This window comes from Chamaea fasciata, unplaced genomic scaffold, assembly GCF_029207755.1.
Source record: "Chamaea fasciata isolate MVZ Bird 193981 ecotype frontalis unplaced genomic scaffold, bChaFas1.0.hap1 SCAF_19, whole genome shotgun sequence".
Classification (NCBI taxonomy): domain Eukaryota; kingdom Metazoa; phylum Chordata; class Aves; order Passeriformes; family Sylviidae; genus Chamaea; species Chamaea fasciata.
The window spans coordinates 6,561,998-6,669,884 of NW_027094104.1; the positions used below are offsets into that span (position 1 = coordinate 6,561,998).

The 107,887-nt window shown below is 52.0% G+C and overlaps 9 protein-coding genes across 15 annotated transcripts; 3 read left to right on the forward strand and 6 right to left on the reverse strand.

The window, feature by feature from the left end:
- Positions 1-7,666: 7,666 nt before the first annotated feature.
- SPATA20 (spermatogenesis associated 20) lies at positions 7,667-19,208 on the reverse strand. 5 transcript variants are annotated; one of them, XM_066200581.1, is made up of 16 exons: positions 19,169-19,208; positions 18,074-18,266; positions 17,923-17,987; positions 17,399-17,553; positions 17,031-17,174; positions 16,584-16,785; positions 16,355-16,485; positions 16,170-16,274; positions 15,591-15,665; positions 15,171-15,383; positions 14,832-15,024; positions 13,954-14,122; positions 13,333-13,541; positions 13,023-13,222; positions 12,822-12,944; positions 7,667-9,163 (listed from the first exon to the last, which is right to left on the reverse strand). In XM_066200581.1, exons 2-16 carry the CDS (start codon positions 18,181-18,183, stop codon positions 8,993-8,995), a joined length of 2,265 nt encoding a protein of 754 aa, XP_066056678.1. In that variant the 5' UTR covers positions 18,184-18,266; positions 19,169-19,208; the 3' UTR covers positions 7,667-8,992. The 5 variants fall into 5 exon arrangements, with proteins under 5 accessions (XP_066056678.1, XP_066056677.1, XP_066056676.1 ...); XM_066200580.1 differs by having other exon boundaries at positions 12,822-12,902; positions 18,074-18,211; positions 19,169-19,206; XM_066200579.1 differs by having other exon boundaries at positions 18,074-18,211; positions 19,169-19,206.
- Positions 19,209-19,497: 289 nt separating this feature from the next.
- On the reverse strand, positions 19,498-28,890 carry EPN3 (epsin 3). Of its 2 annotated transcripts, XM_066200366.1 has the most exons (10): positions 28,617-28,890; positions 25,415-26,070; positions 24,938-25,056; positions 23,269-23,352; positions 22,885-22,989; positions 22,710-22,794; positions 22,150-22,461; positions 21,194-21,295; positions 20,593-20,814; positions 19,498-20,457 (listed from the first exon to the last, which is right to left on the reverse strand). In XM_066200366.1, the coding sequence occupies exons 2-10, from the start codon at positions 25,983-25,985 to the stop codon at positions 20,138-20,140; spliced, it is 1,920 nt and encodes a 639-aa protein (XP_066056463.1). In that variant the 5' UTR covers positions 25,986-26,070; positions 28,617-28,890; the 3' UTR covers positions 19,498-20,137. The 2 variants fall into 2 exon arrangements, with proteins under 2 accessions (XP_066056463.1, XP_066056464.1); XM_066200367.1 differs by lacking the exon at positions 23,269-23,352.
- Positions 28,891-32,981: 4,091 nt separating this feature from the next.
- MYCBPAP (MYCBP associated protein) lies at positions 32,982-44,113 on the reverse strand. The gene is made up of 18 exons (XM_066200365.1): positions 44,053-44,113; positions 43,239-43,369; positions 42,192-42,339; positions 41,987-42,090; positions 41,324-41,498; positions 40,915-41,030; positions 40,085-40,235; positions 39,800-39,915; positions 39,012-39,112; positions 38,272-38,383; positions 37,740-37,929; positions 37,039-37,226; positions 36,341-36,487; positions 35,883-36,164; positions 34,978-35,099; positions 34,121-34,236; positions 33,543-33,664; positions 32,982-33,352 (listed from the first exon to the last, which is right to left on the reverse strand). Exons 1-18 carry the CDS (start codon positions 44,096-44,098, stop codon positions 33,086-33,088), a joined length of 2,634 nt encoding a protein of 877 aa, XP_066056462.1. The 5' UTR covers positions 44,099-44,113; the 3' UTR covers positions 32,982-33,085.
- A 179-nt stretch (positions 44,114-44,292) lies between these two features.
- On the reverse strand, positions 44,293-47,219 carry RSAD1 (radical S-adenosyl methionine domain containing 1). Its single transcript, XM_066200368.1, has 9 exons — positions 47,055-47,219; positions 46,521-46,654; positions 46,237-46,441; positions 45,800-46,165; positions 45,647-45,710; positions 45,413-45,560; positions 45,287-45,341; positions 44,781-44,884; positions 44,293-44,704 (listed from the first exon to the last, which is right to left on the reverse strand). Exons 1-9 carry the CDS (start codon positions 47,217-47,219, stop codon positions 44,560-44,562), a joined length of 1,386 nt encoding a protein of 461 aa, XP_066056465.1. The 3' UTR covers positions 44,293-44,559.
- Positions 47,220-50,004: 2,785 nt separating this feature from the next.
- On the reverse strand, positions 50,005-85,667 carry ACSF2 (acyl-CoA synthetase family member 2). Its single transcript, XM_066200594.1, has 16 exons — positions 85,449-85,667; positions 79,984-80,179; positions 78,128-78,256; positions 77,138-77,191; positions 74,605-74,723; positions 74,217-74,379; positions 73,811-73,906; positions 72,758-72,906; positions 72,063-72,154; positions 70,917-70,993; positions 52,508-52,615; positions 52,248-52,399; positions 51,661-51,802; positions 50,464-50,574; positions 50,234-50,302; positions 50,005-50,142 (listed from the first exon to the last, which is right to left on the reverse strand). The coding sequence occupies exons 1-16, from the start codon at positions 85,535-85,537 to the stop codon at positions 50,092-50,094; spliced, it is 1,797 nt and encodes a 598-aa protein (XP_066056691.1). The 5' UTR covers positions 85,538-85,667; the 3' UTR covers positions 50,005-50,091.
- On the forward strand, positions 61,538-69,643 carry CHAD (chondroadherin). 2 transcript variants are annotated; one of them, XM_066200396.1, is made up of 4 exons: positions 61,538-62,389; positions 66,038-66,201; positions 66,362-66,507; positions 68,711-69,643. In XM_066200396.1, the coding sequence occupies exons 1-3, from the start codon at positions 61,610-61,612 to the stop codon at positions 66,501-66,503; spliced, it is 1,086 nt and encodes a 361-aa protein (XP_066056493.1). In that variant the 5' UTR covers positions 61,538-61,609; the 3' UTR covers positions 66,504-66,507; positions 68,711-69,643. The 2 variants fall into 2 exon arrangements, with proteins under 2 accessions (XP_066056493.1, XP_066056492.1); XM_066200395.1 differs by having other exon boundaries at positions 61,542-62,389; positions 68,708-69,643.
- A 2,491-nt stretch (positions 85,668-88,158) lies between the features above and the next one.
- On the forward strand, positions 88,159-92,505 carry LRRC59 (leucine rich repeat containing 59). The gene is made up of 7 exons (XM_066200446.1): positions 88,159-88,413; positions 88,765-88,824; positions 89,343-89,501; positions 89,807-89,911; positions 90,485-90,557; positions 90,997-91,170; positions 91,703-92,505. Exons 1-7 carry the CDS (start codon positions 88,309-88,311, stop codon positions 91,942-91,944), a joined length of 918 nt encoding a protein of 305 aa, XP_066056543.1. The 5' UTR covers positions 88,159-88,308; the 3' UTR covers positions 91,945-92,505.
- Positions 92,506-93,681: 1,176 nt separating this feature from the next.
- On the reverse strand, positions 93,682-98,549 carry EME1 (essential meiotic structure-specific endonuclease 1). Its single transcript, XM_066200445.1, has 8 exons — positions 97,862-98,549; positions 97,651-97,778; positions 97,387-97,479; positions 96,848-96,969; positions 96,522-96,654; positions 95,885-96,000; positions 94,686-94,875; positions 93,682-94,337 (listed from the first exon to the last, which is right to left on the reverse strand). The coding sequence occupies exons 1-8, from the start codon at positions 98,529-98,531 to the stop codon at positions 94,161-94,163; spliced, it is 1,629 nt and encodes a 542-aa protein (XP_066056542.1). The 5' UTR covers positions 98,532-98,549; the 3' UTR covers positions 93,682-94,160.
- A 142-nt stretch (positions 98,550-98,691) lies between these two features.
- On the forward strand, positions 98,692-101,596 carry MRPL27 (mitochondrial ribosomal protein L27). Its single transcript, XM_066200631.1, has 4 exons — positions 98,692-98,747; positions 99,434-99,556; positions 100,265-100,332; positions 100,775-101,596. The coding sequence occupies exons 1-4, from the start codon at positions 98,726-98,728 to the stop codon at positions 100,979-100,981; spliced, it is 420 nt and encodes a 139-aa protein (XP_066056728.1). The 5' UTR covers positions 98,692-98,725; the 3' UTR covers positions 100,982-101,596.
- The last annotated feature ends 6,291 nt before the right edge of the window (positions 101,597-107,887 follow it).

The following is a 107,887-nucleotide window of genomic DNA, read 5'->3' on the forward strand; positions in this document are numbered from 1 at the left end:
CACGGGCAGCACGAGCAGCTTTGCCGCTGGGGTTAACCCGTCTGGTGGTGGTGACGGGGAGCGCTCGGTTTGGGGCTGCCCAGCCCTCCGTGAGCGCACAAGGACAGAGCCAACAAGGACTAAAGGAGATTCTCGGGCGCAGATAGTGCGCGGTCTGGTGGATCAGGACTAGGACTGTCAGCGTGGGAGAAGGGCAGAGCTGGTGGGGATGCAGAGCCTTGTGGGGTGCAGGGAACACAAGGGGATGTGGTGCTGTGAAGCCCCACAACGCCAGGGCAGTCCAGTGCCAGCCCCACGCCACTCCTCATGCTCTGCATGCTGGTACCAGACCAGTATGTCCCGAATCCTCCCTTTTCCTGGGGTAATGAGTGGGTTTGGAGGTTCCAAGGCATCACCGCCCCGGGCTTTTCCATGCAAGCTGTCCATGGAACAGCCCAAGTCTTCAGACCACCCAGGGATGGGGCAAAGGACTGGCAGGTACCCCGCACCAGCCTCCCAGCAGCCCCACAGCAAAGCACAGGACATCAGGATCAAAGCCTGTCTCTGCCTCCTGGGAGTTGTTGCAGTGGAAAACCTGGAGCCGACTGTGTCCCAAGTGGCTTCATCTCCCTCAGCACAGCCCTGGGCAAGCCCCTGCACATCAGACCTGGCTGTGGCACTCAGCCACCCTCAGAACAGCAAGTCCCAAGACCTTCCCCAAGAGCTACCTTCCCACAGTACCCAGATCCTGTTTGCTTGGGACAGATACAGTTCACCCTGGTCAGGACCAGCTACCATCCAAAAATCACCCGGGGCTTCCCCCCACCATGGGCCTGACCCATTTCAGCACCTAAGTGTCCAGCTGTGACAGCCCTGGCCCCAGCACAGATCAGTGGTGCTTTAGTCCCCATCCAATCTCATGTGCACCCCAACTCAAGCAGCAGCACAGTGGAGACACAGTGCTGGCTTTATTTCAGCCCAATTCAGCCCTGGCCTTCCAAGACCAAATCTCTCCCAACCCTGAGCTGCCCCTGCCCTTCTCCTGCCCCAGTTCCTGCCCGTAATAGTGTGAGCAGACACAGAGCGCTTGCACACACAGAGGAGCCAGCAATGAAAGGGAACACATTAATGCTCCCCTAACCAACAGAAGGGAGTTAATGACATCAAACTGGTTTGCTGTTGTTGGTTTTGATTATAATTTTTTTAAGCTCTGGTTTCTATCTGTCATTACTGTTATATTGCATAACCAGGGAGAAATCTGAATGAAGTTAATACCTGTGGAGTGCGGTGCAGAATATTCATGTACTGCGAACCAGAATGAGGCAAATGTGAATCTTTATTACCAGTGGAGGTTGTTAAATATTTTATTTTCTGTTTGAGACACGCTGTGACACATGAAACTCAATTAGAATATACCTAAACCCCACTGTAAATTATAGATAAATGACAACAAATGAAAGGGAACAACCTAAGCTCCCCAGTGCACAGCCTGGGGGAACAAGGGGAGGGGAAACTTTGAGAGAAGGGCAGCCCCCTCAAGACACATCCATCCCAGGCAGCAAGCAACAACAAAACAGCGTGTTTCCTCTGCAGGGCTGGTTTTTGCCCTAAGACATCCTGAAGGAGACCCTCAGGGAAGCAGGATGAATCCCATCTCTCTGCTAACCAGCTCATGCATTTACCTGGAACAGCCCCAGACTTCCCCCTCCCAATGCACCACAAGAACTCCTGAGCCCCCTGTGCCTGGGCTGTGTTTCCTTAAATCTCACTGTGCACAGTAATAAAAGCCACAGTAAAAAAGGAAAGGCAGATGTTAAGGAAAAATATATATCAAGGGTCAAAGGCTGCACTGGTGGCATGTTATGGAAATGCTGGGATTTTCTATCCCTTGGCTCATCAAAGCCAAGCTAAGGACATGGTCAGGGATAGAAAATTAGGGGCTGAAAGGCCTTTGGGGTTAATTCTATAATTGTTTGTTCTGGGAGATGCTTGTCATCACTGGAGAGGCTGCATGGACTGGGTGAGTTATAAGTGGCTGCTGCTGGGGTCAAGCCGAGCCTCTGAGCAATATCCACAGGGATGTTGCTGTGGGTGGACAGAACACAAAGGCAGACAGGCATGCTCCCAACCCAGACAGGCATTTTTTCCCTGACCCTGCCAGAGTTCCCAGGCTGCTGGGATTCCCCTTGGTAGCCTTGTAAGAGTATCCAGCAGGAGCATCCCACAGTGTTGCCATGGAGATAGGAGCCTGGGTGCTACACTCCTCTGGGGGGGCTGCAGAACCCCCACTGCACTGCAGCCCTTCCCCTTGGCTGTCCTGGGAAATAAAAGGGATTTATGGACTTCATTAATGCCACAAGGATCTCATCCAGAAACAGGGGAAGGATCTGTGCTGGTGATCAAAGCCAAGGGCCTTCATTAGTGGCAGTATCCAGGACCTTCATTAGCATGTGATGAGGGAGCCCAGAGCAGCAGGGCAGACAGGAGGATGGGAAGGTGGTGTGGAGAGAGAACAGCACCTTCCTAGAGGGGTTTTTGCCCGTGCTTCTCAGATCTGCGAGTCTCAAAGGACATCAGGCCCTTGCTGTCCCCTCCACCCCACTCCCCTCGGGGGGCTCTGCCAAAGCACTGCAGTCACAGGGACAGTGACTTTGAACCTCTGCCCTGCACTGACCTGGGTAAACCCAGCCATGCTCAGTGCTTTTCCCTCCCCGGGTTATGTTTCCAGCCTGATTACCCCCTGATTTTGTCTCCTATCTCCTTTTGCTCTGCCTTACTGCCTCTGCCTGCCTGCTCCCAGCACAGGGTCCTCCTCATCCCGCTTCCCAGACTGGGCCCTCCCTGAGCTCCTCGCCAGCACTGGCCACAGAAAGCAAAGCAAGAACCCTTCCCCTTCCAGAGCTTAGCCCCTGGCCAGGCCTGCCCATAGGCTGAAGGGTTTCCAAACACTATGGGGACACCTATTCTTGCCAGGGCACATCCCATCCCCATGGGTTTGCTCCATTGCTGCTCAGACTGCAGCTTCACACAGCGAGGACCCCTCCAGCACTTCTGTCTTTGTAGACTCCTTCTAAATTAGATTCTTCTCTTTATTATCCCTGCCAACCCCTTAGGAGATGGGAAATAACTTTATCTCCGTCCTTTTCCTTTTTAATTTCTATTTGTTCACTAAAACATGGATTTTCTTTCTTTTCTGGGAGATAAACCCACCTGTTCTGGCTGCATCCCAGAGGCAGCACATCCCCAGCACGTGGTGGAGGTGTGAGCTCCCACAACCCTCAGCAGCTGATGGAGACCTCATTCAGAGCCACTAAAACATGAGTTTTAAAGCACAAGATGGTGAGGAAGAGGAGCCAAGAGGCACAGAAATCTGGGTGCTGTGGGCACCCTGAGCAGGCTCCCAGGAGGGACAAGAGAGTCACACCAGGGACCAGGGCCTGGTCCAAAGGCAAGACTGAGAGTTGCTCATGCAGCCCCAGAGGGACAGAGATCCCTCGCTCCATCCCATCCCAGCCAAGAGGCCATGCCACTGTCATCTGAGCACGGAGTCAGGGGTGACATCAGTGCCACTGCACCCACCACCCTGCCTCTATCCACAGCCCCGTGACTAATTTGGGATGCAGTGGCCATTTTTAAGAGCCATATTTTAATGCTATAAATATTCAAGGGCTGTCAGCTATGAAAAAGGACCTTGCCTCACGCCCTGCTGCCAGGCCAGAAGGCAACACACGGGAGACAGACCAAGCCCTCGCTGGTGGCCACACTGGGACATCCCCAGTTTCCATCCTGCTGTGAGGATGCCCAGTTGGTGCACACCTTGCAGGCGACCCAAGCCAGCTCGTATCCAAATTGTGGTTGAACATCAAACCAGTGTCCTGGTGGCCGTGACATCCCCAGGAGAGTGGGGACGAGTGCACAGGCACCGGGCCCAGCGGGGGCCGGCTGTCAAACCGGTGCCTCGGATCCCGCAGAGCCGCAGCTCCCGCCTGTCACGGCAGCCCCCGCTCTGCTGAGCTGCACAAACCCGATGAAAGCCTTGTGCTGAGTCGTAGTTCTGCTGTGCTGGCGTGCATCGCCCTGGGGACCGCCTGCCACCCGTCCCCATGTCCCCACTGCTCCCTCAGCCCCACATCGCTCAGGCAGCACGACTGCGCCAGCCCCAAAAGCATCATCCCATAGGGATGTGCAGCCCGATTTCTGCACTTCTGAATACTTATTGATTCCCCCTTTATACTCTTCACCCCATATTGATCCAGTTTAGCTTCTGTGACTCAAACTAAATTAGCTGCCATTAATCCACGGATAATTGCAGTGAGCCCAGCTCTGCATGTCCCAGATTCATGGGTGTCAGGGGAGGAGAGTGCTGGGTCACACAGGGACATTCAGGTTTCTCCTCCGTGGGTAAAAACCCCAAACAACCCAGCGGGCATCAGTCCAGAGGCACCAGGGAAGCTGTCTCAGGACATCCATGCTGCAGCCAGAAACCTGGCTCCTATGGCTGGGAGCTGCTATTCCAGCAGGAAATTTGGCCTCAAAATCTGGGCATTGCCTCCCAGCTCCAGATTTCTCCAAGCTTCAGCATTTCTGATGTCAGTTTTAGCCTCAGGTGATACCATGATATATTGCTACCTGCTTCTGCCAGGCTGCAGTACACAAGAAGTTAACTCCGAATTCCACCTGGCCGTGGGGAGAGGAGCAGCCTCAGCCCTCCAGGAGTCTTGGATAGAACCCCAGATGGAAAGCAGAGCCCATTCTCCTTTGATTAGCAGCCCAGGCTCCCTGAGACCCTTCAGCATCTCTCGCCTCTAATTTAGCAGCTCACAAAGTTCCGAAGGCAGTGGAGATGCCATGTCACCTCACCTAGACTGACAGCCTGGCACAGCACCCGGGGATATCCTCACACTGATGGCAAGGCCATCCTTCCACTGCAGTTCTGATTCCTCTGGACACCCCCAAAACTCCCCTCCCACCCAGGCACCCACAAACCTTCACCTTCCTTCCTGGACATCCTCCTCTGCCCTTCTGTAACGCCTCCAAAATAAACATTTCATTTTGATTTAATGCAACGGTTACCATAGTCAGTAAATACCAAAACTTTATGAAAGCAGGATTAATGGCCCCATGCACCCCTAGCCTGGCCTACAATGGCCGAGTGTCCATTGCATAACCCTTGATTGGTGCTGATGGCTTCCTGCTGTGCCACAGGGCCTTCAGCCATCTCTCCCCACCCCTCCCTGCCCTCCCAGCTGTGGCCAAGGTTGGAAGTCCACCTTGAGGAATGGGTGGGATTGCTGCATCTGCCAGGCAGGAATGGGAGACTTCCAAGTGGTAAACTGGTCCTAAGCAATGGCCTGTGGGTGCAGAGCCTGTTGAGAGCAGCTGAGCATTAACACAGGGAGGACGGTCCCCAAAACACCTTGGCCAGTGCACCTGGCAAAGGCAGCCAGCCTGGGGAGAGCTGCGAGCTTCTCTGCACAGCTCTGGAGCACAAAGGGGGTCTGGGAGTGGCCAGGCAGGGCACGTGCTCCAGGGCCATGCAGGGCACATGCTCCAGGGCCATGCAGAGGTGGTGTAGGGTTTGGATAGAAATGGCCAGGACATGCTTTTGTGGGAGGGGAAGCTAAAGCAGCAGCTGAGCTGCAGGGGACACCCCCACAGAGTTCCCACATCACAGCCCGCCTGTGTCCCCTTGGTCTCTGACAATCTGTATGGAAGGTCAGTTTAAAAAGAAAGAAGCACGTTTTGAGCAAGTGTCGGCCAGCCTCAGCTGCAAATTCACTTGTCAGGAATATTGGAATTGCTTGGAGCTGAATGGTGTGAACATCTGTTCAGGGCAAATCCCGGGGCAGGGAGGGGTGGCAGGAGCTGCTGAGACCCCCCAGCTCCCTCCACTGCCTGCAGGTGCTCCATGGGATGCCAGACAAGGGTTGGTGCAACCCACCATGTGCCCCCACCCACAGCCTGCTGCAGTGGAAGCCCAGCAAGCACACCAAATTACCCAGGGGAGGAGGCTGAACTCAGGGGATTCACTAAGGCAGCTTTGCTGGCTGCAAATTCCCTCTGGGTGAATTCTGGAGTAACTGCGCTCAAGAGCACAGGGTTGGCTTTGGAGGGACTCCTCACACCCACATCTCCTGCCCCCCTGCACCTGCCTGTCACAGGTTCCCCTAATATTTCAGGGCATTATGGAGCCTTTTCATCACCTTCAGAGCAACCACTGAGCAGCATTTCCAAACCTCCTCCTGCAGCAGCCCCCAGCTACCAAAACCTGCCTGTTCATGCCCAAAATAACCCTCAGGCAGGAGCTAATCATCCACTCAGGCATAAGCAGATGAGTGCTCAGGTGCTATTTGGCCACCCAGGCGTGGGGCAATGGGGTGCTCAGCCATGCCAGACACGGGTGCTCATCTGTGAATTAACCATGTGCCCAGATTAAGAAACCTCATTATTTTGCCCACTGTCCCTTCTCAGAGGCTGGCATGCCCGAATTGCACCCCCACATGTGTTCTGGATGGGGGTATTGACACCGGAGCAGGATCCAGGCTTAGGACAACCTTCTCCATCCCCCCTCTCCCACAGATGCAACATCCCCCACAATAAACAGCTTTCAAAGCCCGTCTCCCATTGATGTCACATCAATGCCCCAGGAGATAAAAGCTGAGAGATCCAGAACCAGTGCTGGGTTTTCCAGGGAATATTAATTAGAGGGAAAGCCTCATTAACACAGCAAGGGTGGCTGCTTACGCTGCCTCCCCCTCAATCCATATGTCCCAGGCCCCCCAAAGGGACACGGTGGGTGTCAGGCCTCCCATCTGCCTTGGTGGTCTGAGCAATAGGGTGCCCTGCACATCCCCCAGTGTGTTAAATGTTAAAGCAGGTGTTAATATTAAAAAGACGCCGAGGGAAAACCTGTTTCTCTCCATCCATGGCTGCTGGGGCTCCCAGGTGAGCCCAGAGCCCTGGGCAGGAGGAAGTCCTCCTGTGCCATCTGCAGCAGCCTGATGGCAAACCCAAGTGTTTGTGGGGGGAAAAGCGGCACATCAGCCATTTGATGTGTTTTTGAAGGGCTTTTTTGACAGCTCTGCAGCTGGAGAGGAGCAGGGGGAGTACAGCATGCTGCCTCCAGCCACCCTGAGCCTCTGCCCTGGTGGAGAAAGCCCCCGCATCTGCCACCAAAGGGAATGTGGGAAGGGATCAGGAAAAAGAGACACTGTGAAGTGGCACAGGACTCCTGAGCCTGCAGATCCCACCCCATCATCCTCCTGAGAGCCTGGGCAGGCTGGGCAGCACCCACCAGCCCTGTCTCATGGTAACTGCCCCAGAAAACAACACTTTTAGCAAAACAGCATTTACCATGAAATCAGAGGGTTGGTGACAGGAAAGGGATGACAAGAAAGGACAGGAAGCACCACTGGGAGGCTTTAACCACCATAGCCACCAGTGAGAAGCAGCACCCCTGGGTGCCCCAGCACCGAGCCTGGCCAAGGGGTAGCAAGGGGTCCTGAAGGGGGGCTGCAGTAGAACTCAAGCAAAGCCACCCCTTGCTAAGGCCATAAAGCCCAGGGGTGGCTCCAGGGACAGGCAGAGTATGGGAAGCACAGGACATGGCCACCAGCACCCAGTGACAGCAGCAAGGCAAAGGCACCGGGGGGACAGAGGCGCCACAACAACAGTTATTCATCACAAAGAACTTCTCATTCTGTTTTATTTTACTGAGAGGTGAGGCCAATTCATCCTGACAGGTTCACAGCACAGCTCTGCCTGGGTGACGATCACAGAGGCACCAACAAGCAACACAGTATACAAGGAAAGCATCCAGTGTCTGTGCCACAAGGGGCTGGTGGGCACCAAAATGAGCTGAGGATGTCACCCCAGCCCCGTGCCACCCCAGGGACAGCTGCCAGTGTAGCATCTATGTGGGCTTCCCCACAGGCACTCAGCACCAGCCCTGCTCCCCGAGGATGCTCTCCTGGCAGACACAAACCAACTCGCTCTGAGCACTCCTCAGGACAGGTGTCAAATCAATCCCCACAGCAGAGATGCCAAGTTTAAAAAAAGAAAAAAAGAAAAAAAAAAAAAAAAAGGCAAAAAAAAAAACCCAGAGGAAAGCAGGCAGCCATCTGCCAAACCAGCAATTTTCAGCTGGATTGGCAGAAACACTTCAGGCTTTTAAAACCAAGAGAGGAGAGAAAACAAAACCCCTCCTCTTCCAGAAGCATAGAAAGCACTCAGATGAAGTGCAAAATTCCAATTTGACTTCAAAGGCATTTCTCCTGGCTAGTTACTCCCAAATCCTGGCACAACCCACTAGAAAGCCAGTGGGCAGTGCCATTTTGTTGCCAGATGATGGTACCCAGCCAGTTAGGATGTGAGGAGCCATGCTGGGGGAGCACAGGGTGTCAGAAGGATGTTGAAAACCTGGTACTCACCCATTTGGAAGCAGGGAGGACAAGGAGGGAAGGAGGGGAGGAAAGGGAGAACAAACTTTCCATCAGTTGTAATCAGCAGGTTTTTTTCATGCACTATATATTAAGTTAATGTATGTTACAATCTCCTCTGTAACGGAAAAATACCACAGCTGTTGTAGCCAGTTACACTTTCAAAAGCATTTGACTCCCAAGTCATCCAGGTGCATTTCACAGTTACCCTGGGTTGCTATAGGAACCCTAGCAGTTTTCCCATCTGACTTCTCCATTAACACTGGGATTTACATTTAATTTGTTTTCCTTTTCCTCAGCAGGAAGAGGTGAGAAGCAAGCGTGCATACAGGGGCAGGAGATGCTCCTCCATGGGTGTCTCCTGGCCATACCAAAAGCAGCACCCACGACCACAGTCAGTTGTGCTGAGACACTGCTGGAGAAACAGAGCTGCAGGTGGGGAAGGGCGCAGCCCCACTGCACTGCACGGAACCATCTGGGATGGTGCTCAGGGTGGCTCTGTTGTGGGGTTCTCCCATGTTCCCATGCCAGTCTGTTCCCCTCTTGCCTTCCTGCAGGCAGCAGGACTGAGGGGCTCATGGGCTGAGCATCTCACGCAGCTCCTGGACAGAGGTGACAGGCAGGGAGCAGGTGAAGTTGCTGCAGACATAGGCAGTGGCTTTCCCATCCTTCCTCTCCAGGGATGCAAGGAAAGGCAGCTGGCGGTAGAGGAACCCAGTGCTGTCTCCATCTGCAACCATCAGCACCTGCCCAAAGAAGGAGCTGTGAGAGTGAGAGAGCGCAGCCAGCTGGGCCTTCCTGCCCCACTGACCGTGCTGAGGGCAGGCAGTGTCCCTCCACACACCCTCCCAAAATGGGAACCCACTCCAGCCCTCTTCCGGAGTCCCACAGTGGTCACATCCCTATAATGCCAGGGCAGGAAGAAGCATGATGGAGATGTCACAGCTTTGCCTCCCTTAACCACACCAGACACTTGGAAGCCAGGATGAAGCACAGGGATCAGCACATCCCAGCCTAGCCAGCTCCTTGGGGACACCTGCCCAGCTCAGGAACAGCCCCAGAAACAGCTGCAGCATTGCCCCATCCCACCTGCAGCCCAGTTCCTCCTGCCCTCCCCACGCTTCCCAGAAAAACTCAGGCAGCAATGAGCAGTGGATCAGGGGCTCTCCCGGCTGACACAGCAGCATCAGCCAGAGGTGATGACTGGGCTGCCAGGATAATTAGCTTTTCTGAAAGGGAAAATGTTTGTTAAAGCCTCAGGGCTTGCAGGCTAATCAGGAAAAAGGCCAGGAGCTGGCAGCCAGCCTCATGCCGACACAGATGCAAAGGGTGAGCAAAAGGCTGCCCCTCCCCAAGGCACAGAGGGAACATCCTGCTGCTGGAACTCACAGCTCTCCCTTGCCTGCCCCAATCCCAGCCCTGCATGTGTCTGCTGAGCATGGACACATTCACAACATGTCCCTGCTACTCATGCCAATGCCACCAAGGGATGCTGACACCAAATGCTGCCTCCCCCAGCACAGGCCTCTCCCACCATGGCACTGCTCACCTGGCACGCAGCATCCTCTACACCAGAGCCAGCAGAAGACCCAGCACTGACACCCAGAGACACCCACACAGCCTCACTCATGCCTGGCAGGGGTTGCCTGCACCCTTGTGTCCCCAGGGGGGCACCACATCCCTATGTCCCTGCCCTAGATAGTGGCTGCTGCAGTCCTGTACTATCCTCCATCACCCCACATCTGCTTGACCCAGCTCTGGCTCAGCCTGTCTCCCTGCCTGCCTCCTGCTTCCCCCAATCTCCTCTCCCTTCGCCTTTGTCTGGAATTAATTCCAGGAGTGATTAATTACCAATTCATGTCCAATCTGAAATTCATTATTCATTTTTCTCACAAGCTCCCCAAGGTCCTCTCACGGGGCCAGGATGAAGGCGAGCGGCAGTAGAGCGCTCTGCAGCTGAGGAGATAATGGGATCCTTCATAATTACCCTAAAGACCATTAATAGGGCAGGGACCTACACCAGGAGCTGGGATTCAGCCCCAGAGCAGGGATCCAACCCCTTTTGCTCCCAGCACCAGGACGCCCACAGGAACAGCTATCAGCATCACCCCTACCTGCATCCCCACAGAGCTGCCTGCAGCAAAGGGCTACTCCAGACCTAGGGTCCGTTTAAAATCACAACCTCAATGCAATTTTATGATCAGCATCTCATTACAGCAAGGATTTCAGGGTGAGGTTTGTCAGGAATTAATTACTGGAAAGACCTAATTAATTGTGTTCCTGCACGCAAGCCTGGCCCCCAGCACCCTGCTGGCACGAAGGGAGTGGGGGCCTAGGGGACACAGGGATGTTCCCCCAACTCCTTGGCAAAGGCAATTCCCAAATCAGCCATGTCCCTGGAGCAGGTGACCCAGGGCTGCTCTGCCTAGGGAAGCTTCCTGAGGCAGGGAAGGAAATCTGGGGAGCAGCTGGAGGGGGATGGAGGCAGGATGCCCACGTCTGTGTGATGCAGCATGGAAAGAGGGATGGCTGTTGGGAGGCAGTGGGCTGCTCCCCAAGGTAGTGCAACCCTCTGAGGAGTGGGATTCTCCCCCGTTCCTCCCATCACCTCTGCAAGGTGAGGAACCATTGCTACTGCCAGAGATCACGCTCCTACCCACTCCTGCACATTCCTGCTTGGGGAAAGGGAGATACGTGTCCACAGGGCTGGGCTCTTCTGGGGGAGAGCTCTTCCCTCCTGCCACAATTCTTCTTCCAGGAAACAAACCCAAACTGGAACAGCTTCGGCTCTCTCTCATCATCGCAACATGAGGAACACACAAGGGGCAAACAGAGCTAGACTGCCACCCTGCCTGCTACCAGCCTCCAGCTGCAGCCTCTCACATGCCCCTCGAAGCACAGGTCCCCTGAGAGCAGCCCTGGCTGGCATGACCATGGCTTGACTCCCCCATGGAAATATCCATCCAGAATACCCAGCCCTCATCTTCCTCCCTTCCCCAAAGAATGCAAAAGCTTGAGGGAGAAAGATCTTCCCCTGGCGAAGGAGCATCCCTACCAGCCAGGCTTGTTACCAGCTTTGCAGGAGGGAGCCAGACTGCAGGGGAGAAGAGGGCAGGGCCGTGCTATTTGCTCTGCTCAAGACCCCAAAACTGCTGGTGTGGGCTCAGGGGACCAAGGGCTGAACCACCTGTGGGCAGAGGGTTATTAACAGCGGTGCTGGGCTCCCGTTTTCTGCAAACTGGATCACCCAGGTAATCCTTCAAAGGGACAGAGGACAAGTGTGGGAACAGAGGCCTCACACACAAAACAGGGACCTGCGAGGAACAAGGGCGCTGCTCGATGGGTGATGGCAGAGGAAGGACAGAGAGCTGTGTGCCCCACTTGTGCCCCTGGGAATGTGTCCCTCCTCCTCCAATGCTGCATTAAACATCGCTGGGCACACAGGCAGAGGGTCAGGGGCAACACCCCTGTGGGCTGAGCTAATGAGAGGACAGAGCAGAGGATCCTGTGCTGACGGCTCAGCCCTCCCCAGTTCATCCTAGCTGGTGTTACAGGGGCAAAGTGGTGCTTTGGCCCCAGCTTCCCACATACTGAGATTGAACACGCCAGTCCCTGGCACCAGGACGCAATGGCCAGGGGTGAATCCAATCCAAACACCAAACCCCCTCACTTGCAGCCCAGTCCTATTTCCCTCAGCTCCACAGCTTTGCTGAAGTCAAAGCCATCATCCCCAAGGTAGGGACACTGCCCACCAAAGCTGATGGGCACCAGCTGCTGTGCTGCCTTTCCCTGCCAGCTCCAGATGCAGCCAACAACTCCAGCCCTCTGTGGGACGCACTGATACGTCTCAAAGCAGGGATAAGGACAAGCAGAGCCAGGCAGGAACCCCAGTACACAGCAACAGCTGCTGAACGGGAGAAAAGCTTTGGGAAAAGCCAGCCTCTCCCAGCTGGTGTTACCCAGAACTGGAGTGAGGCACTGCCTCATTACTTTCAAGGATGCGAGGGTGTCTCCAGGCAGTAGGTGACCCAGACACTAACTGGGTCTGCACAGAACATGACACATCCACACTGGGCATGACACGTTCACACTGGAATGAAAGGTTTCCCCTCAGGAAAGCACTGGGCTCAGGGTGAGAGCAGTGTAAACAGCCAGCAGCAATAACAACCACTGCTGCAGCCCCTTCTGGGCTGGGCTGCCCATGCTCTGTGCAGGGAGAGAGGTGCAGGGCTCAGCCATGGCCCTGCTGGCTGTGCTTAGATATGAAAAGGACAGGATGCTTCCCAGGAGAGAGGCAGAAGAGAGGAGGATGGGTGCAACAGCTGCACTAGGAGAAAGGATGAAACACCAGCAGTGCAGGCAGCAGACACCAGGGAAGGGCTGGCAGGCAGGGGGCACCTCTACCTTGTTTGGGCTGAAGACAGAGCGGACACAGTGCAGCATCTCTTTAGTGTCTTCTCCTTGGGGGTCCCCACAAACAACGACCTGTCCAGGAGGAGGGTGGGTGGCAGGAGGGAGAAAACAGAGCTGTGACTGCACCCATGCCATTGCCAGCCCCACTTCCTACAGCAGGTCCTGCAGGGGACACTGAGCCCCAGCCCATACCTGTTTGAGGGTGTGATGGAAGACAGCAGTGGCCCGGACCATCTCTGGGAGGGTTATTGGGATCTTCTGCAGCCTTTCTGAGAAGGCAGCCAAGATTTTCCCGGCTTTTTCCACCCAGTCCATATGACCAGAGTAACAAGCTGCTCGGAGCAGGTTTGTGACACTGACAGAGTTAGGGGTGGGCTCTGCTCCATCTTGGTCTGCAAAGGACAACATCAGCCATCAACCCAGTGCCTCATCACCATCTGCCATCAGCCCTGTCCTCCCACGCCACAATCCACAGAACACATGGCCAAGTCCCTGAGCTCACCATCCTTGAGACGCAGGAGCAGGGAGGGATCGCCAGCCTCAGTGGAGAAATAAGCAAAGCCTTTAGGGTCCCAGAAGAGCTTGTCTTGCATGTGCTGGAGATGAAGGGCCCACTCCAGCCAGCCCTGCTCCAGCGAGGCTTCATACAGGTCAAAGAGTGCCTGGATGACAAAGACATAGTCCTCCAGGAAGCCCTGGATGGGCACAGTGCTGCAGTGGCAGACAGGGAAGGAAAAATCAGAATCTCTAAACTGAGCAGGTTGGAAATGTTCTCCAACCCAGCAAAGCCCTGCTTACTGGTCTCTGCTACCCAAAGAGATGCCACCAAGCAAAGCAATGGCCATGGCCATCACACAACTCAGCCCCAGGGTTCTGTACAGGAGGAGAAGGCAAGGGAAGACATTTGCCAGCATGAAAGATGAGGAATGGGAAAGATTTTGACCTCAGTTTCTCCTCATTGGCTGGGGGACACTAACCCTTCCTAAACTGCACTGGAGCTCTATACAAAACAGCCTCCCTCCCTCCCAGTTCAGACCTGCCTGGAAGAGAGGACAGGGACTGCTGGGGGTCTGGGCAGCACCTGCAGGTGGCCAGTCAAGACTGTGGACTCTCTGATACTCACCTCTGCTCCACTGAGTTGTCCTTGCCCCGGTAGCAGCTCCGCAGCAGCCTCCCGCTGTCCGGGTCGAAAAGGTGTGTCCTCAGGAAAGCAGCTGCCTGTGCAGCCCTGCTCACGTATCCCTGATGAGATAGGGCAGCCCCAGCCTGGGCAAAGCCCGAGATCATCAGCCCTGCGGAGGCAGAGACAGCAGGACAGGTCAGGGGGGCACATGGAACCGGTCAAAGGGTCATTGTCAGTCCTTTGAAGGATGCTCAATGTGAAGCTCATCCTCCCTGATGCCGGCATGTCAGGTCTCAGCTCTTCTGCCCTGTTCCAATCACTAATGAAGTCACTTGCTGTCACCAAACAGACAGGCGGAGTACTGTAAGGCCAGCAAGAGCTGAGCCCTCACTTGTGGGCAGATACAGGGCTCAAGATTATTCCAGTTTGCAGGATAACTCCAGCCCATGCCAGTTCCAGACCCAAACACCCAGGAATTTACTGCTAGGAACAGAGCCTGGGGTCTTCCAGTTACCCCCTGAGGCAGGATCCCCAGATAGACACAGTGCTGTGAACCCTCACCCACGCAGCAGTAGGGATGGGCTCTGTACCCACCAGGGTCCTGGGTCCCCAACTCAGACCCCTTCCCCTCAGCCCAGCCAGAGGAGCTGGACCGAGCCAGGGGAAGAGTTTTGCTGCTCTCTGCTGGCAGCTGGGGAGGGAAATAAAGCCAGAACAGTAACCTGACACTCCCAAGGCTTGCAGATGTGGAGCTGCTTCCACACAGCCCCTGATCTCAGCCTACCCACTGCCCCAGACCCAGCAGGACCTGTGGCTACCAGGCCCTGGTGGGGGGATCCAGCCAAGACATGTGCCCCCAGAGCAGGGCCGGCTCTCACCATTCCACGCCGCCAGCATCTTGGTGTCCAGGTGTGGCCGTGGCCGCTGTGCCCGGGCTGAGGACAGTCTCTGCCGGCATTCCTGCAGCAGGGCACTCAGCTGGACCGGCTCCAGCCCGAACCGCGCTGCCGTCAGCTCCGGGGAGCTGCGGGAAATGAGGACGTTCTTCCCCTTCAGCTCCTGATGGGGGTCCTGAAAGGAAACAGAGACACATAGGAATGCCATTGGACTTGGGAGGTGTTGGACTCTGAGTGTTTTGGGGCTGCTCTGCCATCCCTCCATGCCTGTGGATGCAGGTCCCCTACCTGTGCTCCTGGCAAGTCTCTGCTCTCCCTCACCTTCATGGGGTCCACGTTGCCAGCCTCTTCCACTCCATAGTGGTGCATGAAGACATCTCCCAGCGTTGTCCCCTCTGTGGCCCCCTTGACAGGGTCAGGGAGGAGAGCCCGGAGCTCCTCGGCTGTCCACACACAGAAGGCTCCTTCTTGCTTCTCTCCGGACATGGTGGTTGGGTAGGAATCTGCATCTTCTGCACTATAGAAACCTCCTGCCTGGGAAAAACACAACAGAGAGGCCCTCCAGCTCATGGAAAGCACTTTCAGCCAGCTCCCCATCACTGCGTAGCTAGCAGCCTGGCTAATGAGCCTCAGCAGTACTCCAGACTGAGCTCAGCCTTTATCAAAGGGAAAAACAGCTCCAAGCCACATCCCAGGGCAGGGTAAGTGGTTCCCCTTGGCTCAGCTCAGGGAAGAGCCTACCGGGTCACTCAGGTCCCGTGAGACATAGAGTAGAATGTCTCGGACAACATCAGCAAAGAATTCATCACCAGAGATCTGTGGGAGACACAAGGTGGACATCAGTGTTACATGGGCAGAGGGGGAGAACAAGAGACACAGCAAGATATGGTGAGAGATTTCAATTTGAAGAGCTGGCAAAGGAGTATTTGAAAGTCCAAGGATTTTAAATGCGGGATGGATTCAGAGTAAGACCTTCAACAGAAATCTACTATCAGTGAATACTGCATATCTAGGAAGGGCAGTGGAGAGCAATGCTGGAGTTACACCAAGGTTAGAGGCAGCAGCATTGGTTGCTGACTTGTGAAGACCAGCTCAAAGGCTGTTTCCTCCCCAGTTATACTCAAAGCCCTGGGGCCACACTGTCACAAGTTTGTGCAGCACTTCTGGATAAACAACAGAAGATGAAGGGGAGAACTGGATTGCTCCATGCCCATGGGATGGGGAGTATCTTGGGGAATAGGCTTTGAAGCTCCTCCCCAAACCAGGCCAGTCCTTGCAGGCTGCAAGAGTGGGAGCCACACAGGGATGTCAGAGCTGTACCTGGAAGGCTCTGCTGTACACGGCTGCCAGCTGCCCCTGGTCGTAGAGCATCTTCTCAAAGTGAGGGACATGCCAGTGCTGGTCAGTGGAGTACCGGTGAAACCCCTGCAGAGACCATGTGAAGACATCTCTACCCCACACCTCCTGGGCATGACAGGGGCTTACCCCCAAAGACTTACTCCTACCTGACCAATGTGGTCATGGATGCCCCCATGGGCCATCATCTTGAGAGTGTGCAGAGCCATCTGCAGTGCCCGGGCACCTTCTGGAGTTGTTCGGTGCAGGGCCCAGTACGTGAACAGAAAATTCAAATTCACTGAAACACAGGGAGAAAACAGGAGGCTGTGGGGTGGGCTCTGCCCCCACAGCGTCGTCTGCCCCACAGCAGGTCTCAGCAGTAGAGACCAGACTGACCTGGGGTGGGAAACTTGGGGGATTTGGAAAAGCCACCATAGTCCTCATCATAGGATCTGGAGAGCTGCTGGAAACAGGTGTCCATCACCTCTTTGGCTGGTGGGGGTGACTCCTGGCCCTGCACACTGATCTCTGATGTGTGTCGCAATGCTTCCAGAATCCTCTGGCTGCTCTCCAACAGGGCATCTTTGTTCTCCTTCCACTAAGATGCAAGGAGAGAAAGACAGTTCTTGCCTTGCACCAGTCCAAACCAACACCTCCAGTTCTCAATCACCCACCTAAAATCAGCTCAAACCCACTTCTAACCAAGCCAAAGCCCTGGCTTGTTCTCTGGGCTACTCTTCCTCACAACTGAATCTCCCAGCTCAGTCACCCTTCAAGCCTAGACCAATTTCCCTGTGCCCCCTTTGGTTCAGCCCTGCCTGCTACACCATTCCTGCCCCGCACCTGCTCTGCGATCCGGAGCAGCACAGTCCGAAAACCAACACGATGAACTCCATCCTCAGGAGGGAAATACGTCCCCCCAGCAAAGGGCTTGAGGTCTGGGGTCAGCCAGACACTCATGGGCCAACCACCTCCACCACTGGTGGCCTGAAAAACAAAACACATGTGCACCAAGGCCACGCAAGAGACACCTGCTCTGTGCCCTTCCAGCACATCCAGGTGCCTCACTCGAAGACAGATGTGTGCTTCTGTCCACCCTTGTGACCAGACCACCCCATATACTGGTTGTGCTTGCCTGAGAAACATGACAACGAACAACACCCTGAGGGAGCCAGCCAAAGCTTCCTGGGCCCTGCCCATGCCTCCCTCACCTGCACAAAGGTCATGTACACTTTGTCCACATCTGGCCGCTCCTCACGATCCACTTTGATGCATATGAAGTGCTCGTTCATGATCTCCCCGATCTCCTTGCTCTTGAAGGACTCCTCCTCCATGACATGGCACCAGTGGCAGGTGGAGTAGCCAACTGCAAACAAGCTCAGGTGGGTGAGGAATGGTTCCTGCTCCTCCTTTGCAGGGAGCAGGAAACACACGATGGGGAGAACACTCAGAGATGGGACCCCTGCTACAGGCAGCAGCTGCTGCCTCCCTGGGCAAGAGATGGAGGACAAAAGCCTCCTGAACTCTCCAGCTTTTCTCCTAAACACTGCCCAAGGACTCTAGTCCTGCATGTAGCCCATTTTCAGAAAGCTACTCCAGGATGTGGAATGTTCCTGCTTGGTGGTCATCCATACCTACATGGCTACTCACACAGCAGCTCAGGATGCAGCTCAGCTTATCTGATCATCTACTGACCAACACGTGGGGACACAAAACACTCCTTGTTTCTGGTTACCTGACAGGAATATCAGCTTGTTTTCTGTCTTTGCTTTATCAAAGGCTTCCTGACCCCAAGGGTACCTGTGGGGGGAAGACAAGAGTCCCTCAGCCCCACGGGCACAGGGAGAGGAGGAGGTGCAGAGGGAAAGGCTCCTCGCTGCTCTTACCAATCCACGGGGTTGTGGGCGTGCTGCAGGAGGTACGGGGACTTTTCATTAATCAGGCGGTTAGTGTGACGAGGGACGCTGGGGGGGCCGGGTGTCCCCACCGTGGCCATGGCTGCGATCCCCGTTAGAAATGTGCTCCTGTGACACCAAACAGGCTCAGGGGCTCCCTGCTCACCACAACAAAGCTCAGCCTCTGCACAGAGCCATGACAGACCAGAGCATCAGCACCACCACCCCAGGCCCTGCTGTGCCCCAGGAGAGGTGCTGCCCCCCCCACTATTCACTCCCCACGCCGAGGAAACCATTCTGAGCCCCAGCCCCGGGTAGCTCTGCTGGGGCGCAGTCCACCCCAATCTCCCCCCCAGGACCTTACAAGTCCTTCCCACTCCCTGGAGACTCAGAGGAGGTTGTTCTCCAGTTTGGCACACCCCCACCCCCGGTGGGGCGAAGGCCATTCCCAGGGCTGCCCCGCACCAGCACACTTTGGGGGCACACTCAACAGCTGTAAATGCAGGAGCAGCATCTGTAGGACTTGACCTGCGTGCCCTCTGAAAGGACATCCCCTCAAGAGAGGGAAATTCCCTGCCGTGGGGTGGGTGCGGGCAGAGCGGGCACAGGCTCTGTGGTGAGGGGAGTGAGGAGCAGGAGGGGACCAGGGAGACCCGTCTGCTGCTGGGCAGATGCAGGGTTTGGGTACGGGGATGCAGCCGGGATGCAGGGCTGGGATGCGGGAGGTGGGAAAGGGGTGCAGAGCGGGGGTACACAGTACGTCAAGTCGTGCAGGGGCTGCGGCAGTACGAGGACGATTTAGGAAGGATACAGGGGGATGCAAAGGGATATGGGGAGGATGGCGGGGGAGGCAGGATAAGTGTATGGGTGCGGAAAGGCTACAGGAGGAACTCAGGAAGGTGCACGGAGGATCTAGAGGAGATGCAGGAGGGGTACAGGGCGTTGCAGGAGAATTCAGGGGACGCGGGGGCTGCAGCGAGGACACGGGGGGCACACGAGAGGTGCGGGGAGGACTCGCGGGGTGTGGGGAGGCGGCGATGGCGCAGCGGGGCTGGCGGGGCGCGCAGCCGCCCGCCCCCACGGTACCTGCGGGCACAGCGCAGTGTCGCCGACAACATGGCGGTGTCCCCCCGGACCCCGCCCCGCTCCCGGCCACGCCCCCAATGCCACCGCCCCTCCGCCACGGCCCCGCCCATGAACCGCCGTGGCTCCAATCACCGGCTCCGCTGCGGCGCCGGCCCCGCCCCTGAGGCGCAGCCCCGCCTCCACCGAGACCTCGCCCCTCCCGGTGCCGGTCCCGCCCCGTTACCGGCCCGCCCCCCGCCCCGCCCCGGCGTCGCTCAGCGCAGTTAATTGTCGCACACGCCACTACACCGGGTCGCTCAGCGCAGTTAATTGTCGCACAGGCCACTACACCGGGTCGCTCAGCGCAGTTTATTGTCGCATGGGCACCCGCAGCCGCCGCCGCAGCTCCCAAGCACCGCCGCCCCCCGCCCCCGGAGCGGCGCCCAGCAGCGGGCGGGGGGCGGTGGCGGCGGGACGGGGGAGAGGGGGAGCAGCCAAGGGAGTGCGAACCCCGCGGGGTGAGAGGACCCGCGGCTTCCACCCCCGGCCCCGCGCTGCCCTAGATCCTCGCGGTTCTGGGGGCGAAGCCCCCCCACGTCGGGGGTCCATCCAGCAACCGGAGCCCATGCACCCGCCCGGCCCGCTGAGCAGAGCTCCCCCCAAGCACAGCCCTTTGTAAGGCCTCCGCCATGGCCCCTCACAGGGGAAGGGGATTCCCTCCTGCCCGGCAAGCACCGGCGCTCATGCTGGCTGCCCCCCAGCCAGCCCCACCGCGGCCCCCCACACAGGCCCTCGCAGGGGAAGGGGTCCCCTGTTGCCCTTCAAGCGCGGGGGCTCATGCTGGCTGCCCCCCATGGTGGGCACGGGGAGGGGGCTGGGTGAGGGCACCCTCCCGTGCAGCTTAGCAAACCCCCAAGTCTTGGTGGCAGGAAAGATCGGGGGGGATTGTAACAGCTGGGGAGGGGGTGAAAGTCCACATGTCCAGAGGGTTCAGAGGAAGGGATTGAGCCCCCCGGGCGCAGACGGTGGGGCCGGGGGGCCGCTCAGCGGCAGTAAAGGCTGTGGCAAGGTGCTGGGGATTTCAGGGAAGGTGCCAGCCTGCGGAAAGGCACTGGCGGAGGCGGGGAGGGCAGCGGTGGCAGCGGGGACGCTGCTGAGGGGCAGTGGCAGGGATGCGCTGTAGGTCATGGAGTTGGCGGGGTGGCCGGCGGGCAGGCCGGGCACTGGCGAGCTGGTCCGCATCTGGTTCAGCGTCGGCTTAGGCTGCTCGGAGAGGCTGAAGGGGTTAGTGGGGGACGGCGTGCTCAGACCTGGCAAGGAGAAGGGGGAACATGTCAGGACAGCCAGGCCACCCCCAGCCCTTCTCCTCCTCTTCCTCCTTCTCCCTCGCCCACCACCTGCCCAGCCCAGGGAAGCCCCGGGTCAGCAGCCCCACAAGCACGTACCCGAGAGAAAGGGGTTGCGAGTCTTGGAGGCCGGAGTAGGTGCGACCAGGGAGTCCAGGTTGACCAGGGAGGAGGCGGCGGGGCCAAGGAAGGCCTCAGGGGTTTTACAGTCCTTCCGCTCCTTGCCAGATTCAGGCAGGGAGTCAGCCAGGTTGGCAAGGTCAAAGCTCTTTGCCCCATCCTGCCTGGTGCTGGGGAACAGGTCGCCAAAGGGGTCAGGCTCTGGGATGGAAGGAGGAGAGATGAGACACGTGAGCCAGCTGGGAGACACCAAGGGTGACAGCATCCTCCCTTGTCACCGCACAGGGTGGCTAACACATCTCACCCCAGGTCACAGCATGACACAGTGGGGCTGAGCCTGCAGTATGGCCTGCCCAAGTATCCCCCAAGCCCCCATGGGAGACAGCAGACATGGGTACATGAAGAGACTTGGGCTGCTCCCGCAGCTGTGGGGCAGGCTGAGGCCACAGCACGTGCCCGTGGAAACAAGTTTTTGCCATGCCAGCAAGCAGCTACACACACCCTGGCCAGCCCTAGAACTGCCTCCCTGCCACAGGCAGGGACAGGTGACCGTCCCCACCTGCCCACTCCCAGCTCTTACCCACAGGGCTGCTGGACTTGGCCGAGGAGGGCGGCTGCGAGGGCTCCTGCTCCGGCGGCTCAGGCGGCTTTGCAAACGGATCAAAAGCGTTCCCCCCTGGAGCTGGGGGGAAGAGGGGACACTCAAGGAGGGGAGCAAGCAGGGAGGTGGGAGGCAGGAGATGGAAAGGCAGGAGAGAGGCAGGGGTGGCTGCCTGCAAGGAGACAGAGAAGAGGGGGTACAGTGCGGGACATGGGGTTGGGGGGCAGGAATGTGCACTGGGGAAGGCTTAGATGAGCTAGATCATGGGATCATTGCAGACCAAGACACCCCTACTGCTTGCAGCCATCACCCCACACCAAGCAGGTCCCTTTCCCAGCCCCAGCAGGGACAGGTGGAGGGGACAGGTCTGCAGGAATGCTTTAGCAACCAGCACTGGCCCCTAGACCAGGTTTTGCAACCATCACCAGGGACCAAAACTGGGGGCAACACATGCAGGACCTGCACAGGGCTAGAGGAAACACCAAGGAGGAACTGGGAGTGCACTGAGTGTTGAAACACAGGCTGCTCCTACACTGTTTCCCCATCTGCAACGTGGCAGCTGCAACCAGCAACAGTCCTGTCTGGTCCTGGCAGGGTGTACAGGCATCATTTGGGTTTTGCAAATAGCTATCACTAATGGGACATAGCATCACCTCACTGCTGGAGAGGTGTGGGGCTGCCACCCACTCCCATGGGATGGCTCTATTAACTGCCATGTAAATTAAAGTAGCCTATTCTATACAAAGCCTAAAAGTTCCTTGAAGTCTTCAGGATGCTGAGGGGTGAACAGAGGTCCTGCTGAGGGTCAGGAGGGTGGGGAGTTGGTTGAAGGAGGAAGCAGGGAGAACCCAGAGATGCCCACTTGCAGGAGGGTAGTGATGGTCAAGGCTGTCCTCAATCCTCAGCAAAGCCAAAAGGTCCATTGAGCCTCTTACCAGGGGTCGGAGGCTGCTCGGGCACAGCAGCCCAAGGGTCAGGAGCTGGTGTAGAACCGGAGCCCTGGGGGGCTGGGGGGGATGCTGTTCCCCAGGGGTCTGCAGGAGGGAAGCCAGAAGACATGGGTGCCTTCCCCCAGGGGTCAGAGGCTGCAGTGGTGCTGGGGGGAAAGTCCCAGGGCCCAGCAGAGGTTTGCTGGGATGAGGTGCTCGCCTGGGAGAGGGGTTCCCCACCAGGGTCTGGGACTGGCACCCAGGGATCCGCTGCACCGGTCCAGGCAGAGCCCACCAACTCCACTTTGGGTTTCATATCTGGAAAAAAAGGGAAACTGTGGGAGAGGGGAACAATGCAGAGTACAGAGGAATGCTGAGTGGTGGGCATGTGGCCAGAGGACCATGGCTTCCAGCAGTACCACCTGGGAGTATAATGGAGTAGGCAGCAGAGGGAGAAGAAGGCAGAGGTCCTCATCGTTGAGCTCCTGGGGACTGGGGAGGAACAGAGGCAAGGGACAACTTTGTGCCACTGTCCCAAATTTTGGCAGCCTGCAAGTTGTCCTCACCTGGCATATCCCATGGGTCAGCAGACGTGTGGCTGGAAGGGGCTGGCGCCGGCCCGAATATATCTGCCAGCTCCATAATAGAGGACTGCAGACAGAAAGGGAATAAAGAGGTGAGAGGAGCCTGGCAGACCTGGAGGATCACCCCTGTGTGGGCACCCAGCCTCCAGTGCTGTACCTGGCTTTTCTTCATCTTATCCTCTTGCTCTTCATCCCTGCCTGGGGCAGTCTCCTCCACGGGTCTCTGCTGCAGGGAGTTCTCCCCTTGCCAAGTCCTCACTTCCTGTGGGGACAAGGGATGGGGCCTGTGAGCTCAGCAACCCTGCAGCCAGCATCTTCTCCAGGAGACACACCCAGCACAGGAGCTGCCACCCAGAAAGTCCCAGCATCTGAGCAGACAGCTCCTCCAGGGCCAAGCCCCCCAGGAGAGCACTCAGCAGACAGCCTGGAGCAGTGAAAGCGAAGCGGGCACCAGAGCAAAGTGACGTTTCAGGCTCCGGTGCCACAGAGAGAAGACCAAGTGCAAGGAGAGCAGAGCGCCAGGACTGCAGGACACAGGTACCTTCTCGTGCTCCTCTTTGCTCAGCGCGAGCGCGAGCTGCAATTGCCTTTCTTCGTCTGTACTGGAAAGTGGAGGAAGTGGCTTCTGGCAACAGAGGAAATTCGGTGACATTTCATCTTGCCCTCAGCCCGCAGGACTGCTTGGAGGTTGTCCTTCTCCTTGCTACCACCATTCCTGCGGCCCCTTGCCTGCCTGCTCAGCATCTGTGCCCATCCAGAGTTGGCCTTGCTGCAGACCCCCAGCCCAGTGTCCCTGTGCTCTCTAGCCAGCTCCTGCTCAGGTTCCCTGCAGCCCCCGCCCAGCTCCTTCCCCGATCCCATCACCAGCTCCTGGATTAAGGCTGGGATGACCCTAAATTAGGCAGTCAGCATCTCCCCTGGGAGGTTTCTGGGGACTCTGATGCAGTCAGTGAAGGAGAGGAGATGAGTTACGCATCCCCTTGCCCTGGCATCCTGCTGGGGAAGAGGGTTTGTGACACTGACCAGTCTCAGTTTGGGATTCCTGCCAGCCCCACACCTAGACCTGAGTAGACTTTGGGGAGAGGCTGTCCCTGTATCACCATGGTAACCCTGATCACTGCCCCATGACGCTTTTCCAGCAGTGTGGGGACTCACAGGGGCTGGGAATGGGTACCCTGGTGGGGGGGTGTGTGTGTGAACACCCGTACACGTGTGCACATGCATGTGCAGCCCAGATGGACTTCAACAAACAGGCAACACTTTCCTGAGAGTGTTTCTACAGTGCTCATTGGAGCAGTGTGAAAAGGCTATAAATACTCCCATTCCAGGACAAAAATAGGGATATACACCCTGCTCTGCCTCCAAAAGAGCCTCCATCAGGCAGAAAAGACTGGCAGCAACAAGCACCATGTCCAGAGCACATCCGGCAGGACTGAGCTCATGGTGCTGGGTGCCAGCTCCGGGAGATGCCCACTGGTCCAGCCACGCAGCTCCTTGGTTCCCATGTCCCTCTGACTTTGTGTACTGGCTGTACCCACAGGCATGTGCATGCCAGCTGGTTGCCAGTGAGCAAATGATCCATCCTTGGTGGAAAAGGGGCCAGCAGGTAGGAGAGGGGACAGCCTGAGGTGGCTTCACACTGGGCACAACAGTTCACTTGCTTGATTTCTCCTGGGGCTGTTTCCCAGGAGGTGCTCCTTGAGCCCAGTTTGAAAGGACCAAACAAGTGGGAGGGAGCACCTGCATGCAGTGAGTCCCCAGCCCCCGGGATGCTACTGGCCCTGCATCCCACAAACCACTGGGCAAGGCTTTGCCTCCTAAAACCTCTGTGGGTCGGCAAGAGAAATGGAGGAGCTTAGACCAAAAGTCCTCAGCAGAAGAGGGCAGCCAGGTTGGGGGGTGGGGGTTGGGGTAAATCCAGAAGACACCCCCAAGTTCACCCTGGGGTTTGGGAGGCTGGACAGATCCCAGCCTGGTGCTGTCCTCTCTGAGAACAGGGAGCAGGGGTAGCCCATGCCTCCATCTGCCTGCTGGCGATTTTGGATGCCAGACAAAATGCGAGCAGCCTGGTGCAGTTGCAGGAATATGCACCAGCCTCAGGCAGCCCCCAAAAATCCTGCCTCTTCCCAGGGAACTGGCCCACTGTGTTCACAGATAAGGCAAGGTACAGGGAGATGTCTCACACCCCAGGACAGGCAGGGCCACTCTACCTTCTCTGCCTCCTCCCGACTCATGGCCAGTGCCAGTTGCAGCTGCAGTTCCTCCTCTCCTGTTGTCTGGGGCCGTGCCTGCTCCAGGTCAGAGGCAAACCGTGGAGATGAGGATGATGCTGGGAGATAAAACAGGAAAAAGGGAAGGAGTGGCATCAGGACTGAGGTATTTTGGGGAGCACATCAGCAGTTTCCAGGCCTCTGTCCCAATGCCCGGCCTCCCCAGGAGATGTAGCCACACATTAGAGCTCCCTGCCTCGAACAAGCCATGAGTTTAAGGCTGGAGGCACCACCAGCTGTCACTGCTGCTGGGGCCCACCACTGGCCCAGCCAAATCTCTGCCCTGTGGTGCAGGATGGGCTTCACCACCACCATCTCAAAAGATGCAGGAGAATGACGGGCACCAAGCAGGTGCAAACCAAATGCAAACACCTGCCTCCCCCGCGTGACCCCGAGTGAGCCACCAGTAACACTCACAGTTGAATGAGGAGGGGGAGCCCCGTGCCCGGCTGTAATCTTCCCCATAGGGTGACGCCCGGCGGCCGTAGGTGACCTGGTGGCTGCCACTGCCCATGCCCTCCAGGGCCATGCGCTCCTTGGTCTGCAGCGCATGCGCCCGTTCCTGCTTCAGCCGCTCCTCGTCCTTCAGCAGCGCCATCACCTGCTTCACCTTCTCCCGGATGTTGATGCCCTGGTCCTTGCCATCACGGTCCACGTACTGGAAGTCCTTCAGCGTCTGGATGGTGTAGAGGTTCTCCCGGCACTGGTGGGTCACCTTCTCGGAGCCGGTTTTGATGAGGTAGTCCAGGAGGGTGAGGGCTTTGTAGACGTGACGCCAGTTCTTGCCGCTGTCATTCAGCCGCCGCCAGATCATGCCCATGACCTCGGCAAAAGCCACTGTGTTGAAGGTGAGGTCGGCGATCTCCGACATCAGGGAGCTGGGAGGTCCCCAGGGATCATTGGAGGTGGCCTCCCGCACCTTGATCTCTGCCTCTGAGTAGTTGTGCACAATGTTCTTCACCTGCCGGCGCAGCGCTGAGGTCGTCATGGCTGTGTCGCGCTGGAGACCTGCTGGTGGCAGGTGGGAATGGTGGAGAAGGGATGGGTGAGCACGGCCACAGCCTCACCAGCACCTGCAGCAGGGAACAGTGACACTGAGATCTCAGCATCACCCCAACCACCAAGACACATCCCCAGAGCCCTCGGGCGGCACCAGGGACACTTCTCAAGGTGGATGTGACCATCACAGGTGCATCAGGTGCACCCTGCCAGGCTGCCACGGCTCACCGACTCGGACACACAGGATGCTCAAGGGGAAAAGAAATCTCATTGCAAGTGATACCAGCATTGCAGAGCCACCACAAGTTTTCACTCTGGATTCAGCAACATTTGGAGATTCTACCCTGCATTCTGCTTCTAAAAGTAACCATCTGAAAATGGCAGCTCCCTCCTCCAGATCCTGTCTGCCTCAGCTCCGCTGTCCTGGCAAAGCTGATTTCAGACTCTCCCAGCCCTTGTGCAGCCAGGAGTTCCCCTGTACCCCCAGATGCACTACCTGCAGCTGCACGCAGCCCTGCTTGTCCCAGTTGTCAGCCCAAGGCTCTCAGTGCTGTCAAGGCTGCATCGTGCAAACCCAAAACCTCATCATGAGTCAGAGCCTATCGCGACTCACTAGTGCTGGCAGCTGCTCAGGCAGGTTTTCCCAGCAAATTCGGTAATTTTGCTCCCGCGAGAGGCTGGCAAATTCAGGGTGCTAACAGCCAGTGCCAGGTCAGCCAGGATGGATAATGCAATGCCTCTCTCACCAAAACCCCGAGCTGTCTGAGCCTCCTCTGGGTCTAGAGGCAGGGGCTGCAGGGGTTGGCATGGCTGGGAGCTGCCCTGGTACCTCCCCACGGGCAATGCCTGTCCTTGGGATGCGCTGCACTGACACAGATGAAATGATGTGGGGCAGTCTGGACCTGTCTTTACATGAGCCCATCACAAGCCTGTACCCTGCTCCATGCTGGTCCTAAATCCTCACCTTCTCCCTGCATGGTGAGAAGACACTGTTCACCTTCGTTTTGTCAGAGGGCCAAACTGAGGGAGAGGCAGAGGCTGCCTGGAGCTGCCTTGTCCTGGGCAGGGCTGCACCACAGGACTGGGGAGCTGAGCTGCTCCCGGAGCTTTGACAAAACTCACTGGCAATTTTTCCTCCATCCAAGATAACACGTGTGAGCAGGAGTATCTCCCCCACACGGCAGTCTGCAGACAGTGGTTCTCAGTGTCCATCCCATTACCCACCTCAGGTGCCGGTACCTCCCTGGACTGCAGCTGCTGCACCACATCCAGCCCTCTCCAGCTCAGGATACCACTCCATCCCACCAGAGCCGGGCCAGGGCTGTGCTGATGTGCCCACAAGCCATGCACGGCGCCCACCACGCTCCCACACAACCCGTGCGACCAGTCCAGCACCTCCTGCTCCTGTGGGCCAGCAGCCAGGTGCCCCACAGCTCTGCCAGCAACATCTCCCGTGAGTCAGAGAGGAGCCTGGCGCTGCCACGCTCGCGGGCGGATGAAGTTTCTCCCGAGACGCTTCCCTGCACCGATTCCCTTTCGCAATGCAGCCCGTCAGCACGGCCTTTGGATCCCACCAGGAGAGCCCGTGGTGCCGACGGCCAGGCCACAGCCTGCCTGGCACCGAAACACCTCCGGGACGAGGGCAGCAACACAGCAAAGTCCTCCAGGACTTGCCTCCATGCTCTGCTTTCCACCAACACACAGGTGGAGATAAAGGCACGTTTTCTAAAGGTGCCACCAGCCTGGAAAGCACCAGCAAACACACTGGCATTCCGAGGAGGAGGCAGGATGGTTCCTTCTGCCTCCAATAGGTTTCCTAGCTGGACAAACCCCAGGTCCAGTGACTGGCTCCCGGCATTGCTCATCCTGGCCAGAAACCTGACCCCAGCTGGACTTTGCCCGCCATGAGATGGCCTGGGAAGTCTGAATGGAAAGAGATGGGAAGCATGGGCTCGGGTAGGGATGAGAGGAATGTAATCAGGGCTGGAACTGCCGGTGGGGTTAAGAGCTGTGGGTTTATCAAACACAATTATCATCCCCCCCCCTCCCTGGAATATAAAGGGAGTGAAACAGAAGCCGTGTGGGAGATAAGGCGGCAGCACCCAGCAGCTCATATGGAATTACTGCAGTGACCTTGACCAAGAGGTGGCCAGGTGGGAGAAGGACACGGCTGCGGGGCCAGGTCCCCATCGCCTGCGGGCCGGCGCGGGGGGCTGCGGGGGCGACGAGGGGGCGGGGGGGGGCGAGAAGGAACGGCCTGGAGGGGGAGCGGGAGGGATGGGGGGGGCTGCAGGGGGGCCCGAAAGAGTCCGGCGAGGGGAGGGGGACCGGGAGGGGATTATAGCTCCATCCTTAATCAGGTGCAGGGCTGAGAGAAGCAGTGACTGCCATGGCGGGAGCAGCAGGGACCGGCCCCCGCAGCGCTCTCCGCCCCGCCGCCGGCTCCCGCAGCCGCCGCGGGAGCCCGAGCCCGGCCCGGGAGGCGTCACGGCACCGAGCTGCCCGCCGGGGCCCGCCATCCCCCGGCAGCCCTCGATGCTCCAGCGTCCAGAACCTTCTTCCTCCTCCTCCCCCTCCTCCCCACCGCAGCCCGGTGCCAGGGGCGCGCAGCCCCGGTTACCTGCGCGGTGCTGTCGCCGGTGCCGCCGCCGCCGCCGGTGACCGCGGGCTGGAGGCGGCCGCAGCCGCCCGCTCCTGCTGCGCGCCGCCGAGTTGCCGGGCTGGCTGGGCAGGTCCCGGCGGCAGGTCCCGGCGGCAGGTCCCGGCTTAACCCCTTCGGGCCTGCCCAGGCACCGGCAGAGGCGCTCAGGCCCCCCCGGTGCGGTGCGGCGCAGCGCGGTGCGGTACCGGCCGCGGGGGATGCGGCGCCGAGCCCCTGCCCCGCCGCATGCGGGAGGCGGGGATGCTGTAAATGCTCAGTCACTGCCCCTTCTCTGGCAGCCAGCCAGGCGCTGCTCGCTGCTGCCTGCGCGCCTGTATTCCTTTTTTTTTTTTTCTTTCTTTCTTTCTTTTTTTTTTTTTTTTCCCCTCCCTCCTCCACCCCATTATTTTTAGACAGAAATCCACGTCCTCGGGCGCGGAAGAAGCTCCGAGGCATGTCGACCTCCCCACCACTCTGCTCCCTCACTGCTACCCAAGGCCACGCTCGCAATTTGGGTTCTTTTAATTTTTTTTTTTTTTTTTTTCCTAGGATCTAAATTTGGAGAGGGTTCTTCCCCTGCTCTGAACAGCTCCCGGAGCCTGGCTGGGGGGAGAGAGGGAGGCATCAGATGACATGACAAAATAAGTCATGTCTCTCGATCATTTCAATGCCACCCCCTCTCTCCCGGCCTCTGCTTTCCATTTTAATCGCTGACAGCCCTTCAACTATTATGGATACATATAATCTTTTTAATATCACTGACATTTTTCATGATGGAAAGCACCTCAGGGGCGCTGAGACATTCTGGGGTGGGAGGGGGGCCATGCCTTCCTGTCCTGCTCCCGCCAGCCACACGAAGTGCAGAGCGGAGATCCATCTTGCCCCAGGGTCCTGCCTTGGGTATCGGTGGAGGCCATGTGCCTCTGGGGGCTTTGCAGATCTCAGCAGCCTGACATCCCCAACAGGCTCTGGCCGTGCAGACTGAATAAGCATCTAGTCCCACTCCCAGCCGCAGTGTGGGAAAAGAACATATCCAGCATCCAAACCCTCTGCATGTCAGCCCGGAAAACATCCCAGCCTGGGAAGTGGCAGGCACTCTTCATGGCAGCCCAAGCTCTAAGCTTTCTTCTTCCTCCATTCCCAATGCTCCTGCTTCACTTTGTCAGATGCTGAGGCAGACAACTTGCCTTTCTTCAGGCAGTAATTTTTTTATAAGCAAAGTGAACCTCTCCTTGGGGAAAAAAAAAAAACCAAAAAACAAACCCGGGAGGTGTTTTTGGAGCTGTACAAATGTGGGGTTTCTTTGCTGGGGGGCCCAAAACCGCACATTTAAGGTATAGGACCCAGGAAAGAACTGCTTGCCCTCAGCAGAGCCTGACTGCTCACCCAGACCCCCTCTGCCATTGAGAAAACTCTGCAAATGCTCTGTCACCTTCTGCTTGCACCGTTTTCCTGCAATTCCCCCTCTTCCCATCCTCTCTGGTGGCGATGGTGTCTTCACGCCCCACTCACATGGGGGGTGGGGTTTGGAATGCAACTCCCAAGGCCAGGAAGGTCGATCACCTTGGTTATTTAGCAAACACAGCACAAATTATTAACACTAATACAAATAATGCCCACGTTTGGGAGAGGAGAAGGAATAATTTCCTTGCCTGGCTGCAAGGACTCAGCCTTACAGGGTCCTGCGGACTGCAGAGCTGACAGCCCTGAGGGGCTCTGTGCTAAGGACAGAGCCCACATCTTACACTGGTCCTGTAAATAAGAGGTATATGTTTCTAAAGCTGCTCTGTGGAAGCCAGCTCTAATTCCACTGCAGTTCTTGTCCTGTTACTTCCACAAATCAATGCAAAAGGGAAAAGAAAAAAAGAAAAAAAAGCAGCTGGCTCACAAAAAGCTGCAGCAGCCAGACAGCAGAGTATCACATTTGTTGGCCCAGCACATCCCTTCCTGCATGCTGCTTGTACCTTGTCCCCTGAGGACACTCTTGGCCAAGGCTGGAAGAAGCACTGGCAATATTTATGACAAAAAAATTATGACAAGAAATTAAGACTATTCACTATTAGACTATAGGCTATTAGTTTTGTTCCCCTTTGCAGAACTCATAGGCCACCCACCTGCCCTCTGCCATCAGACTCCTCCCTCGGAAGGGAAGATGCCAGCACAGGACATTCTTCCATTGTACATGACTGATGTAAAACTTTCATCTACTGGTGTTGTATTAACAGATTTTCCTGTGGGCAGATGAACACATGGAGCCTAGCTTCAATAGGCTGGACTGAAGACATGGATCCATGGAGACATGGATTGGCTTTGCCATCCTTTAAGGTAATTCCTGCCTCTCAGACAATCACGTTGCCTCTAGAACGTGCAGACTCCCTCTCTCCTAGAAACAGATGGCTTGAGCAGTTTGAGTTGGGCAGATTCACAGGCTGATAATCATCTCCAGGAAGGCAGGAGCTATTGTCAGAGCCTGTGAGACACACCCCAACTTCAGGCCTTTTTCCTCCTAATTCTCAAAATGTTGCAGAAATTCTCACTCCAGGAATGCTGAGCAGAGACATTCCCTCTGTGGGTCTGTGCCCGCTAAGCCAGAGGAGGCTCCTGCTGCTACAGAAGCCAAAATGCTTCCCCACACCCCACAAAGAGAAAACATCTCAAAAGATGAGGAGCCTCACCTGGCCAGTGAAAAAAACAAGCTGTGTTTTGCCATGGTACTGCTGGGAGCCAAGGGGAGGAACAGATCCTCTCCCCAGGGACAGCACAAGAGTTAAAATAAGAAAGCCGATGACACAAATTCAGCAGAAGGAGCAGTCGTTTCACACTACATGTGCAGCTCCAAGCAGTGTGCCAGCCCAGGGACACGTGCCTAAGGGACACACCTGCAGCCACTGAACTCATGGCTGAGTGACACAGCATGGATAGGCATCTGCTGCCTCAGAGCTCCAGTGGGGTGACCATCCCCAAGTAATGATCTCCACTGACAGCATCGCTCTGCAGGGCCAAAGCCTTTCTAGGGAATGCTGTCCAGCTGCTTTAGCAGGAGGGTGGCACTTACTGACACCAGGCCAAGACAGACCCCACACAGAGTTCACTCTGCCTCAGAAGCTGCTCCAAGTAAAGTCCAGTGTGCCACACTCAGGCCTGGGATGCCTCCACAAAAAGCCCCATTCCAGCAGTGATGCACACAGATGGAAAATGGTGATGAGCCCAGACACATAGGCAGATGGACAGACAGGAGGGGTGGCTCTAACACGAGGCCTTACCATGGCCCACAACTTTTATAGCACAAATTTCACTCATTTAAGAGTGATCAGTCTTGGAAGGAAGCATGTTAACATCTGGCTCAGAATGGGGCATGGGTACCTGGAGCTCAATGGAAAGGGATGGCAAGATCAGCACAAGAAGGAAATCTCTGAGTGCAAAAGCAGTCAGGGTGGCACGCCCATTGGGACAGTGTTTTTACTGGGATCCAGAATGCCTCAGAGAAGCCTCCTGTTAGCAAGTCCCAAGGGGAGACTGGACAAGCCGCCAAAAATATGATGAAAACCAGGATGGATTTGTCTACTTTCCTGGTACCAGTATTCGTAAGTACAAGAACACCCTCCTCACTCACCTGCTAGCCAAGCACAATCAAGACACAAAGAGCATTCCTCATGTTAACTGGCACTTTTAAATTCTCCTTTAGCAGAAATACCAGTATTTTCCAGTCTTAACATTTTCTGAGGTGGTGATACTTCTTGCCTTGTCTCTTCTTGGCAGGCATCATCTGTAGCAGTAACAGATGATCTACCAATAGTCTCACATCACAGTGTGTCAGAAAAGAGGCAGCCCAGTATTTGTAATCACTGAATCACTTCAGAAAGAAGAATCACCACTCCATTTGTGTAAATATGGTTATTTATTTTTTTAAAGCAAGTCTATTTCTACATACAAAGGGCTTCACTCCCACTTCAGAGCATGTTACTGTTTTAGATCCTCAAATAAAGATACCATTTCACTCACCATTGAATCCAGCAGCCTGTAAACCTGCAGAAATTCAGAGAAGACAGTTGCAGTGAAAACACATGAAGAAATCCTGAGGCTGAGACTGACAGAGGTGGTTTCTGAGGTACATTTTCATATGGGCACACACACAGCCACACAGAAGTGGCAGCCTGCTGCTAACAGAGCTCTAGTAATAACTTCCCTGGCTATGAAGTGTGTTTAACATTATCTGAGGTACAATTAATTCAGCTGATCCCTCCAGAGTCTGCAAGCAATGCTAAAGACATCCCAGATAGAAGTCCCGCATGTGGCTGTGTGATGGCTGCATTTCTGCTAACAGATTCCAGGCTGAAACAAATTAATTTGGATTTCACACTTACCTTGCTGCAGCACAAGGGACTTATGTCTGCCAGTTTTCTGAGTTTAACAAAATGCTTGCCTCTCCCCCTGAGCCTCAGTGTGCCTTACAAGAACAAAACCAAGACAATGATACAAGCTTTCAGCAGACTCACTTCAATGTAGAGCTTTTCCCGGTATGTTTTAAGTGAAACAGAGTCCACCTGCTCCTGAGCAGGTTCTGCCCTATCTGTAGTCGCAGCTTCTTCCTCTTTCACCTTCTGCTTCTCATCTCCTCCTTTGACAGACTCTGCTTCTCCTTTCACGTCCTGCACTGAAATGGAAGACACTTGCTTCTCATCTTTTGCTTTCAGCTTTCTGCTGCCAGAATGATCCTAACCAGAGACAGACCAAGGAAAAGAGGGACATAGGTCAGGACACTGCTCATACTGCTTCAAGATGCACCTCCCAGCAGCAGCACCTCTTTCACTGGGATGGAAATCAGCTCAAACTCAGGATACACAACCTCAGGATGGATCACACTGTCCCCAGCACTCAGGGTTCACCAAGCATCACAACACCTACCACTTTCTCCTTCCCTGATGTCCCTCTACTCTTTTTTCCTTCTTTATCCTTCTTCTCTTCTTTCTTAGTAGCTAGTTTGTCTTCCTTTCCTCCTTTTTTTGCTCCTTCTTGCTTTACTTCCCCTACAAAAGAAAGGATTTTAATTAACCAAAAACATCCACACATCCAAAAAGTCCATCCCACTCCACTAGCACAGCGGGAATGTGTGACTATTGCAGTATAATTTCTTATTTTTATTAATCTGAGAGGTATTGCACTGAAAAACAATACCTTGAAGAGTTATTTGTTTAAATATGGAATGAAGAGGTCTGACTAAGGCAGTGTTTGCTGGGTCACTCTGTGTGAAAACCATGGCTGGACCTAGCTGAATTAAAAGGCTTTTTTTGTGGGGGTGTTTTTTTGCCAAACCGCAGATCCCAATTAGTATTGTGGCTGTCACACAATCTGCCAGTTTTTTTCCTGATGCTTTTTCCTCAGGGGAGACACGTTGAAATTGACATTTCAGTTCAAATTCATCATGTTTTTCATATTTCCAACAGCCCACAGAGAGCAGTTGCTGTGCTAAAACCACCATTTACCTGTTTCCTCTGGAACAGCTTCTACATGAGTGTCCTCCTTAATCAAACCAAGCAGGGATCTCAGCCTCAGAGAGTGACTCACCAGGTCATCAATTGCTCCACGCCACAGCTGGAGGCTGAGAAAATTATCGGGATCAGAAGGGAGACAGTGCAGCAACTGCCACCTTGTTGGACCCTGTGCTCAGAAGTGAAAGGCACCTTACAGCTAACAGCTGCCCTGTGCAACTAAACCAACAAAACAGCACCCACTGTCTAAATATCTGTGCAGGGGGATGCTGAATTGCTTTCCTCATGTTAGATCCCTCCGAGGTCTCAGTGGTTTGCAAATCAACAGGCTCCCAGGAACCCATAAATATTACTGTGAAACTAGGTCTGCTCTTCAACATGACACACGTTGGTAAATCAACCTGCTCTGTGTTTCCCAAGAAGAACCTGCATCCTTCTAATTTAGAAGCAACTCACAGCTGTTAATATGTTTACAGTCTGAAAGCCTGAGCAAGGAACAGAGAGACTGTATGAGGGAGGAGACAGTTATCTGAGTAAAAGGATACAGAAAATACCCAAAGGTTTCATAAATACAGACTGGAATAATCTTGCCAGAAATAATCTTGTACACTCTCCAAAATTACATGCATTTAATGTTCTAAACTTATCTCCAGAAAAAAAAAAAAAAAAAAAAAGGCATTTGGGTCCTAGACAGCTGCTACAATTAGGCTATAAAAAAACCAGAGTGTAAAGATGACTTCTAGACCTCGTATACTTATGTGCACTCTGAATCACAACACTTGCAACAGAGCTTGCTGAGGCTGTTGATCACACCATGTTTTCACAAGCTTTTCCTTGCAAAGGTAACCCACCAGAGTGGATACAGAAGGTCTGACTGAGTTGGCCTCTGTTCAACACACAGCTCCAGAGCCGCCTTATTGAGCTGGGTCAGTGCTTCTTCCTGCTGCTCCTCCCCAGGGATTGACATTATAGCCTGTGAGAGAAAATACACAGCGGCTGTGGAGCACTTCTAAGTCTTTACTCCCAGTCCCCGAGCTCAGAGGAGCAGCCCATAGCTCTCTTCCTGGACACCAGCCTGAAAACAGGCTGCACTGGGCACTTAACCCAAATGGGGCTTCCTACACAGCTAGGATATGGCCAAGGTACCCAAGACCTGTGGAACAATCCCAGATTCTCCCACCAGACTGACATTAAGTCCCTTTGCAACTTCAGGTGTGCTGGGAAACAAGGATTCCATCAAGCTAGGAGGCTCCCTAGTAAAGCTTAGTTATAAAAATAACAGAGAGACTTCCAAGAGAGCACAACAGAAAAACCACTGACCAAATCCAAAGCACTCTTGCTTTAATCTAGGGAGGTCTGTACTTTATCCACGGCCTGTCATGAGTGCCCCTTTAGTTCTCTGATTAATAGGAAGGACTGTCCAAGGAGAAAAGCCCTTGGGGGAGCCACAGGAGGCTGTAAGCCCAGCCTGCCCCCCACATTCAGTCCTGGGATGACAGAAAGTTAACAGGGAAAGAGCTTAAAATATCTATTATATTGTGTGGTTCTCTTTTCTTCTTCACACAACAGCCCACAAAGTCTCTTGGGAATCTCTTTCCAAGAGCCCTGAGGGTGGGGTCAGCAGAGCCAACACACATAGTATCTCAAACTCCCAGCATACTGGCAGCAGCCCTTTAGGTGGGCTCACACTGGGGCAGGCTGGGCTGCTTGTAGGGGAATTAACACACCATCAGCATGTGGGAACAGAGGTGACCACCTGTTTAAAGTCCTGAAGGGAAAGGTTCCATCCTGAAGAACCTGCTTCTTCCTCCTCAATGCTCTTTTCCCTTGGAGACTCCTCTAATGTATACTTCCCACGTGGGAGCTCAGTGGTGCTGCCCTGGACAGAGGGAGGTTCTGAGGTGCTCTCCTGGTACTCCATGTCCTCCGCAGTGCTCCTCTGGTCCAAGGGCACTTCCTCCTCCAAGACTGAAGGCACAGTCAGGTGCTGTCTCCATAGTTTATGCAGCTGCTTTACCACTTGATGCTGATAATGCAACTGTGATAATGGGGGAAAAGGTAAACATGAAGGCTGCACCTTCCCTCTTCAAACCCAACTCTTAAAGCCTCCATGGCAGACTCTGCCAGCTCCAGAATACCAGGGATGCAGCAGCCCCATGGGTCTGCCCTCCCCAGTTATTTCAGTTGTGCAGTCCATCCCATAGCAAACATCACCTCGGGATTTTTCCTGTGGAACAGCTCTTCCTCTGTGACACAGGAATCCACAGGGGATGGGGTACGCACAGGTGTCCGAATTTGGTAAAGAAGTTCATTCAGGCTCTCTTTCACTATAGCAGCACCTTCTCGAGCAGCCAGCTCACTCTAAGGCACCACAACAAGAACAACATGTGTGAGTCCCCATTCCACATGCAAACACACAAGTTCTGTCCCACCTGTAACCACACTATTCATTACACAGAGTTACAAGGACACGAACAACTGCAAAACCTGCTGAGCAGAACAATACTTCCAACAGCTTTTCAAATAAACTCTACAAATCCTCCCCTGAAACCATACTTTTCAAAGCATAGTGTAATTTTCAATTTATACCTTAACTGCTATCATAGTGTACAGCAGTCAATCCCCTTCCCACTAAGTAACTAATGAAATTAATTACCAACAGGAATTTCGTTCTTTAAAGGACCAGTGTGAATACTTTAGGAGACACAGTCATGTCTTTAGTAACAACATTACAAGAGACTGCAGAGTTCCTCATGTCATTTAGCAAACCTGCTCAAGTATATGCATTCTGTAAATCTCACTCTCAGCGGTAATTCCACAACAATAAAAATACCATGTTGTCCACTTCCACCCTTATCCTCTATTTGCATATAAAGTTCAAAGCTCAGTTACCCAGCTACATGCTTGGTTACCTCCAATTTCTCTCTGAAGTCAGCCAATTTATCCTCATACACAGCAATTCCCCAAAGGGTCACCTGAAGCAGAGCTCCTCCTAATAACCGAGGATGTGTCCTAAATTCCCAGGGCTCACTGAAAATGCCTGCTCTTTCTGACTTAAAAATAAAGGAAAACCTCCGAGTTTCTCCAGGTAAAATTACACCTGAAATAAGAGAGAAAATGCATTGGTCTGCAAGAAGCCACCTGGTTAGCCTGACCCTTTTCCAACACCACCACAAGTGTCCTTATCTCTCTAGGAGACTCTTTCCCCATAGTTCAGCTGTTTATCACACTTCATCCAGCTATTTTTCTCCTTCCAGATTTACTCCCTATGTTCCCGAACTGGTGTTATTCCCATTGCATTCTCCTTCTACAGCAAGCTCAGTTTCCTTTCCAGAAGAATATGCCCCATTTGCCATCAGATAATGATTCACTTCTCAATATTTCACCCATTTACAGTCAGCAGAAGCAACCTCCTTTCCTTTAAGTTCCAAGAGGGAGATCTGCCTTGCACAGCTCTTTTGGGGTGAGTCAGCTCTGACACCCAGGGTGGCTTCCTCAGGAGAAATCATCCAGCAGTGCTCTGCCATTAGTCAGACTCCACATCCCAGGTAACTCCCAAATTCCTGCTCTCTGCTTGAGGCACAAAGGTCTTGGAGACCAGCAAGTTTCATACCTGGTCTGGTATCAAAGTAAAAACAGGGCATCCTCGTCCCCCTGGTTTCTCTGGAGGGGATCTGCTGGGGAAGTCTCATCCAGTTGTACCAAATGGCAGCTCTGCCATCGTTGGTCACTGTCAGGAAGCTTTCAGCCTTCTCACTAGCCAGAGTCTCAAAGGTGAGCCGGGCAGCAATGCCAATCTCCTTCTACAATGAAGAGGAAAAAGATAACAATTTCTACTCTATCTGGCAAGATTTATCCTGCATGAAGTCACAGCTCAAATAAGGGGTTGAGCCTTGGTAGGAGAACTTGTAAAGCAGGTCCAAAGAAGTGGCCATTATACAGAGAAAGCCTGGGGATCTGAACCTCACATCACAACTAGAGCCCTTCTGTTCCTGCATCTCTCTGGAGCAAACACAGGGATACTCTATTACATGTTCAAAATAAGTCCCCCATTCTGTGGCCCTGGAGTGACACTTATTGTACAACTGTGACTTGGGAACTCAAATAGGCTTAGCTTGACTAAACAATTAAAATCTCACAATTACCCTGCAAGCAGTGATGCCCTTGATCCAACGAGCAGGCTGGCCACAGAAAACTAAAGATGGAACCTTTTCAGCTTCTGGAACCACAACGAAGGAGTCACCTAAGGGGTCACTGCTAAAGAAAACAAAAAGCCAGCATTTTCATGGAGTGAAATTCACTTCCAGAAAGGGGAGAACCAGGGGTGATTTACAAGACCCTGTAATAAATAATCCCATTTAATGTTTTCTCACACAATAATCTCTTTAGGGACAGAGCCCTGCAGATGTGGTGAACCCATCTAGCTACATGTCACTGTCAAAGAGAACGGGACAGCTAGAATATCAAAGGATGACACCTGCCTGAAGTACATGAGTGAAAAAAGACAAGAGACCCTCAGGTTGTGACTGTTACAGATGGACAGGATAGAGAAAACCAGGAAATTAATGATGGAAGGCTAGAAAAAGACAATCAAATGGAGGTAATTGAGAGTAGAATCCCACCCTGCCTGATGTAAGCTCTGAAGCCACAAAGAGTGAAGACTGGAGGAAAAGCCTCAACAAAATTTTTCTCTGATTCTTGCTCCTTAGACACAAGGCCCCAAGGCACAAAGGCTCCTAAATCTGGTGATTATAATATAAGAATATGCCTTTTATTGTGTCCCAGTGGAGACTTGTTTCCATTCTGGATAAGACCAGCTAAGGATATCCTCACAGACAAAGGTACACACCCAAAATTCTTTCTTTTACCACAAAGTAAAACTTACAAGGTCTCAATCTCTTCAGAAATGGCGGTGTGTCGAAAAGCCTCAGCTGAGACAGATGTGAAAGGCTGCCCTTTCCCTATCACCTCCAGTCCTTCCAGATCCTGGACATACACAGAAATTACCAACTCACAGTTGCTCTTTTACACAGAAAGGACATTAAAACACCAGAAAAATGCATCAACTCAGTCAAGTCAAGTGAAGTTGTGATATCTTGCTCCTACAATGGTTTTTAGAGGCATCCGAAGAATACTCAAGGGACACGGGAAAGAACCAATTCCGAGATTCCCAAGAATCCCAGATGACTGCATTCCCCACTAGCAATGATGCACAAAGAAAGTGTCCTTCACATGTTTCTCACCCTCAGACGGGTTTCAAATACAGAAACGGGAGGTTTGTTCTGTTTGTAGGAGGAGGGGCCACCTGCGTTCAGAAGATTATTTCAGTGTGTCTTCCACATGGGTAAAGATTTCTTCCCTCTGCCCCACGGCACTAAATTGAAGTCCTGCACCAGTACTAGGCAGGTTTTTCTTCACCTAGGTCCTGGCAGCTGCATGCTGCTGGTTTGGGGTCCTATTCTGAGGCTCCCAGACCACTCCATGGAACACTTCAGGAGGTCAGACAACTCTTTCATAGGTGGGGCCCTTCGGAAATGTGGCAACTTCCAAGAAAGCCACTGTGGGACCGAGTTTTAGTTTCCTAATGCTTTTTTCAGATCCAACTGTTGGCAATTTTGTTACTCTACAGCACCTGACAGGAGACACAAATAATGCTTGTTCCTCTGGTCTTACCGGCTTATGAAAGCCCAGTTCCTCTAGGAGAGATTTTAGCTCCTGCCGTCGATGTTTCAGGAAAAGACTCTTATCCCAGTTTAGGTGGCAAGGAATCTTCTTTGGAGGCTTCAGACCTGTGGAAATACCCATAGAAGAGCTCACTCTCTACACACCCACATGCCTAATCAAATTTCATTCTCTGCCTTGTTGTGTTACAAAGGGGAGGCTCAACAGGGAAGGAACTTCTCCTTCCACACTTGAGCTCCATTTCTTTGGAATCACCTCTCTGCAGCGTTCCCTTACCTGTTTCCCTCTGGACAGTTCGGGGTTTCCCCACGTGAGTGAGTGGCTCTGGGTGCCCACATTCTGTGCGGGTCAGGGTCAGAGTCAGCCCGGTGAGTTCATCCCCAATTTGCTCCGGAAGGCTCCAGAACTCGCTTCCCACTCGGTAACCCTAGGGTGGGAATCAAGGCTCCCACTGACACAGAGTTGTGCAGCTACCTCCTATTTTCACAGGCCCTTGTAGCAAAAAAGAAGAGGTCTAACTCTGACTATATGAGCATTTTAAAAGTCTATGAATTATCCCTTTCTGCAGAGCAAGCCAAAATCTCTATGAGGCTGCTGACAAAGACAAAAAGAACTTTCTTCTATCTTAGTGCACGTGAAAGTTGAAAGATATTAAAATAAAGCTTCACACGAATGCAAATTCTTTGACAGTGCTATAAATGTGAAAAAAGGATTTCAAGATGGTACTCCCGTAACCCTCCTGCCTTACCCATGCCCTTTTCTTCATGGCAATCCCTAAAATCCAAGCCTGAAGCTATCAGATTTTTCTGCCCCTGGAACAGCAATTGTGACAAGTTCCCATGCCACTTCCCAGGGCACAACAGTCTTTGGTGAGAATCAAGAAATGCCACTTGCTCACGACCACTTTACCCTGACTGGTATGGATAGCACAATTCAGGTTTTTATTTTTCATGTCCCTGAAAGCTCTGCTCAGACACCAAGCTAAAGGAGTCAGAGTGGCTTTGATAAACATCTCCTGACAGCACTTCAGAGACTTACTTAGAACAGTGTCTGTGCTGTTTCGCAAGAGCAGCACAATCAGGACACACAGGAAGTGGGGCTCTCACCTTTCCAGGAAACAGGGCAGGGAGACTCCGGTCAATGAGGTCACGTTCCTCCTGGATTTGCCTGTAATCGTCCGACATGTTCATCAGCAATTCATTCTCTGGCTTGTGAAGAATTTCTATAAATAAAAAACATCACATCATTGGTGCTGCACTTCTGGACACGCCCTTTGCCACTGTTATTGTTCACCTGTAACCCACTTACACTGTTCCCTGCCAAATCCACTGTCCTCTCCCCAGCCAGAGCCACCAGCATGGGCAGTGTGGGAGCTCTGAGAACATGGAATTAGATTGCAATGGCAATAGGATTAACCCTGGTGGGCAATGACCACTGCAGCTCGGTGTGGGGGCATCAAACTTCTCCACCTGCACACAGAATTTCACAGAATGAGACCTCCTTAGCTTTTCTCACCTCCTAGGTGTTTCTCCTGCTTTTTCCTCATTGCCATATGATGCCTCCAGTTCTGGAAAGCTTTGTGCTCTCTTAGTTGGGCCTGATGTGCCTTTTCTTTCTTCTCTCTTCCGTGTTCCTCTTTTACAGCTGCTGCAGCAACATCTGGATAAGGAACCTTAATAGCATCTGCTAGCTGATGAGAAATGAAACATTAAATGAACCACTCCATGCACACCAAAACAGGAATGGGAGAAGGGAGGAGAGAAGAATTCTTCAGATTGACAGCACTGTTACATTAGCAATCTGAGAGGAAGGAAACCAGGGCAGTAGGGACATACTCAGATACAATGGAAGTATTTATCTGAGTGACTAGACTCCAGCAATGGCATTGCTGCAACACCAACTCTTCTCTGACACCATCAGCAGGGCACAGAGGGAAGAGGAAGCCTGTGTAATTGTTCCCTCCATGACCTGGTCCTGCACACAGGACTCCAAAACCTGCTGGTGCAGTTTCTCCAAAGGCAAGCCCTCCCCCAGAGTGTGACAAGGCTGGGAAAACCACACCTCAGGCCTGCCCTGCTCCTGATAGGTGCTGGGAAGAATTGAAAGGTACTGTAGGCACCACACTCTACCTCTGGACAAGTGGCACACAGCAGCAATTTCCTAACTCTGCAAACCAACCTGAGTGTTTCTTCTGGCCAAGGCTTCCATCTTTAACTCCTGGAGACTTCCCAAAATGTGATGAGGGAGGATCTCTTCACAGCCATCCTCAAACTGCCTTGGTCCTACATCATACACATAAAAATACCCAACCCCAGATCCAGGTCACTAAAGTTTGGCTTAGCAAGAACAAACCCCAGAGGTAAGATGTGAAGTTGAACCCTACCAGGAAAAGTCAGTGGTCCTCTGGTTGCCTTGGTGGGAACAAGATGTGCTACGAGATGTGTCACCTCCTTGGGTCGGTATTTTTGGACAAGGTAATGCTTCTGAACTGGAATTGTCCCAGCATAATGGGGAAGGCGTGGAGCATGAAGCTTCAGGAAATAAACACAGTGCAGTTAGGTACACACTGACTCACCTTTATTCCATCTGATCCTTTTAGGATATGCACAGTAGTCATACCAGTACAGTTCCTGTAAGGGTCCTGGAGAGTCCTGGATAGGGACTTTTCACATAGACTTTTAACAACAGGACAAGGAAGGAATGGATTCAAAGTAGAAGAGTAGGTTTAGATTACATATTAGGAAAAATTCTTCCCTGTGAGGGTGGTGAGGCCCCAGCACAGGGTGCCCAGAAAAGCTGTGGCTGCCCCATCCCAAGAAGTGTCCAAGGCCAGGCTGGATGGGGATTCGAATAACCTGGAACAGTGGAAGGTGTCCCTGCCCATGGCAGGGGGGTGGAAATAGATGAGTTTTAAGGTCCTTCCTAAGCCGAATCGTCTATGATTCTTCCCCTACAAGACACCTTACACAGCTGTGCAGATACCAACTCAGTTACTGTCTTACTCTGCCAGATCTTGGTTTATAACTGGGGCAAAAAAGGAGTTTTAAATCACTTTCCTAAGAGATTTCTGCTGCTATGTCACTCAAATGCTTCCACTCGCACACTGTGACCTGAGTTTCAGAAGGAAAGCCATGAGAGCTACTAAACAACTTACAGGTCTTATTAGATCAGAAAGTTGAAGATGTAATTTTGAAGAGACAGATGACTTATCCTTCCATTTGGAAGGACGGTATAGGGACTTATAATCCTTTACTTTTAGCAACTGAATGTGATGAGCTGGCATTTTATCATGATGAAGAGCCTGACAATAGCATGAGAACTCAGCTGCAGCAGTGAGTGTTGGCTTAAGTAAATGGGCAGCACCCTCTGTTAAACACACAAAAGGAGAGTGTCAGTTAAGACAGCTGTTTCCAGCAATAAAAATACATACTTTCTGCAGGTCCTCCACCTTAATTTCAAGTGCCTGGATGTCCTCTCCTCGCAGAACGTATGGAACAGGCTCAGACTCTGGCTTTTCTGCAATTTTTGAACAGGGTTGTCCAAAAGTCTTTTCCTTCCTGCCTAAAAAACAGTTGAAGAGACTTCTTCAGTCTCCCAAGGAAGTACCATATTCCTCTCAGGGTAGTTAATGATTTCCAGCTAAACTATGTTTTGGGATTATTTCTCTTTAAGGTGGCACAGAACAATTAAACTCAGCATCTCTTGCAATTGAAAAAAATCAAGAGCCTCTGAGAAGCTGCAAAGATCAAAGTCGGTCAAGTGGGAGTGAACTGTCTCACACTTTATTCTAGATGAGAGACAACGGGTAAGATTAATGCAAATAAATACAGATCCCTGCAGGTGGAACAACACACTGTTGAGAAGTTTCCAGCTCCAGCTGCAAGTGCAAGCAGACAGGTTCCCTGCGCTCACCCAGCACCACCCGGCTAACAAAGCACTGGGTTTCAGAAGCTGTTCAGTGGCAGAATCGCTCTGAATACCGAACCCGGGCAGAGCCGGCTGCGGGGCAGCTCCGCCGGCACCTGCGGGCCAGGCCAAGCTCAGGGGATCGCACCAGGGGCTGTCCTCCCTTAACCTGCACGCCCCTCCCCCTGGAACCTGCTCCTTTTTTAAAAAAATGACAATAAAATGACAGGAGGTCAGTGGCTGGGGATGGGGCTGGTTCCGGCCGCTTCAACCGCGGCCCCGCCGAGGCCTCAGGCCCGACCGCCCGCTGCCCAGCCGCGCTCTGCTCCGGTCCGTACCAGGGGGAGTCCGGCTCCGAGACCGACTGCCCCGCCGCGACGCCATGTCCCGGTCCCCGGCACCGCGCCCGGCCCCGCCGCACGTCGCGACAGGTCGCGATAGAGCGCGCGGGCAGCCAGCGGCCTCCGGGCACCGCGGGACACCGCCCCCTGCCGGGGCTCCGCGGTACCGCTCCCCCGGGCGGGGCGCGCCAGGCGCATGCGCAGCGTGCCGGCACGCATGGCGCTCCCAAACGACCGTGGACACCGCGACAGGGCGGGATATCGCGACATATCGGGACTGCCGCGGCGCCGGGACACTGAGGACGTTGGGACTCCGGGATACCCGGACACCAGGGACACGGGACACTAGGCACTAGGACACTGGCCGACTAAAAACGCCAGGGCGCCGGAACACCGCGATCCAGGGGCCTGCCGTGTAGTAACACCTCCCCCCGGCCAGCGCCGCTGTCCCAACACCCCTCAGCCAGCACACTGCTCTTGTGGTTTATTATCCATCGTGGCCGCTCACAGCCCTCGCGTCCCGACCACAGGCTCGTTCCTCCCCCTCGGTGGGCGCCGGGCAGCGCCCAGCACCCGCTGCAGCTGCCAGAGCAGGTCGGGCAGCAGCGAGTCCAGCACGGCCAGGCCGGCCCAGGTGCACCGCAGGCCACTGGCAAAGAGGAGGCGGTGAGCCCCGGTGCCCCGGGGAGACCCCCCGGCCCTGCCCGCAGCTCCCCGGGGCTCACCCGCTGTCCAGGACGAGCCAGCCCTCCTGCTGCAGTGCCCGAGCCTCCCCCGGCTCCCCGAACACGGCCTGCAGGCTGAGCTGGGGGGAGAAGTGTGCCCAGCGCTGGGTGCCCAGCGTGAGAGAAGGGCGTTAGTGATGGGGCATCAGCATGCCAGTACCCAAGGGGGCTGCAGGAGAGCTGAAGAGGGGCTTTGGAGAAGGGAATGGAGTGACAGGAAAAGGGAGGAATAGATGGAAAGGGCAGATTTGGATTAGATACTGGAAAGAAATTCTCCTGTGAGGGTGGTGAGGCCCTGACACAGGTTGCCCAGAGAAGCTGTGGATGTCCCATCCCTGGAAATGTTCAAAGCTAGGTTGGACAGGGCTTGGAGCAACTTGGTCCAGTGGAAGGTGTCCCTGCTTATGGCAGGAGGTGGAACGAGATGAGCTTTAAGGCCACCCAATCCAAACCATTCTATGGTAAGCATTGGGTCAATGTGGGGTGCCCCACAGGTTGCTCCTCACCTCATGTGTAATGCCTTCATCTGTGCGCAGTCCCAGGGTGAGCAGCTCCTCCAGCCTGCGGGGACACGGAGAGCTGTGGGGCAGCACAGACAGGGAGGGGGCACGGGGAGGGACCCCAGTACTCACTGCTCCAGCAGGCTCAGCACCACCCGACTCCTGGTGCCGTGTCCCTGGCTCTGCACCTCCCGCATCCAAGTGACAGGCTCCAGGGTCTGGACACGGGCTTCCCGGGTGCAGCCACCCTCACCCCGCAGCATGAAGCGCCCGTGTGCCCCTGCAGCAGCCAGGGACAGGGACAACGGAGTTCACGGGGCACATGGCCACACACTCCCCCTCACTGGCCCCCCATCACCCCCTTACCTGGCCCCACACCGATGTACTGGTCAGCCCGCCAGTATGAGAGGTTATGGGTGCTGAGGGCGCCCTGGGGGAGAGCCCTGGGGTGAGGGGAGGGGCTGAGCCTCCTGGGGGACCAGCATGACATGGGGGGACACAGCATGGGGGACATCCCACCTTCCGTGCAAAATTGGAGACTTCATAGTGGCGGAAGCCGGCAGCCACCAGCACAGTGCGGGCAGTCTGGTACATGTCAGCCAGCAGATCCTGGGAGGGTGCAGGCAGGACTCCCCCCCGGACCTGTGCTGCCAGCGCCGTGCCCCGCTCCAGCGTCAGCTGGTACAGGGAGATGTGGTTGTCACAGAGCCTCAGGGCTGCCTCCAGCCGCTGGGCCCAGGCATCGCGGCTCTGTCTCGGCAGCCCAAACAGGAGGTCGATGGAGGTTCGGCCAGGGAAGAGCCCCCGCGCCGCTTCCACAGCCTCCCGTGCCTCTGCCGCTGTGTGCTCCCGGCCCAGCATCCTCAGCTCGGCGTCATCCAGCGACTGCGGAGGGAGCGCGGTGACAACGGGGTCACGGGGGCTGTGCGGGCTGCGGCGGGGAGAGCCCCTCTCACCTGCACGCCGATGGAGAGGCGGTTGACCCCGGCCGCCCTGAAGCCGGCAAGGCGCGATGTACTGGTGGAGCTGGGGTTGGCCTCCAGCGTGACCTCGGCACCAGCAGGAAGGTGGGCAGCCCCCGCCACAGCCTCCAACACTGCCGCAACAGTGCCGGGGCTGGCCAGGCTGGGGGTGCCCCCGCCGAAAAAGACAGAGGTGACGCTGTAGGGCAGAGGGTGGGACGCTGCAGGTGGGCACGGAAGGGCCCAGCACTCCCCATGAGCCCACCCTGTACACCCACCTGTGCACCTGGCTGAGGCGGAGCAAGGTCTGCGCCTCTCGCACCAGGCAGGCGCGCACGGCCGCCTCGTCCACCGCCGGCACCACGTACGTGTTGAAGTTGCAGTAGGAGCAGCGCTTGCGGCAGTAGGGCCACTGCGGGCACGGGGCGTGTGGGGCACGGCCATGCTCTCAGCCCCAGCCACTCCATTTTGAGGGGGAACAGCCCCAGCCCAGTGCATGGACCCCACTGCCCCACAGGGCACAGGACCCACAGGTGTGACCCTTCATGTGCACGGCTCGGGGACCCCTCGGCTCTGCCTAGCCCCATGGCATGTACAAGGCTGGGCTCTCCCCAACGTCTGCAAACTCCGGGGTCCCACATGCACCCACGTGTGTGCGAGCCCCACTTTCACCCTCCACCCGTGCCAGCCCCGTGCCCCTCAAGGTGTGCAAGCCCCAGGACCCACGTGTGTCCTCACGTGTGCACACCCGTGAGTTCCCGTGCACCCCCGCACACGCACAAGCCCCGGGGCACCCCCGTGTCCCTGCTCACGTGCACGTAGAGCGCGGCTGTGGCGGGGGCGGCCGTTTCCGGGACCGGCTCCGGGGCCGGTTCCACGGCAGGACCCGCTCCCGAGGCTCGTCCCCGGCCGCCCCCGCCGGGCAGCGCCGCGGCGACAGCCACCAACTTCCGCGGCCACTCCCGCACGGCCGCCATGGAGCCCCGGGCCGCCCCCGGCGTGCGCGGGGCCGGGGCGGGGCGCGGCGTCCGGGGGAGGGATCGGGGGCAAAGCCCTTCGCTCCTAACGGGGCTGTGCACGATGGACGCGTTGAGGTTAATGTCCTACCCCGGAGCCGGGAATACAGGAGTAATTGTCCTCTCCCGGTGCCGGGGATGCCAGGGTCAGTGTCCTCCCCCAGTGTGCTCCCCTGACGCACGGTCCGAACCAGGTTTGGGACCTATCCCCACATCCTTCCCCGGCTGCTCCTCGAGGCTGGGAAGGGTTTTCCAGTGTTTTGGCGGAGGAAGGTGGCCTGTCCCCACTCAGAGTTGTGCAAACCCCCATCTGATGAACCCCAGTGTTAGTAGTTGTCTCTGTTAATAGTCACGAGGAGCTCTGAAATGCCCATGACAAAGGCTATGGCTGCAGGTTCCCGTTCCCAGGCCAGAAACGCATAGTTCAGCGTAATTCACCCCTGATATAACCGAGTTTCTGAGCAGGCAGCGAGGACTGTAACAGTGGGACTCAGTCACAGGCAGGACAGAAGCCATGGAGTGAGCCTGGAGCACTGCATATTCTGAGACAGCACTGCCAGCCATAAGGGCCAGCTTTTCCTCTTCCGTGAGTATTTACAGCCAGGGATGCATCGTCCCAGGGGCTGGGAAGGGGCATGGGGCACTGCACGAGGTGTCCTGGCTGGTGAGGGCTGGATATGCTATAGGGAAGGCATGGGATGGTAGGGAAAGCTTCCCTGAGACCAGGCTCTGCCAGGGCTCAGACCCACAGATGGTACTGCCCCACTCCCAGAACAGGAACAGGAGTGGGGTGGCAGGGACTGTGCCCCCTGTGCTGGCTGTGACCAGGACTCACTGGTTTTCCCAGCAGTGTGTCTGTCCTCACCAGCCAGGGCTGGTGTCACCTTCATTTCTTATCCACTGCCCCCCATCTACAGTGAGTACGTGGGGCACCTGTGGGCAGAGCAGGGGTTATGCCAAGGGTGGAGGTACTGATCAGGGAAGGGAGGAGAAGCTCCACTCACTGCAGACCTGTCCTGCACCTGGGTTAGTGCTGTGGGCAGCAAAAGAAGGTAAACAGTCCTTCCCTAGACATCAGTCACAGAGGCCCTCTGTGTCCTCAAGGTCCCTGGCTACAGTTGCTGTCATGCAGGTAACAGTTCTTCCCTAGGGAAGAAGGCTACAGAGGTAACCAGGGAAGGGAGAAGACATGAGAAATGTGGGAGGATCAGTCCTAAAACCAGCCCCATGAGCAGTGTGCGAACAGGAGAGGAACTTGCTGGAAAGAAATTGTACAGATGGAGTCTGACACAAACCATCCAATGTTTCTTCTTTCAGAGAGCAGACATGGACAGGGGGACTTGACCCCGCTGTCTGCGTCCATGGGTAGAGCTCAGAGTCCAGCTGTGAGATGAAGGATTGATATCTCACTGACGCTTCTCCTCTCTCCCTCTTGCACCATTGCCCTCCACCCACTGGAGGAAGCTGCAGCATGGAGGGGGCCTAGCCTTAGTTCTGCGCGGAAAGGAAGCAGGAGGGAGACAGCGGGAGGTCAGCCAGAGTTGGCAGCAACATTATCTGCTTTCCAGCTGGGGTGAGACACTTCTGCTGGCAAAGAGGAGCTCTTCTGTCCCTCTTCTCACAGGAGTGTTTCATGGCTGTGATGCCTTGAGAAGGCTGACCTGGAACAGCAACTAGACAGAGCTATAGGAATAAAGTCAACGTTTATTAAAAGGCCTTCAAGGACACACCTTGGGCAGTACAAGAGCCTGGCCAGGGCTACACCCAAGATGGACCCAAAATGGCCACAAAATGGATGACCGGTCACGACGTCTCACACTTTTATAAGTTTTGGTCCATTTGCATATTGGGGTTAATTGTCCAATTATAGCTTCAGGTTATGAAGTTCCATTCTCCTTGTTGCTCTCTTCAGTTCTCCGTTGTTTACACCTTTTGGGCCTGAAGCTTGTAACGGTTGTCCTTGGTCTCAAGTTAGAAAGAGATTTTTTTGTCTACCTATCCTGTGAAGAGAACTTACTGACACTTAATATGAAGCTCAGAGCTACACACCTAGGCAGCACAGAATCTGAAAAATATGAAAGCTAAAACTTAAGGCATCAGTTAGGAGGTACAAAATAACTCTTTTAAAATGCTGTCCCAGTACACTTTGCTTCACACTGCCAATGGCACAGAAATTTTGGTATTTCTCCAACAACCTTACTGTCTGTCTTGTCCAAAACAACAAAATAAACAAAGCCATGCCCATCTTGGAGAAGTGGTTTTTTTTGGGAAACACCTTGGGGAGGTGTGGGAACAGAGTGAGCTTTTCCAGCCAGTTTTGGGGAGCCCTAATGCAAAGTCTCATTCTCTGAACCCCCTGCCCCTCATTTCAAGTTCAGTCTCTCTTAAATGACCCAGGGTCTCACAACATCCAAGGAGAAACGGCATCACCTATCCTGGGAAGCCAGGCCAGGGCATTTGGACTTAAGAGTGTCAGTAAAATACCTACCAGCATCTGGTGGGTACTTTATATTCTGGTTCAACTCCTGTGAAATGGCTGCAGCCAAACTGCTCAGAGACACACAAAATTTTTAAACCTTCATAAGGTCTTTCAGTATCTGAACGGAATTCCAGAAATAAGCATCCATTCCTCATACCACAGTATTTCTGTTGGCAAAGAAACAAGCCCAGCTGGGAAAAAAGGCGCTCTGTTTTATTGACTAAAAGTGCCCATCAGCCTGATGTCAGGGAGGGAAAGTCTCCACTGCTTAGCCCAAGGCACAGGTGAAAAGCAGACTCAGAGCTGACTGAAATGGGGCTGATTTATCCTGGTTTTTGCTCTGCCTTCCCAATCTCAGAGCTGCAGGTGCTTCTCCATCTGCTCCCTCAACTTGTATTTCTGAATCTGGAATAGAGGGCAGAGAGGAGGGAGAGAGAGTCAGAGAGGAGCTGGGACAGAATGCTAGGGTTCCTGCCCTGCCCCAGCCCACTCTTACCTTGCCTGAGACAGTGAGTGGATACTGGCTCACAAACGCAACATAACGTGGGATCTTGAAATGTGAGATCTGGGAAGAGACAAACAAGGGCTACACAGCCTGAAAGGAACAGCCTGGCACTGTCAGGGTTGGGTCCCCCAGTGCTCTAAATTCACGGGCTTTCATCCACGAGTCCCCAGCAGCCACTGGGGTGTACTGGTCTGGAGGGAAAGTGAGGACTGGGAACCCACCTTCCCTTTGCAGAAAGCTTTAATCTCTTCCTCAGTGCAGTCCTGCCCAGCCCGCAGTCGGATGCAGGCACAGATCTCTTCTCCCATCCTCGAATCCTTCACACCGACCACCTGATTGGGACAGATGGACAGTGTGACCCTTGGGGATGTCCCTGGCCTCCCACGGGGTCTGTGTGCTGGCCCATGGCGTGTTCCCTCACCCCATACCATAGGGTGCTGGAGCATTGTGGATGCAACATGGACCTGTCCTCCCTCTGCTTCCAAAAAATGGGGCAAGAGGTTTCACAAATAACAAGGAGACTTGGTAGGCTGCCACGAGTGCTTTGGGATCTCCAGATGGAATGGCAGAGGAGGGATGAGGTTGAATTATTTGATACCCGTATAATCACAGATCTTAGTGGGCCACTGCCTGTGATACCAGGAAATGGGCTTCCCAAGCCTGAGCTCTCTCCAAAGTTTGCTCCCACTATTCCACAAGAATCCTACTGTCATTCCCCTCCTTGAACCAGTATCTCAAACTGCTAGAGACACGTTGATCCTTTTGAGTCCAGAGCAGTGACATAAAGCCCTAGAAACCACATAAACAAGGCTGGTTTGCAACCCATCTGCACTGGGGCTGTTCCAAGGGGAGATGCTCGCCTGGCACAGGAAGAACTCTGACTAAATAACCAGGTTATTTATGGGGAAACTTGTCTGGCACAAAACCTGGAGGAGAACAGTCCCAGCAGACGGGGAGCAGCTGCTCAGTCCTGGAAATCTTGTGAAGGAGTGAAACAAAGTCTCACTTCTCATCTCTGGGGACTTGTTGGAGGAGTGTTCCTGGATGTCAGAGTTGAGCAATTAGCAGTAAAAACTGTCCTTCCAGACTGCTATCTGAGTAAGAATTTCAGAGGGAGCTATGAAAGTGGACAGGCAGTTTAAAACCGAAGAATGACATGCACTTTGCAGATGTGCAGCTGAAACACAGGGGGATTGCCCCAATCCATACACCCCATGCTAGGAGCTCTGCCTGCCTTTTCCCTCCCATAAGCCTCTCCCTCCTCCTTGCCAACCAATGTTACATGGAATTTGATGCTGAAAACAGGGAAAGACAACCAAGTACCCAGCAGCAATCCCAGAAGCAACCAAGCAGGAATCCCCTTTATGTACAGGATTCCCAAAAACAGCTGCTCACTCACGCCACCTCCTCCCATTCACCTGGACCTCCTCAACCTTGGGATGGGTGTGGAGGAACTGCTCAAGTTCTGCTGGATAGATGTTCTCTCCTCCCCGAATAATCATGTCCTTGCAACGCCCTATAATTTTGCAGTAGCCATGCTCATCCAGGCTCCCGAGGTCCCTGCAATGACAACACCCTACTAGTCCTGTCCCAGCTGGGTGGAAGAACGGCTGATGCTTCCACCCAGCCAGGGTGGTATCAGAGGATAATGATGCCACCTGAACACATGGAAGAGATCAAAGAACTCCTGTTACAGAAATTGGCAGCACCTACACAAGCACCAGGGCTTAGAGGGGGGTGGTAATTCCTGCCCCTGCCCTGTACCCCCCGCAATCCTTCCATCCACAAGTGGCCAGTGACAATCCCCCTCTCCAGGGACACTCAGCATCAAGGGCTTTGTGCTAAAAGCAGTTCTGAGTGTCACAGACAGATCAGAGGGATAAACTGGGATAGTTTTCTCTACTTTGGAAATCCCAGCCAAACACTCCTGTACACACCCATGCATCCCTATCCACTGTCACCCTGGGGGACCGTCTGGGAGAAGTGGGGCTGTTCTCAGACTCACCCTGTCTTGTACCACCTCTCAGCAGTGATCACTTCACTTGTCTTGGCAGGGTCATTCCAGTAGCCCAGCATGACGCAGTAGCCACGGATCTGGATCTCTCCAGGAGTGTTCAGAGGCACAGACTGCCCTGTTTCTGGATCCTCAATTTTTGCCTGGAAGAGAAGAAGGGATTAATTAGACACCAGCACCAAGACAGGGAGGATGGAGTGAGGTCTGCTGCTGGCAGAGCACCTGAAGCACGTGGGGAAGGTCATGGTCACCTCTGTGTGGGGAAAGATGTATCCCACTGTCTCAGTTTTCCGATCAATGCTGTCATTGGGGAACCCCATGAAGGTGACAGGGCTGTTTTCTGTGGTCCCATAGGCAACCTGCAAACACAGGAGAGGAAATGTGTCTCAAGGAGAAAGGGGACCACACAGCTTCAGGCACAGGAAAGACAAGGCTGGTCATGACTGCAGGGGACAGTGGGGTGGGAGGAGGAGGAAGTTCTCCCAAGCCACTCAGGAGGCCCTGCTCTGCTGGCTGTGGATGGGACCCTCCAGACACTTCTGCCAGAGTCTTGGAGAAACAGGAGCTAAAGCATCACTGCACCTGCCTACCATGGCCTTCTTCACCTCCCTCACAGTGCTCCAGACCCCATCACCCACAACACTTGGGGTGTCATGTACTTTTAACACCCTAACTGCTATTCTTGGAGGACTTCAGTGTTTGCCATCCTCTTTTTCAACCCTTGCTTCTCCAATCCCTGTCCTGTTGACTCCACACTATCTCTGCCAGAAACTGACTTTGCCTTGGTGCCCTTGCAGCCAAGGTGCTGAGTTCACCTTGCATCTCTAACAGCTCAGGCAACATAGGACATCACGTTGGAGCCAGCAGCAGACTTCTGTGGGAGACAGTGTGTCCTGCAGCAGGGCTGCTTGCTGCAGATCCTTTTGTGCAGACATCAGCCCCTGTAACCCTTGTAAGGGCATCACGAGGCTGCTCAACACTTGGCACAGCTGCCCTTACAGACCCAAAGCCTCACAGCGGGACAAAAGCTTCTTGCTGCTAAACCTCCCTCACAGCTAATCCCGATGGCAGGCTCTGAGCCACCTCAGCTGAAGGTCACTTCTCCTCAGAGGAAAATTCCAGTGCTTTATGCCCAGCTCAGTGGTCAGGCGGAGGTGGCAAGAGCTGCACAGGAGGTCCCCTGGGCAGCTCTGAGCTGCACCAACAGCACCATCACTGGGATTGCTGCTACATCTCCAGCTCCTGGGAGCTGCATTTCAGCAGTGGGAGCTGCTGGAGCACTGCCCTGGTGTCTCTGACCCACTCAGAGTAATATCACCCCAGGAATGTCACTTGGGGCTGCATTTCTGGGAGAGCATGGCTGTGAAAGGGCTGATGTCAGAAGTATTTCCTCATTTCTCCTCCAGTTCTCCAGACTGACACGTGAACAATTCTCACCCACCAAACTGCCCTGGCACCCAGATCTGGTCAGTTCCTTCAGAGTAAATGCCTAAGTGTGCCCACATGGTCGTTGCTTGGGCATGGTGCTCACCCAGCTCCAGGCACTGTGCCCCAAATTAATGTGGGCCTTTGCAAAGGACTATGATGAAGCATGTTGAACAAGGATGAAAATATCCTGAATGAGCTGAACACAACACTGGTATAGTGTTCAACAGTGTGTAATAACACTGGAGCACTTGGCACTTTCCACTGCTTGGAGCTGCTGCAGGATCTCATGTTGGGCACAGTCTGTCACAACGGCTGATGCTCTTGTTGACTGCACTAGGGTCAGCGTGAATCCAGGCTGGAGCCTGCTTTTATCCAGGAATCTGGAGGAGAACTTCTCCAGGATGCTGCAGGGACCATCTGGTGCAAACTGCTCTGCTTGGAGCCTGGCAGCCCCCAAGGAGCAACTGTGAATAGGCTTCTGCTCCCAGACACAAGGACAACTTCCCAGCTGGGTGCAAACCCACAGCATCTCATGCTCAGACTGGATTCCTCTCCCACCCACTAATACAAGTCCTGTGGCTGGATCAAATGACCGACCAGTCCCAAATCCTTAAACACTTACTAAAAATCCCAGTGCCTTTGTTTTTTTGTTTTGCTCTGCCGGATGAATTGTAGTGTTGGTCCCAGGATCCCAGCCAAGCCCTGAGTCAATCCTTGCTGCCTCTCTGGGTCACTCCAGCAGTTTAATTGGATGCAGGAGCATCCCTGGCAGGATGATGCTGTGAGTGCCATGGCTCACCAGGCTCCTCCAGATGCCTGGCACTGTGCCCTGTACCCCAAACACCAGCTATTGTTGCCTTGACCGGTGGCTTGTGCCTATAAACACCCTCACCCTCAGGAATGGGTTTCCCAGCTGGTCCAGCTGACAACACAGGTCTGAACCTCCAGCCTCTCATCTGCTTCCCAATCCCTGCCTTCCCCTGCCTGCACCAGCACATCACTCAATAGCTGGATACCAGATGTTGCTCCAGATCTTTCCAAGATGTTATGTCCCTCTTAGGATGGTTTTCCCCAGCTTTATTCCTGGGATGGAGGCAGGAAATGGAGCAAACCCTTGTGCCAGCACTGCTGTCCTTCCCAGCCCTTATCTGACACGTGGACCATCGAACATCTCCATTGTCAGAAGGAGACAAAACAACACTTCCATGAAACCCCACACACCAATTTAAACTTGGAGATATCCATGAAGATTCCTAGCTTCATGACCCAAAGGGACACTTAACATCATTCAGCCTTGTCATCTGGTGTAATTCAGTCCAGAAAACCTCACCCAATAATTTCACCATCAGCTCCATAATTTCCACTGGAGCTGTATCTGGTGTCAAAGCAGAGCTTTCCAGAGGCAAAGATTCCAGCTTGGACCCTTGGCTTCGAGAGGAACTACAATAATACAAAATATAATTGACTGCAAAGCCTTTTTTCACTGTAGGACCATAAGTGACCCCCCAACACCCAGATCAGCCCTGCCCTCAGTGATGACAAGGACAGCTCAAAAAAAACCTGCTGCCTAACTTGCTCCTACCAACAAGAGAGTCATTCTTTGTGAATCCCAAGCCTCTGTATAAACCCGGAATAAAAAGAACATCTTAGCAGAACTGTGTTTTTTAAAGCACATTTCCCAAACATTTCCTGCTAGTGCTGTTCAAATACTGGTCACTGTGGAACAGGCAAAACAGCCTGACGAGGGAAGCATCTAAAAATTAAAAATAAAGTAAAAACAATCAGACTCCAGTCTCTTTAGTAAACATTTGGGAGGCAGGCTGATCTGGTGGGGACAGTGAGGACTCTGAGGACCCTGGGTTTTTCCCAACTGTGCTGCTTATTTACTGCATAACTTGGAACAAGCCACATCAGCCCTCTGCTCTCCTTGGTTTTGCCCTGCATTCAACAGCAATAAAAACACCCAGTGCCCTCCACATTCAACTGCTGCTGAAAGGCTGTAATGAAAAGGCTGGGATTTGTACCACCAGGACCCCAAGTGGGTTATACTGGGTGGGACTGGAGCAGAAGGTCAGGACTGCAGGAGAGCATGAGTTCCTTGGAGGACACCCTGCCCTGGACCTGAGCACTGCTCAGGGAGGATCTTCCTACTCCTCGTCACCACCCTGTGGTTGTGCCACGCTGGAGGATGATGATGGCAGGGCTTGTACTGCCAAACTAAAGCCTACAGAAATTGAGCTTTGCTGGAGACAATATTGGCCTCAGAAAAAAAGCAGCAAATTGACCATGAAATAATAGGGATTTTCAGACTTCAAAGAGGGCATAATGAACAACAGAAAGCAGACTGGCAACCCAAGAGATGTGCTCAGGGACCTCTAACAGGCCCTTTAAACCCCTCTCAGTGTAACATGCTGGATGGATCTAATTATCCCTAAACCTGTGCTGAGTGCGTCTGTCTTGGATATCTCCACCAGAGTGAACCCCAGCCCTTCCCATCACAGCCAGCTCCAAATCATTCTCAACTGAGCAACAACCTTCCCTCACACAGCTGCTCACTGCCAGGATCACCCTAAACTTTTCTGTCCCCTGGGGACATCCGTCTCCTTGCTTTGGATAAATCCCACTTTCCCAAATTGTATTGGAATATTCCTGAATCTTCAGGTCAACTTTGCTGCTGAAAAAATCCCAAAACTTCTGATCACATCCAGCCTATGTCACACTGAGATCTCATTTCCTTCCCCAGCAACAGTACCATCTTTGTGTCAAAAACATCAGGACACAAACAAACAGGTCTTGCAGGACAAATCTCCAAGGGTGGCCACTCTGTTGACATCTCTCCCCACCAAGAGAGCCGCCAAACAGCCCCAGTTTGGATGGGGCTTAAAACAGATCCCAAAAATATTAGGTGCCCAAAGCACCTTCTTTGTGCTGTGGCACGGAATGGCTTTGCCTCAGGAGGAGATCAAAAGGACAACCCAGTGTGCCCAGGCTGAGACTGCACTGGGAATGAATCTCCTGTTATTGCCCGGTGAGGACACGCTGCTCCTCGTGGTCTGGAGTTAAAGCTGCCTCTCTTCTCTCCAGGCCAAGCAGAAGCCTTGAGTCTTGGAAGTGTTTCCCCCTTCCTGCCCAGTGGCAGCCAGCAAAGACATGGGCAGTTACTGGTGTATCCACAGTGTGATAAAAGGTCTTTGCTGTGCCTAGGGCTGGTGCCAATGCATTTGGGAAAAATGAAATCAAAAGGAAAAAGCGAGAGGAAATGTATAAAGTGTTGCGTGAAGGTAGAAAACCACCAGTTTGGGGGTATCGGGATGCTCAAAGCTATTGGAGAAGCGAACAGGAAAAATCTAGGGGCAAAGGTAACATCCCCATGGATGTGGAGAGCTCAGCTCCCACAAACACACGGCTGGAAGTCCAGAATCTTGTTGCTTCCGTGAGGCATTTTAAATGTTCTCACAGCCCATTTCCACAGCTACAGAAACCACCTACTCATCAGGTCCTCCCCCAAAACAAGGTGGGGTGGGATGGAGAGGCCAAGGACAAGCAGAGATGTTGTCACCACATGGAGGCCATTTTCCATTCTGAGAACAGAGGGGACTAATGGCTGGGGAGCATTTGGAACTGTCAGAAGTCTTGCAGAGATCAGTGGTGCTCCACAAAAGAAGAAGGCTCTGCAAACCAGGACAAGAGCCCTGGCCAGAGCAGTGGGATGCTAGGGAACATCTGGTGCTTCACAGGGTGGACACGGCAGGGCTGGGAGAGGCTGTAAGGGCTGGGTGAGCTTCACAGGAGAGGCCAAGAGCCTCATCCAGCAGCTGCTGGAATGAGAAGAAGGGAAGGGTGGGTGGACATCAATGGGGAGCCAAACTGGCAACAGATCAATGGGTGGAGGCCATGCTACAGTGGAAGAAAACCATCAGAAGGAAGGAGGTGGACCCACCATCACCTCCTCCAGCTCAACAAGTAGCCCCCACATCGCAGTGATGGGAACTCCTCAAGAATTTAAAATAAAAATGGCAATTCAGGTCTAAACTCAGAGCTCTGGATGCTACTGCTGGGACAGGTGCTGCCTGGAGGAGAGGGGAACCCAGGAAAGCCCCAGGGACTCCTCTTTGCCCATCCTGCTCCTTGAACACTGCCTGGAGTGTACTCTGCCCTTGGGACAAATCCATGGGACACTGCAGAACTTGCACCTTCTCCCACCCTGCTCCCAACCCAGTGCCAGGGGCTCAGCTCCACAAGAGCTGGGGCACTGAGTCCTCATCTTCAGCCAAAAAAAGGAGGGCTTCACCCCAAGTCCAGCTACACTGGTGCCACTCCAAGGAGGTGATTGCAAGCCTGCACTGTCAGGAAACCACATCTGGAGCCCCTAAAAGCTACAGAGTCAGACTTAGAAGAGCAATGGACAATTTTAAGTATGGAGCTGTCTTGATATGCAGAATTGTTCATACTTCCAAAAATAAAGATTAAACATGGAAAAGGCCACCTCCAATATTGTACCAAACAAGTTCAGACCTGCAGCATCAAAGAAACACCCCAAATCTACATTTATACTGCTTCAAAAACTGTATTTATTTGCTTAGCCCACAATGCCTGCAAGAAGGAGAGGAGGGAAGTCCAGCATCTGCAAATCACCAGGAATGTTTGCAGAACTGTTAATCAATTAAGAAAGAGAGGGTGGTGGGATAATCCTGCCTCTTCTGCAATGTCCTTGCAGTGCTGGTCCCAGGGGATGTGTGAGGTGGGAGCTGGCCAGGACCCAGCTCCCTGTGACCGCAGCACAGGGACACCGACACTGCTCCATTGTCACCTGCAGACTGCAAACCACCCACGAGTGGGACCCAGGCAGGCTTTTGAGGACGGCTGGACATTTGCTAGCCAGTTGAGGGCTGCAAAACCTGGTGTGGGAAGAGCAGAGCCGTCCAGGGAGCAGCTCAAAACACAAACAGCCAGGAGCCAGGGGAGAGGTGCCAGCTGCGGCAGATGCCAAACAGCTCCCACCACAGGAATGTGCTTCCATGCTGGGACTGCATGGAAACCAAAAAAACACCAAGGGAAAGAAATTCTTTTTATTCACCATTTGTGTCTGGAGAAATGGAGCTGAGGAGCAGACACCTTTTCCCTCTTGCCACTCCACTGTGGCACCAATAATAACCCGGCGTCCACCTGAACTCTACTTCAGGCTCAGGACTGGTGGCAGTCCTGGAAGCAGGGACAGCTTCCCACCTCACACCAGCATCGTGGCAGCTACGTCCCAGCATTTTCACAAGGAAGCTACAGGTCTCACTGGTGTCCACAGCCACAGCACACACATCCCTGCAGGGAACGAGTGTCCCTGTCCCCCCAGATCTGCAGTCTCAGCCAGCAAACATAAAGAGTGGAAGAAAGGGAATTTTATCCTGAGAGGAAGAAAGAGAAGGAGGTTTGATGTTTGAGCAGTTTAACCTTTGAAAAGGGTCTAATTCCAGAAATACACATGGGTAAGGATAGATGGATGGATGGATGGATGGATGGATGGATGGATGGATGGATGGATGGGGTTTGCAAGGCCCTCACCAGCTTTTTGCTCCAACCTGACCCACACTGGCCAAAATCTCTGCAGAAGCAATAAGCTGTTAGATGACTTTTTTTGCAAGGGGATGGGAAATCCAAGTATCAGACTTTCAGGGAAGGAGCACAGATTCAGTCCCCAGATTCAGATTCCCCCTCCTGCCCAGCAGCAACAGGCAGGGTTTTAAATATCACCCACCAGTTGCTCTTGCACAGAATAACATAACTGCAGGCATTGTTCATCAAATGATTACAGTGAAAATTGAAGTGGTTGAACCTGCTCCAAGAGAAAAATAAAATCAATTAGTAGATAGAAGATGATGCTTTAAAGCTGATTTTTTTTTCTTTTCCAATCATTCACGCAGCTCCCTACCTGAGCTTTATGAGCAGTGCACACTCAGAGGCACTCTGAGAATCATGGAACAGCAAATTGAAGAGGCAAAGAAGGAAAACACAGAAGCTTCTGTCTATCTCCTGTTTCTCCGTCTCAAAGGTCCTGACCAAGGCACTCAAAGAGCTTCTCCAGAGAGAAAAGCATGTGCAAGACCATTGTGCTGCCTACTGAACCAGGCATAAGCCAAAAGATACCATTGTTTTGATCAAAGAGTTTTAAATCCTGCAGTAACCATGAGGTCCCTCCAGCAGGAGCCTGGAGGTCTCAATGTCAGAGCATCTCTCCAGAGGTGAGAAGCTCTTGGTGCTGAGGTGAGCTGCTCCATGCCAGGGCATCACACCTCAGGACTGACAAACACTGAAAGCCTGACATGGCCTGGTTTGCACCAGCGCCCCGCATTACATCATCGTTCCACCACAGGGTCACCAGAACCACATTCTCACCCCAGAAGCCTATTTTCTCCCCCAAATTAGTCCTGCAGTGCAAACACTGCTCAGACTGACAGCTGCAGACCAGAGCAGAGCTGCCAGGCCGTTTGCATAACACGGTCCGGAGCACGCTTGGCAGCGCCAGCTGATTCCTCACTGCAACAATGGAAAAACCCAGAAATCTCAGTGAATAAGCCAGTCTGTGTCCTAAGTCAGCCCTTGGATTTCCTCCCTTTCTTGAGCCTGTCTCGCCTCTGCACAGGCTCCGCTGGGGCTCCGCAGCCAGCCTCAGGAGCAGAAATCTCAACAAGCTCACAGTTATGTGCTCAGCTCTCAGCTGTTTGCTGCAGCCAGGAACTGGCTGGAAATCAGTTCAAAATGTTCCAGTTCCAAACCCCACCCCACAACCCCTGGATCTCTCTCTTCACACTCACAGAAGCAGGCACTGGGGCTTTTAACTGCTTTGCTTTAGCCTTCTTTATTGGGAGAGCAGGGGACCTCCCTTGTGGTCACCTTTGCCACCACTACCCTAAGACAGGAGCCAAGGCTGATGCCACGCCCAGCTCCAGCAGGGATTTTTTTGCTTTGCTACCTCTCCATCCCTTTACCAATGCCAATGCTTTTCCCTTTCCACAGCTCTGCCTTGACAGGTATTGCCACCTACCTCTACACCACTGCTTGGCATTCCATATCCACCAGCCTATGTCCCACCACTTCCCTGCAGGCTCGGATGCTGCCCCATCCCTTGCTGGAAAGCACCAGGTGTCCTGACCATGTCCATGTTATCCTCAACTGTTCATAAGAAAAGACACATTAGAAATTAAGACTATCTTTGCACAGCCTTTCTTGGCCAGCTCTTCAATGCAGCCTAGATCTGGAAGTGTTCAACCAAAACTTTGCATTGCAAGAGCAGCTTCAGCGCTGTTGTCCTTTGGCATGACCCCCTATGTCTCCAAACCCTGGCTGGGCAAACTCCTCTTGAGTCAGTGGAAAAAGGCACCCCACCCCCCACCAGCAACCTTCCTCTGTGAGAGCAGGACCAAGTGCTTCTCCCCAAACAGTCTGAAGCTAAATAGAACCCTGGAGCCTGCTGGAAGCTCCAGCAGGAGGTGGCAGTGCTCCCTGCTATGCTGTTCAACCAAAACAGGCTGTTTCCCCACTGCAGATGAATCTGGGCCCTGCTCAGCTCAGCAGAGACTAGGGAGGCTCTCCACAGGGTAGGTCTGCATTGGTTCTTCCTGAGTATTTGCCTCCCATTTTCCTCCAGAGACGAAAACTACCTCTGCACATCACTCAGCAGCAGGGCCAGGCAGGGCCGTGGACATTCCTCTGCCTGGTGCCAAGGGGTTAAGCTCACAGTCAGTTCCCAAAGCCAGTTGTTTCCAACTGGCTGCTGCCTGTGGTTTGTGGGAAGGGATTTTGCTTTTTAATAACATTATAAATAGGGCTGTGTTCAGTATGCTGCAAACCCAGTTTCTCTCTCTCTCTCTCTCCCACCCATCACTCTCCTCCTCTTGCTTCTCTTCCCACCACGCTTAATTCCAGATCTGACCATGAATGGGTCAGGCTTCCTCCTTGGTGTCCTCAGCCTGCTGGCATGTCTTGTCTCCACCATGCAGGCATGTCCCTCCAGTTGTCACTGCCACGGTGGAGACCTGCAGCACGTCATCTGTGACAACGTGGGGCTGAAGAAGATCCCCAAAGTGCCTGAGCAGACAAGGCTTCTCAACCTGCAGAGAAACAACTTCCCCATCCTGCCGACCAACGGCTTCCGTGACATGAAAAAGCTGGTGTCCCTGCACCTCCAGAGCTCACGGATCAAGGAGATCTCCACTGGAGCCTTCCGGGGGCTCAAGAGCCTGGTCTACCTCTATCTCACCGACAATCAGATCAGTGTCATAAAGCCAGGAGCCTTCGATGATCTCTCTGATCTCACCTACCTGTACCTCGACAAGAACAAGATCCCAGACCTATCCAAGGGGCTCCTCTCCCCGCTTGTCAACCTCTTCATCCTGCACTTGGGCAGCAATAAAATCCGGGAGCTGAAACCTGGGGTCTTCAATGGGGCTAAAGATCTGCGCTGGCTCTTCCTCTCTGACAACTCCCTCACCAACCTCCTACCTGGGGCCATGGAGGATGTAGAAAACCTTGCTGTTCTCCACCTGGACAAAAACCAGCTGAGCAGCTACCCTGTGAATGCAATGAGTAAACTGAGAGTGCTGGAGGAGCTGAAACTTTCTCATAACCCAATTGAGGTCATCCCTGATAACGCCTTCCAGTCCTTCGGGCGATACCTGCAGACACTCCACCTGGACAACATGAAATTGAAGAAGGTGAGTCCTTTCTCTTTCCACTTGCTCCAGATCAGAAAAATGGGGCTTGGTTTTCTTCCCCTTTACAAAGCCCTTGGTTTGCTGTCCCTCCCTTGCAGAGGAGAGGGGAGATGCAGGTCTGCAGGTTCTGCAGGCAGCAAGGCACTGAAAACACCTGGACATGGCTGGGTGATGTGAGGGATGAGAGAGAGCACTCCACCCCTCTGGTGAGTTATTTATGCAAAACCAAATTATCTGGAGTTGATTAAGCTCTCTGGATGGATGCAAGGCAGTGCATTCCCTCCCAAGCTGGAGCTGACACCAGACACTGAGAAAGGTATCTGGGATGCTCCAGCACAATTAGGAACCTTCCATACTCCCAGCAGCAAGGTGAGGGATGAGAGGTGAGCATGTCCCTCGTAGTGGAGGCCACTTCCACCTTGCAGAGCTGAACTGCTCTACCTCCTTTGCTCAGCCCAAGTACCTGCTGTAGGTCGGGAGAGGCTGTGAATAGTCCTGGTTTCTTGCCCCTGCCTTGCAGACAGGTAGGGGTACAAACCTCCACCTCCCCGCTGCCTCTCAACCTGACACATTACAAAGAAAGGTTTGTTTATTGATGCTCTCTCAAAAGGAACTCTTGCAGCATCTTACAAAGGAGCCCTGTTCCCACTGGAGGGGAGGAGGGACATTCAGGTATCCTGAAGGGCAAAACAACCCCGTCCTTTTCCTGTGAGAAAGCAGGATCCACAGGCAGGAGCATCACACTCAGGGAATCACTTGTGTTAGGACCTTTGAAAAGCCAGGCAGTGCTGCAGAACCCGGCATAGCATCCTGCTGCAGCCTGATGTCCTGGATGAATCCCCCATGGCTGGAAAAGGAGGGTGCTGCAGGCAGAACAGAACAGTTCTCCCTGGGATGATACTTTGCCAGGAAGCCCAAAGAGCATCCAGGTGGGGCAGGCTGGGACTGCATGGCAAAGCAACACCCACCACATGCAGGAAGATGTGATGTAAAAGATAATTTCTTCACAACTCAGTCTCATAGGGATGAGCAGATCACATGAAAGCTACAAGAAATGCATCAAACCAGAGTTTTCCAAAGGCATATAGCATCCCAAAAAGCTCAAAAACTGGAATTACAGCTCATCCAGGTGCAGAACAACACCAACTAAACCAGTTCAGTAATACTTCGGTATTTAAGCCCTTGTCCACACTGAGCATTACCCTCTCCAGTATGGGACTGAGCAGACTTAACATTTGAAAATGATCTATTGACCTTACTAGGCAAGACCTTAGATGGGCTGTGACAGCCAACTTCTCTAGACTCGGTTCTAAGGCACTTTTAGTCAAATATTGCAGCATAATGTTGTATCAGCTAAAGATAACCAGAGCTCTAAGTTACATGTTGAAGAAATTAGACTCTGGGGTGTTCCAGGGAAACAAGCATCCTTGGTTTGGCCAAGAAGCAATGGTTAACAATTCTAGCCAGCAAAAAGGACTTTTATTTTTTTTACAGTGACCACCTGTGGACAGGAACTTAAAAGGCTCTTGTGCAGCCAGTGCCTCCTTTCCTCCCCAGCAGCCCAACAGGACATCAGTTTATGGGATTAGCATTAACAGGGGTGGCTTCTGCAGCTTTAGGGCTTGCAAATACAAAGCTTCCAGCTCAGCATTTTCCCTTCAAATCCTCAACGGCCTCATATCCAAACAGCCCACGTGTGAACTTTGCACTGCTGAGGAGACATCTAATCACAGAGGCTGCATGATCCAGGAAATCACCACCAAATGCTCTAAGTGCTGCCAGCATCTTGACTGCCGCTCTTTCTTCCTCACAAACATGCCGTCCTTAGCTCTTCCCTGTATGGCTGCAAGAATTTTTGAGCTGATCAAGTGTAAACCCATGCAATTCTACCCCAGCCTAAATTACATTTGAGCAAAAGGAAGGGCAGCCCTCAGGCTCCAGCACGGAGCTCCCATTCCCCTCCAGCATCACAGAGCCACACCAGACCCCACAGGGCTGTGTTGCACAGGCCAGGACCCTCCTTGTACCTCAACATGAGACAGGCAGCCCTGTCTACATATTCAGTGTAAAATAACAGCAATAATCCTTCATTTAAATAAGGGATAAAAACCACCCTTTTCTTCCCAAAGACATGCTCTGGCAGGCAGCTCGGCAGCTGTTAGCAGCAGATGTGAACTCTTCTCATGGGGCTGGGAGAGGAATGAGCAGCTGAGACAGTAACACCACTGTCCAACCCTCCCGCCCCTCTGCACGGCATGCCAGCATCCCTCAGAGCAGCTCCACCATCAGCACAGTCCAGCCTTCCGAGGTCAGCTCAGTCTTGGAAGGAGAAGGCCAGCAATGCTGACTGTCCAACAGCTACAGGGATCTGGGAGTCTCCTAGCTAAGCTCTAATCCCATCCAGCAATGCTTAATTTGGAAGATGATGAAAGTTCACGGCTTAAAATAGTGCATTTCCTCCGTCAAGCTTTTCAGCTTAGAGAGCATGAACATGCCCTGATGGTCCATGAGAAGTGCAAGGCTCTTCTCAGAAATGGGAGCACAGGTCCTGGGGCTGGGATGCTTTGGGAAGACCTAGTGAATGTCCTCTCCGACCTTTGGAGAAAGCTTTCCCCCCACTTTGAGAGGGGGGAGAAATGGTTTGTCATAGCCAAGAAGAGCTTTGTGCCTTGTCAGGGAGCCCCTCTCCAATCCGTCACTGCCATGGAAGTCCCTGTTGAGGGGTTTGCTTTCAACAGTTTTCCAACTTGAGTTACCATAAAAAATGTCAGGGATGAGGCCTCAGGGAAGAGAGGAGAGGGCTTCAGAGTCAGGTCTACAACCTCTCCTGCTTTTTGGCAGCTTTCTTAAGGGAGGCTCTACCTAAAAGCCTCCCTGTCAACCAAGAAAACATGAATTTTACAGCATCCCTTGCAAAAAATCCCACTGGAAATGAGAAAAAAATTGAAGAGGCTGAGGTGCTGGAAACCTGTCTGTATTTCTACATTGCTCAGATGCCAAGTGTAACTTTCCACTCAGCCACCAGGCACTGCCAAAGTCTACAGCCTCTTCATAGGCCCAAACACTCCCTCCTTCAGTCACTGCAGGATAGGCAAGGCAACAAGCCTTGGGAGGATTTCCAGCCTTAAAAAGGAATATACTAGAAAATATCTTCATTTAGAATGGAGAAGTATGGCTCAAAAATAAAAAGGGTTGCCAGACTTCAATTGATTTAGGGATGTGGCTGCAAAGACAATCCCACATGGATCTGGGACTTAGGTCTCCTTGTAGGAGACTCCATCACCCATGAGCCTGCCAGCCTGCTGCCTCTCAAGGGTACAGAGCTTCTAGCAAGCCAGCTTCCTGTTCATAGCTTCTTCTCTTGCTCTCCCCATGCTTCATAGAATGATAGAATAGTCTGGGTTGGCAGGAGCATTAAAGATCATCCCTTTCCAAAGCCCCCTGACATGGGCAAGGACGCCAGGTTGCTCCAAGCCCTGTCCAACTTAGCCTTGAAGACTTTCCAGGGATGGCACACTCACAACTTCTCTAGGCAACATGCCCCAGTGCCTTGTTCTTATGACACTCAAAGTCTGGAAGAGAGGCCCTCAGGTTTGGAGTCCCCATTCCCCAACTCCACATTCCTCACCAGAAACCTTTATGCTTCAGTTTGCAGACAACGCGTTTGCTGGTGTGACCGTGCTGAAAACCGCCCACCTGGAGAACAACCGGCTCACCCAGCTGCCCCGGAACTTCCCTTTGGACAAAATGGAGACGCTGACCATCTCCAGAAACCCCTGGCACTGCAACTGCCAGCTGGCACCTCTGCGCAAGTATGGCACACCCCACGCTCCCTGGGCTCTCCTCGGGCCCCCCGAGCTGTGCCAGGACACTGCTGTCACACTCGGCAGCTTTCTCCCCGCAGTTCCCTCTGATGTTCAGGGTTTGTCCCTTTTTCAAGCTCCTCTCTTCCTTTCTCCCTGTGTGTCACAGGTGGCTGAAAGGCAACCGCACCCGTGCTGAGGACACCTGCTCCACGCCAGCCCAGTACCGGGGACAGCCCATCAGGGACACCCCGGCCCTCCGCTCCTGCAAGCTGCCCACCAAGAGGTCCAGGAAGGGGAGTCGCCATTGAACACGTAAGATGGTTCCCTTTTAGCTGCACCAGAAGCCCCAGCAGCTTTTGTGGCATCAGTCTTAAATGCCACCAGGGTTTGGCTCATGGCAGCTCGTCCATCCACCCACAGATGTCTCTGCTCACAGCTGCCCCATCTCCTGGCTCCATGAGCTCCCAGAGCAGAGAACCTGCCTGTGGCATCAGGGATGGAGTCCACTCTGTGAAACAAACTTAAGGCTAAAGACAGGCCTGGGGCAGAAAGTAAGAGCAAAACATGTGAAGAAAGATGAAACAGAGAAGTAAGGATCCTGACAATACACACAGGATAACTTTGAAATTTTCAGAGCTTCTATTGGTACATGGGAAAAACTTCATCTCCTTTCGCAGCAATCGTACATTAGGAAAAACACCAAAAGCCCTACACTGTAACAGGGCTTAAGCCCCAGTCCTGCTTCAGGCACTAGGGTGACATGCACCCTGTTTTAACACCAAAGCCCTATATCAAGTCAAGATATAATTGTTATGCAAAAGGGATAAACACAATATATCAAAACAAGGGTGGATTTAGCTGACTCTTACCCTGAGCTGGGACCACACAAGCTCTATTTTTCTAATCAACTGAAGGTGCTCAGCCCTTTACCCTATAAAGGTCCTCCATGTCTGATGTGAAATCCAGGGCAGGGCATTGCTGGGAAGTCTTGCCCCAGACTGCCCAGCCCATAGGAAAGTAGATATCTTCCATAAGGATCAGCTCTTGATCCAGCACTTCCCTTTCCGCAACTACAACTCCCTCCAAGACAGTCAGGTATTTAAAAACAATGGCTGTTGCCTTCAAATGAGTGTCCCAGAGGAGGGAGGTTCAAGACAGCAAATATTCTTTGGGTAAGGAGTCCTGGGCCAGGACGTGATTCAGAGACCAGGCTGCCTTCCCCTCGAGCAATGAGCTTTTGCTGACAGCTACCAAGGCAAACACCAACTGTGAAAACCGATCACACAGACACCTTCCACAGCTGGAAACTATCAGGGGTATTAAGTTCAGCCTGCAGAGGAGCAAAAAAGCCACAACTGTCATCACTCCACCCCAAGCATTTTACTTTTTCCCATCCCAGAAACAGGTCTGGTGTTTGTACAGTTTCCAGAGGACAGTGAATGAGCCTGCAAGTTCGTAAGCTCTTGGGAAAGGGACTTTTGCTCATTTGTTAAGGAAAGTGCAGTGATCCTGCACTGCATTGTATGAACAGAGGTGGTCATTGTGCCATGTTATGGCCATTTGATCCCCGCTTCACTAAGGATATGCACAACAGGATGGAGAAAGGAAATTTATGACCAAAATGTCAGGGATTATGCCAGCTGCTCTGTGCCTTTCTAAAGTGGTTATTTCTCTTATAGTGCCAGAGGGTTTTATGGATTAGGGATGGAAATACCAGTCATTCCATACAGGGCAGGAAAAGTTCTGCTCTAAGCATGGAAAAACTTCAGTTTTCTAAACCACAGTACTTAAACATAGTTTATTTACAGGTCTGACCCTTCTTAATTTTCTTTCCCTGCCTGAACTCAATCCCAGTTGACTCCTCCATGGCGAGAGTAAGAAAACCATTACAGTAATACCTGGGGTTTTTTTCTGTAGCACTTCCCATCCAGCTCCCTCAAACAGGTTTACAAGTGCTAATGAAATAGGAAGTATTTATTCCAGTCTTGCAGAAGACAAAGCTCAGTGCCTTCAGGTGTCAGTGCCAAAATGCAGGTACACAAACCCACTCCAGTGTGGTGAGCATGAATTTTATGAAAGTGCCTCTGACTTCATCATGCACCTCTTGAGAGCCAGGCAGCTGTCAGACACAGGGGTCTGTCTTTCAGGGATGAGGACTGTCTCGGTCACTGACTACATTTAAGATGAAAAGCTGCTTGATAGTTTCTAAAACGACACCTGCCCTGGATTTTCAGAACCAGGGCATTAAAATAGTCCACTATGCTTGAAAACTTTGCTCTGGGTTACCTTCCTTTGCCAAGAAAGTGCTCCCTGACCATCAGCACTTGGGTAAGATCCTCAGGAGTCACACAGAGAGCTGGCCGAGTAGCTCCTTGACTCCAGACTCTTCACTTTCAAGAGCTTCATGGGTGGGCTTCATCCACTGATTTAAAAATAGACAACTGTTATAAGTTTACTGTTCTGCTGGGAAAATCCCCTTAAAGATGTGGCCCTCTCTCTTTTTTAATGCCAGCAGGCTCCAGCATGGCCCGTCCTGGTGACCGGTCACTTCAACCATCAGAAAACTACTGACGTCCGAGTCCTTCCTTGAACTTCTCCTACCAGTCAGGAAACACTTCTGATATATCTGAACACCTGCAGCCTCCTCTGAATCCCCGCTTCTCTGCTGATCACAAGGATGGAATCCACCTTCTCAATCTTTTCTGACATCTATGTATTTTAAAAGAGGCCTTTTTAAAAACTAAACTATGCATGACCATACTAAGACAAGCTAAGCTAGATCCTGCCAGTAAAACACAGTCATCTTTCCCAGAAGAAACATAACCCACATCCCTGATCAACCAGCTGGTCACTGTCTCCCCCATTCCAGAGGAGAGGGAGCAAATGGGAAGGTAGGAGCATCCCTCCCCCAGCTGCTTGATAAGGAAAATTGGTCTCAACCCATGCAAAGAGACTCCCCTGCCTTCCCACAGAGGGGATCCCTGCAGGCCAGGGCTGAGGGGACAGGTGAAGCAGTGACCAAGAGCCGGTGGCCCCTAGGCAGCAATCTCCCAAAACTGGCCACAAATCCTTTAAGGGAAGCAGTACTGGGAACCTCCAGACCTGGAGCCATCTGAAGACTGGATTCCCTCTCACTCTGTAGGGTCACAAAGATGTCCAAGATGAGAAGGGGTGCATGGTGCAATTGGCTCAGGCACCCCTCCTCTCCTTCCCACCCACACTCGAGGATCTAGCAGGACACCAGGATGACTGTGGTTTATTGTCACAGCTATTCCAATGCCACAGTTGCAATTCAACTATGTTTTTTAATCCTAAAGTGTTATATAAATATATGTCTATTTATTCCTCTGTAACGGTGTAAATGACCTTTAAGAGGGTGAAAACTCCTCTGCCTCCTATATAGAAATCGAATTGTATATTTTCTTATGTACATCTTCTGTATAAAGCTCTTGCTGCAAAGATGAAATCAACAAGTCTCTGTGTGTCTGTCTGAGGGCTGGAGGGATCAGGAGTAACATGAGACCAGTGGCACAAATATAGACTTAATCCTCTTTATCCCATGGGCAGAGCAACTGTTTGGGAGGGTTTTATTATTTCTCTTGCTACAAAACAGGAACATGTGACACCTAATGAGTCCTGGGCTCTTACAGTAATGCTTGAAAATATTTTGTGAGGCCAAATTCAAGCTTACTATAAAAATAGGTAGCTGTCACCTGACAGAGTTCAAGCAGCGGCACCAAGGCTGTCCCTGGTGTTTCCAGCTCAGCATTAAGAGCATCATATCTGGGAAAAAAAGCCTGGCTGCATCCAGGACAGCTTCAGGACAGATGCCCTGGATTCCCCTGGCCTGTGGCAGAGCACAGAGTTGTCCCTGTAAAACCCTGGTGCTGGTGCAGTCAGGGTCTGCCAACAACAACAGCCTAATCTGACTCCCAGACCCACATGTTTATCCATCATTACTGGCTGCTTCCTCAGCCTTGGGAAGCAGCATGGGACCAAGTTAATTTCCTTTAGGGTAAAACAAAATAGTTCTTTTCTAGCTCAGCTGTTTTCATGCAGATGGCAGGACAAACCTAGGAAATGTGTCCACCAGAGGGCCACTGAGCCCCTTGCTGGTGGCCTGTTCCCCATATGCAGCACATGCTGGTGGCTCCTACACAGGCCCAGGGTGGTGGGACATGCAGTGGAGCAGCAGGACACGTGGCCCAGCACAAACTGCCCTTCTGGCAATGCAGCATTTGGTGTTGCACACGTGGGTGGCACCATTCCCAAGACCTGACTCAGACCCAATAAAAACCGTGCCATGAGGCTTTACATCCACAGGAAATTCAGGATGGGGAAAGGAACTCGACAGCTCCACAGCAAGAGGGATACAAGCACCCACCCACACCAACATGAACCAGCACTGCCTCTGCCATCATAACCCTGGCAGTGTGTACAACTGAATGTCAGTAAAAGTTTTGAAATGAGCAGCAGAATTTCACTTAATGACATTGAATGTGATGCCTTGTCTTCCTCCAGAGCTTCCTCCCCAGACACCTCAGCAGCAACCAGGCAGAACCCCCACTTCTGTCTTCCAGCTCCTCCAAGCCTTCCCTCTTCAGCTTGATCCCTGCAGCTCCAGGACCACCCAGTACCACTGTGGTCCAGAGACACCCAAACTCGGTGTCTCACCATGACAAACACCCCTTAAAGCTCTGGTCACAGCAACCACAACTCACCACAATTTCCGGTATGTGCATCTTGGTCATAATTGCCCTCATGATCTCAGGGGGAACAGAGGAACCTCCAATAATTCCTGCAAGAAAGAGGAAAAGATCTTGGAAACCAGCTATTTATTCCCAGCAGTGGTGCCTCAAATGGCTCTGCACTCCCAAATTTAATGCTGACAAGACCTGTGGGATACACTGGTTCCTGTCAAAATACTTCCAAAATCTTTTTTTACAGGTCCTAGTTGTTCTAGAAGCAAAGGCTGCAGCAAGGTCAATTTGTCTTTCTCAACAGGAAAATAAACTCTGTAACACAAACCTAGTCCAACCTGTGGTTCTCCAAAAATGGAAATATTCAGAGCAGAAAGAGGCAGTTTTAAAACGGGACAAAAACTCTCATCGACCATCACCATAAAACCAAGAATCTTTCCTCTTGCCTTGCACAAAGCAGCCCTTTTGGGAGAGGGTAGACCCCACTGCCACCTGTTCCAACCTAGGATGACAGCAAAAGAGCAGGGTAATATATGGGCTTTGGTGGGGAACAGGATGAGACAGGATCATTTTGCACATAGCAGAGATGATTAGGTAACCTGCTAAAATATTTCCTTATGCTCCAGTACCACCTTCTCTCCGTACTACTATGGCCTCAAAAGGACTGGTGGTCTGCCCAGCTGTTTCCAAGGTGGGCTGTGACAAGAGAGGAAGCTCCAGCACACGGTATCACACCCTCCAGCACTGGGATGGACTGGACTTCAGAAACAGGCAGGAAACTTCAGCTCTGAAACAGAAATCTGAGCTTGGCTCTGCTTTAGGAACTGCACTAGCCTGAGACACAGAAAGCATCTGCTGCCACACGGTGGTGGTTGGAGAGACAAGAGTTGAGGAAAATCAGGCTACTCCTGACACCTCCCCTTGCAGCTAAAATAGGAAGGTCCTTCCTTAGACTGCCTTCAGATGAAGGAGTCCTAAAATACATAATGATGGAAGGATTCCCAAAGGAAATGTAGCATCAAATTAACAGGGGAAACACAAGGCTCATGCAACTAAATTCTTCCCACCAGAAGAAACATTTGCTCACAAAACTAAATACAGCCTCCCAGCAGGGAACCAGGAATATCCTGGTTCTCAGGATTTTTCCATTTGAGTTCTGGGACTTACCTCCCCGGAGAGTTGAAAGGTCATAGGAGTCAAAGTCCGGCTGGGAAAGCATGTCTATGAACATGGTGGGTGTGCCAAGGAGGAAGGAGCATCTTGAGGAAGAAGAGAAAAAAAGGCAAAGCTGCAGAGGTGGAAACTGGGGGCAGCCCCAGCTCAGCACCCATCCCACCCTGTCCTGTCTGGGGTTGCAGAGCAGCAGCATGGAGGCAGGCGCAGCAGATGTGCTGTTCATCAGCACACACAGACATACATCTGCATAAAATACAGAGACATATGTACATGTATGATGCAGACACGGCAACAGCTCTTTTGTTTCCCAAGCTATTCGTGAGGAACAATAGGGAAACATAACTATCCCAGCAGCAGAGCTGGATTTGGAAAAGGAGGGCAGGTGTTCAGATGTGAAAACACAGCTGCCACAGCAAACCAAGACACCACTATGCTTCCCAAAGCCAAAGCCCTATGGCCACAGGAAGGATCCCTTAATTTCAGGAGAAAGGTGACACCCTCCAGAAGGGTGGCACAGCTGAAAAGGCAGACTTTGGCTCCTGAAGTGCCAATGCAACTGAGTGCAGCCGCAAATCTGCCTCTCCCATTGTGGGAAGGAAGAGCACAAGCAAGGTCCTGAGAGGTGGGGCAAGGGAAGAAGCAGAGCACAAGGCCAAGACCTGCTCCTCAGCAAAACAGGCTCTCACTTCTCTCGAGACACGGCCTCCAGCGCAGCCTTGCCCTCGAAGCTCGGCGATGAGAAGATGCAGGAGGTGCCATGCAGAGCCATCACCATGGAGCCTCCCACCGACGCCAGGCAGTGGTAGAGAGGAGCAGGGAGCCCACAGCGACTCTCCTGGGATCAACCAGGCAACAAGTGAGGAGAGGAGACCTCCCAGTGTGCATCCAGCCCATCTCCCTCCTAAACAGCAAAGATCTGAGCAGGGACATTTTTCCTGATCCACTCAGCTGGAAATCTAACATTCCACTGTGTTCCTGTTAGGTGAAAATACAACTGGCACATCCTGCCTTTAATAAAGATCAGTTTGGGAAGTTTTTATGTCAATATTTCATCCTGTAATTTTGCAATGTCTCTTCTTTGCTGGACTCCTTGGTCTGGTACTGCTTATACATTATATGCCAAAAGGGACAAATGGGAGTGCTGTGAGAACATGAAATATGCAGGACTTGGCACAAGCTATTCGTTTTACTTTGTTTTTTTTTTTAAATCACCAAAGGCTCTGAAGACTGATTGAAACAACTCATCTATTCTCTGGATCAAAGCTGGTATGTTTGAAATAAGTACTTCAGAACTTCAAAAGAAAATATTTGTCTTTAACAATTTTTAAACTAAACCACAAATAGAGAGGTCATACCCTGATAAGAGTTATAAGACTGTAAACATGACATGAAACAAAGTCATGTAAATCAAATTAAAACCTCATTCAACAGAATTCAAAGCTAACATCCAGAGTCTTGTAATTATCTGAAATGAGTATTCACCAAAATGAAAAGTGATTAATTTCATGTTTTTTCCCCACAAAAAGATAGCTTTTTTTGCCTAAAAAAAAGCTTCACATGAAACTGAACTGAAACATCAATGAACTCTATTGAAATGCAAAATGTTATGCATTAATATCCCTCAATGTCATTTGCAGCAAAACATCCTGCCCTTCCACTGAGTAAACACCAGCGTTCTCCACACGCGGTCTGTCTGTTGCAGCAGAGGCCTCCCCAAACCCTGTTCCCACCAAACCCACCTGGTCTGTGATCCCCAGCCTCAGACCAATCAGATTGGCATTATTCACAATGTTCCTGTGGGAGAGGGTGGCTCCTTTGGGGCTTCCTGTTGTCCCCTGGAAGACACAGGGCGTTTATTTTTACTTCTTTAACAGCACCTGAATCCCAAAAAATAGCCCAATTTCAGCTGAATAGCTAAATTCACCTGGCATTGTCTCATCTCCATCAGCCCTTGACAAAGGGCTGAACATAAAGAATGGAAGAAGGGGGAATGCTAGACCGCTTCTTCCATCCTACTGCAGAAGCTTGAAGCTTGGTCTCAGAGGGAAGTAGGAAGCAAACACGAAGTTTGGCATTGCACACATCTTTCCCCACATCCCCAGTGAAGAACCCAACCCCAGGGCACAGAGCTGGCAGGGCACCTACTGAAGTGAACTGGATGTTGATGGGCTCATTGCAGGACAGGGTCTGCTGCGCGGCCCTGAGCTGCTTCACGTGGCTGCTGTCCCCAGCCTGCAGCACTTCATCCATGTGGAAGGTGCCAGGCAGCTTAGAGTCACACATGATGACAATGGATAAGTCAGGGAGCCTGGCAGAGAGAAAAAATACCATCAACAATAACAGAACAAAGAGAAAAGTGCCCAGACAGGCACACACTGGTCAGGGCAAACCTCTGGGCCAGCCTAATTTATTCTCTTCAAATAAGACCTCCTGTGGGTCCTTCTTCAGCAAAGCCTGTGTGTGCAGCTGAGGGGACACAAGGCAGGACATGGCAGGGAGGTCACTGCAAAGACACCAGGTGTTCCTAACTCACCTTTTGCTCTTTATTCCCCCTGGACTGGATTTTTCTAGCTCGGGACATGACTGCTTTAGAATATCATAGTATTTCTGTGTTTTAAATTGAGTGGGGAACACCAGTGCCTTACAGCCAACCTGTGAAGGGAGACAGAAACTCATGAAAAGTCATGTTGGATTGATGGTCAGGACGTGATAAAGAGCAGCCACCACCAATACAGGAACAGGCAGGTTCTCCAAGGACAAAAGCAAATGAGCCCTTACATCCGTGCAGTCCTAAAACCCTCCAAAAGCAGTGCTGTGCTGTTACTGCACACCCGGCACCCCAAGCCTGGATCCAGCAGTGCAGCCAGTGCTTTGCTCCTCCCCAGTGCTGGATTCAGGATGATTTTTGCTGGCCAAGAAAGTAAAGCTGCAGCCTAAGGTTCCCTCCTGACCCAGGACTGACACTCTTTGTTGTGAGCACAAGGCAAACAACTGATTTTTCAGATGATGAGTCTCAACTCTAACAAAAAGCCCAGTCCCAAAATATGAGTAAATAAATAAAGTTAAAATAAATTAATTTGTGCTGATCTGGAATGAGGATTTTTGAGGAAATTTGGAAAAACAAGGATTTCTAAAATCTGCCTCTAAGATCAAGCCAAGATTTTTTTGTGGAATTTTTTGAAGTGTTCCTTTTCCTAAGATTTTTCCACCTCTTATTAAAGCACTAGCTATTTTGAAAATGAAAACATTTTTCATTCAACCCTTACATTTACATAATCCCAAAACAAAACACCTTAATCACTCCAAGAATTTTCATTTCTTTTTCAGCAGAGATTTGCTGAATTTGACCCAGATTTGCAAGCTGTTTTCATCTTCCAAAAAATGCATTTGTGTCCAATAAACTATTTACATAAATGATTTACTCAGCTGTTCTCATTATTTTCCCAGGGTCTGGGAAATAAGGAGACAAAGGCTATGCCAATAAATTATTTGTAAGTACCCTCTGGGTTTTGTCAGAAACGAAGATAAACATTTGCTCTATTTTCTGGAACAGGCTGCCCAGAACCCAGGGGACTGAGGCTGTTTTGGGCCTCTGCAACTTTTTACTACTAATTCCTTCAAACTACAATTCTGGTTGAACTAACTCTGAAAAAAAGATGCTGTGTGGGGAGAGGAGGGCTGATTGAAGGGGTGATGCTGTAAAAGATAAGAGTCCCTGGTCGGGCCTCTCCCACTTGGTCTCAACCTGAATGGCAGCAGACCTGTCTTCAAAGAACATAAAATACGAAAACTCATCATCGGTTTGCTTTTACAAAGCCCTGGAAATACAGTAAGACCCCAAGGAATGGTTATTCCACACAGATTTCCAATCAGACTGCACAGATGGACAGGATCCAACAGGAAAAGCCCTAAAGTCTTCAGGGATTTTGTTTTGCAAATAAATGAACAAATCCTTAGGCTGGTGAGGAGCCCCAGAGATCCCAGTGTCAAAGGTGCATAATAAAGCTGGGAATTCTGGCAAATCTGGAAGGGCAAGACGGGAGCACATTCCAGTAGGACAGAGAAGCCCAAGGACACCCACCCTGGAAGAGACAGTGCTCCACTGCAGCACTGGGTTCACCCCCCATGCACGAGAACAGGAGTGACCAGCAGGACTGCTGAGAGGATTAAATGAAGCATGAAACAAGAATTCAAACTGCAGCCCAACAACCCATTACAGAATTACAGAGATACAAAAGAAATTTGCTAAAAATTATCCACTTTCTATGTAAAACTAACTTGGATGGTGCTGGGAACATTCAGAAGTGGCTCCCTCTCTTCTAATATCAGCCTTTGTAGCTGAACAAACCACAGAGAAAAAATGAGCTGCTTAACCTTAATTTTTAGCCATCAAATGTTTATAACCTGAATTCCTCATTATTTGAGCAAGGGAGCCTGAACAGTTTAAATTGATCAGTGCTCTGCACGTCACAAACTCAGACCCAGGCAGGTATTCAAGGGTAGATGAGGTGGCAGGATCAGACAGCAGAGAGAGAGATGTTAAACAGTGGCAATACCTAGGACTTAAACCAGCTTAAATCCAAGGCCAGACAGCCTCAGACAAACCTGGGAAGGAGAAATGGAGCTACCAAGTAGACTGGTCCATTCTGAGTTTAAAATGAGGTCCTTTCTGAGGTTCTGCTTTCAAGGTTGAGATCCCAGATGGTGATTTTTGCCCTGAGCAGGAGGGGCAAAGAGGAGATATCAAGTCCTGCATTTCTTCCCTCATTCCCTGCTGAATGATTGCTGACAGGGGTGGTGGGGTTGGGGTAGTACTGGCAACACCTGGCTGTTAGCAGAGAGAGAGGGATGAGAAGGATAGAGCAGTCTCCATCAGACAGCAGTTTTCCACCAGCCACAGGGAACAGCAAGAAATGTGGTCACCGAATTTCAGCTTCATCCCCTCTACACATCCAACACCAGCCCTGCTCTCCAGCCAGCTCTTCCCATACACCCAAATCTTAAGCAGCTCATCTGCACCACGTACCCACCAATCCCCTTCAACAGACAGTTCATGATATACGAACCTTCCTGAGCACAAACTCCAGCTCAGAGGCCTGGTAGGCCGGATTCACAGATACCTGAAGAGCCAGAAACAAGAATTTGATCACCTTCTTGCCTTGAACACCCTCCCCCCTGGCAGAGATTCCAACAGAAAAGTTCCTCCAGGGTTAAGCCACACTCAGAGCCTCTCCTCCAACACAGAACTAAAAACTCACCCCCAAAGGGATTCCATATTCACAGAAAATATATATGAATTCTGTGTGTGAAAGAAAACAATTGGAAAAGAGATTTATGTGGGGTCAGAGAGTCAAAAGAGAGCTTCAGGAACAGAAAGCAGAGCTGTCTCACAGGAGTTGATCCAATACACTAAACTAGATCAAAACTCTTGTGCAAATCAGGTTTCTTGATGGACAGTCATGATAACACCTTCTTCTACCCAGCTCTCCACAGAGTGGCCACTGGAGTTAAGTTCACCCAGAGGTTCCTACTGACCCACACTCTTCCACCCTGTTCCTGCAGACACTGGAATGAACCGGGATGGAGGAAATGGAGCAGAAGTCAGGGTACAGACCTCAACACAGAGCACTGCCTAAATAAGGTGTATTTTGGTCATGCTATCAAATGAAAATCGGCTTTTAGGGATATGCAGCCTGGACGAGATTTTTAACTGAGCTTTTGTTCCATGGAGTAATTCATTTCAAAGGGATCTAACCAGCTGGTAACTGGTTGGGACAGCAACACCCCACATAAAAATGGTCCTGTAGGGAAAAGCACATCTCCTGTTAACAGCTGTTGCAAGCACTTTTCTGTTGCTCCTTCCTCTACAGAGTGGAGGATGAAGATACAGAGAGCTGCACAGATCTTCCTTAAATACTCGATTCAGCTATAGATGACATGCCAGGTAAGAGCATGGACAAAAGACAAACTTTATTCTCCAGTATCTCCTATTGCTTCTTTGTCTCTATTTCCTTCCCCAATAGATTGCTAGGACCTAGACACAGGAAACTCCTTACCAGGATGATTCCTGCCTGGGCAGTTGCAAACTGCATGAGAACCCACTCATACTTATTGGGTCCCCACATCCCCAGCCGGTCTCCCTTCCTCAGGCCAAGGGCCAGGAGTCCAGCTGCTGCTTGGTCCACCTGAAAAATACAACACAAGAGCCTGAGGATCACACACAGGATGCAGTGTGGGGTATTGGTCTCCAGGCACTGTTTTCTGGAGAAAAAGCATCATCTTTGTAACTGAAACGCAACAGACTGTATCTGCCCAGAGCAGTCCATCAGCCCATGGCTGCAGCAGCTTCTGAGCCTGGAGCACAGACCAGCTCCTGCTCAGCAGGTTGATTGAAAGCACAAAAATAACAAACCTGGAACAATACAACAAAGCAGGAAGGGAATCAATACAGGCAATTATGTTGTTGCAAGTTACTTCTTGCCCAAAGACTATTGCCAAGTTCCTCACCAATTCCACTTAGGACCAAGCCTTACACATGTGCTGGGCCCATCCACACTGTTGGATCTGCCTCCCTTCTGGGCAGCACTTACTCCAAAAAGGACTTGGGTGAAGAAAATTCTATGAAGTGATTTTTGACCAGCTTTGGGTTCCTGTCCTCATATTTCCTGTGAGGAGTGACTGGGGAAGCTGGAGGGGCTCAGCCTGGAGAAAAGAAGGCTCAGAGGGGACCTCCTTCCTCTCTACAACTCCCTGACAGGAGGGTGCAGCCAGGCGGGAGTCAGGCTCTATTCCCAGGGAACAAGGGACAGGATGAGAGGAAGTGGCCACAAACTACACCAGGTTAGGCTCAGGCTAGACATCAGGAGGAATTTCTTCACCAAAAAGGTCATGAAATATTGGAAAGGACTTCCCAGGGAGGTGTTGGAGTCCCTATCTCTGGAGGCAGTAAAGAAACAACTGGATGTTTCACTAAGCACTCTCACCTACTTGACAGCATTGTGATCGGCCAAAGGTTGGATTCAGTCTTTGAAACATTTTCCAACATTAATGATTCTGTGATTCATTAACTCAAATTCAGCCACTATATTTACAACTACTTTATTTTGCAAGATGGTAAGCGTGTTTCTGGTACACAAATGTACATATAAATACTCTTCAGACATTCAGGAAAGATTTTATGGTTTTGTTCTCAAATGAATTTATAAAATCTGCCTTGTAGGAGATATGAATTTGAGGAATAATTTGATTTAGTTCTGAATTACAGCCTATTTCTTAAAATCAGGGTGAACACAGCTAATCTTGTTTACAAGAACAGATATGACCAAAACCACAGCAAGCCTAAAAACCCACCAAACAATTCTTTCCTATCAAAGATCTTACCACGCATTTATTAGAAACTTTCCCGGTAGTTAGTCCCTCCATTCCAAAAACAGAGAAACATGTATTTGTATATGCACACACCCACACACATCTGTGCGTATGATATTGATCCCTGGTCCTTGACTTTTCTTCATTGCCTTCATGCTTGGATAAAAATCTTCTCCACACTCAGGACCTCTGACAGCCAGAGTGACTAATCCAGAAGGTGGAGTCTGCTCCAGTAGAGAAAAACACCATGACTCAGCTCGTAACCCATCAGATAAGCGTGATAATTTTTAAATACGAACGTTCATTATGGGCTATTAGCATTTTGCATATGCCACTTCCTCTCTTTCATCCCAAGGCTCTGAGGAGGATGAGGGCAGCACACGCCCATCGGTGTCTCCTGGAAACGTGCTGTTCCCGCTGCACCATGATGAAGGTCCACACGCAACTCATCCCAGTCCTGAGCTGAGCAATGAAACTGTTTCCCATTTCTCCATCACAACTGGGGCTGTCATCCACTCACCTGAGGGGTGAACAAGGCACTCACCTCCTCTTTGAACTGAGCAAACGTCTTCCGAACCCCATCCCGGCAGAAGACCAAGGCCTCGCGGTCGGGAAAGCGCCCCACAGTCTCCTCCAGGCACTGGCCCACGGTTTTGTCAAGAAGGGGAATGTCTGTGGGTCCCTGGATGTAGCTACTGGTCACCCTGTGGGACAGGGAGAGCTTCCTGGTGTGCAGGGCACTGGAACAGAAAAGAAGAGGCTATTTAATGTAACCTGTCAATACAGTTCTCCCCATCTGGAGGAGACATTGGAAATACCTGATGCACATTCCTGCACCAGTGGGAACCACAGACAGCTGCCTTGGTGGGTCAAGATCAGCAGGACTTCCAAGAGGACTTGGAAAGCTTATGCAGTGGCTTGGGTCACATGGACAGCCTTGGTACGCCCAGGGCACACACATATGTGTCTATACCAGTGGGCAAAACAGGCAGAGCCTCCATCCCTCCATGGGAAACCTGGTGGGGAAGGAGCCTGCACCAGCCCTGCAGAACTGGCACAGCCTGGACCTACCATCATTCACCTGCACTGAAAACTACACGGACATGTCAGCATGCCTGGACAGAACATGGGCTCTGCAGCTCACTGAGAGACAGCAACTGGGTTTGGTCTTTCTGCAACATTAAAAAGTATAAATAGCTGTGAAGTAACACAACCAAACCAGTTTGTAGATAAATTCTCCCAACTGGCTGAAAAGAGCAAACAAACGAGAAAGAGAGAATTAAAACTAAAGAGGTCAGTCTCCAAAACAATCAGCAGAGAAGAGTCTAATCCTGCAGAATGAAAACTGTTTAGAAGAGTTCAGAGAAGCTGAGGTGTCTGCAAAGGAATGGTCTGTGTTTACAACAGTGAGCAGCTGTACTCGTTCTATCTCTGACAGCTGGAATGCAAAGATTTTATGGGACTGAAACATTATCAATTAAACGAGGGGCTACCAGCAAAATGAGCGGGGAGAAGTGCAGAGGCAATACCACAGCAGGGAGGTGATGGCCCCCACTGCAAATTTGGGACAGCGGGAAGGAGGAGAGCAGGGCTAGCTTCAAAAAGTGCAAACCAGGCCAGGTGGGAGCATTGAGACATTGTGCTGGAGGCCAAGGGAGAGGCCAATGAGTCAAGAGACGCAGCAACGAGAAGATGTGGTCAGAGTAATAGGGAAAATCATTTAAACATCATTCAGGCTTTCCCTGAGGTCTGATCATCGGTGGAAATGCAGCAATGTCCCCTCAAACAACAGCTCCCCACCATCTGAGCGCTGCAGTCCCTACCTTGGTTTCTCTCTCTTTCTCTCCTGCAAGCCTCTCTCTGCTTCAGCAGACACCTCCCACCACGCTGTCTTCTCCCCACCCCAGGCAGCCCCCCATGTTCTCTGTCCCTCCTCATTTCCTGTCTGCCTTCCTCCACAACTTCAGCTCCTCCATTTCAACATTAGGAGACAACCAAGAGGGACACGGATAAGGGACACTTGTAGGGTGCATAGCACAGAGGCCATGTATAATTCAGTGTATAATAGGGAAATCTCCACCTTAAAGAGGAAAAATAGCTCAACCTAAATGCCCATCTACTACTGGATCAATATTCTGCAAAGACTTGGTGTTACTGCCCCAAATGATTTGTTTTCCTGCCCAAAAGAAACAAGCCTGAGCATGGAGTTACCTCCTATGTAGAGTGAAAGGTGGTGCCCAGAGAACAAAAAACTAGATTTTACCTTCAGGGAAGTACTGCTCCAAGAGACAAGCAAACAACTTGAACCTTTTTCCCCCACTGCTTTTTGGCAGAGGGAGGATTATGCAAACTCCCATGGGCTCTGTTCACCGAGCTCTTGGGCAACTCACATCAAGGCTGTAAGGCTACCTGAGGAGGAGGGAGGACAAGTGCTAAACTGAACTACCTTTTATTGCTTGAAAACTCTTGGGCAAAGCATTGTAGATAAACAAGGAGATGAAAGAAAGCTCTGAAGAAGGGCCTTTATAAACATAGGTTCTATAAAACAAAAGGTAGAAAAAATTCTCCCTAAAGCAAAAGGGAGGGTGAATGCACCTGGGAGAGCAGTACAAGCCAGTGCAGCCACCCACAGCCACTTGCTGGTTGAAACCGCAACTGAGGAAGTCCCTGTCCCCAGACGAGGAACCCTCAGGCTGTTTGTTAAAACGCTTAATGGGGCCAGCCACACTCACATCTCCCACAAGCCAAGTCATCTCCAGTGTCAGCAGAGCCTGTCCCTCCCTGCCCAGGAAGGGCTGGAGCGGGCAGGGAGCAGCTGCAGACCAGGTTGTGCAAGAGCTCTTCCCCCCAGCACCGTCTCAGGGGGCACTGGGAGCCAAGCAGGCTCAGCACTGGGAAAAAATAAACAACAAAGGACCATCACAGAAAGAGACTGGAGAGGGGAAGAAATACTACAAAATTCAGATTGAGAAAATTCAATCAGAATCCAAAGTGTCCAGCTGAAACAGTCTCCCGCTCTCCGCAGTCAGCCTTCAAAGAGGTACTTGCACAACCCTACATTGCCAGTGAAAAGGGGAATATCTTACACTGTCATGTCTGGGCAAAGTGTTACACAGATCAGCCTCCCTGGGCTTATTGTCTCAGTGTTTTCCAAACCTGAAGAGCCAAAGGGTTTCACTGACTTTTCAAAACCAGACTTTCACACTAAATGCAAGAAGGCACAAAGCTCCAGGTCTCATGGCTTGGCTTCCTCCCTACCCCCAAACATGCGGATTAAAGTGCATCAAAGAGCAGTGAAAGATATCATTACAAAGCCGCATGCTCAAAAATACTGAGAAAATACTGCTGTATTTCACACTGTGAACACAGCTTGCTCTCAGAGGTCCCAAGCATTCACATTTTCTAATGAAAGTATTAGCAGCACTGAAATTAGAGGTTAAGAAGTCTAAGATATCTCATGCTCATGACCCAGAGTCACTGACTCCTTTCAAAGCACTAACTCACATAATTTCTTCAAATGCATTAAAGCAAAATTCTCAGCTGCCATCAAGTCTGAGCTCCCCGAATTCTGGTCTGCCATTTACATGTGCTTTGGCATTTCTGTATCACTTCAACAGTGGCAGAAGCGAAAGGTGTGAGATAAAACACAGCAGCCTGTTGGGAGTCAGGAATGGAATGAAGGAGGCAGACACAGGACGTGTTCCTTATCAGCAGCATCATGCTGGAAATCACATAGGGCTGGTCTCCCTCCTGCCTACAGCCAGCAGCAAGTGTATATATCAGATCTGTGAGAATGTATCAAGAGACCTCTAGAAAGAAAGAGTCCAAAGGATTTAGAAATAATCTCTGTGTTCATCTTTGTTACAGAAAACAAGTAATTCACCCTTCACCTCTTCCTACCAAGCATCTGGAGCTGCTGGAGATAAAACAAGAACAATGGTCTGATATTACACCAACTCTCATTTCCCTGACTCAGCCAAAGGAAAGCAAACAAAACTCTGCTTGCTCTTGGGTGTCAGCACAGAGTGTAAACCATGACTTTTGGAGAGCACGCCTTTTGTTAGCAGCACGTTTCAGCAGCAAGACAGCCTGCAAATGAGCAAGCCTCACCCACAGGCTGCTCCCGCAAAACTCCGGAACCCTCAAGTTCAGCAACACAGCTCAACAGGGAGACACCAGAGATCTGAGGAAAATGCATCCTCCTCCTCCTCTTCCCTGCAAAAGGCGGGAGAGCAGCCAAATCCCAGCAATCCCAGAGCTCTCCTGACTGATGGCAGGAAGCAGAAATGATCAGACTGAAGAAAGCACTCTGGACTAATCCTAGGAGCTGTTTGTATTTTTCTCTGAATAACCCCAATCAAGAGTCTGGAGTTGTTGACATAAGATAAGCAGCTCTGTTTTCAACTTTAACTCTTTACCAGTCTCTACAGAAATTATCCAAAGAGATGAAAGAGAAAACAAGGCAGTGTAACCTCCTGTCCCTTTGCAGTGTGAAGGACGTGGTCCTGCCCTGTGGTACCATCACCTCTGCACCTGCGGGAAAAGCCCTGCCTTCCCAGAGCTTGGGAACTGTCCAAATACAGAGTTCATACTTTGAGAGATTCACAGATTCTGCCAGTTCCTTTGCTCATGGACATCTACCAGGAGCTTCTCTCCCCAAAGCAAGAGCTTTTGGGTCTTTTCTGTAAAATGACTACAATTAAAGGGTGGTGAAAATTAACTCCCTTCTGTCCTCACTTCCGCTTTAATCTGTTGATTAAAGAGTTAACCAGATACTTACTACTTTTTAAAATTGTTTTTGTTTTTGTCCAAGGAGAGATTAAGTTCCCAGTGTTTTCAGACTACTCCTGCCGCAACTTTCTGGGTTTGTTTTCTACTGTCCTCTCTTCCCTCTGCACTCTCCCTGCCAAAACGACAAACAAGCTAGGAGCAGAATTTAATAAACTTTTTTTTTTAACATTACCAGAAAGAGATTGTTCTCTAAATACATGCTCTCTTTCTCCAAGGGCTTTATCTTCCTGTCTCTCAGTTTCAGTTCTGGGCTGGAGTGAATGGCAGTGAACTCTGTCATGCCTCCCTTCTGATCCTATTTCCTAAGAACAGATTCTGAGAAGGCAATCTTCAAACGCCTATGATAAAAGTGACTTCAAACACCTCACTGTCAAACCAGCTGAAAAAACCCGCCTAAACCCTGCCTGTAAAAAAAAAAAAAAGGGAATGCCCCACCTGGCTCTTGGAATTGCTCACTGGAAGTCATTCATCCCCATGATTATTAATTTGAATATCAGCTAATACTTCAGAGCCTTTTCCCAAAGCCATGTACTTCCCATTACCTGTTTTTTTCATATGAACTTGCTCCAAGAGGCAGCACTGAAGAAAAGCAAGGCAAAGAACTGGCCTGACTTCCCAAGCCCCAGAGCTTCTTTGTGCCCTGGACCTGCTGGGTCACCCAGCACCCCGGGGTCTGCAGAACCACAGGGGGACAGGGATACTGACTGCAAGTCAGAGCCGTGAAGGAGGATTGGGAAGCCATTTGATACATTTCACATTGCTGCAATCTGGATGGAACTGCTGCGCAAAGTTCAGTTCTTGGCGTGCACTCACCTCCCTTCGCCTCCTGTGCAGGGTTCATCCCTGCCCCTGGCCAACTCCCAAGGTGAAGCAAAGCAGATTCAGGGGATACAGCCTGCCTCCCGCCACTTTGGAGGGGTTTTAGGGGAGCCAAGGGTTACACATCGAGATGAATATGCCCTCCCTGCATGCAGCCACTGGCTGGATACCCACAGCACTCTGCAGCTGCCCTATAGCCCCTGGCCCCCATCACACACGGTCTCCATCCTCTGCAGCCTCTGTGCCCTACAGCTCCCCAACCCCAGAGCTCTCTGCCTCTATAGTCCCCATTCCTCACCCACAGCCCCCTCCCCTATCATTCCTATCCGTTATAGCCCCCAGTCCCCTACAGCCCCACCCGCTATAGCCCGCACGTCCCGTTCCGCAGCCCATCCCTACCTGCCCGGCGGGGCTCCCCGCCGCTCGCCCGCCCGGCGCAGGAGCTGCAGCCCGTGCCGGGGCAGTCCTGCCAGACGGGCCGTGGCCATTCCTTCAGCAGCAGCAGCAGCAGCCGAGCACCCGGCGGGACCCGACCCGGCCCGTTCAGTCCTGCCCCGTCCCGTCCCGTCCCGCCGCTCGGGGCTCGGGGGCGCTGCGCTCCATGGCCCGCCCCGGCCGCGTTCCGCCCCGCCTGCGGCTCCCTGCGGCCCCGGGACCCTGCTCCGGCCGGGAGGAGGCACCGGCGGGCAGGAAAGCAGAGAAAGCGCCCGCCCTGCCCGGTCCGCGAGAGGGAATGGAGGCTTAGAGGGAAACCCCGGAGTCCCTGCTCCATCCTCTGCTGGTCCCCAGCCCAAGCTGTGCACCACAATTTCTTCTCTGTACGTTGCCGCTCCATTATCTCTTCTTCCCAGCCTGTTCCATCAGCCTGACCCAACCACTGTTACACCCCGAATAAGCCCCTCCACTCAAATGAGTAGAGATGGACTTTGGTGCAAGACAACCACCATCATTTGCCTCCACTTACCTCCACCTGTATCACTTGGTGGTTGAGCCCTGTGAGTCACTAGCCGGCGTCCAGCCCCATCCCCTCAATGAGGTATCAGTTAGCACCCTACTAACACCTTTAGGCACTCCCTGTGGAGGAGAAGAGACCAGCTGGGAACTCCAGAGCTGCTCCAGGGCTGGGCAGGAGAAGCCCCCTCACTTAAGCGCAGAGGCGTGGGCAGGCACCAGGTAAAGGGTGTGGTGCTGCTGAGCTCTGCAGCAGAACTGATGCTGAAGAGGTGACACATCAAGCACAATGGTGCTGATGAACAAGGGCGTGAATATCAACCCCAGAGTGGTGAATCTCAGACACCAAAGCCAAAAATGTGCTTGTAACAGAGTGAAATACTGACTGCCACCAGACTTCTAGTGTCTGACACTTGCTTTTAGAAGCAAGAAGGATTTTCCCAAACACGTATCTAGTTCACAAGGAATTTGTTTGATGGCAGCAGTGACAACTTCTTTGTTAGAGAAAGGGAGGTTTGCTTTTTTTCCTTGAAATGTGAAAAATTTGCCTTGGCTGCAGAGGGGTCACAGAGATCTTCTGTGACTCTGGGAATGGTCTCCAATCCCAGGCTGGCATGGCCAGCTCAGGCCCAGGAAGGATTATTAGATCACAATTAGATCACCTGTGTTCATCCCAGTTCCCTCAGCATTTCCTGCTCCCTTCTCCTTGTTAATGTTCTTGCAACCCCTAGCAGAGAGCAGAGACTTGCCTTGTGCTGTGCTTTGTCTGTCTTGTGGAGCTTCAAAATCTTTCTAGCCTACATACATAGATACTTCTTCCAGTCAGTCCCACTGAACTCAGCAGTGAGGTGAGTTTCTGGATTCCCACAGGTGATGTAAAGCTGTGTGACATCTGTGGCCAGAAGTTGTCCTTCCACTGTTTGGCCAGAACAGAGCAACCGTCTTTGTGCTGATGGCGCATCAGAGTTCTCAGTATTGTATAACCACAGGAAAAAAAAATAATGATGCAAACCTGTAATAAATAAAGATGACTTTTGGCTTGATCTTCCCACATTATGTTCACTAGCCCAGAGGGTGAATCCTGGTTAAAGAAAAAATTAAACCAAGAATTATGCACAAATTGATGTGACCTTGACATTTGGGTGTATTTGTTTGAGATCAAAGCAAAGGACCCCTGAAGCAGTACCGTTTCATACACCATTGCATAAGGTATCATTCCTTTCTAATTAAGATTTTAAAACTGCTAATCACAAATAAGTAGGTAGGTTTAGTAACCCATCTACACCTTCTTTGTTTTTGCCAGGAGCCAAAGGCTCTTGTATTTGTGTAAACAGATTTCAGTCACTGTAGCACTGCATGGTCCCAAAATAGGTTCTCCCACCCAGTGTGCAAGAGACCAACCCACACCCAGAGTCGAGGTATTTATTTACGGTTCTGCACTGGATGGCAATTCCACAAAGCCACCATGACAACTGTCAAAACTTTTGACTATATATTTTAGCAAACAAAGGCATACGTGTTCATTGGCTACAAGTTACCTAGTTCTCATATTAATTAGTATTCTATCTTCCATCGGTTAATGGTTCTTTTGCTTCCCATGCTAATTAGTCCACAGGCTTGGTCTTTCTCTTCTTTTGGGTTGGTGAGTTTCTTGGGTCTGTGGCCATGAGCGAGTGGTCACAATCTGCCCCTGACAGAATTACCTTTTACCCGCTTGGAGCTGATTCAACCCAATTGCTGAGTTAGCTTTATTAGTTTCTTCCTTATCCTGGGGATTCTGTCTAATGTCCTTGCAGCCCATAAATCCTGCATTCCTTGTTCCCGCTATCAGTAGTAAATCCTTCTTCCCAAGCTTTGTTAACCTCCCACTAAGTCTGAGATCATTGGATCAAGCCTTAAACCTTAACAAGACAATTCCACCAACAAGTAATTCATCGTTCTAAGACAGCGCTTAGAGTTTATTGGCTGCTCTCTGCTTCGGGGATTAAATCTGTCTCGTTGCTTAGGTTTGAAAGAAGTATGCAGAGATCAAACCTCAGATAACATCCTTTCCTAAGACAATTCCTAGGTGTTTTGCGGGCGGTGCGGCCCCGCTCCGGGCCGGCAGCGGGCGCGCTCGGCCCCGCGGCGGCGGCGGCTGGCGGGGCCCGCGCGGACGTGGCCGCGGAAGTGGGTGGCGGGGCCGGGCCGTACCACGCCGGGACAGGACGGGACGGGCTGGGCTGTGCCGTGCCGAGCCGCTCCGAACGGAGCCGCGCCGCCTCCCCGTGCCGAGCCGCATCCTCCGTGGGCGGCCGCCGACGGAGCCATGTCGCGGGGCAGCGGGAAGGGGCTCAGCCTGAAGGACAAGCTGGACGGGAACGAGCTGGACCTGAGCCTCTGCGACCTGAACGAGGTGCCGGTGCGGGAGCTGGTGAGTCTCCGGCCGCAGGCCCCCCGGCAGGGGTGGGGACCGGGAACCAGTCCCAGGGAAGGGGCAGCGTAGGGGAGCCGGATGTGCTGGGGGCTTGTGACCTGGCCTGCAGGTATTTAAAGCAGTGAGATTCTGTGTCCCGCGGGCCCGGCAGCTGCTCTTCACTGCTGTCCCAGGATAAGAACCTTTTTGGACCCAGAGATGGATCCGGAGATGACGTGACCTCGGAGCAGCCGCGGGGGATGGACAGACTGACGCGGGGGAAACCGCAGAGGCCGAAGCAGAGCTAGCAGGTGTCGGAGGGGCTCGGGTGAACCTCAATGTTCATTCAGTGCCTTATTTGTCTTTCAGGCTGCTCTTCCGAAAGCTACTATCTTGGATTTGTCCTGTAACAACCTCATTTCCTTGCCGGTAAGGTGCTAGAGAGCCTCCGTGGGGATGAATCTGCTGGGAAATATTTTGAAAGATAACTGGTGCTACAGTAGAGGCTCACCAGGCACTGTGGAACTAGCACTATCCCTGCCCTGTGGTGGCTGAATGACTCCGTTGTCAGTGACAGGTCAGTGCTGGCAGTGGATTTGGCTGAGGCAGGAGAGAGTACAGGGTTGAACTGTGTGAAGATTGCAGTACATTCCTTCCAGAGCATCCCCAGGTGAATGCAGAGGAGTTTCATCAGCAGTGGAGACTTGGGTTTGTTCCTGTTGTATTGTCATCCATAACCTTCTTGGACTGTCTTATCTGTCCCACTGTGTCTCACCTCTGTCTTCCAAGGCAGAGGAGGAGAGCGATTTTCCTCCATCACAGTCCTGTACTAAGTCAAGGATTTGTGCCTGATGTGAGGTGCAGGCTGCCTCCACGTACTTTCTGCTGAGGTTCTTCCATAAGGGTGCTGACCAGCTTTCTCTGGGTTTTCTTTGTTTGGGTTTTAGTCAGACTTCTGCAGTTTGATGCATCTGGTGAAACTGGATTTGAGTAAAAATCGGTTGCAACAGCTGCCCTTGGACTTTGGCCGCCTGATCAATCTGCAGCATCTGGACCTTCTGAACAACCGCTTGGTCACCCTGCCAGTCAGCTTTGCACAGCTCAAGGTAAAACTGTTTGCTGAGCAGTTATGTAAAGCTTTGGGATGCAGCCCAGGGTCTTGTGATCCTGCTCAAGTTGACTTCTCTGGTAAAGCATCCATCCTGCTGACTACCCATTCCAAAATTCACCTGGCTCTGCACCGCAGCTCAGTGAAAATCCTCTCAATCTATTGAAAACATCTCTGCTCATTTTCTTTACCTGTTTCATTCATGTGAAAACTAAGCAGTTCTTTGCTTCTGCTTTGGATCTCTTAAATAATTCCAAGACTGCTGTGCTCTTATAGTCTCCCCTTTGTTGTGCTTTTTTGCAGAACCTGAAGTGGCTGGATCTGAAGGACAATCCCCTGGATCCTGTCCTGGCTAAAGTGGCAGGAGACTGTCTGGATGAGAAGCAGTGTAAGCAGGCTGCTGTCAAGGTAAGGAGTCTGCTTTTATTCTATTTTGTTTTTTTCCTTTCATGGCTTTCCTAGTGATTCTTCCTCTGTTTGCTTAGCAAGCTGGGCAGCTGCTGCAGGAGCCTGAAGTTTCTTCAGGGAGTGAGGGGCAGGCCCACTGCACTGACTCCACTCCTGCTGTGCCTGTGGAGAGCAAACACCTGGCTGAGGAGGATGCTTCTCCGTTAGTGGAGTTGAGAGGATTAAATGCTGGTTGTCAAGAAAGTTGAGGCATAATCAGACATAATAATCCATGCCTGTGCTGATATAACAAAAACCTCTGGAGAAGTTCTGGCAAACATAAATAGAAATGTTCTGTGTTCCTCTGTATCACTGAGCACCAGTTTGCTGCATTTGTTTTAAATGGGAAGATCCGTTTTTCAGCAACAGAGACTCACATAAGTTGTGAGTTCTTTTCAGAGCTGTAGGGGTAGGTGAGGGTTGGGGGCCAGCCCCAGCTGCCTGTCCTCAGCCACACTCCATCTGTTCTGTTCTGAACTGACTGTGCCACCAGGCTTCTGCACAGCCCTCAGGTTGTTTCCTTGGCCCTTTAAGGTACTGCAGCACATGAAAGCAATCCAGTCCGAGCAAGATCGACAACGGCAGCAGAAACTCCAGGCAGAGAGAGGTAGGCACAAAGACCCCCCACGTGCTGTCTGCTGACGACTGCTCTTGGTCTCTCTAACACACCCAAACATTCTGATCACCATCTAACAAATTGCCATGTAACACATACTTGTAGTCACCTGAGCCCACACTACTCAGGGAGTAGTAGGATAAAAGGGCTGGAGGGAGAAAGGTAGCAGGGGGGTAAGTATGTGATTTCCTGGCCTGAGGAATAGTTAAATCTCTGGATGGAATGTGCTATAGGTTACCTATAAAAACATGAAAAAAAGCACAGCAAAGTACAAGGTATGTAAATACTGAAAAAAAAAAAGATAAAAAAGATAAAAAAGAGGATAGTTGTTTAATTGGTTTCCTCATTCCAGTTGGGATAATAAGGTAATAAGTAAAATGGCAGTGACAACCCTTTATATAAAAGGGAAAAACTTGCTGTTAACCCCCAGAAATGGAGAAGAAGCGTGAAGCAGAACAGCGAGCAAAGGAGGCTCAGGAGAGAGAACTGCGGAAGCGAGAGAAGGCAGAGGAAAAGGAACGCAGAAGGCGGGAGTACGATGCTCAGAAAGCTGCAAAACAGGAGATGGAAAAGAAAACTAAAAAGGAAACAGTGCACACCCGAAGTAAGTAGTGTCCATTTTGGGTGGGATTGTGTCAGGTTTTATTGTCATCAGATTGTGATGCTGCCAGAATTGCTTTCATGCAGCTCAGGTACTGGGAGACAATGGGAGAGGGTAGGGGGGAACTTGTAGGAGTTCTGATAAACTCTGCTACTGTGCCCTGTTCCCCTTTGCCCGTGTTCCCATGAACTGAGGAGCTACAAGTCAGGACGTTCTCAAGCTGTTTGTAGTGAGAACTTCCCTTCACTCATTTTTCTTAAGTCTACTGAACTACCTTTGCATAATCAGATCTTGTGCAACACAGAGGTGCTTTACACCCTCTTCACTGCTGCCCGTGAAACTGGATCTGAAACTTTTCATCATAAGCAGTAAATCCTGCACATATACTTATTTATCAGAGCTAAGTGATGAAAATTCACAACAAAGGCCAGCTGCAGCAGAGGATTAAGCATCTTATCTGAACAGTTTGTTTTTGAGCAGCCTGTTCTAGTTGATGAATTGCTCACATTCTGTCCTGTTGATGTTCTCCCTGCAGAGCCGGCCTCCAGCTCCCGTCCCGCTCAGCGCCCCCGGCACAAGCTCTCGTGGTCGCGGTCGGTGCTGAGGGTCCTGCTCTTTGTGCTGTTCTGCATCCTCTGTGCTCTGGTTGCCTGCAAGCTGACGGAGCTGCAGCATCAACCTCTGTGCGTCAGCGTGAACACCCTCTACGAGGACGTGTTGGCTGCTCTGCAGAACCACAAAACCCTGCAGAACATGCTACAGCACAACTCCAAGTAGTGACTGTCCTGGGTGGGCACTTGCTTCATCAGCATCTCCTTCCACCATCTACACAGCCAGAATTCCTATGGAATTGTGTTCTGATGAAACTGCTTTGAACCAGTCAGCATTGGTTTGCTGGTCCACTCCACAGAGCAGAGCTATTGTTCAGACCATCTTTGTTGTGCATGTCTCTCAGCCGGCCTGTAACTCCCATTATTTGTGCACGTTAACCTAAACTTGTTACCACTCCTTGCCTCAAAGTGGTGTCCACCAGGATTGTGAGGTATAGGAAGCTAACTGTCTGTAGGAATGGGAACAAGCAGCCCTCACATCACCTGGGTGAGACAGCTGTAGCTCTGAGCTGGAGGTTGAAGGTTTTCAATACGTATCCATTCCTCGCTCTCATTTCTGTTCCTGCTAAAATTGGTGATATGGCTGTATGGGAATAATACACTAAGGCCCCACTCCAGGACCAATTGCAAGCATGTAAGATGGCTGTGCATCCCTGTGTTGGAGCAAAGAGGCTGATGTGCTATTGAAAGGAGCTGAAAATTTTCAATACAACAGTTTTCACAGCAATTTGTCTGAACTGGATGTTTATGTTGTTAACATGGTTTTAATTTTTAAATTAGACCTTTTAGGAACAGCCACAAATTATTTCCAAGTACATGGGAATCATTGCTGCCTGCTGCAGCTGCAAAAGCAGCACTGGGTGGCACTGTGGGAGCACTGCTGGCAGGAAAGGGGAAGGCTCAGGGCTGGGGGAAGGCTGGGAGGTTTGGTGGCTTGCACCTCAAGAGGAAAACTCATCTCTGCAATGGTCTGTGAATTATTTAGAATTTCCTTTAAAATTATTTAAAATAATTAATTTTAAAATTTCCTTAAGAAATCCTCATCAAGCAGAAGTTTTTTATATTCTTAAGGGCTTCTTCTCACACCTGGGATTATTGCTGCCAGGAGCAGTGCTATGGGGAAACCATCAAGGCAGTAAACTTCCATTTTTCTGTAACCTGATGATAAGATTGTGGTTCCCTGAATATCACACAGGAGAGAGCAGCAGCAAAAGTATCAGATAAAATAAAGGAAGGGCTGCCTCTGCCTTAGGAGGGTGCATGTTTTCAAAGCTTCCTTCCAACACCTTTAAGCTTTGCTTTGGGTGTCTAACTCATCCCATTCTTTTAAAAGATCCTTACTCCCTATCCAGAAATGTTCAGGAAAATGAAAAACAGCATCGAAAGCAATGTTTCCTCCATGCAGCCCTTCCTGCTAACACCCAGACGAATGTTGCATAGGTTGGTGAGCACCAGCCTTTCACAATTTCTAGATTCGAGTCAGCAGCACTTCTGACCAGGCCAGGGCTCCCGCTGGATGCCTGGAATGAGCAGGGCAGGTAGGGATTTTTCCTCTGGAGGCAGCAGGGTTCTAAAGAGTTAACTTCCACACATGGGAAGTGGCAGTTTAATTCTCTGAGCACTCATCTCAGCAGTGCTCTTACAAAGACCCCCAACTGTAGTTGCGTGCACCCAAGTGCTGATGGCTGCACAGACAGGCCGTGGTCCCCAATCTAATTAAAAGGAAGCTTTTTCTGCCAACTGTTTAGACCTCATAATTCCAGCACATATAATCAGATTTCAAGACCATCTCTAAATTAAGCTGTCTGGAGACTGAATCAGAGCACTCTAAACTTATATCTGAAAATTAGTCTTAGTCATTCCCATCTGCTACAGCAGAACAATGAGAGGCTGTTTTGTGAGGTAAAGTTCTTTCACCTCGCTAGATGTTGCTCTATCATCAGTATTTGTCCCAAAGGAGGGAGAAGGTAAGTCCTTGCAGTTCAGGAGAGCAACAGGAAGAATTCCTTTCAACAGAGGACATACCTGTCTATGTTCAAGACGCCATGTTAAGGAGCAAGGTTATTCTTCAAAATTATTTATTTTATAGAAAGACAAATAAAACAACATCAGTACTATAAGCTGTGTGCAACTCGTGTGCTTATGGAAGATGTTCACCATCTTTCTTGTGTAAACTGATATTCAGCAACTTTATCCAACTTTTTTCCTGCTACAATAAAGTCTAAATGTGCTTCAAGGATCAGTGAGTGTTATCTAAGCACTTCTTCACAGAAGAAAACTGAAAACTTGACAAATGGTAAAACCCTAATTCCCTGGAGCTACCCAGTGAAATCCAGAACTGAACAGTTAACTGGACAAACAGTAAAACCCTTTGTCCCTGTGCTACCCAGTGAAATCCAGGCAGAGGTCAGGATCGTGGGAAGTCATCTGCAGGTAGATGCGTCGGGACAGCTCGGGCCCGATGCGCCGGGCGGTGGCGGTCACACCCTCCCCACGGTGCACGGGGATATTGGCCAGCAAGTTCTCCCGCTCCTGCTCCGAGGAGCATCTCTCATAGGCCTGAAAGCAACACAAAGGGAACAATGGCATCACCCACTTGCATCCATTGCTCAAAAAACCAATCAAAGCTATGCACCTGTACCTGCTCTACCCTTCCACAATGTCAACTCGTTTTTCACTTGGTCTCTGCCCCAAGTCCCATCTTGAGCTTGGAGAGTGGAGCCAGTGCTGCTCCCTCAGTGGGAAGCCAGAACACTGGATGCTAAGGAATCAGTTCCTTCCCTAACTTACTGGACCACTCATACAGAATCACTGTGTCTAATTTAATACTGATTAAATTACTTCTTCCACCCCCTGCATGAGCTGGCTGCCTGCACACAGTGCTGGGTATCCCTGAGGCATCCTCACCTGGATCAGAAGCTGAGGAGAAGGGTAGGCAGACACGATAGCCTCAGCCATCTCAGGGCTGACACGGTTAAATTGCTGTATCTGCCTCTTCCAAACTTTGAAGAGACCCTTTCCGGAAGGATCCACCTTCACCCCTCCGAAGCAGCCCTTCTCTAAGTAGAAAGAGAACCCTGTGTTCTCTCGCTCTCGCCTAGGGAGAACAAGGAATGAGGAAACAAAGGAGACAATGAGGCTGTGAAGAAAATCCTGTCCCTGCCATCTGTTGTCAAAGAGCCAGGGCGCCATCCCTCTCTTGAGCTGTCAGAGACACGACTGACATCAAAGGAAACATGAACAATTTGACTCTGTTTTCTTTACATACATTACCAATTTAAGACCCAGATTGCTACTGAAAAAGAAACAATCCTGTATTCAGCAGCAATCCTGACACAAGCCAACTTGCAGACAAAGTGGTAAACAAGAATTCACCTTCTGGCTGTCAAGCATAATAAAACACTTTCAGATGTCATTTTTAATGACATCTCATCTCGTGTCATGGCTGACATGAAAATCCAGCAGCTGCTGTGATAGGAATGCCAGGATTGCGTGAGACTGCACAAGATGGCTTTCTTAGCTATCACTATGCAACAAGCTGCTGTCTTCCCTTATCAATGGAAAGAGCCAACTGGTTCATTCTCAGGCACGTCTCTTGGTTACACACTGGAGAAGAAAAGCTGGCACTCTTAAGAGCCAACCCTACTCACATTCCCTTCCCACTCCAAAAATCTGACTCAGAACAAGAGCTGTACTTGATGTCAAGGCTCCAGTGTGAAAGCCGAAGGTGGTGAGGCACTGGAAGAAATTGCCCAAGGAAGTTGCAGATACCCCGTCCCTGGAAGTGTTCAGTGCCAGGCTGGATGGAGCACTAAGCAATATGGTCTAGTGGAAGGTGTCCCTGCCCATGGCAGGGGGTTGGATTAGATGATCTTTAAGGTCCCTTCCAATCCAAACTAGCCTGTGACTATGAAACCAGGGCCCCCTCTGTAGGCAGGACATCAATTTCAAGAACCAGTTCTGTGCTGAAGGAGCTGCAATAGCAGCTGCTCTGCCACCTGCACCTTTAAAAGCCATTACACCCCGTGTTGTACCTGCCCTTCCTTCACAGCAGCTTAAAGTGCAGCCTCTCCAAAGGCAGGACCAAACCTCCTCTGTGTACTCACTTGTATGGTGCCTCAGCCACAGCTTTTGTGAACATAGTGGCATATTCCCCAAGCTCCTCACTACTCTCAAAAATGCTGATTTGGACTTGTGTGCTCAGCTGCAGATCCACCAGGGCCTGTATCACCATTGGGAACAACAAATGGCACAATCAGTTTTGTTGCATCAAATTCTATTTTTGTCTGAAGCAGAAAAGGGTCACAAACGTCCTGCTGTAGGACAAGAACCTTCACTCTCTTTCCATTTTGGAAACAGTTAACTTAAGACAGTGAAGTATTTAGAGGCAGTCTGTCTCCCAACAGTTAATATCACCTCAGTGTCCTCTGAGCTACCTCAGCTCCTCTGTGGCTGTTGTTACAAACAGGCCACCACCAGTGGGCTTTGCCAATGGGCCATGAAGGGCAAGAGGTGCTGAGACTGACACCAGTATCCAGATGAATGAGACACATCAGTCTGTGTGGGAGCAGTACATGACTGAGCAGTGGGGAGCTGAACCCAAAGAGCTCTGTCCACAGACTGATGGAATAATGAACAATGGAAGCCACACACTCCCATCCACAGAGTTGTGTGACTGGGTCAAATGTTCAAGTACTGGGAGACAACAGATGATGGCTGCATGTCTGTTTTAAAAGCACTCACTTCTTTCACATCCATTCTGGATAAGTTCAGGCCAGAATCCTTAACCTGTTTTTTTCTCCTTTCTCCCCGTTTCTCTTGATTCCCACTCGCTGCTGTCTGTCGCAGCCTGTGTTTTGGCTGAACTTGGAGAGACCTAAAAAGAGTAAAGTAAGGCTGGGGTGACAGTCTGGATGGACCTTTGCTTCTGTTTCTGTATAAAAAGTGATGGAACAGTTCTGGGATTACCTCTTATACTCCAGTCTTTGCTAGAAGGAATTAACAATTAACCTATGGCATTTTTCAAGGCTAGAGAAAACACAGAAACATTTGGAGGGAAGAAGTCTAACCTGAAATAATTTTCTACCCCAACTACTGCCAGAGCCAGAATTCTCCCAGGCATTTTCTCCATCATATGAGCTACATGGCTCTGCAGGGTCTCCTTCTGCCTTTCTGCACAGCCATCAGCGTTCTACAAAGATGAATGGGAAAAACAAGGAGTTAAACCATTTTGAGGTATACAGAAGAGCACAGCAAATTATGGCCCTGGTTGCAGGTCTGCAGATGAGTCTGTTCACCCTTGCTCTTCAGGGCAAACAGGCAATACTTGATCCCATGTGAAGTTAGAGCAGAAAGAAAGAAAAAAATAAACCCACTTGATGTAACAATGCAACTCTTCAGGAACGTGTGAAAAATTTTAAATAGCAAAGAAAGCTTGTCAGAACTTTACATTATACAACCCCATTAATGGCTCCTAAAGCCAGATTTTGGTTTTAGTGAAGCCCTGCTTTCCTCCCACACCAGAACGTTCTTGCCACTAAGAGGGATGACAAAACACTGGTTTTGCATCAAGGCAGGTCAGGGGCACAAAAGTCATAAGTGTTCTCACTTGCTTGTAGCTGTGAGCCATGAACAAAAACTCCTCCAAGCGAAGCAGAACCAGGACATTTGGTTCTTCTGTCCATTCATCTCCTCCTCCCATCTGTTCAGATATGAAAACAAACAGGCCACAGTCTGTTTAGAATTCAGTCAGACTCCCACTCAGAGCTCTGAGCAGGGAGATTAGAGGGTGTTTACTTGGGTTGCTAAATACTAACGCCTGCAAATAACACATGAAGAAAAGGGCAGGATTTTCAGAATTTTGCTCGCATACCTGTGATGACACTTTCTTCCTCCTCCAGGTGATGCTGCAGGGAACAGTGTGGTTCTCAAACACACAGGAATAACTGGCAGCCTGCAAAGCACTAAGGATCTGCTCACCGCCTTCTACCTGTAAGATGACTGAAATCGATGCACGGGTCAGGCCTCCAGAGAGAGGAGACAACAGTCAGTACAAGGCAGGTGCAGGCTGTGAGGACAACTACCTGGATCTAGCACCACTGTTATGTATTTCTGGCACTCTCCTGGCCGCTGAGCTTTCAGCATCTTGGCAACGGCTCTCTTCTTCTCTTTCTCCTCCTCCTGCTCCCTCCTCTTTGCTTCCTGCTCCCTCCTTCTCTGCAACGCATTCTGGAAGATTGCCTCCTGCTCCTTCGGACTATATTGTCGCTTCTTGAGAGGGAGCGATGTTTCTGGCCTTTCTCTGCTTACCGGGGGGCTACTAGGCCTGTCTGAGTCGACTGGCAAGGAGCACAAGGAGGATTTCTCAGCACTGCGTGCACTATTCTCACTGTCACAAGTCACTTCTCCAGACGGCGCCAGGACTTCCCGCAGCCCTTCGCTCCCAGGAGCCATCAGGTCACCGCTAGCACAAAGCCCACATGCCTCTCCCGTATCGCCAGCGCTCAGGTTGGCAGGCTCAGGCACCGCTCCCACCCTCATCTTGACCCTCTCATCCAAAGGGACGATGTCCATCATCTCCTCATCCACCTCTTCGCTCCCGCTGCTCACCAGCTTGACAACCTCTGCCGCTTCAGGATTAGGAGACGGCGGCCGCGGGCGGCTCGGCTCGCCGCAGCATGGGGACGGCTGCAGCAGGTAGGCCAGGGAGGGCAGGTTCTCCTCCTCGCTGCCCTCAGACTCGCTCTCCGCCATCCCCCGTCTCCTCGGAGGCATCCGCGCCCGCCTGAGGGGGAAGCCCGCGCCGGCCGCTGGTTGGCCCGAAGGCGCGTGCGGTGGGCGGCGATTGGTCCGAACGCTCGCGACGGCGTGAGCTCGGACCAATGGCCGCCCAGCGCGTGCGCGTGCGTGTGGCCTTCCCAGAGGCAAGAGGAAGTAGCGCCATCAAGATGGCGGCGCTGGGACGGCTCTGTGAGTGAGGGCCGCTCACTGCCCTCTGAGCGGGGGGAGCGGGAAGGATGAGCTCGGGAGAAGGTGGCCCAGGGAGGTCACCCCGCGGGATGTGGCGCCCCCGGTGGGATGCCATCGCCAGCAGCGCGAGGCTAAGGCTTTCGCCTTTGCCTGGAGCTGAGGCGGAGCTGTGGTGATGGGGCGGGTTTGTGTATGTGAAACTGTAACTGTAATTCGTCTTTGTCTGATTTCCTGTAAATTTTCAAGTCTCAGAGGCTTTAATTTACTAAATGGGTCGTCTCCTGAAATTAATGGGGTTTTGTTTTCCTCAACAGTATTTCATAGAATTACGGACAGGTTTGGTTTGGAAACAACCTTAAAGATCATCTTGTTCCAATCCCCTGCCATGGGCAGGAGCGCCTTCCATTAGGCCAGGCTGCTGCAAGCCCCATCCAGCCTGGGCTTGAACACTTCCAGTGATGGGACTCAGTATTTCCAGCTCACTGAGTATCCGTGATGATTTAATTGAATTAAACTAGTGGCTTTGCTCAGGTTAAGGAAAAAAGATAACCACTGTTCTGCACTAACCTGCTGCTAACCAGGCTAAATAGAGGGATTCAGAAAAATTAGGTCTGGCTCCTAATTGCATGAAAGGTGGTACTGAAGAGATTTTTAAGATAATGATGTTGTTCTTTCTCCTAACCTAGTTCTAAGCACTCCCCATACAAGCCTGGTTGCTGTCAGATGGGCTTCTAAGAAAAGCGGGGGCAGCTCGAAAAACCTGGGTGGCCGCAGCCCTGGGAAACGCTACGGATTCAAAAAAGTCGAAGGTGGGTCTGAGTATCTCATTTGCATTTCACTGGGTTTTTCACAGCTTCTCTCCCCTGATACGTGTCAGTTGCTGAGTCTTTCAGGAGATGTGCAGGGCGCTTTTCCAGGAGAAGGGGAGGATCAGTGAAACCTAGTGATCAAGGGTCGTTGGTGGGAGGGCAGGGTGAGTCAGCTCCCCTCACCACGGCTGCCAGCCAGAATTGCCTACAGAAAACGTACTTTGGTTCTAACTTTGCCTCTCCAGAGAGCCCAGGAGGAGGGGACACTGTGGGACACCTCATAACTGCCCTGCACTTTCCTCCCACGCTGGGTGGAAAAACTGAGCACTTCCAGTGTTTACAAAGGAGAGAATTCAGAGGCTTAGTAGGAGTCAGAGTGCAGAGTCTTGCAGCTGAGTGCTTAATAATTACTAGCTTTGCTGATGGAAACACATCAATGTAAATGTAATAAAACAAATGCCTTCAGCAGCCAGAAAATGCCCTGTAGCCTAGAAGCAGTCTTTTCAGAGATTTGACTTTTTGCTATGATCTATCCATTGCACTTTTATTTCCTGCTAAAAGCATTTTTGTTCAGATGCTTTTAGCGTTTGAAGCCATTTTTCCTTAGAAAATGCCTACACAAAGCTGTGATTTGTAATTCCTGGAATCAGTTGTGTTTCTGCCAGGGCTCTGGGGAGCTGTTTGTCTGACTGTGTCACTCGGTTGCAGGTGCATTTGTCCATGCAGGAAACATTTTGGCTACACAGCGGTTGATCCGCTGGCACCCCGGCGCTCACGTAAGGCCTTTTCTTTTCTCTCTCTTCGGTTCCCAGAGAACAGCAGTCCCCTGCAGAGTCCCACATTAACTGCCTCCACTCTTTCAGCCTCATTCTTAATGCTCATCCCTGTGTTCTCTGGTGTTAGTCACAGAGCCTGCTCAGAGCCTCACCTGTGTTCACGGGACTCAGGGAAGGTCTGCAAGTAATAAATATCCCAGAACACTTCTGTGACCTGACTGGGCACTTGTGCTTCAGGGTGGAATGGGTATCTCATGTCTTCATACTGAGCACCATTGCAAACTGGTTGCTGGAAGCAAGTTGTGCAATTTTATTTAAAAAAAAAAACAAAGCAACGGATGCTGTTGAAGCCAGGATATCAAATAAGGCAGACCAGTGATCAGATCTGCTTTATTTGTGGATCTCCAGCCTCTCCTTTCTAATGCTCCTCCTCCTCTCCCAGGTGGGGATGGGCCATAACAAGACACTCTATGCCCTGGAGGACGGGATTGTGAGATACACCAAAGAGGTCTACGTGCCCCCACCCCGCAGCAGCGAGAGCAGGGATGTCATTTGCCAGCTGCCCAAAGGAGCAGTCCTTTATAAAACTTTTATCAGTGTTGTCCCTACCACAGAGGTAGGAAGCTTCAAACTCGTCACCATGCTGTGAACCTGCTGTGTCACGTGGGCACAGATGGAAAGGACAGACCACTACAGCTGTGCTGGCATCTGAAGACAAGAGTGGCACTGAAGATACCACTTCAGAACTTGGTTTTGCTCCTGAAGCCCTTGTGATCTGTGTGCCAGCACTGAAATCACCTGCTGGCATTTTTAAGAGTGTTTAATAAATGCTGTGGGGCAGCTGGAGGTCTTGGCTGCTCATGGAATGTGTTACCATGGTCATTTAGTATCCAGAGAGCCTGGTCTGTTGTGCCACTAGATGAATTCCCTCTGCAATCACTCTTGTGTCAGTACTTGTCCTGCTAATAATTCCCTCTGGTTTTGCTCATTTTTAGTCATTACTGTTCTATTTGTACCTTAATTCACAATATTGCAGAACAGATCCTTTTCCACGTGCACCTAATGCTGTGTACCAGGAAGTTGGATTTTTCCCTCTACCTCACTCACCTCAATGATTAACTTAGATATCTGAGTGTTACAGTCACTGGCCATGTGAGCCAAGTTCACAGGCCTAACTCTAACTCATTACTAAGTTCAGAGGGTCTGGCAGGATGCCCAAATCTGGACTGGTATATGAAGCTCAGCAGCTGGAGGTATATGATAAAGTATTATCCAGGATACTCATCCTTTTATCTTTGAGTCATTACGTGACATTTTTGAGCTTGTATTGCTCAAAATAAAGGACCCCCAATGTGTTGTGCCCAAACGAACTGATCTCATTTTATCTACAGGTTTGTAAACAATTTGAAACATTGACTCTGCAGTAGAAAACAGGTTATCAAAATCAGTAGTGTAAGGACACCGGTGTTGACATTATTTAGACAGTTTTGCTGCTCTGCAGAAGATCAGGTGAACTGGGTCAGCCACATGTGTCCACCTGTGCTTCACTGTCTTCCTGTAGACCCTCCAGCTGTTCAGTTCATGCATCTGTCCTTTCCCATCCTGCAAATGCAGTCCCATGGTTCATTTTGGTGGTCCATATTTGGGTATAACCCATGGAGCCTCTCCAAATCCGTGTGTGAGGTCTGTACAGTGCTGCTGTCAGTCACAGAGGCTGTTGGTGCCAGCACACGCAGCAATGTGCTCCAAAGCACGTCCCTTCTGCCACTCACAGGTGAGGATTTCCACCTGCAGACAATCCAGATACAGTAAAACACTTGATAACCTAAGAAACAGGTGAAGCAGCACACCACCACCCATGCCTGAGGTCTGATCCTTTGTATAGCCAGCAGTGCTGCCTCACAGAGGTATGAAATGCTGCTCCTGAGGAGCTCTGGCCTAGCAGACCTTCCCCTTGGCTTTGCCCTGTGCAGCTCCAGCAGCTGGACCTTTGACTTTGGTGTTTGCCAGAGAAGAGTGAGGAGATGTCCCTGGTTCCGCTGCCCAGTGTGGTACCCAGCAATGGCTCTGTGGCTGTCCTTGTGCTGCTCGAGGGATGTCACCGATGGCTGGGTTGGGCTTGCCTGTGTCTCAACTGATTGTGGATCTGGGTGAAGGTTAGGCCATTCCCTGTGGAGGAAAATAGTATCCCAGGCACTTCTGTTGCTGACAGCACAGGAAGCAGCAGTACGCTGAGGCCAAGGCCTTATACCGCAGTGTTTCGCTGAGTTTGGTAGCTGAGGGGGGCATGGAAAGGGTCTGGAACACCATGTCTGTCCAAGGTCTCTGAGCTTATTCCTGTTCCTGAGAAAGCTGGAGGATGCCTCAGAGCATGCTCATAAGGAGGTGGCATCTATTGAGGAGAGAGGAAGAGCATTACAGCGGATCAGAAATAACCAGGAGATTATCCCACCTCTTCTTACAGAGCGGATGAAAAGACTCACAACCACCACCAGCCTGAAATTAAACCCCCGCAGTCCTCCAGCGCAGCCGGCTGTAGGCTGGGGAACACCTGGAGATGAGAGCATCGGTCTGGAACATGACACAGACCTGCTGAGAGACATTCTCCCCTCACACTCTGTGCCAGGTTCCTGCTCTTCCCTGTTCCCCTTCAAGGACTTGGCAGAAGGCCAGAACAAACTTGACTTTTGTTGAGAGAGGGCTGTCATTTGTTTTCCCTTGACTAGAGGAAAATTGCTGGGATTTACACAAGTACCTACAAACCAAGTGTTGTACCCAGGTTTCAGCAAGTCTCGCTGCACAGAGAGAGGAACCTCCAGGCTTTGTCACATTTATTTTGGCAGAGCTGGGCTAGCTTTCTCCCCACAGTTGACTGGAAGTGGCATGAGGATATTGTGGGAGAGCTTCCAGTGCCGTTCTTCAACTACTTGTCTTTGGAGCTTTACTCTCCTGTGCCCTCGCTGCCCAGCTTTCCTAGAATCACAGAATGGTTTGGGTTGCAAGGGACCTTAAACATCACCCAGTTCCAACCCCTGAATGGGCAGGGACACCTTCCACTATATCAGGCTGGTGCTTTTCAGGCAGGTATCATTAGATACAGCTCCAAACACTGAGTGGCAAGGGCTGACTATGCCAGGCTTTATGGTACAGCTTTAAGAGGTCAAAATCCAGGTAAATCAGTGAACTTTTAATGCTTTACTCAGGGTCTCAAACGTTTTTGTTCTTCTTTAGACAATGAGGTCTCTGAAGGGGAGTGTCTCAGGATGCTGCCACAGAACCTACTTGGCAGGATGCACTCACTTTTCCCTGTTCCATTGAGGGAGGGCAAATCTTAAATATCATAACAAGCAAGCCTCTGCTCATAAATAAGCCATAAACACTTCAAGGTATTAGCAAGGGGTCTCCCCAGGAGTGTCCTGCAGGCAGAAGGAAGCAAGAGCCCATGAAAGCCTTAGAGATCCAAAAATAACACTCCCAGCCTAGACTTGTATGGAGCAGATGATCCAAAGAGCCTGCCCTTTCTCCCTGGGGCTCTGCCCTGCCTCCTGGTAGAGGCATTTCTGCAAATGCACTGGGGGAGGGGAGATGGATCATTAACCAGCACAGATGTACACCAAAGGAGCCTCCCGATATACTTTGTGCTTTCCCAGAGGTAAAAGCTATCAGGGGAAGGCAATCACAGAGCACAGAGTCCTCAGCTACCACCAGCTGCTGAAGCAAGACATAGATATGGACCGCAGTGGTGACTGCTGCCCCCACTGCAGGGAGGGGAGCTCACCTCCTGGGATGGCTCTGCCCATAGCCCAAACCTGTCGGCAATCATCTGATGGATTTCCCGCTGGCGATCTTTCTTCCGCACGCTCTCGTAGCTGGGCAGGCGGGGCTGCTCCCAGGACGGAAGCTGGTACGTGCTGGGGGGTCCCACACAGAAGAGCTCGTCTCCCTGGAAATGCCCATCCCCAGAAAAGGGTCAGTGTTTTGGTGGCTCTCATCACTAGAAGTTCATGTCCTGATGCAGCCTTGAGCTAATTCAGGGTTCGAAGTTGTAGGCAGTGGTAGGCTCCTTTGAACACCCCGAGAGAATATCCGCCCTCCCAGGAGGCAATTACACCATGACCTTCAGTGCAGGATCCCAAGCCCCCAGGATGTACCACTGGCACTTCATGCCCAAACACCTCAGGGCACAGTGGTGTCCTCTGCAATATTCCTTCCCTCCACATGCCGCCCACCCCCGGGTTTTTTACATGCTGGCAGCACTTCCCAAAGTTGTGAGATAGGACCAGAAGATGCTGCCCAGCACCTTTTATCCCAGGCAAACCCCATAACCAGCCTCTTTCCAAGCTCAGGAGCACCTTTGCTACTTTCCCACCCAGCTCCCAGCAGGGACCCTGCCATCACCTGCATGCCGGGGTTCTCAGCAGCGCTCTCCAGCCGTGAGGCTCCATGTTGGGGTCCCACCAGCTGCTGGCTGCTGCGGAAGTAGGGCGGGGGACGCTCCTGGAATGAGGAGGACATGAGAAAAGCCAAACTCCCTCACATCCTGCCCAGCAGAGAGCAGAGCTCAACCAGCTCTCATGGGACAGCAGCACCCTGGCAGAGGAGGAACTGCTCCCTCTGCCCATGTGGGTCCTGCAGCTCTCACTGCTGGCAGCAGCCCCTGCCTGTTCAGTGACACCAACAGTTCCAGGTCCTCCTCCCTGGCAGAGCAGGGTCTGCTTCAAGGGCTGGAGCCAGCTGGAGCAGAGCACAGCCAGAGCACAAGTCTGGGCCCCAGGGCAGGGTTTCATTGAGAATCAGCAGAACCAACTCCTTTTGGGGACAACAAAAAAAACCCAGTTATTCCGCTGATGTAGTAGATAAAAGCTCCATCACATGCTCAGGGTTACAGAATTTGTAAGCACTTATCTCCTGAGGTGGTCATTTCAGGATAATGCAGCTAGCAAATCTGCAGGGCAATAGCTGTGCTGTTCCCAAGCTGTCTCGCTCCAGTTAAACTGGATTCCCTATCAAGGTGTTGAGCAACACTGAGCAGAAATCCTGTTCACAGAGAGAGAACAGCCCCTCGAGCCAGAGCCAGGACTTGAGCCATGGCTGTACCTTGCTCTCAGAAAACCCCATCTCTGCCAGCAGAAACCAGCCTAGAGACTCCAGGGCAACCAGGGATGCGCAAGGAGGACTGTAAGGATTTACTTCTGCTCTTAACAACCAAGGAATTTGGCCCTACAGCACAACTACAGAAGCTGCAGGGAAACAGCACCCAGCTGTTGGTTCAATAACTGATGAGGAAAACCAGTGCAACTATTCCTGCCCAGAAGCTAACTGCCCAAAAGCTAACACTACAACTGCTTCTCTTTTTCTGAAGGAAATACAGTCTATATATGTTCCCTTTCCATATGTAATTCTTTGCATCCGTCCTTCCACTCTGCCCTTTGCTAAAGGCAAGATGCCTGCTTGAAATTTCCACCTCAGAGCTCAGGGAGCATCCCACACTGCCTCAGGGAGCAGCTCCACGGGGCAAGGGAGCAGAGCAGCAGGGCCCACTCCCTACGTGTTCCATGGGCAGGCAACAGAAGGAAGAGAGGGAAAGGAGTGGAGACAATCAGACAAGATACCATCAATGCAGCCTATTTCCACTGGGGTTTCTGCTGGGTACTTCCCAGCCTGTGCTGAACTGTTAGATTTGCCTTTCATAGCACTAGTCTCTCCACCCCTTGCTAGTGAGGCTGAATATCCACTCTTCTCCCAGGGACTGCAAAGTGGTACCTGCAGCCCTCCCCTCAAGAGCCATCCTTGCAGCTCTGGAAGCTGAGCTTTCCCCAGGCAGTCACTGCCACAAAAGCAACGCTGGCTACACACGCTGCTCTTTTTCCATCAGCTTCCCTAGTTGAAAGCCAGCCCCAGGAAATTACAGATGCTAGTGAAAGGGCTTTGTGTCACACTGCTCCTTCCCCAGGAGCTGTGCACAAGAGAGCCAGTTGTCAGGGATGCGAGTGGCTTTGTCTGCCTTTGCCCTCAGCTTCCAGCTCCCTTCCCTGCTGAGCCCCTTCCTATAAAGCACAACCCAACCCCACACATGACTGTGCAGGGGGAGGAGAACTTCCCTCCTGAGCCGTGTGGAGAGCCGGGAAGCCTTTTAGTGTGGGGCCTTGAAGATACAACCACAATGGCACAGCCAGGCAGGACTGGGTGGGTGGATGGATGAATTTCTTGGATAGAGTGGGAGCAAGGAGGTGGCAGAGCCCAGCTCTGCTTGGAGGACCCATGTCCATCAGCAATCCCAGCCAGGCTGCAGGACAGTAATCCAGCAGTGCAGCCCCACAGACCCAGCACAAAGGAACAGGAGCTCAAGGGACAGAGGGGGACTCGTGGGCAGGAGGAAGAGAGGGAGGACTCGGGGGACACTCACATACTGGCTGGGGGTCTGGAACAGGCGGCAGGAGCAGAGGAACTGGCAGCACATGGGGTCCCGGTGGTACAAGAGCAGCAGCAGGATGAGGATCGCCACGATGAAGACGGAGGTGGACACCGCTGCCAAGAGACGGGAGAGGCGAGAGAAGCGGTGGTTCGACGGGCCCGCGGGCCTCCTCCTGCAGCCCGCTCTCGCCGCGCGGCTGCCGCTTGGAGAAGCCCCCGAGAAGCCGATTCCACCTGCCGCCCGTCGCAAGAGCGGTAAAGCCCCTTTGTGCCCAACATCTCTCTCTCCCTACGAGACCGGGAACAACCTGCAGAGCCAAGAGGGGCTCATCCCATCCCGGATCGCGGCGGCAGGGACCGACCCGCGGGGACCGGCACCCACCGTCTCTCGCCCGGGGCTCTCGGCTCCCTCAGCACCACGGCAGGGCGCCGGTTCGCCGGTGTTCCGGTCCCACGGGAACCCGCGGCCGCGGAGTCCACCGGCACCGCCGGCCCCTTCCGCCGCTCCGCTCCGGCCCCAATCCCGCGAGCCAGCGAGACCCCCCCGGATTAGGACCGGCTGCTGCAGCGACCACTCCCCCGCCCACCCCCAGGTATCGCCTTATCGGCACAGCCCGAGAGGCACCGGCAGAGGACGATCCCGCCCGGCGGCCGCCCCCGCTCCGCTCCCGGCGCCGCCGGAGCCCCCGCCCGCCACTCACTGGCGGCGATGACGATGGCCAGGACATTGTTGTCCATGCTGGCGCTGGTGGTCGCCGTGTGGCCCGAGGCGTCCGCGAGCTGCGCCATCCCGACCCCGCCGCCGACAGCCCCTGCCCGCCGCCCGCGCCCCACGGCCCGCGAGGGGCGGAGCGGGGCGGGGCCCGCGGCGGGCGGGCTCGGCCGCGGGGCTCCCGGGGCTCCCCCTCCGCACACACGTCAGGGCCAGCCCGGCTCATCCGCGGGTGCCCCGGCCTCCTGCCGCGGTTACCGGAGTCCCGCGGTCCCGGCCGAGCGGCAGCCAGGCTGCGGGTCACCGCTGGGATGAGCAGGCATGGGACAACCTCAGCGCTGCCCCGCTCCTGCGGAAGGAAAGCTGGGCTGTGCCGCGGGAGGCTCCTGGCCTCGCAGGCAGCAGGAGGTGCCCGTTCATTAGCTGATT

Bases quoted from the DNA above. Each gene is read 5' to 3' on its own strand.
- ACSF2 (XM_066200594.1), bottom strand. From the start codon at position 85,537: ATGGCCACGGCCCGTCTGGCAGGACTGCCCCGGCACGGGCTGCAGCTC. The intron at 73,907-74,216 runs GTAGGTGCCCTG...TGTGTCTTCCAG, and splicing joins TCAACATCCAGTTCACTTCA to GGGACAACAGGAAGCCCCAA. The intron at 50,575-51,660 runs GTGAATGGGAGG...TGTCCCAATCAG, and splicing joins CCAAGGTTGAGGAGGTCCAG to GTGGTCGGTGTGAAGGATTC.
- MYCBPAP (XM_066200365.1), bottom strand. From the start codon at position 44,098: ATGGCGTCGCGGCGGGGCAGTCGGTCTCGGAGCCGGACTCCCCCTG. The intron at 37,930-38,271 runs GTAATTGTGAGA...TCTTCATTGTAG, and splicing joins AGGGCATCACTGCTTGCAGG to AAGGAGATTGGCATTGCTGC. The intron at 35,100-35,882 runs GTGGTCACCTCT...TTTCTCTCACAG, and splicing joins CCCTTCAGGACTTTAAACAG to GCTATAATGTCAATCCCTGG.
- MRPL27 (XM_066200631.1), top strand. From the start codon at position 98,726: ATGGCGGCGCTGGGACGGCTCT. The intron at 99,557-100,264 runs GTGGGTCTGAGT...ACTCGGTTGCAG, and splicing joins CGGATTCAAAAAAGTCGAAG to GTGCATTTGTCCATGCAGGA. The intron at 100,333-100,774 runs GTAAGGCCTTTT...CTCCTCTCCCAG, and splicing joins GCTGGCACCCCGGCGCTCAC to GTGGGGATGGGCCATAACAA.
- SPATA20 (XM_066200583.1), bottom strand. From the start codon at position 18,633: ATGTCCTTTCAGAGGGCACGCAGGTCAAGTCCTACAGATGCTGCTCCT. The intron at 17,175-17,398 runs GTGAGGGAGGCA...TTTGTTTTTCAG, and splicing joins TGTACATGACCTTTGTGCAG to GCCACCAGTGGTGGAGGTGG. The intron at 16,486-16,583 runs GTCAGTCTGGTC...CCTGTGTTTCAG, and splicing joins CCCCAAGTTTCCCACCCCAG to TGAATTTGAATTTTCTGTTC.
- CHAD (XM_066200396.1), top strand. From the start codon at position 61,610: ATGAATGGGTCAGGCTTCCTCCTTGGTGTCCTCAGCCTGCTGGCATGT. The intron at 62,390-66,037 runs GTGAGTCCTTTC...TTTATGCTTCAG, and splicing joins ACAACATGAAATTGAAGAAG to TTTGCAGACAACGCGTTTGC. The intron at 66,202-66,361 runs GTATGGCACACC...TGTGTGTCACAG, and splicing joins CAGCTGGCACCTCTGCGCAA to GTGGCTGAAAGGCAACCGCA.
- RSAD1 (XM_066200368.1), bottom strand. From the start codon at position 47,219: ATGGCGGCCGTGCGGGAGTGGCCGCGGAAGTTGGTGGCTGTCGCCGCG. The intron at 46,655-47,054 runs GTGAGCAGGGAC...CCGTGCCCGCAG, and splicing joins CAGCCGCGCTCTACGTGCAC to TGGCCCTACTGCCGCAAGCG. The intron at 45,561-45,646 runs GTAAGGGGGTGA...TGGCTGCTGCAG, and splicing joins GTACATCGGTGTGGGGCCAG to GGGCACACGGGCGCTTCATG.
- LRRC59 (XM_066200446.1), top strand. From the start codon at position 88,309: ATGTCGCGGGGCAGCGGGAAGGGGCTCAGCCTGAAGGACAAGCTGGAC. The intron at 88,825-89,342 runs GTAAGGTGCTAG...TTTGGGTTTTAG, and splicing joins ACAACCTCATTTCCTTGCCG to TCAGACTTCTGCAGTTTGAT. The intron at 91,171-91,702 runs GTAAGTAGTGTC...TTCTCCCTGCAG, and splicing joins GGAAACAGTGCACACCCGAA to AGCCGGCCTCCAGCTCCCGT.
- EPN3 (XM_066200366.1), bottom strand. From the start codon at position 25,985: ATGACGACCTCAGCGCTGCGCCGGCAGGTGAAGAACATTGTGCACAAC. The intron at 23,353-24,937 runs GTAGAGTGGCCC...CTCTGTTGCCAG, and splicing joins GTCGGGAGGAGGCAGAGAAG to AAGCCACTTCCTCCACTTTC. The intron at 20,458-20,592 runs GTACGTGCTTGT...TCTCCTTGCCAG, and splicing joins TCGCAACCCCTTTCTCTCGG to GTCTGAGCACGCCGTCCCCC.
- EME1 (XM_066200445.1), bottom strand. From the start codon at position 98,531: ATGGCGGAGAGCGAGTCTGAGGGCAGCGAGGAGGAGAACCTGCCCTCC. The intron at 97,480-97,650 runs GTATGCGAGCAA...ATATCTGAACAG, and splicing joins GGAAGAAAGTGTCATCACAG to ATGGGAGGAGGAGATGAATG. The intron at 94,338-94,685 runs GTGAGGATGCCT...TGTTGCTTTCAG, and splicing joins CTCCTCAGCTTCTGATCCAG to GCCTATGAGAGATGCTCCTC.